We start from the raw sequence: 144,179 nt of genomic DNA on the forward strand, positions 1-144,179 counted from the left end.
GAATTAAGGATCTTATTGTGAAGGACCCTCTTGGGTCTAGTGACCACAATATGGTCGAATTTCTGATTCAGATGGAAGAGGAGAAAGTTTGGTCCCAAACCAGTGTCCTCTGTTTGAACAGAGGGAAATATGATAGGATGAGGGATGAATTGGCTAAGGTAGACTGGGAGAGCAGGCTGGCAGGTAGGATAGCTGAGGAACAGTGGAGGATTTTTAAGGAGATCCTTTTCAGTTCTCAGCAAAAATATATTCCAGCAAAAAAACAAGGATTGTAAGAAAAGGGAGAACCAGCCGTGGATAACGAAGGAAATAAAGGAGAGTATTAAAATAAAAACAGCTGCGTACTGAGTGGCCAAAAATAGTGGAGAAACAAGTGATTGGGAAAAATTTAAGAAACAACAAAGAGAGACTAAGAAAGCGATAAAGAAAGGAAGGATAGACTATGAAGCTAGGCTAGCAACTAATATAAAAAATGATAGTAAACGTTTTTATAAATATATAAAAAGGAATAGAGTGGCTAGAGTGAATGTTGGACCCTTGGAGGACGAGAGGGGGGAGTTAATAGTGGGAAATGAGGATATGGCTGAGTCTTTAAATAAGTTTTTTGTGTCGGTCTTCACGGTGGAGGACACAAATAGTTTGCCAAATATTAACGATAGAGGGTTGGCAGCAGGAGAAATACTTAATACAATTAATGTTACCAGAGAGGCAGTGCTGGGTAGACTAATGGGACTGAAGGTGGACAAGTCCCCGGGTCCGGATGGAATGCATCCCAGGGTATTGAAAGAAATGTCAGAGGTAATAGTGGATGCGTTAGTGATTATTTATCAAAACTCGTTGCATTCTGGGGTAGTGCCGGTTGATTGGAAAACGGCTAATGTTACGCCGCTGTTTAAAAAAGGAAGGAGACAAAAGGTGGGTAACTATAGGCCGGTCAGCTTAACGTCTGTAGTAGGGAAAATGCTGGAATCCAATATTAAAGAGGAGATAACAGGGCATCTGGATAGAAATGGTTCGATCAATCAGACGCAGCATGGATTCATGAGGGGAAAGTCGTGCTTGACGAACATGTTGGATTTTTATGAAGATGTGACTAGGGCGGTTGATGGAGGAGAACCAGTGGATGCGGTGTTTTTGGATTTCCAAAAGGCGTTTGATAAGGTGCCCCATAAACGGCTGCTGAAGAAGATTAGGGCACACGGAGTTGGGGGTAGTGTGTTAAAGTGGATTGGGGACTGGCTATCCGACAGGAAGCAAAGAGTCGGAATAAATGGGTGTTTTTCCGATTGGAGGAAGGTAACTAGTGGCGTGCCGCAGGGATCGGTACTCGCGCCGCAACTATTTACCATTTATATAGATGATCTGGAGGAGGGGACGGAGTGTAGGGTAACGAAGTTTGCAGACGACACAAAGATAAGTGGAAAAGTGAATCGTGTGGAGGACGGAGAAGATCTGCAGAGAGATTTGGACAGGCTGAGTGAGTGGGCGGGGATATGGCAAATGGAGTATAACGTTGATAAATGCGAGGTTATACACTTTGGAGGAAATAATAACAAATGGGATTACTATCTCAATGGAAACAAATTAAAACATGCTACCGTGCAAAGGGACCTGGGGGTCCTTGTGCATGAGACGCAAAAGCCCAGTCTGCAGGTACAACAGGTGATCAAGAAGGCAAATGGGATGTTGGCCTATATTGCGAGGGGGATAGAATATAAAAGCAGGGATGTCTTGATGCACCTGTACAGGGCATTGGTGAGGCCGCAGCTGGAATACTGTGTGCAGTATTGGTCCCCTTATATGAGGAAGGATATATTGGCATTGGAGGGAGTGCAGAGAAGGTTCACCAGGTTGATACCGGAGATGAGGGGTTTGGATTATGAGGAGAGGCTGAGGAGATTGGGTTTGTACTCGTTGGAGTTTAGAAGGATGAGGGGGGATCTTATGGAGACTTATAAGATAATGCGGGGGCTGGATAGGGTGGAGGCGGAGAGATTCTTTCCACTTAGTAAGGAAGTTAAAACTAGAGGACACAGCCTCAAAATAAAGGGGGGTCGGTTAAAGACAGAGTTGAGGAGGAACTTCTTCTCCCAGAGGGTGGTGAATCTCTGGAATTCTCTGCCCACTGAGGTGGTGGAGGCTACCTCGCTGAATATGTTTAAAGCGCGGATGGATGGATTCCTGATCGGTAAGGGAATTAAGGGTTATGGGAATCAGGCGGGTAAGTGGAACTGATCCACGTCAGATCAGCCATGATCTTATTGAATGGCGGGGCAGGCTCGAGGGGCTAGATGGCCTACTCCTGCTTCTATTTGTTATGTTCTTATGTTCTTATTAAAAGGCTGCAAACTCTATAAGTATTGAAACTGAAAGTTTCATCCGGAAATTACAATTACATTTCCAACCCTGTCGACCCTATAAATCTCATCATGTGGGGCCAGTGCTAAGGCTCCGAAAGCTATCCCACTGACTAGTCAACCAGTTCCCTGAACCAATGAAACTCTTAACATCATACTTGCAGACAATGTCCCAAATACAACCATCATCATTGTTGGGTATGACCTGTCCCGCTGACAGGAAAGACCCATAAGAGGTGATAGCACCTTGACATCCAGTGGGGAGCGGATTGCCCTGGCTATTCTCAACATTGAGTCTGAACTCCCTGAAGTCTCCTTAATCCGGTTGGAAGCGTGGCAATGAAATTGCCTGCTGGTTTCATCCTACCATGCCCACTATCTGATGAACAAGTGCTCCTCCATGTGACAGTGTTTGGAGGAAGCACTGAGGATGGCAAGGGCAGGAAATATACTCTGGGTGGGGACTGAAATATCCATCAACAAGTCATGCTCAGTAGCGCCACCATTGAATGAGCGAGCAACGTCCTAAAGGGCATAGCTGCTGCACTGGGTCTGCGGCAGGCGGTGAGTGAATCAACAAAAGGTTTAAATTATTTGACCTCCTGCTTATCAGGCTGTCTGTTCCAGATGCACATGGTCAAAGTGATCGGAACTGAACTGAAACTGAATTGTACCAGGCTCAAAATACTGGTGACGAGAGCAGGTCAGATTCTGGAGATTCTGTGGAGAGTGACTCACTTCCTCACTCCCCAAGGCCTATTCATCGTCTAAAAGGCACAGTCAGAGTGTGATGGAATCATCTCCACTTGCCTGGATGTGCGCAGTTCCAACAACTTTCAAGACGCTCGACAGCATCCCGGACAAAACAGCCACCTGATTGACACCCCATCTCACCAACATCAGCATTCACGCCCTCCACTATCGACACACATGGCAGCGGTGTTTGCCATTTACCTGATACACTGCCACAACATAATAAAAAAGTGGATCATATAGTCTCACAGTAATCTGACGTCATGTTGGGCACGGAAGTTCAGATGAAATTAATCCCATTGAAATTATTGCTGGTTCTCTGGGATTTCTCACTCTCTTTGAAAATTATTTTAAATTAATAATTTGGTTTATTTATATGTCGTTTAAATTAAGGACGGAATCAAAATGTGATCTTTATTCAGTGTTCAGAACGGATCAGGACCCAGTCCAGGGACTGCCTCCTGTACTCAAAACACCTGGGAAATCCCTGAACAGATCCTTTCCTTCTCATTCCCAGTGCTTACCTTTCACTCTATTTTTCAATACGCTCCTTATTATTCTTCACAGAAAGTAAATGAAATCGCAGACAGTGGGAACCTCGCGGACTGTTCCAAACTTCTCCTAAACCTGGTGACACAGAAAGGCTCTCGGGCTCTCAGGGTGATGTGGGAATCCTTTGTGGAAATGCACCGTGGGTTACCCAAGTTGGAGAAAATACTGAGAGAATTACCAACACTTGGTACAGTAAAATTGCGCAGTGAATTAACCATTGCAGATTTTTCTGATATTGCACATAGCTGATTTCATGATTGTAATTCCTTTAATCAGGTCCTGATGCATTTGTTTACATGAACATCCCACAAGGTTTATCGGAAGTACCCAGTAACCTAAAAGGTAAGTGATGACAGTGATGATTGCAAACTAATTATTTCACTTCTAAGAGTCTGAATAATTAGTTGTCAGAATTTGGGAATCAGAAAATCGAAGTCTCGGAATCAGGGTTAAATATTGTTTGAATTTGTCGTCCATCCTCATCTGTTCTGGATACGTTCAAGTTTGCAATTCATCCGACCATACACATTAGGAGCAAATGTTGATCTCTCGGTCCCTCTAAACTGCTCCACCATTGAACAAGTCCATGGCTGATCGCATCACAACCTTCACACTGCATTCCTGTTTTTCCCAATCATCTTTCGTCTGCTGTGCTTTATATTTTTTCACTGAACCAACTCTAAATTACCAGAACCTCATTTTCTTGTTCTGTGTATTTTCCACCATAGTCCATAAATACTTCGAATGCCTGAACTTCACTGAACCGTCGCCAAGTTTGTTTTTTCAGGTTTATTCTTTATATAGTTCTAATCCTCAGTTAACTAATCCATTTCGGGGGATTAGCCGGGGTAAATATGTGGAGTTACGGGAAAGTGCTTGGGTGGGATGTTCTGTCGGAGAGTCGGTAGAGACTCGATGGACCTGGTGGCTTCCTTCCCCACTATCAAGGCTCGCCTTGTTAACATGCTCGTAATGTCTCTGTTTTGCAACTCATAAACACCCTTCAACTTGTTCTGAAAGCCAAGTATTGAGAGCTCGGCGACCCTTTGTGAGGGTGACCATCAAAGCTAATGAGTGCTGCTTATTGTGTTGCTGTTCTAAATTATGAATTACCTTTTTGCAGTTGATCACTTTAATTTATTCTTCTTCCTTTTGGAACAAGTAAATGATATGATGCGGCCCCTTAAATGTTCCTTTACGCTGTGTCATAGGGTCAGGGACAGTATTAAGTTATAGACAACGTTGTAATTATTTTCTCATCATCATTTAAGAAAGATGCATTCAAATGCCATCTCTTTGCAGTAGATTTTTGACCCAGGTCACAAGCCTATGGACTTATGATCAGAGAGAATTATAGTGAGAATGTCACTGTCAATGATTCTATGAGACTCTGACTCAATTGTAAGTAAATCGTCAATGCGAGAGTGAAAGCAGTGAGTTTTGGAGTAAAATATAAAGTCTCTGTTACTCGGGTGCAGAAGCTTCCATATGTCCAGCAGCCCAGCTTCAGTAACATGATTTCTCAGTGATTTGCTTATATTGGAGCACGGGTTTGATGATGCTGAGAGCCAGTCTCCCATTTGGGACAGAACACAATTCGAATCTCACCCAATAAGAACAATCCTGTACTTTGAGCTGAGATAAGGTTGAAGATTAGCTTCATGAATTGTGGGTCATTCTCATTTGGGGCACATGAATGACAGTTCTGTGCCTTCTCCTGTTCCGTTATGCAATACGAATTTGCCTTCATTGTCCGTATGTTGTGAGTGGACACAAAATTTCACCAGTCTGTGACATAATATTGTTAAACCCCTTATTCCCCCTGATGGGTGAGAGGAAAAGAAGACCTGGTTTTCCCAAGATCTGCCCAACTACTATGTTCTTTATCTGACAAATGTGTTTCCTTTAAAAATGCAATTTTGCAGCTTTGATGTTTCAGCTGAGAGCATTTTTCCCTTAAGAGGTTTATATCAGGTTTACATTCTAGCTAATTACCTTGAACACATCCATAATAATCTGCATTTAATTGATCTGACCGGAGTATCCAGCTCGGCAAGTAGCCTGATATCAGAGAAGAAAGCATTGAGAGAGGGGGAAGGAGAAAAAGAAAGAAAAATGTACTGCCAATACAATGGCTTTTACATGGTTTACTTGGGAGTACTGTGATAAAAACTATATACATAAAAAGTTTAACTGCAAATTTGATCCATTTCCAAGTGCTGAAAACCAAATGTGCTCAAACTAACAAAAGTGGCTCGCTATTCAACCCATCAAATGTCTACTTGAGTCTCATAACTATAATTCTCCAGAGCAGATGTTCCGACTTTGAAGCCTACAGCTCCATTGGTGATAAGCCACATGAGTTAACTCTCCCGTCTAAACAAGCGCAGCCGTGTCCATGGATACGGTCAGCTGAGACTGCTCCAACCCGCCCATCAAAGTGTTCATATCCCCACCCGTTATGTGAACTGGCTAAAACTTTCTGAACATCACTGAATAAAGCAAAGTGCGTATAAAAAATAAATCTCTGCCTCTTGGAAAATATCAGCAAATAACATGCGATGTGGTGCAAGGTTCGCTCCAGCTGCTTACCCTCCAATCGGCTCGCACTGATGCCCAGATGTTGCAAACCCTCTGCAGCCTCCAATGCAGATGAAAAGGATTTGCTTGCATCCTTGAGTTGGACTCTCAGCCTCACCGGGTACTGTTTTGAAACTTTAGGCTTTTCTCCCTAAGCTGCTTTTTAATAGCTGTATATTCACATGTTTACCACTCCAGATGTGGCGAGTCATCGTTATCGAGCATGAATCGCCTTCCTTTCAATTGGAGATTTTTCTCACCTCAAGCGTTGGTGAGAATCTATTGTTGTGTCCGGAATCTGAGCGATTTTACCACCGATTATCTCAGGGGTGCATTAGTATTCAACAGCTTTTGCTGCAGCGATTTATGAACCCGCTCTAGTTGTAGTAGAACATCGACTGGCAGTTTCTGTAGGTCATTGAAAGAGCTTTTGACCAAATGGATAATGTCCCCGCCTTCTGAGTTTTCTGGCACCCCATAAATTCACAGGGGATTCTGTCTCCTGAATTTTTCGAGGTACTCGTATCTGTTCTCTAAATGCCTATTTTGATAGAGTAAATGAAAGAGTAGCTTGTCGTTGCTTATGTTGTTATCCTCAAACTTTCTAATTCTGTTCTCAGACTCCAGTAACTGCTTTGAAAACCCGCTGACAGTTTGTTCCAGTTCTGAGATTGAATTAATGTTTTTCTCAAGGACCTCATTTACGGAATTTCTGAATGTTCTCAGTTCAGGAAAGTGCTCAGACCAGACCTTTCCATACCTGACTTTTCTCAGATCGATCAGCATGGGGTTCAGCTCAGACTTCTCAATACCGCATGTGGTACTCAGGCAGCCCTGATGCTGCCATGCGGAGAGGGGTGGCGAATTCTCACTTCTGTGTTTCAATCTTCCTTAAACACTTTGCATTCTTCTCTCTTCTGTCTCATAGTTTGGCTCTTGTGTCTATATCTATAAGTGGTAATTGTTTGGAGGTTATTTAATAACTGGATGGCGATGGATCTTTGTTCGGCATGAACAGAGCAATACGCAGTCGGCAGCGATTAATTTCTCCAGCTCCCTCTTGTGTCCAATTTCCCCACTTTTCGAAGAACTTGGTCTGTCAGACAACCCTTGCAATTTTAAATGTTTCGCAGGACTTTCAATAATTTCACCTTTCCTTTCCCCGACAAGTCACTCTCATTCCAAATTATCTGCCAATTCAGTTAACTAAGTCTTAGTTACTTTCTGTAAACCCATCAGTGTTACACCTTCCATTTTCAGGAACGTCTTAGCAATTTCCAACGGCATTTTGCATTCCAACTGTGGTACAATAAACACCAAAATTATTTTACCGTTCAGCATCCAGTAACTGGCCTTCGACGTGTGAAAATTTCCACTGAATTTTTACTAAGAATCCAATTACCCTTTCTCGACGTTTTGAAATTCCAGGCAGGTCCCCACTTGTGTAGCAATTCCAGTCGATGTTATAACGGGATGGGATGATCCAAGAATTAAACTCTGGCTCAAAGGATTGCAACTTTTAAAAAGAAAAAAAAATAAACATGTTTGCTATTTCTCCTCAGAATCCGTCAGATGCTTGTCATTTGCGAGTTTCCAAACTCCACTCCCAAAACAAATGCGTCATGTCTTGCATTATATCTCACATCGACTTTGTCGCACAAATCGTCTCCCGCACACATCCTCTCTATCACACACATCCTCTCCTGGCACACACATCCTCTCTATCACACACATCCTCTCCTGGCACACACATCCTCTCCTGGCACACACATCCTCTCCTGGCACACACATCCTCTCCTGGCACACACATCCTCTCCTGGCACACACATCCTCTCTATCACACACATCCTCTCTATCACACACATCCTCTCTATCACACACATCCTCTCGGCACACACACACTTTCTGGCAAACACACCCTCCCTGGTACACTCATCCTTTCCGGCACACACATTCTCCCTGGCGCGCACATCCACTTCAGGCACACACATCCCCTCTGGCAAACACATTCCCTCTGGCAAACACATCCCCGCTGGCAGGCGCCCCCTCCCTCCGGCAGGCGCCCCCTCCCTCCGGCAGGCGCCCCCTCCCTCCAGCAGGCGCCCCCTCCCTCCGGCAGGAGCCCCCTCCCTCCGGCAGGCGCCCCCTCCCTCCGGCAGGCGCACCCTCCCTCCGGCAGGCGCACCCTCCCTCCGGCAGGCGCCCCCTCCCTCCGGCAGGCGCCCCCTCCCTCCGGCAGGCGCCCCCTCCCTCCGGCAGGCGCCCCCTCCCTCCGGCAGGCGCACCCTCCCTCCGGCAGGCGCACCCTCCCTCCGGCAGGCGCCCCCTCCCTCCGGCAGGCGCCCCCTCCCTCCGGCAGGTGCCCCCTCCCTCCGGCAGGCGCACCCTCCCTCCGGCAGGCGTCCCCTCCCTCCGGCAGGTGCCCCCTCCCTCCGGCAGGCCCGCCCCTCCCTCCGGCAGGCCCGCCACTCCCTCCGGCAGGCCCGCCCCTCCCTCCGGCAGGCCCGCCCCTCCCTCCGGCAGGCCCGCCCCTCCCTCCGGCAGTCCCGCGCCTCCCTCCGGCAGGCCCGCCCCTCCCTCCGGCAGCCCCGCCCCTCCCTCCGGCAGGCCCGCCCCTCCCTCCGGCAGGCCCGCCCCTCCCTCCGGCAGGCCCGCCCCTTCCTCCGGCAGGCCCGCCCCTCCCTCCGGCAGGCCCGCCCCTCCCTCCGGCAGGCCCGCCCCTCCCTCCGGCAGGCCCGCCCCTCCCTCCGGCAGGCCCGCCCCTCCCTCCGGCAGGCCCGCCCCTCCCTCCGGTAGGCCCGCCCCTCCCTCCGGCAGGCCCGCCCCTCCCTCCGGCAGGCCCGCCCCTCCCTCCGGCTGGCGCCCCCTCCCTCCGGCAGGCGCCCCCTCCCTCCGGCTGGCGCCCCCTCCCTCCGGCTGGCGCCCCCTCCCTCCGGCAGGCGCCCCCTCTCTCCGGCTGGCGCCCCCTCCCTCCGGCTGGCGCCCCCTCCCTCCGGCTGGCGCCCCCTCCCTCCGGCTGGCGCCCCCTCCCTCCGGCTGGCGCCCCCTCCCTCCGGCTGGCGCCCCCTACCTCCGGCTGGCGCCCCCTCCCTCCGGCTGGCGCACATTCTTCTGTTGATTCCTTCACAGTCTCCATCACTTTCTCTCTCACACTCTCACTCCTTAACCCATTCAGTCACTCTCTCGATCACATCCTCCATCTCACACCCATTCACACATTTTCAAACTCTCTCACTCACTCTTTCACACTTTCCCTCACACCTTCATCACCTCTCTCACAGATTATCTCTCTCTCTCAAACTTACTTTCTCATAGAACATAGAACATTACAGCGCAGAACAGGCCCTTCGGCCCACGATGTTGCACCGACCAGTTAAAAAAAAAAACTGTGACCCTCCAACCTAAACCAATTTCTTTTCGTCCATGAACCTATCTACGGATCTCTTAAACGCCCCCAAACTAGGCGCATTTACAACTGATGCTGGCAGGGCATTCCAATCCCTCACCACCCTCTGGGTAAAGAACCTACCCCTGAAATCGGTTATATAACTACCCCCCCTCAATTTAAAGCCATGCCCCCTCGTGCTGGATTTCTCCATCAGAGGAAAAAGGCTATCACTATCCACCCTATCTAAACCTCTAATCATCTTATATGTTTCAATAAGATCCCCTCTTAGCCGCCGCCTTTCCAGCGAAAACAATCCCAAATCCCTCAGCCTCTCCTCATAGGATCTCCCCTCCATACCAGGCAACATCCTGGTAAACCTCCTCTGCACCCTCTCCAAAGCCTCCACATCCTTCCTGTAATGTGGGGACCAGAACTGCACACAGTACTCCAAGTGCGGCCGCACCAGAGTTGTGTACAGTTGCAACATAACGCTACGACTCCTAAATTCAATCCCCCTACCAATAAACGCCAAGACACCATATGCCTTCTTAACAACCTTATCTACTTGATTCCCAACTTTCAGGGATCTATGCACACATACACCTAGATCCCTCTGCTCCTCCACACTATTCAAAGTCCTCCCGTTAGCCCTATACTCAACACATCTGTTATTCCTACCAAAGTGAATTACCTCACACTTCTCCGCATTAAACTCCATCCGCCACCTCTCGGCCCAACTTTGCAACCTGTCTAAGTCTTCCTGCAAACTACGACACCCTTCCTCACTGTCTACCACACCACCGACTTTGGTGTCATCAGCAAATTTGCTAATCCACCCAACTATACCCTCATCCAGATCATTAATAAATATTACAAACAGCAGTGGCCCCAAAACAGATCCCTGAGGTACACCACTTGTAACCGCACTCCATGATGAATATTTACTATCAACCACCACCCTCTGTTTCCTATCCGCTAGCCAATTCCTGATCCAATTTCCTAGATCACCCCCAATCCCATACATCTGCATTTTCTGCAGAAGCCTAACATGGCATGTTCATTCTCTCATACCATTTTTCATACTATGTTTCTCACCACTTCTAATTCACACCCACACATTCTGCTCACTCGCTCTCGCTCGCACACTCTCTCTCATTAATGATCCACTTGTCCCGTAAAATGCTCTTGTCTTACCGGTATTACCCAATTATAGATCCTGACGGCCTCTGTTTATTGCTCGTGTTCCTTAATTGCAGCAGTTCTTTGGTTTGCGCAAAGTTGACCTTTTTCCCATCATGCTCTGCAGACATTTCGCTGTTCGTCCCTCTTTGATCAATTGAGCATTAGCGTACAGGAGCACAGTTGCGCCTCATCAAACCTCACTCTTGTCATGCAGCTTTAATATAAATACCTTCCAAGCATTTCATTTAATGAGACAAACCAGGACAGCAATTCAATTATTGCTTTATTTTACACTTCTCGTACCAATTCAAACATAAACAGTTGCAACTCATTAAATCTTCACTCTACTTTAACTAACTGAACATCAACTTTCAACTGAACTTTAACTCTTAAACTGCACTTTAACTTTAACTGAACATCAACTTTAACTAAACGTCAACTTTAACTATTAAACTGAAAATAGATACTACCCAGTTGAGGAAAACATTGGCCAAGAAATATCCTCGATGTAGAATCTATTTTCCCCTTCTCTGAAGCATCCTTCAGGGTACAAGTCGACTTGCGATGGTCGGTCTCTTTGAGTTATCGCTGCCAAACAAAGGACTCACATGGCTTTTTATCCACAATTCTCCATTCGCCTCCGGAAGATTATCTGTCATCCAGCCAATTGTGTAACCAGAAACCGATCACATGGCTCGAACATCCACTGAAATCACTTTTGAAAGACACCTTTACGCTTAGTTCATTTTATATGCCCCATACATAGCAGCTATATAAATCAGAGACGCAGTGTTTCTGTTAATGTAAACAACTTCCCTTATCTGGGCCAATGCAGGAATTTCAGAACACAGCTCCCAGACCACTGTCTCTTTACGACCGAAACCAGGTTTTAATCTACATGTTGAATAAAAATCCCAGCATGCTTCTCTCCCAGCGAGAATACCCTTTTTCCAGTCACTGTTGCCATTATTCTTGTTAAGTCATTGTCGTAGCCGTTCTTTCTCCGTCCACACCCTGTTGAAGCAGATACTCAAATCCATGTCATGTTACATTCGAAGTATATCGATCAGTAGTTCGGGCTTTCTTATGTACAATTATGTTTCTAACTTATTTTCCATTTAATCTCTCCGGAATTCAAATGATCAAAGCATGCATTTGTTACTTTAGCGTCGAAACTACAACAATAATTGCAACATGCAAAGTAATTATTATCCATTGATGTATTTGTACTTTCGCACCCCAATTCCAAAATTCCTCTCACCAGTTGGTTCCGTTTGTTGCTGCAATCACTTGCCTGGTTTCCCCTGTTTGTTGAATGATTCGGGCAATCGTTTGGTGAATTGTATTTGTTTCTTGATCCATTGCCAGTCTTTATGTAAAATTACAATGTTAGTTTCACACTTATCATCGTAATTGCCCAAAGTACTGTTTGATTCTTCAGTGACATTATCAATGTTTTCTTCCAGTTTATCTCTGTCGACCAGCTTGAGGTGGCCTCAGCATGATGGGATCTGGGCTTTAAAGCAAAGGATGGTGTTAGCAATGGGAAAAAATCTCACAGCCATATTCCTATTCTTTCAATTCGGTGGTAATCCAATATTCCCCGTTTCCCTTATAAGGAACCTGGACACTGTCAATATCGAGGGTTCGGATTTCCATTGTACAATTCAGATGTTTGTCTGTTTTAAATCCACACAAGGCTTTTACGCTGGGATACACAAGATCATAGATCATAGAATCCTACAGTGCAGAAGGAGGGCATTCGGCCCATCGAGTCTGCACCAACCTCAATCCCACCCAGGTCCTATCCCCATATCCCCATGCACTTACACGAGTTACGCACCCTGACACTAATTGGCAATTTAGCAAGGCCAATCCACTTCACCCACATATTTGGACTGTGAAAGAAAACCGGAGCACCCAGAGGAAACTCACGCAGACACAGGGAGAATGTGCAAACTCCACGCACACAGTGACCCAAGCCGGGAATCGAACCCGGATCCCTAGTGCTGTGAGGCAGCAGTGCTAACTACTGTGCCACCGTGCTGCCCCTCATCAGATCATAAGATCATGAGAACATAAGACCATAAGAAAAACAGACGTCGGTTGTTCAGCTCCTTGGGCCTGCTCAGCCATTCAATAGAATCATCTGATCTGACATTCCTCATGTCTACTTCCCCGCCATTTGCCATAACCCTTGATTCCCTTGCTGATCAAAAATATGTTTCTCAGCCTTAAAAATACGCAATAATTCTTCCGCCACAGCTCTCTGTGGAAAAGAGTTCCAAAGATTCACAGCCCTGTGGGAGAAGAGTCTTTAATTGGCGTCCCTTTATTCGAAGTCTATGCATTCTTGTCCTAGGGTCTCCCATGACTGGAAACCTTCTCTCAGCATTTAGCCTGACAAGCCCCTTAAGAATCCTATCTGTCTCAATGAAATTAGTTCTCATTCTTCTAAATTCCAATGAGTAGAGTCCCAACCTGCTTAACGTTTCTTCATAAGACAATTCCTCCATAGGTTCTGTGAAATGCCGTGAATTAAATCACAAATTCCTTAAATAAGAGGACCAAAAATGTTCACAGTACTCCAGATGTGGTCTCACCAACACTTGCACACTTGCAACACGACTTCCCTACTCGTACTCCAACACCATTGAAATAAGGGCCAACATTCCAGTAGATTTCCTGATTACCTGCTGCACCTATGTGCCAGATGTCTGTGCTTCGTGCTCAAGTACCACCAAGGTACTTTGTCTTGTGACTTACTGCAGTTTTTCTCCATTTCGATAATACGCTTTTCTTTTGTTCTCCCTTCCAAAATGAACGACTTGTGTGGGATAGAGGGAAAGTTGGCCGATTGGATAGGTAACTGGCTATCTGATCGAAGACAGAGGGTGGTGGTGGATGGAACATTTTCGGACTGGAGGCAGGTTGCTAGCGGAGTGCCACAGGGATCAGTGCTTGGTCCTCTGCTCTTCGTCATTTTTTTGATGACTTAGAGGAGGGGGCTGAAGGGTGGATCAGTAAATTTGCTGATGACACCAAGATTGGTGGAGTATTGGATGAGGTGGAGGGCTGTTGTAGACTGCAAAGAGACACAGGATGCAAAGCTGGGCTGAAAAATGGCAAATGGAGTTCAACCCTGATAAATGTGAGGTGATTCATTTTGGGAGGACAAATTTAATTGTGGATTTCAGGGTCAAAGGTAGGGTTCTGAAGACTGTGGAGGAACAGAGAGATCTTGGGGTCCATATCCACAGATCTCTGAAGGTTGCCACTCAAGTGGATAGAGCTGTGAAGAAGGCCTATAGTGTCTTAGCTTTTATTAACAGGGGGTTGGAGTTTATAAGCCATGGGGTTATGCTGCAACTGTAGAGGACCTTGGTGAGACCACATTTGGAATGTTGTGTGCAGTTCTGGTCACCTCACTATAAGAAGGATGTGGAAGCGCTGGAAAGAGTGCAAAGGAGATTTACTAGGATGCTGCCTGGTCTGGAGGGTAGGTCTCATGAGGAAAGGTTGACAGAGCTCGGGCTGTTCTCTCTGGAGCGGAGGAGGTTGAGGGGAGATTTAATAGAGGTTTATAAAATGATGAAGGGGATAGATACAGTGAACGTTCAAATACTATTTCCTTGGGTGGATGGAGCTATTACAAGGGGGCATAACTATATTGTTAATGGTGGGAGATATAGGAAGGATGTCCGAGGTAGGTTCTTTTCTCAGAGAGTGGTTGGGGTGTTAAATGGACTGCCTGCAGTGATAGTGGAGTCAGACACATTAGGAACATTTAAGCGGTTATTGGATAGGCACATGGAGCACACCAGGATGATAGGGAGTGGGATAGCTTGATCTTGTTTTCAGATAAAGCTCGGCACAACATCTTGGGCGGAAGGGCCTGTTCTGTGCTGCACTGTTCTATGTTCTATGTTCTGACTTCACATTTTCTCAATTTATGCTCCAATTGCCAACTTTTTGCCCTCTTACTTAGCTTGCAATAAAATATTTATAGGTTATTTGAATCCATCTTGCAACTTGCCTTTCCACCTATTCTTGTATTGTCTGTAAATTTGGCTACAAAACATTAATTTCCTTCATCCAAGTCATTATTATATATTGTAAAGATTTGCAGTCCCGCACTGATCCCTGTGTAAACCCACTGTTTATAGGTCACCAACCTGAAAAGGAACCCTTTATGCCACTCGCGGTTTCCTGCCCATTAGCCAGTCCTCGATCCATGCCAATACACTGCCTCAAACATCATGGGCTCATATCTAATATCTTGAACTTTTTTGACGTACCTTGTAAAACGCCTTCTGGAAGTCCTAATGCATCACATCTACTGCTTCCCCTCTCTCCACTCTGGTTGAGAGTTCCTCGAAAAAGTCTAATCAATTAGTCAGACATATTTCCCTTTCATGAAGCCATGGTGATGCTGTTTAATTAGATTATAATTTTACAAATGTGCTGCTATTGCTTCCATCATAATTGATTCCAATCTTTTTCCACAATAGATGGTCGGCTATTCGGCCGATAGCTACCTCCTTTTTGCCTCCATCCCTTTTTGAATAGGGGTGGCACATTGGCATATGGGGAAGGAGCAAGCAATTATCTTGTCTCTTTGATAGAATTCTGCTCATGTGGTACCCACCAGCTTTCCCTTCTACTGTCGTTAACTATTTTTCCTTTAGTTCGTGAATAGCGTGATTGGCGCAAACTCTGTATTTTATTCTTCTTTTAAGGTTTTGAATTCCATTCCATAACTGCAGACAATTAAATGATGGAAAAATCTTATCATCTGTTGCAACTTCATTGTCATTCCCAATATTTAACTTCATCTTCCTATCTGCAGATCACCTCGTTCTCGAACACATAACAGCCCTGAAGTGTTATTGTAAAATTACTTTACAGTCATTAATTTCTAACATATTAGCATTTAATTAAGTATAAATTCAGCAACATATTTTTCATGCCTCTGTATATGTTAGCTGAGTTTACATTAACATTACTCCGCATGCATAACACACAAAACACTTCATATTACCTTTAGAATTTGAGCCCAAGATTCAAATTGACCATAAGCTGAGAATATGTTTAACTCATCACTTTTCGAACAACAAAAAGGTCTTGAAACTCAAAAGAAACATATAGACTAAATCATATTACTCCTTTTTTCTGAAAAACAATTTTTAAAAATGTTTATTAGCCTCTTAAACAGTATGTAACTTCTTAAATACGATTTGCTAATATCCATACAATCAATTTATTTAAACAGTTAAATATACAGGGATGGCAGTTTTAAGAGAAGGGTTAAATTATCAGTTGCAGCAGTGCCTGAGTTGAAATGGAAGTTAAGTGAATTTAAGCACAAATTCTTTAATTCGAAGGGTAACAAATTAGTTTAAATGTGTTCACCTTTTCTACAAAAGACAAAGCCTTTACATCCCCAATTATCATTATGTTGTGATAAACAATCTTGAAGTCTTGAAGCTGCTCGACTTCCTTATTGTCTTGTGCTTCATGAGCTCTATATTTGAAAAAAGCACAAAATATACATTTGGCTTGGAGCCAAGTTAGTTAATACAGTCCAGATATATCTGTCTATTTGAGAAAAACTGAAAGATAAAATCTGCTCTAAATAAAAAATCGCAATCCGTATATGAGATGTGCAATAAATGTAAACAGAGAATTGTTAAGTTTTTGCTCGTTGGAAATGAAAAAAGAACAAAAATTTTCAGAAGTAGTTACATCATCACTGCCCATTTTAAAAAAAATACAAATAAGTTATCAGCAACCGTGCCCAGGATTAAGCAATTTCAAAGTTTTGCCTGGTTTTAAATTTCATTTTTCATTCTGCTCATGACCCACATTTTATTATAAACTGTTTATTGAAACTCTTATTACAAAATCGTAATTAAGGGAAACAAAACATTAAAGCTACCAATACAGCAAAGAAAAATCCATACCAGTGTTTTATTGGACATACAGACTCATCGGGCATGGATGCCTTGCATTCACATATCCTCTCCACAGCATTAAACTTTGCTTTCATTCATTGTTAACGATTTATAACTGAAAATAGAATATTAAAATAAAATAAGGGAATAGATTCAGACAGGAGTCATCATTCTTCTTTCTACAAAAACTGCAATTATCCTCCAAGCTAAAGGTAAATTCTGAAGAAATTATAAACAATGCCTTTCTGGTTTAACAGTCAATCTCTCTAAGCCATTGATAGGCTTTGAAGTTAAACCAAAGTGTAAATAATTATATTTATTGTCCCATCATCACCACTCTCCCGCCAAAACAAAGCAGGTGTTTTAAAAACTCCTGTATCATTTTATCACAGTTATCCTCTCCTTACTCAACCTATTTCAACATACAACAGCATGCATTTACCGAGAAACTTTAAACCAGCTAATGGAACCAAATCTCAGAGGGTGAACCAGCACAATTCAATGCCACAGACAGGAGGCACAGATTCGCTGGCAAGAAAAATCACACGGACCTGTCACACAACACAGAAACTTACTCAAACAAAAGTTTCCTTTTCAACGCACATTGTGTTTTAAATGTGCATTCAGAATGCTGTGATTCAAAGCCTTTTTTCCAGATTGTTAGTTAGCTTATCTATACAGGCGTGATATGTTTTATCTTTGACCTGAGCCTCCCACCAATTTACAGCACAGCAGCGGATCAGTCTGAACCTCCGCTTGCATTTGCCTCTTGCCAATTTATTTACAACATTTCCAGGTGATGTGTAGGGACATAGTTCCTTCCCCTCCCAGTTCTGTAACATCGCGCAATCACTTGCTCACTTATTTGTTTTGGTGCAAATGGTCCCTTGGGTTTCTTTGCAGTCCATGTGAGGGTCGTGATCATGGGTGCAAGTGGACCTGATGGTTTCACCAAATACGCACCATAACTCCGTCCCTGTCGCTGTCTTCATCCAGCTCCATATTCCCAAATGTGCATAACAACCCACCACAGGTGACAGTAGCAAATTCAATTTATCACTGATTCCATCCACCCCATGGTTCTCAAAACTGCACATCATACCATTTGAGCTGAGAATATAGACACCATTTTATCACTCTATGTTTGCCTCGATTTCCTTCTGACACGTTGTGTGGTTAGACAATTTTTGACTGTTCTGTGTTTCACTTCACAGTTGCCTCGAATTTACTATATTTCTGCACTATCTCCCCAAATTCTTGTTTGCTGCATCCCTCTATCACAGCTCTCTTTCTCATTATCGTCCTTCTCACAGTGTGTATGAAAGTGACTCACCTGTAACACTTGCATATCATTATTTCGTTCAACTTCTGAGGTCATATGTCAGTTTCCAGTTTTGCTTCACTAAACCTCTGTTTTAACGTTGCATTTTCCAGCTGCTCCCCCTATGCCGTCTCACACCGGGTTCGATTCCTGGTTTGGGTTACTGTCTATGTGGAGTCTGCACGTTCTCCGTGCGCCTGCATGGTTTTCCTCCGGGTGCTCCTTTTTTCTCCCATAGCCCGAAATACGTGCTCTACGGTGCATTGAGTTCAAGAAGGCAGCTCATCACCAGAGTCGCAAAGGCAATCGGGGACGGGCAACATATGCTACCCTAGCCAGTGACATCCCGATTCCGTAAATGATTTTTGAAAAACTATCCCATGGACCCTGTCTCACAAACTATTGCACAATTTCTGTCACAGTACACTCTCTCTCCCTCACACACACACGCTGACCCACATACACAGTTATACACATGTTCTCACATACACATTCTCATACTCACTGTCACTCACTTGCGCACACACTCTCACACTCTATCCCTCACAGAGACTCACACACATGCACTCATACACACATTCTCAGACTCATCGTCACTCAGTCACACACAAAATCTCTGTCACATAATCTCTCGCATTGTCTTCCTGTCACATCCTTTTCACATACTCTCACAATCTCTTTCTTATCTACATCCACAACACCCTTATTCTTCCTCTCACACGCACTCTCTTCCACACACGCTGTCTGTTTCGCTGTTACATTTTCTCTCTTTACCTTACAGACATAGACATTCTCACTCTCACCTGCTCACTCTCACAATATTATCCTCTCGCTTTTTCTCACGCACACTATCTCCCTCTTCATCGCTTCCTCTGTCATTCTCCCCAACACAGTCTCACTCTCTTTATCCCTCAACCTTTCCTCTGTTATTTTCGCATTCTGTTTAACACCCACAGTCTCAGGGAATTTTTCACTCTCATGTTCCCTCCCACACATCCTCTGTCAGTTTTTTTCCTTCTCTGTCACTCTCACATAATCTCACACACCCTCTCTCACACACTCTGTTTCTGTCTTTCTCCGTCTCTCTCTCTCCTCTCTCTCTCTCTCTGTGTACTCACTCACACATATATATGCACAGACAAACACCCCACTCACGCGCAGTAAGTATTCCTCAGGATTCTCGCCCTTTCTCTGCCCTGACCTGAACTCTGCTATTCGCTGTCGTGATACGAGCTCTGTGAGCTTCAAATTGAAATAGGAAAGTGGAGTTGTCAACACTTTCCTGCTTCTCCAATCACAGCCTCCTTTCTCCCCATATTTTCTTCATTTGTGGCCTAATGCTGTTACATGACAAATTACTTAAAAAGAGAAGATTGCGGAAAAACTTTGCAGATCTATGGAGGCAGAAAGGGAGACGGTGCTGGGATCAGAGTTGACTTCTGCAGAGCTGAGCTTTCCGGCCATATTTATTGGACTGAATACACACAGTTCAGGGGCTGAATTTGGCCCATGGGCCATTCGTTGTAAAAGCCAGTTGTACAAAAATCTAAGTTGGAACTGAACGATTGCCTGCAATATTTTATGGATTGGTCAATTTTCCCGGGATGTTTGTAAAATGCCAATAGAACTAACTTTCTCTCCGTTCTTATTGAAGATCTCCAACAGTAACACAAGGTGACACTCCGGGTACAAACTGAAACACTGAGAGTGAACACTATCCTCATAAAGGAGAAGGTTAAGATTTTCCAGCTGGTTGATCGATACGCTGAGCTAACAATTATTTCCGCTGTTCGAGATCGGACACTTGTCGAACATGAACTGCTGGCAAGGGGCCGAGACCATGAAGAATGGAGAGAGAAAGATCTGCGGAAAGAACTGGAAAAAATCCGAACTGATCAATTGTTCCAGAGCAGCTTTTCCCAGAGAAAATCCAAATCTGGGAGTTCAGCAGCAGTGAGCGGAGTCCCGGGAATTGGAAAAACAACAATGATACAAAAGATTATTTATGACTGGGCCACTGGGAAAATATACCCACACTTTCAATTTGTTTTCAGTTTTAAATTCCGGGATTTGAACACTATTAAGTCTAGAATAAACCTGAGGAATCTGATACTGAATCAGTATCCTTATTTTGGGAATAATTTGGGAGAGCTCTGGAAGAACCCAGAGGGATTGCTGTTTATATTCGATGGTTTGGATGAATTCAGGGACAGGATTGATTTTGCCGACAATTGGAGAAATACAGAACCTCAGTACATGTGCACAGATCCCGAATGCTGGTGTGAAGTGTCTGACATTGTGTACAGTTTAATACAGCACAAGCTGCTCCCAGGATGTTCAGTGTTAGTGACCAGCCGCCCCACTGCATTGCATTTATTAGAAAAGGCTGAAATCAGTGTCTGGGCTGAAATCCTGGGATTTGTTGGGAATGAACAGAAGGAATATTTCAACAAGTTTTTTGAAGATCAGACGGTGGCAGCAGCTGTTATCAAACACGTGGAGGAGAACGAGATCCTGTACACCATGTGTTACAACCCTTCCTACTGCTGGATCCTCGGTCTGTCACTGGGTCCCTTCTTTACACAAAGCGACAGGAAACGGCAGCAAGTTCCCAAGACCATCACCCAACTATATTCCTACTATATTTACAACATTCTGAAAAACCATGGCCGAGAGATTGAAAACCCCCGTGATGTGTTACTGAAGCTTGGTGGGATGGCCTTCACAGGAGTCTCCAAGAAGAAGATTGTGTTTAGAGATGAAGATTTGATTGAGTACAATCTACAACCTTCCCAGTTCCTGTCTGGGTTCCTGATGGAACTTTTGGAGAGAGATTATTCTGCCCAGAGTGTGGTTTACACATTCCCACACCTCACCATCCAAGAGTTTGTAGCTGCACTTTCACAATTCCTGACTCCAGATCCCGGGGAGGTCGGGAAACTCCTCAGTGAAGCCCACAGTGAGGAAGATGGGCGATTTGAGATATTTCTCCGTTTTGTTGCTGGTCTCTCCTCCGCACAGTCAGCTCGACCCCTGGTGGATTTTCTGGGTCCATTTCGTCATCAAACAACCTGCCGAGTGATTGACTGGGTGAAGGAGAAGGTTGAAGGGCAGACTGGAGACACAGAGACTGAAACTGGGAAGAGGAAGCTCCTGAACACAGTCCACTACCTGTTTGAGTCTCAGAATAAAATACTGGCTCGGAACACAGTGGGATCTGTGGAAACATTTTCATTTAGTGGATTGCGACTGACCCCGATTGACTTTGCGGTCCTGTCTCATGTCATTGGACTCTGTGATACAATAAAACACCTCGAACTACAGAACTGCGACATTCGATGTGAAGGACTGCAGCGGCTTGGATACATTCTGCACAAATGCCAGGAGTTGAGGTAAGTGCTTGTTGGTCACATATTCAATTTTTGTATGGTTGAATCATTTATTATGTGACACAAATACCTTCCAGTTGGAGCAAAGATGGACAACTTGACAAAATAAGATGAACGTAAAAATGCAAGGTTAAAAATAAGAATCATGCCCTTGCTAAAAAAAATTATAGACTTAATGATAACTCGAAGAGATTAAGTATTGCAATTAAGATGGACTAAATTAATGCCAACTAATTAAAATAACAAAATATTGAGATTCTAAACATAATAAACACGTGAAGGTAAAAATCGTTAAAATTAACACACAAAATATACGCTGTACCGATCATAAATTATATCGTGATTGACTGCGTAAAGAAGTTTGTTGAAGGGCAGATTGGAGACAGAGTGAAACTTGAAAAAGGAATCCCCTGAACCCATTCCACTACCTGATTGAGTCTCCGAATAGAACACTGGCTTGGAATACAGTGGGATCTGTGGAAACACTTTCATTGATTGCTCCTGACAACGATTGACTTTGTCGTCCTGTGTCATGTCATTGGACACAGTCATGATGTAGAGATGCCGGCGTTGGACAGGGGTAAGCACAGTAAGAAGTCTCACAATACCAGGTTAAAGTCCAACAGGTTTATTTGGTAGCAAATGCCATAAGCTTTCGGAGCGATGCCCCTTCGTCAGATGGAGTAGTTATCTGCTCTCCAACAGTGCACAGACACAGAAATCAAGTTACAGAATACTAATTAGAATGCAAATCTCTACAGCCAGCCAGGTCTTAAAAGGTACCAATAATGTGGGAACATTAAACACAGGTTAAAGAGATGTGTATTGTCTCCAGACAGAACAGCTAGTGATGTTAATATCACTAGCTGTTCTGTCTGGAGACAATACACATCTCTTTAACCTGTGTTTAATGTTCCCACATTATCTGTACCTTTTAAGACCTGGCTGGCTGTAGAGATTTGCATTCTAATTAGTATTCTGTAACTTGATTTCTGTGTCTGTGCAATGTTGAAGAACAGATAACTACTCCATCTGACGAAGGGGCATCGCTCCGAAAGCTTATGGTATTTGCTACGAAATACACCTGTTGGACTTTAACCTGGTATTGTGAGACTTCTTATTGGACACAGTGACAGACTAAAACAATGAAATGTTGCATCATTATTAATCAGATGGTTTCGGCTGGCGAACGTGGAGTATCTTAACTTTTTTTATTTTGTCGCAACGGATTTTCAGGTCTAATTATTTAAAATATCTTCCAAGTATATATATTTTTATTGATTCGAGTGATATGGACGAGATCAACTTTTATTGTCCATTCTTAAATGCCATTGAGAAGCTGACTTCTTGAACCACTGTAGTCCATATCTTAGAATCATAAATTTAGTACAGTTACAGAAGGAGGTCATACAACCATTATGTCTTCATCTGCTCTCAAATGAGCATTCTGACACTGTGCCCTTCTCCCGATTTTTTCCATATCTCTGCAGATTTGTTTTCTGTTCAAATAATCATTGAATGCCCTCGTCATTGCCTCTATTAAACCTGTTTCCTCTTCCTTTGCAGGCGGTGCCTTTCAGAGCTGAACCATTTTGCTTTCTTTGCAAATCAATTTAAATGTTGTTCTTGATCCTTTTCCAAGTGGCACCAGTTTCTCACTATCTGCCCTGTCGCTCTCATGATTCTGAACATGTCTATCAAATCTCCTTAGCCTTCTTCTCTCCAAAGAAAAGAGTCCGAAACTATCAAACCCATCCTTGTTACTGAAGTTTCCCATCCCTGGAACTATTTGTGTAAACTTCCCCTGCTCTCTCTCCAATGCATTCACCTCCTTCCGAAAGTGAGGCACCCAGAACTATAAACAATAAACCAGCTGAGGTCTAAATAATGCCTTTTATCAAAATAACCACCTTGTTTTTGTAAAATTAGCCGCTGTTGATAATGTCATGATTCCAGCTGGACAGTCAGGTCTAAGAGCTGAAATTTGGCTCAATGGATCATAACTTTTATTTTGCTGGTTAGAGATCTTGAGGAACAAAATCACAGTTCTGCTTCTTAATCTTTAACAAAAGATGAACACCTTTATTAAACAAGAAAATTTCACGATAATACCCTTTTACTTCACCTCAGTTATTTTATAAAATGTACGCAAATTTGTAAGGATAACACAAGTTACAGTGTAGAACGTATACCTTAATGTTCATAGGAAGCACGCAATTGTTGTAGACCAAAATGCCAACTGTGGTACGACACCACACACTTTGAAACCAAGTGACAGATACCACCTAAAGAAACTTCAGTGGATTCCTCATCAACCACCGAGATAGTTGTCACAATGTCAGCAAACTACTCTCACTAGAACTCTGACTTCAACACGCGTGTGTCCAAACTCTACCCTTGAAAAACACGCTTTCGAATATTTTCCCCACCAGCGCTTTCTCAGGTGCCTTCACCAAGAAATTACCTCCAGGATCCATAACTGTCCTTTCACTATTTCTCTGTTGTGGTTTGCCTCGTCCATTAAGCTTCCACAGACCCATCAATGCCACAGAACACCATTGCTTCACAGGCTGTATGAAGTTGTCAACAACCTTATGATCACAGAGGAGAAGGACATGGGTGGATGTACTGTGGGCTTGCGGTGGACTGAAAAGATTGAGTATGTGGACTTTAACAAAGGGCTGAAATGGTTGCTACGAGAGGACACAGGTTTAAGGTGCTGGGGGGTAGGTACAGAGGAGATGTCAGGGGTAAGTTTTTCACTCAGAGGGTGGTGGGTGAGTGGAATCGGCTGACGTCGGTGGTGGTGGAGGCAAACTCGTTGGAGTCTTTTAAGAGACTTCTGGATGAGTACATGGGATTTAATGGGATTGAGGGCTATAGATAGGCCTAGAGGTGGGGATGTGATCGGCGCAACTTGTGGGCCGAAGGGCCTGTTTGTGCTGTGGCTTTCTATGTTCTATGTTCTATGTACTTCAGATGGAAAGCGTACAAAAGATTCAGAGTGATTGGCGAAGATCAGGATCTAGATGAGTATACGGCTTGTAGGAAGGGACTAAAGAAGGAAATTAGGAGAGCCAGACGGTGTCACGAGAAGGCCTTGGCAAGAGAATGAAGGAAAACCCTAAGGCGTTCTATAAATATGTGAAGAGTAAAAGGATGAGAAGTGAAGGAATAGGGCCTATAAAAGGTGAAGGCGGGAAAATCAGTACGGAACCAGTAGAAATGGCAGAGGTGCTTAATGAGTATTTTGCCTCGGTTTTCACAGAGGAGAAGGACATGGGTGGATGTACTGTGGGCTTGCGGTGGACTGAAAAGATTGAGTATGTGGACTTTAACAAAGAAGTTGTACTGGAATCTTTGAATGGCATCAAGATAGATAAGTCGCCAGGTCCGGATGGGATGTACCCCAAGTTACTGTGGGAGACGAGGGAAGAGATTGCAGAGCCTCTGCCGATGATATTTGCGTCGTCGATGGAGACGGGAAAGGTGCCAGAGGATTGGAGGATTGCGGATGTGGTTCCTATTTTCAAGAAGGGGAATAGGGATAACCCAGGAAATTACCGACCGGTGAGTCTAACCTCAGTGGTTGGTAAGCTGATGGAGAAGATCCTGAGGGACAAGATTTATGAGCATTTAGAGAGGTTTAGTATGCTCAAGAATACTCAGCATGGCTTTGTCAAAGGCAGATCGTGCCTTACAAGTCTGGTGGAGTTCTTCGAAAATGTGACTAAACACATTGACGAAGGGAAACCGGTCGATGTGGTTTGTATGGATTTTTGCAAGTCGTTCGATAAGGTCCCCCATGCAAGTCTTCGCGAAAAGGTGAGAGGGCATGGGATCCAAGTTGCAGCTGCCCTGTGGATCCAGAACTGGCTTGCCCAAAGGAGACAGAGAGTGTGGACAGATGGGTCCTTTTTCTAAATGGAGGTCGGTCACCAGTGGTGTGCCCCAGCGATCTGTTCTGGGACCCTTGCTGTTTGTCATTTTCATAAATGACCTGGATGAGGAAGTGGAGGTATGGGTTGGTAAGTTTGCCAACGACACGAAGGTTGGTGGGGTTGCGGATAGTCTGGAGGGATGTCAGAAGTTACAGAGGGACATAGATAGGATGCAAGGCTGGGCGCAGAAGTGGCAGATGGACTTCAACCCAGATAAATGCGGAGTGGTCTATTTTGGCAGGTCAAATGGGATGAAGGAGTACAATATAAAGGGAAATACTCTTAGTACCGTAGAGGATCAGAAGGACCTTGGGGTCCGGGTCCATAGGACTCTAAAATCGGCCCCGCAGGTGGAGGAGGTGGTTAAGAAGGCGTATGGTGTGCTGGCCTTTATCAATCGAGGGATTGAGTTTAGGAGTCCGGGGATAATGATGCAGCTATATAAGACCTTCGTCAGACCCTACTTGGAGTACTGTGCTCAGTTCTGGTCGCCTCATTCCAGGAAGGATGTGGAAAAGATTGAAAGGGTGCAGAGGCGATTTGCAAGGATGTTGCCTGGATTGAGTGGCATGCCTTATGAGGATTGGCTGAGGGAGCTCGGCTTTTTTTTTGGAGAAACGTAGGATGAGAGGAGACCTAATAGAGGTGTATAAGATGTTGAGAGGCATAGATCGGGTGGACTCTCAGAGGCTTTTTCCCAGGGTGGAAATGGCTGCTACGTGAGGACAGAGGTTTAAGGTGCTGGGGGGGCGGGGCGGGGTAGGTACAGGGGAAATGTTAGGGGGGAAGTTTTTCACACAGGGTGGTGGACGAGTGGAATTGGCTGCCGTCAGTGGTGGTGGAGGCAAACTCAATAGGGTATTTTAAGAGACTTCTGGATGAGTATATGGGACTTAATAGGATGGAGGGTTATCTGTAGGCCTAAAAGGTAGGGATATGTTTGGCACAACTTGCGGGGCCGAAGGGCCTGTTTTGTGCTGTAGTTTTCTATGTTTCTCTGTTTCTATTTCTGAATTCTCGTTCGCTAACTTTACCCGGTTTGCACCACTCAGCTCTATCTTTTACTGAGTGCCTCTCTCTGTCCTCCTCTTTAACTTCACTAAGCAGAACCTTCATTAGATTTTGGTTGTCTCTCCCTTTGCCTTCATTTTTCCTGGCACTCCTCTGTTATTTCCCTGCTTTGTTACTGCTAGTTAGCTCTTGGGACTTCTTTCTACATGGCTGTATTGTCAGGCATGTACCGGCAGTCTCTGTGGTCTTTCTGCATGGGCTACTTGTTTCCGATTGAGCACAAAAGCTTCTATCCTTCAGTGTGGGCCTGTGGTTACAAGCAGATGCTTAGTTTTTCTGACCTCAATGACTGTTTCTTATGTCTTAAATATTTAGTTACAATGCAGGCACAGTTTAAAGTGAAAGCAAAACTCACACACATCTATAGACCAGGCAAATTAAAATCAGTGGCGGAGAAATTTCTAGAAACAACTATTCAGGATAGGATTAGTAACAGGGACAAATATGGGTTAATTCTGAAGAACCAACATGTATTTCTAAAGGGGGAACCGTGTTTAACTGATGTACTGGACGTTTTTGAAGAAGTAACAGCAGGGATGATGAGGGTAATGCTGCTGACGTGGATTACATAGACTTTCAAAAGTCATTCGATACAGTTCCACACAACAGAATTGTGAGGAAATTTCTTGGAATAAAATAGCAAGGTGCAGAATAAAAATAGTTGAATAAGCAATGAATAATGATCAATGGAATTGTTCAGATCGGAAAACGTTTTGTTGTGATGCTCCCCAGTGTTTGGTAATGGACTCCTTTTGCTGATATATACTAATCTATGGAGTGTCGAGGGCAATTTAAATAAATTATGGATTGCCAGAAAATTGAAAGCATTGTTAACTGTAAGGATGAAAGTGTTGACCTTCAAAACGGACATAGGCTATCTGGTGGAGTGGGCAGATAGCAGCCTTGCTTAACAAAATGCTGAACTAAAGTTGGAATCCTTTATTAGTGCACACATACAGAAACACGAAGTGAGCTTAAAAAATTAAACTTATGCTATATTTCTAATGTCCACAGAGATATAGCACTTAAACAGGGGTTATAACATAACAGTAAAGCCCAGGATACGGCATGCTTCAGTAACTTTTGCTTACACCTTCCCTACTAACTCCACTGATCTATGCCTGTAGACTTACAGGTCCCCTGCTTCTGCACTCCTTTTCAGAATTCTTCCTCTTACGCTGTATTGTTTGTTCATGTGCATCCTAAAACAATGCATCACCTCAATCCTCTCTGCTTTAAAATTCATCTGCCAAATATCTGCCCATTTCACCAGCTTGTCTAAGCCCGTTTTGAAGGTCTACACTTTCACCCTTACAGTTAACAATGCTTTCAACTTTCTGGCAATCCATAAACTTTGAAATTGCTCTCTGCACTCCATAGATTTATATCATTACTACATAGCAGCAAAATGGGTCGATTAGCAAACCCTGGGGCTTCACAACAAAACCTTTTCCGACCTGAAAAATTCCATTGATCATTACTCATTGCTTATTCAACTGTTTTTATTCTGCACCTTGCTATTTTATTCCAAGAACTTTCCTCACAATTCTGTTGTGTGGAATTGTATGGAATGACTTTTGAAAGCCTATGCAATCCACGTCAGCAGCATTACCCTCATCAACTCTGCTGTTACTTCTTCAAAAAGGTCCAGTATATCAGTTAAACATGATTCCCTCTTTAGAAATACATGTTGGTTCTTCAGAATTAGCCCATATTTGTCCATGTTACTAATTCTATCCTGAATAGTTGTTTCTCGAAAGTTCTCTGCTCCTGATTTTAATCTGCCTGGTCTCTCGATGTTGGAATTATCCTGTTTGCAATTCGACAGTCCTCTGAACCCTCTCCTTACTTTCAGTAGGGCTGGAACATTTTCTTCAGTGTCCCAGCTTTGGCCACTCTAGTATCCTTCAATATGCTTGGATGCATCTTATCTGGCCCTGGTACCTTCTCAACTATAATTACAGACAGTATGTCAAAAAATTTCTCCTCATCAATTTTGAGCTATCCTAGTGACGACATTTCCTTCTCTGTCACCATGCCCTGGGCAACATGTAGATCATTGTTAAAGGGTGATGTTATGTATTAATTTAAAACCTCACCCCGCCTCCATTTGTACCTTCCCTCTTAGCTCCCTAAAAAGTATTTCCTGTCTGTTTACCAGCCTCTCCTATTTATATGCTTACAGAATACATTCGCTGCTAAGAGCATAGCTAATATTAATTTCTTCGGCTTTGCAAAACCCAGAAGGTTTCAATTCTTACTCTTAAGTGCATTTTTACAATTTGTTTAATGTGAGGAAAGATGTGAAGACCAGTGAAGAATGTCTCAGACTCTTTTGTGATTATTTTAAACAAAGCAAATATTTATTACACAGTAAAATGCACAACAAGAAAGTCAGTTAAATAACAGAAATGAATGGTTATCCAAAATATATTTACATTTACATGGTTCCAATTCTTATATATTACTGAATTCCTAGTTAAATTTTAACTTTTAAAACTACATACAAAATCCAGCAATGGGTGGTTTTTGATGCAAGGAGTCTGGATTTGTTTGCCCGACCTTTCCCTTTAAAGGGAAGATACTTCGACGATACCTGAACTATTTTTTAAAGATTGTCCATTGTTCAGCTAAGTTCTTCCCATAGGTTGTTGTCAATAGTTACCAGTAATCTGCAATACCCTCTGAATTGGAGTAGGGACAACTACTTTCTCAAAATTTACTTTCTCCAGACAGAAGTTTTGTGAGAGTGGATACAGCTTCCTGATGTGTGGGCTGCGATCTGAAAATGATTCCCTGCATAGGGCGAATTTGGCTCTGATATGCTGTCTTCATTTTTGATCTTCCCTTATCTGAAATTACCATTTTAGAATTTACATGTAATTACCTTTATTGCAGGAGCTCAACTTTTAAAATGTCAATGTGAAATCCGCCCCATCTTCCATTGTTACCAAACATGGCTGAGTAAACACTTGTTCTGTGTCGCTATGCTGATCAGCAGATCTAAGCTGTAGTTCTATCAACTCAAAATCTAATTTTGCCATCTTAATTTTTAGCTTGTGTTACCTTGAACCATAGACCCCACAGAACACATTCCCAATCATACAACTTCTTATTTTTAACAGGGAAATCTCCTTTATCTTGGCTGTCAGTCTTTTCTCAAAATCCTTCTTCATTTCTTCAATATAATTTTTCACTTCCGCTCTGAACACTCTGAATTCAACCTCAATTGTATGTTCGCACCTGACAACTGTCAAAAATAAACCCTTTCTTTGTTTTCTTAATTTCTATCTTCATTTTCATCCAATGAACTCTGGATTTCTTTGTCCCACCTTTCCCCTGTGAAATAATATATTTTGACTATGCCCAACTCATTTCTTTTTAAAGTAGCCCATTGTTTATCTACGGATTTCCCTTCTAAGTATTCGTTCCAGTCGCTCCAGTCCAGCTCAGTTCTTGTCCCAATGAAGTCAGCTCCCCCCTGGTGAATTATTCTAGCTCTAGATTTCCCATTGCCCTTTGCAATCAGGGCATTCCTTCTTGGGATAATGAAAACAAGAACAAAGAACAGAACAAAGAACAATACAGCACAGGAACAGGCCCTTCGGCCCTCCAAGCCCGTGCCGCTCCCTGGTCCAAACTAGACCATTATTTTGTATCCCTCCATTCCCACTCCGTTCATATGGCTGTCTAGATAAGTCTTAAACGTTCCCAGTGTGTCCGCCTCCACCACCTTGCCTGGCAGCGCATTCCAGGCCCCCAGCACCCTCTGTGTAAAATACGTCCTTCTGATATCTGCTGCTGTGCAAAACTCTCCAGCAAACATTAGTAATGTTGTTTCCCTCTGTATAACATTTGGTTAATTGAAATCCCCTATTGCACTTATGAAATTTGTTTGCATCTCTCTGTAACTTACCTGTAGCTTTGTTCCACAACATTATTTCCACTCGTTGGCGGTTTATAGATCTCATCAAGCACAGCAACTGCACTTTGTTCCCCTTATATCTAGACAAGTTGATTATGTCCTTGAACACTCTGGGACATGGCTCTCTCTCCAGCAATGCAATGCTTTCATGGTTTTAGATGGTGTTGTTGAATGGTCCGTGGTGAGTTTCTGTTTGGCACCTTGTAGATGGTACACACTGCTTGCATTATACATCTGTGCCAGGAGGAGTAAATGTTGAAGGTTTTGTGTAAAGTAACAGTCAAGGGAGATGCATTGTGCTAGATGTTGGCAAGCATCTTTATTGGTCCTTTGGAAATCGGGAGGAAAATTAACCCCCGTTGGATTCCTGGCATCTAACCTGCTCCTGAAGCTACAGTATAGAAATGGCTGGTCAGTTTCTGGTCATGATAACACCGATAATGATGATAATGATGGTGGGGCATTCAGGACAATGAAAATGTCAATGTCAAATGAGATCGTTGGATTCTCTCTTCGTGTGACAACACTATGACATCGAGAAATGTATTTCTGTGTCTCTTTTATAGTGCAGGAGTTTTTTTTAGCACTTGGTTCCATTATTGATGCCGCTTTCTTTGTAACCGGCAGCCCATGTTGAACCTGCAGAAGCATAATTGTTCCTATTTGCTGGGCTAATGCAGTTTTGTTTTGTAGTTTAGTCTTTTCCTCTGGCGTTTGCAGATTAGGGCTTGATTAGATTGATCGACCCGAAAATTCGCGTGACTGGGAGGGTCTAACCTCACAGAGGGCAAACAAGCTCAGTTGTTTCCTAGAAGCGGTGGCAAGAAGTAGCTCTTTCTCCCTCTGAAGATTAGAGACTGGGACCTGCTCGAAAATAGATCTCATTCTCTGAATTTCTGCTGTTTGTATTTATTCCTTTCTCTCGAGATTGCTGTATGTGTGTCAGAAAACAAGTGTCTATCTGGATCTTTATCCACATGAGCTATATGTTCTTGCTCCAATTGATTCTGAAGAAGGAGATATGTCTGTGGGGAAATTGCTTAAATTGAAACGATAGAGATAGTTAGCTGCTAAGAATTATAAGGCGTCGTGTTTAAGTATGTCAATTCATAAATGTTAAGCTAATTCTAAATTTTAACTGTTGTTAAATAAAGTTTTTTTTTAAAGAAACTACCTCATGCTCGCACTAATGCCCAAAACAAATAACGTTTGGGTTTATGCTAACTTAATAATATACCTTCCAGTTTCTGACCCGGTTCCGAACCCTCAGTCCATTCTGAGAGATTGCCTCTCAATTGTTAGTCCGAGTGACTGAGTGATTGCCTCTCATTTGTCAGCCCGTCCCTGAGTATTGTCCAATGCTTGTTCCATATCCTGATGAGTTGGGAATGGTGCTGATTGTCGAAAATTTTTATTATTTTTTGCAGGATATGGGCATCGCTGGCAGGGCCAGCACTTATTGCCCATCCCTACATGTCCTACATTTCAGACGGCATATAAGAATCAACCACATTGCCGTGGGTCTGGCATCATATGTAGCCCAGACCAGGTAAGGATGGCAGATTTCCTTCCCTGAAGGACACTAGTAAGCCAGAGAGGTTTTTACGACAATTGACAAATGTTTCATGGTCATCACTGGACTTTTAATTCGAGATATTTTAATTGAATTCAAATTTCCCCATCTGCCACGGTGGTATTCGAATATAGGTCTTCACCCTGCGTCTCCGGATTGCCAGTCCCGTGATAATACCACTACACCATTGCCTCACCTGAAAACCTCTCACTTCATGATAGAGGGAATGTTATTGATGAAGCAGTTGGAGATGGTTGTGCCAAGGGTACTCCTCTGAGGAACTCCAACAGCGAGGTCCTAAAGATGAGATGACTGTCCTCCAACAAATACAACTATCTTCCTTTGTTCTGGTATTAGACTAAGTGGCAGATAGTTTCCCCCCTCATTACCACTGACTCATTTTTTCACGGGCTCATTGATGCCGCACTGGGATAAAATGCTGCCTTGATGTCAATGACAGTCACTCTTGCTTCACCTCCTGAGTTCAGCACTACTCTCCTTAGTTGCATCAAAGCTGAAATGAGGTAGGGGGCTGACTGGCCCTGACGGAACACAAGCTCAGAGTCAGCGAGCAGATTGTTGCCAATTACCTACCACTTAGTAGTTGTCTCGATGACGCCTTCCATTACTTTGCTGATGATCGAGAATAGACAGAGTGGTGATTATTTTTCTGTAGAGGACATAGCTGGACAATTTTCCACATGATCGGATAATTGCCAATGCTGTACCTGCACTCGTACAGGGATATGGCAACTTCTGGAGCAGAAATCCTCAATACAATTACGGAACGTTGTCAATACCCATTATCTTTGCCTTATTTAGTGCCTTCAGCTATTTATTGACATCCATTGGAGTGAACTGACTTCACTGAAGACTGGTATGTGTGATGCTGGGGACCTCTGTATGGGTCAGCCACTCGCACATCATGGCTGAAGATCGTTTGAAATGCTTTTACACTGATGTGTTTGTCTACTCCATCATGAGTATGGAGATATTTACGCAGAACTCCTGCTGTTGTTTTCTCATCCACTAAAATTCACGATTGAAAATGGTAGGGGTGCAGAGCTCAGATCTGATCCGAGGAAACCTGAATTTCCTGAATTAGGAAAATAGCTGCTGTTTTAAAGACACAAACTTCTCCATTACCCAATTATACCCAGGATAAAGGCACACACTGGACAACCGGGAGGAATGACCAGGAATCTGTTCCACGGACTGATTCTCACACGCAGTGGAATGTCTCCACTAAAACTGTCAGTGAGATGTAACAAGATTTTCCAATATTCATTTCCCTATGTGTGGATCTTGCGGGAGGAGGGAAGTCCCGGCAATTTCAGAAATAAAAAGAAAGCAGCCGTACCTGCCGAAAATGCAAATCCTGTTTCATGGGGAATAAAGTGGTGAACACCCCTCCCATAGAAACTAAGAGGACAGGGATATTTCAACTTTGTTATGGGAGAATAAACATTCCTTGTCTAAAATCCAGTGGGATGAATTTTACAGCAGCAGTTCGCACACTTTCTCAACATAACTCACTCCGAGGTGTTGCACAGATTAATAGAATGTAACGAGTTACAAAGTACAGGGAATCTCCACTTTATCATTTAATTCTCAGAAAATTATACTTTTGCATGAAATCCCGGATTTAAGTAAAAGCAAAAATGATTTAAATTCCTGGAAACTTGGCAGGAACAGTCATTGAGATTCAGGAGGGTTGTTCTGATAATCAGGAATTAAGACCAGAATAAAGGACATTTTTCTTTTAAATTGGTTAGTTCACGGGATGAAGGCATCGCAGATTAGGCCAGCATTTATTGACCAAAACTAAATACCCTCACCTTGTCAAGGGCAAATAGCAGTGGGCAATAAATGCTGGTCTCGCCAGTGATACCCATATCCCATCGACAATTCAACCAAAAATACATTTTGAGTGGGATGAAAGTGGTTTTCACCAGTTGTTCATCAATTTTCACTGTTCACTATTTTCTTTTCCATTTAATTGAAAGGAAAATCCAGCGAGGCATAATATTGTAACTTTAATCAGTTCCCCACTGGAGCAAAGTTTCTGATTCAAATATTAATCACGCTCATTTTTTGCTGGTGAAAATTCAGCTGATTTTAATGCATTCCTCTCTCTCTCCATTTAGTCTGAGTAACAATAATTTGGAAGATTCAGGAGTGAAACGACTATCTGCCGCTCTGAGGAATCCAGACTGTAAAATACAGAAACTGCAGTAAGTACCAGACTGTGAGAGATTGTGCTTAGAATAACTGGCTGTCTGACACTCTAAATTACTTTTAGTATCAGTAATAGTGTCTTTAATAAACACGGCATATTATCCTTACTCTCAGTCCGAGTGTTATAGGTAAAAAAAAACACGGAATTAATTTTGTTCCTGTAATTATTTTCTGTCTGATCTCCAGGCCGGAGGGAGCCTCAGATGTTCTCACCTCTCCTCTTATTACAAGCCGGTCACTGATGGGTCTGAACCTGAGTTATAATACACTGCAAGATTCAGGAGTGAATACTTGAAATATTCAATTGAAATTATGCAACAGAATAAAGAGATGTGGAGAACACTTAAATATTTATTCAATTCCAATATATACCATGTCACACGTTGAATTTAGTTGAATTAGTCATTCAGATGATAGATGGTTACGTCTGTAAGCTTTTAATTTTGCTTGAAAATCGAAAACTGCTCTACATTGGAAAAGCATTGAACAAACTACATTGAATTCTGTGAGTCACAGCACAAATTTCTGTTGGATGGAGCTTAAGGATCTTCTTAAAACAGAGGGGAGAGATCAAGGTGGAGAGGATTCGGATGGGAATTCCAGAGCTTACAACCCAGGAGCACAAATGTTTGGCTCACCTGTCAATGACAATTTTCACAGAACAGCATAGTGTGAATTATGTTCCAATTAACAATGGACAGTGTTGTTCATGCAAATGATGATACTAAAAGAGCCGTTACTCTCAGTATTTGTGTTATTTAAAACGCTATCCATTATTAATAGACGCACAGGTTTGCCAGCCAAGCTGAAATAAAAGAGGTAGCATGGATTATGAAGTAATCTAGGCTACAGGAAACAGACAGTAGTGGTGACGTCGTTCTTCAATGGGTGTAGCATGCAGTGGTGTTCCCGAACTGTAAGTGCAGTGTTGGTGCGACTATGTTTCTTTTCGTATTTGAATAACTTAGACTTGGATATATCTGAAAATGAGGTGTGAAACTGCAGACGTTTACAGCACATGGCCATTTGCATACCAAACAGCCGAAACAACATATCATAGACCGAGCTCAATCATACCAAAACCATGGCTGAGATCAAACTTCTGCAGTCCTGCCGCATCTTTTCATGAATGTTGTTCGACATGCCAGAAATGATACACGTGCCTCTAACATGTTACAAATATCAACATTGCCACTGATCAGGGAGCCCAGAACATCAGTGCAAACGACGAGACTGAACAATTAGCAGCCATCGTCAGCCAGAAGTACAGAGTGGATGGTTAATCTCAGCCTCCTACTGAGACGCTGAAAATTACAGATGCCAAAATTCAGCCAATTAACTTTGCGATATGAAGAAATGATTGAAGGCACTGTACCCTGTGAGCAAGAGCTCACGACCCACGCTCCAGAACTAGGCCTTCACCTAGCCAAGATGTTCCAGTACAGCTAAAACACTGTATCTACCTCACAATGCGGAAATACGCAGGGCAAATCCAATCTCGCGAATTACTGTCACATCTGTGTACTCTTGTTCATCAGAACAGTGTCATTCTTCCAATGCTTTGTGAACATCACTGCATGAGTTCCTCAGGATAATGTCCTCACCTCAACCACCTCCAGCTTTTGATCAATGACCTTCCTTCCATCATGAGGTCAGAAGTGAGGGTGTTCACTGATGAATGCACAATGCTCAGTACTAATCACAATACCTCAGAGACTGAAGTTGTCCATGTCCATATCAGCAAGGACGGAGCAAAATTCAGAACTGATTCCCTGCACAAGTATCAGCCAATTATCAGCAAGAGGGAATCTAACCACCACCCCCTCAACGTTCAATGGCGTTGCCATTTCTGAAATCCAGCCCCCTCCTCCTCCCCTCACCCCCAGCATGAACATCCTGGGTGGTAGGGATCTCACTGTAACCCTTGACCAAACACTGAAATGTAAAAACTATGGTTCCAAGAGGAGCTAAGATTCTGGAAATTCAGGAACAAATAACTTTTCTCCTGTGTTCCAAATGCATGTCCACCGCCCAGAAGGCACACTCAGCAGTGTGACGGAAACCTCTCCGCTTGCTTTCAACTCCAGTAGGACTCACCACCATTTGGGATGGCACAGTCGCACAGTGGTTAGCACTGCTGCCTCAAAACGCCAGGGACCCGGATTCAATTCCAGCATCGGATCATTGTCTCTGTGGAGTTTACACATTCTCACCATGTCTGACTGGGTTTCCTCCGGGTACTAAGGTTTACTCCTGAAGTCCAATAAAGTGTGGGTTATATTGATTGGCAATGCTAAATTGACACTAGTGACAGGTGATCAGCAGTGTAAATGTGTGGGTTTACGGGAGTAGGGCCTGGATGGGATTGTGGTCAGTGCAGATTCGGTGAGCCCAGTGGCCTCCTTCTGCACTGTAGGGAAACTATGATTCTCGAGGGTAATCATTGCCTACAAGATTTGGTTTTGCCAATGACTCCATCATCTCATGAAAGCATTAAGAAAGACAAGCGCTACCCACTGAAGAGATGGGTAATTGTGTCTGTGTGTAACCTAAACAGAGTCACAGCGGATAGGTACAGCAGCTACTACAGGGCAACTTGAGACACAATTGAACAGGCCAGAGGATTTCTGAAGTTAACGTGTTCCTGCCTGGATTAATCGAGTGGAGCCCTTCAATATACTCATCGAATGTCTTGAATGTTCTGGTACTGTGCTGTGCTCACTAGAACCTGAATGGACAAGGGGAGAAGATTTGAAAGATGGGGATGTCGTTGAGTGTAATGACTCTTCTATAATGAGGATATGGATGTTTACCAGACGCTGCAAGATAAGGAACCCCATAGAACAGAGAAGGGATCCCCCAATGACGTGGCTGTTGTCCTCCTTGTTGCCTGAGTCAGGGAAGAGTCCGGCAGACTGCGGACCTTCTGTACAGAAACTGGAGTTGTCTCTGTCATCGCAGCTTTGTGAAGTGTTGGTGTCATGGTCAGAGCGGAGCACACCAGAGGCATCCTGAAAAGTGTCCGAGATGCTGCAGGCAGCTGCTCCTCCATACATTCAGGGCAAACTGGACCCTCAATGCTCATTTGATGGGTCTGAGGACCTGACAGTAACATCAGGCACAATTTACCTCTCTCATAGAAATTCATAGAAACCCTTCAGTGCAGAAGGAGGCCATTCGGCCCATCGAGTCTGCACCGACCACAATCCCACCCAGGCCCTACCCCTACCCCCACATATTTACCCACTAATCCCTCGAACCTACGCATCTCAGGACTCTAAGGGGCAATTTTTAACCTGGCCAATCAATCTAACCCGCACATCTTTGGACTGTGGGAGGAAACCGGAGCACCCGGAGGAAACCCACGCAGACACGAGGAGAATGTGCAAACTCCACACAGACAGTGACTCTCCCAGCCATTGCTCTGCAGAGTTTATTGAGGTGGTGAGAACATGCAGGTTCATGTGTATTTCCTGTGGATGATATGCTGGATGTAACTCTCCATGAGGTCATCACTCTCTCGATGGGGAATGGCATTTGTGCTCATTCATGAAAACTGGTAACACTGCTGGCCTGGATTGACTCCATCATCCTTTGTGTATGGATACACACAGCCTTTGTAAACTCCACGGGATGTTAAAATACCTTACGCTGCAGCTCCAGTATCTGCTGCGTTGTTCAAGACTCCAGCCACATTTCATCTTCCTGAAGGTGGCAATGCCCTGTCTCCTCGAGAGTGTGAGTGAATTCAGCTATTACTGCCTCCATCAGCTCGCGTTTCTCTGTGCTGTCCTGTATTGCCAGATTGTGAACCATCTGCTAATCGTACGAGGCATGATCTGCTGCAGTAGAGGTTATGGGGGAATAATACGAGATTCCACTCTGTGCTTCCGTCCAACTCTTCCGAGGTGGACATCTGTCTCCTGTCTAGAACAGCTGTTGATTTGTGAGAGAGACGGAAGAATGTTGGAGAGGGATCAACATTCCAACATGTCCTTCAGAAAGTTGCTAACCTGAAACTCCATCTGAACAATGGTGAGCACACATTCACCAGAATTTGGATTCGTCAGTGTCTCTGCTGTGCCCATGTGTTCAGCTACTTAGTCTATCTGGGATCTACAACCCATCTCATGATCAACGATTGCCCATCCAGTTTCCACGTATCCCAGCTGCAGCACTATTAAGGAGGAGGCATTTGCAGTCTTAAAGCGCATTAAGGTGGATAAATCCCCTGAGCCTGATTAAGTGCATCCTCAGGTTTTGTGGCAGGTTAGGGAAAGAATTCAGAAGACCTTGCAGAGGTATTTGCCTCTGTTCTTTCCACTCGTGAAGTTCTGGAAGACTGCAGGATGGTTAATGTAGTTCCGTTGTTTAAGAAGGATAGCAAAGACAAGCCAGGGAATTACAGGCCGGTGAGCCTGACATCAGTGGTGGGTGAGTTACTGGAGGGAATTCTGAGACCTATCAACATTTGGATAGCCAAGGTCTGATTCCGGATAGTCAGCATGGCTTTGTGTATAGGAAGTCATTTCTGACAAATCTTGTAGACTTTTCCGAAGAGGTAACCAAGAGGATGGATGAGGGTGGGGCAGCAGATTTTGTTTATATGGACTTTAGCAAGGCCTTTCAAAAGGTCTCGCATGGCAGGCTAGTCTGTAAGGTTAGGTCCCATGGGAGTGAGGGGAAGCTAGCAAATTGGGTCCAATATTGGCACGATGGTAGGAAGCACAAGGTAATGGTCAAAAGTTGTTTGTCGGACATAAGGCTTATGACTAGTGGTGTGCCTGGGTTCGGTGTTGGGACCGTTATTATTCGTAATTTATGTAAATGATTTGGATGTGAATATACAGGGCATGGTTTGTACGTCTGCAGATGACACTCAATTAGAAAGTATTGTTAATACCGATAAGCATAATCAAAAATTACAGGGCGATGTTAATCAGCGAGGGAAGCGGGCTGAGGATTGGCAAATGGATTTCACGACAAGAAAGTGTAAGGTATTGCATTTTGGAAAATCAATCCAGGGTAAGAGTTATACGTGAACGGGAGGAATGTTGATGGACAGAAGGACCTGGGAGTACAAGGACATAGTTCATTGAAATCGGCGTCACAGGTAAACAATGGTGAAGAAGGAGTTTAGCATACTGGCCTTCATCAGTCAGGGCAGTGAGTAGAGGAGTTGGGACATTATGTTACAGTTCTATAAGTCGTTAGTGAGGCCGCACTGCATTGTACTGCAGTGGTCGCAATATTACAGGAAAGACGTTGATAAAGTGGAAAGAGTGGAAAGAAAATTTACGAGGACGTTGACAAGACGAGTGGTCCTGCGTTATAGGTAGCGGTTGGCAAGGTTAGGGCATTTTTCCTTGAAACGTAAGAGAATGAGGGGTGACCTTATTGAGTTGTGTAAAATCATGATGGGCAGAGATAGGATGAACGCATAGCCTTTTTTTCCAAGGGTAGGAGAATTGAAAACTAAAGAGCATAGGTTTAAGGTGAGAGGGGAAAGAATTAAATGGGAACTGAGGGGCAACTTCTTCACGCAGAGCGTGCTGCGTATAAGGAATGAGCTGCACGAACAAGTTGTTGAGGCAGGTTCAATAGCAACATTTAAACAGCACTTGGATAAGTACGTGCATGGGAAAGGATTAGAGGGATGTGGCCTAAATGCAGACAATTGGGACTAGCTGGGAGGGCACCTGGTCGGTATGAACTGGTCTGGCCGAAGGGCCTGTTTCCGTGCTGCATTGCTCTATGACTATGGATCACTGACTCATCTTCCATTGTAAGAAGTTTAACAACACCAGGTTAAAGTCCAACAGGTTTATTTGGTAGCAAAAGCCACACAAGCTTTCGGAGCTCTAAGCCCCTTCTTCAGGTGAGTGGGAATTCTGTTTACAAACAGAGCATATAAAGACACAAACTCAATTTACATGAATAATGGTTGGAATGCGAATACTTACAACTAATCAAGTCTTTAAGAAAGAAAACAATGTGAGTGGAGAGAGCATCAAGACAGGCTAAAAAGATGTGTATTGTCTCCAGACAAGACAGCCAGTGAAACTCTGCAGGTCTAGGCAACTGTGGGGGTTACAAATAGTGTGACATGAACCCAATATCCTGGTTGAGGCCGTCCTCGTGTGTGCGGAACTTGGCTATCAGTTTCTGCTCAGCGACTCTGCGCTGTCGTGTGTCGCGAAGGCCGCCTTGGAGAATGCTTACCCGAATATCAGAGGCCGAATGCCCGTGACTGCTGAAGTGCTCCCCAACAGGAAGAGAACAGTCTTGCCTGGTGATTGTCGAGCGGTGTTCATTCATCCGTTGTCGCAGCGCCTGCATAGTTTCCCCAATGTACCATGCCTCGGGACATCCTTTCTTGCAGCGTACCAGGTAGACAACGTTGGCCGAATTGCAAGAGTATGTACCGTGTACCTGGTGGATGGTGTTCTCACGTGAGATGATGGCATCTGTGTCGATGATCCGGCACATCTTGCAGAGGTTGCTGTGACAGGGTTGTGTGGTGTCATGGTCACTGTTCTCCTGAAGGCTGGGTAGTTTCCTGCGGACAATGGTCTGTTTGAGGTTGTGCGGTTGTTTGAAGGCAAGAAGTGGGGGTCTGGGGATGGCCTTGGCGAGATGTTCGTCTTCATCAATGACATGTTGAAGGGTCCGGAGGAGATGCCGTAGCTTCTCCGCTCCGGGGAAGTACTGGACAACGAAGGGTCCTCTGTCCACTGTGTCCCGTGTTTGTCTTCTGAGGAGGTCAGTGCGGTTTTTCGCTGTGGCGCGTTGGAACTGTTGATCAATGAGTCGAGCGCCATATCCTGTTCTTATGAGGGCATCTTTCAGCGTCTGGAGGTGTCTGTTGCGATCCTCCTCATCCGAGCAGATCCTGTGTATGCGGAGGGCTTGTCCGTAGGGGATGGCTTCTTTAACGTATTTAGGGTGGAAGCTGGAGAAGTGGAGCATCGTGAGGTTATCCGTGGGCTTGCGGTACAGTGAGGTGCTGAGGTGACCGTCCTTAATGGAGATGCGTGTGTCCAAGAATGCAACCGATTCCGGAGAGTAGTCCATGGTGAGTCTGATGGTGGGATGGAACTTGTTGATGTCATCATAGAGTTGTTTCAGTGATTGTTCAACATGAGTCCAAAGGAAGAAAATGTCATCGATGTATCTAGTGTATAGCATCGGTTGAAGGTCCTGTGCGGTGAAGAAGTCTTGTTCGAACCTGTGCATGAAGATATTGGCACATTGAGGTGCGAATTTGGTCCCCATGGCTGTTCCGTGTGTCTGGATGAAGAACTGGTTGTTGAAGGTGAAGATATTGTGGTCCAGGATGAAGCGAATGAGATGTAAAATTGCATCTGGAAACTGGCAGTTGTTGGCGATGAGCACTGAGGCCGTTGCAGCAATGCCATCGTCATGGGGGATGCTGGTGTAGAGTGCCGAGACATCCATTGTGGCAAGGAGCGCTCCTGGTTCAACTGCTCCATGTGTGCCGAGTTTCTGTAGGAAGTCCGTCGCGTTGCGACAAAAGCTCGGGGTTCTTTGTACAATGGGTTTCAAGATGCCCTCGACATAGCCGGAGAGGTTCTCGCACAGGGTCCCATTGCCCGATACGATGGGACGGCCGGGTGTGTTTGCCTTGTGTATCTTCGGGAGGCAGTAGAGATCATCCCCACACCCCCACTTCTTGCCTTCAAACAACCCATCCCCACACCCCCACTTCTTGCCTTCAAACAACCGCACAACCTCAAACAGACCATTGTCCGCAGCAAACTATCCAGCCTTCAGGAGAACAGTGACCATGACACTGCACAACCCTGCCACAGCAACCTCTGCAAGACGTGCCGGATCATCGACACAGATGCCATCATCTCACGTGAGAACACCATCCACCAGGTACACGGTACATACTCTTGCAATTCGGCCAACGTTGTCTACCTGATACGCTGCAAGAAAGGATGTCCCGAGGCATGGTACATTGGGGAAACTATGCAGACGCTGCGACAACGGATGAATGAACACCGCTCGACAATCACCAGGCAAGACTGTTCTCTTCCTGTTGGGGAGCACTTCAGCGGTCACGGGCATTCGGCCTCTGATATTCGGGTAAGCGTTCTCCAAGGCGGCCTTCGCGACACACGACAGCGCAGAGTCGCTGAGCAGAAACTGATAGCCAAGTTCCGCACACATGAGGATGGCCTCAACCGGGATATTGGGTTCATGTCACACTATTTGTAACCCCCACAGTTGCCTAGACCTGCAGAGTTTCACTGGCTGTCTTGTCTGGAGACAATACACATCTTTTTAGCCTGTCTTGATGCTCTCTCCACTCACATTGTTTTCTTTCTTAAAGACTTGATTAGTTGTAAGTATTCGCATTCCAACCATTATTCATGTAAATTGAGTCTGTGTCTTTATATGCTCTGTTTGTGAACAGAATTCCCACTCACCTGAAGAAGGGGCTTAGAGCTCCGAAAGCTTGTGTGGCTTTTGCTACCAAATAAACCTGTTGGACTTTAACCTGGTGTTGTTAAACTTCTTACTGTGTTTACCCCAGTCCAATGCCGGCATCTCCACATCATCTTCCATTGACATAAGGAAAACACGGCCTGGACACAGCCACTCTTGGTGTATTCCCTGATGTTGTGTGTGCTCTCTTCCATAAGCACATAAATATATATTTCAGATTTACAGCATCAATAGTATCTTGCTTGCTGTATGAACTGAACTGTTTCTTGAATGCCTCACGCTGTATTTTATTATTGTTAATAATCTTATTCTTAAGAACGCTGAGGTTTACACTAATTCCAGATTTTTTCCTTTCTCTGATTCTGCAGGCTGGAAAAAAACGCTCTCACAGACTCTTGTGCTGCGGATCTCTCCTCCGCTCTCAGTACAAGCCCCTCCCTGAGGGATCTGAACCTGGGTGAGAATGCACTGGGAGATTCAGGAGTGAAACTACTGTCTGCGGCTCTGAGGAATCCAAACTGTAAAATACAGAAACTGAGGTAAATGTCAAACTCCGTGACATTTTTTTAAAACAATAATGAGATACCTAATGGTATATTGCACACCCTATTATTAGAATAATAAATAAACACAGTCCATTATTATCTGTAAGAAGTCTTACAACACCAGATTAAAGTCCAACAGGTTGGAATTTAACCTGGTGTTGTTTGACGTCTTACTGTGTTTACCCCAGTCCAACGCCGGCATCTCCACATCATTGTTGTCAGTGTCAGGGATAGAGCTGTGCGGAGACAATCAGTCAGATTGTCACTCCACACCCAGCTATTGACGTTCAAATGCGGCCTTATCTTTCTCGCCCCATCTTCTGAATCGGGTCAGGTAGGAATGTGTAGCGCAGAGGGTTCGAGAGCCCTTCAGTCACGGGCAGGAAAGTTTAACGTAAGGAACCATGACTGCAGTTTTGCAGAGTTCAGGGTGCATTTAGGCAGAGGGGTGTAGACAGTACAGTGTGAGTATGAGTCAGCGAGTTGGGGTGTAGTCTGGGGGGTTGTATTCAAGCAGTCAGGGCAATTGGGGGAGTCTCTTGGGAGATGGGGCCAAAGGGCCTCTCCCTGTGCTGTAATAATCTATGACATCCCAGGGATCGGAACTCATATACCAAAAACTGCATTTTCGCTGACTCCTGTGATTTCTCTCTCTGATCCCAAGGCAATGGGATGTCAATCCCACACATTTTTGTGCCGAAAGTTTGGGGGAAGAATGTGACGGGTGTACCCTCTGAGGACTTCTTCACCTGCTCAGAGGGGTACAACTGTCATCCAGTCGCACAGACCTTGGTTTGTGAGAGAAAGAAGACTGAATAGAGACGATGTATAATCCAACACGTCCTTCAGGCTGTTCCTTGTGACCAGTGATGGACACACATGCTGTACGTTTTGTGCTCACTAGAGGGCCTCCTGTGTCCATCCATTCGAACACTCACTGTCAGCCCCACAGCCCTTCTTATTGTCAGCAATTTCCCAGTCTGTCTCCAGGTCTCTCAGCTGCCTTATATGGACGCAAGGGTGGCAAGACCTGAACGCTACCACCATATTTAGTTCATTCCCTGACGTTGTGCGCTCGCTTGTACACACGCATAACTTTCCATTGTTACTCACCCATTAAAGACGCACACTAGGCTAGGCTGGTTGCAGCCTGACTGTCCATCATGTCTCAACAGGGATGCCACCTGCACGCGACCGCTTCATCCTGACAGTGTACCTCTGACTGATTGAGACCCTCCACAGCGAGGCTGACTTGTCTCGGACAGTCCATGCAGATGGCTGGATATTGCCAGAGTCTGGTTGGGGTTAACCTTCCTACCAATTTCACTTCCATTCAGATCTGACCACAAATGCCTCACATTAAATTCTATAAGCTGCTTCACTCATCTTGTCAGAACAGATCAGTTATATAATAAAGTCATCAGGTATATATTGAAGTAAAGGGAATTTGTGTTCTTCACAATGAATGATTTGTTAACATTAATAGGCATAAATATATAAGCTAAGTGTCTAACATAATTACTCTCTTCTACTCCCTGGCTCCAACGGAGGTTTCTCCCCGTCCCAGAACGTGCCACCATGCTCCCATTTGGCTCAGCTTCCCGCCTGGCCTCTCCATAGTATCAAGCCCAATACTCAAAATATCGCCCCCTTAAAGGAGCCACGCACCTTCCCTCGCACCACCCTCCCACCAAAACCACAAACTCCTGAGACCGCCTGTGAATGGACCAGAAGTTGCATCATGAAACATAGGCTTGCATGACACAAGATTACACCAGAAACATCCCAGAGAAAACTCATCACAAAGTGACTTGATCTGGAGACTTCCAGACTCTGGAGATTTGTCGCAACTCGGTACTGGGTCCTTTGGTCAGTAAAGAATCTGGGTGGAGACGCACAATGCAAATGCATCAATCCGGGATGGACAACCTCCTCAGTAGCCATGATGTGCCCACCAGCAGCCTGTACCAGTCCAACGCCAGCATCTCCACAACCTGTTGGACTTTAACCTGGTGTTGTGGGACCAGTTACCATCCTCAGTAGCGGCTGCCGCGTCTGCTTTGGAAACTGTTGGTTGCCTCGGCTCTACATTAAAAACACTAATCGCTGTATCAGCAACTGGCAAACGCAAGTCCACCACAGGACACACCTGCTGGGTTCCCGTATCCCTGCCACTCTCTTCCTCAGATGATCCATATGCTTTTTTATGTGGCGACCATGTACTTCGGCAAGAAGTCTGATCCAGTTTTTCAGAATGAGCATCAACCACAATGAAATAAGCCCCATGAACTGTCCTGTGAATTGTGCATGCAGTCTTGACGACGACTGTCCCAACCACTCCCATGTATGTATATTTGTTAGTGGTGGCAATGACTCCTGGTCTTCACACCTCATGCACTGGCTGGCTATTCTTTCGATTTATCGATGCCTGGCCACAAATTATAACTTCAAGCGAGTGATTTCATCCTACTTTGTCCAGTGCTTGTGTCATGCAATTCGTGTAATAATAGCTGTCGCCCTTGTGGTGGCACTATAACACGAGCCTGCCCAAAACAAAAACACGCCAATCCTGACTTGTTTTCGCCATCCTCTGCTACAGGTATGGTCTGATTTGCTCTGACTTATCGGAACGTCATCCTTGTGACACAATCCTCTTTACTTTTGATAACACCGGGCCCCTTTTGGTCCAAATATTTATATGAGTAGTTGAGACCGGTAAGGTTTCTATTCGGCGCAGCACTGACAGTATTGCTTGTGGTACAGATGTTGACGGCACAGCCTGTGGCATAGGGAGGTGGCCGAGCATGTCCCTATTCGGTATTTACGTCCCGGGCCTATGCTGGAAAGACTAGCTGTACGCAGATAGCAATATGCCCCATCTCTGCAGCCTCACAGACGGAATTGTTGGCACTGGTTTATCTTTTTGGTATAAACCCGTCAATTATTTGTGATCTGATGCTATGTGGAAATGGCTACCAAATATATATAGATGAATTTCCTTCACTGCATGAATTACCGCCATGCTTCTTTGTCAATCTACGTACACATTTTTCAGTTGATAACGTTCGTGGCAAAAATGGGATTTGGCTCTCTGTTACACCTGACATCGTGTGGGATAAGACTGCTCCCACGTCGGATTGTGATGCATCACAGCTAAATACTAATGGTTTGGTTGGATAAAAATGTGTCGATGACACTGTAAGGCTTTGTTTAATTTTGAAAATGCCTCTTTTTCTGCTTCTTCCCATTTCCAGCACTGTTGCTTCATCGAAAGCTGAAGTGGTGCTGAACTTCTATACACGTTTTCTAAGAATCTGTCGTAATAATTCACCATTCCTGTGAAGGATTTTAACTCCGATATATTTTTAAGCCATGGTTACATTCTTAAGGGTTCAACGATATCCTCCAAAGGATACAGACATTTGGTGTCTATCCTGAAATCGAGATCTGTAATTTCATCTGCCTGGAGAATACATTTTCTCTCATTTCAAACGGACCATTGAGAACTGCCTCTAAGTTTGCCCTGTTCTCTGCAGGGCGTGCTCCCGTAATTAGGACATCATCCCGGAACACCACTACTTGAGGAATTCCCAGCAATAATTGTTTCTTTTTACGATGGAAAATAGTACTGGCTGATGAGACTCCAAAGGGTAAACATGTGTACTGTTTATCTCTTTGTGGGCGCTGATAGGAACTAATTGCTGGGAATCTTCATCCAACTCGAGCTGCTAGTTGGCGCGACTGAAATCGAAATTTGTGTACTTAAAGCCCGCTGCTAGTTTAGCATTTGGTCATCAAATTTTAAAGTTTAAGGCTAATGTTTATTGATTAGTATCACTAGTAGGCATACATTAACGCTGCAATGAAGTTACTGTGAAAATCCCCCAGTCATCACACTCCGGTGCATGTTCGGATACACTGAGGGAGAATTTAGCATGGCCAGTACACCTAACCAGCACATCTTAGACTATGGGAGGAACCCGGAGGAAACACACGCAGACACGGGGAGAAGGTGCAGACTCCGCAGTACTCTGCCAACCCTCTCAATCTATCAATCAGACTGGAGAGAGTCTCCGTTGGCTGCTGGAATGCAAAATGAAATTGCTGCCTCAACAGGAAGTCGAGGGTTAAAATAATCTTTCACCATTTCGACGATCTCGTCAAAAGACTTATGACTAATATCAGGCGATGTTGGATACCTCACTAACCTGAAATGTGTTGGACACAAACTGTGAGCAGTATCACCTTTTGCTTTTCCTCCACAACGATCTCATTAGCGGCAAAGGAATAATGCACCCTTTTGATATGCTGTCCCCAGTTTTCCAATGATGGAAAATGGCTCAATCGTTCCGATGAAAGGCATTGTAAATGTCTCTTCTTAGCTTCGACCCTCACTCTCCTCCCACTCTAGCTGCGCACTGCAACCTCCTGATGAATAAGAATATTTTACCTCATCGCTAGTGTAGTAATATCGGAGGTGACATCATTGTGGCGTCAAGTAATTACTGGTTAGAAATAATATTTTTTACATAGGGCCTGACGTAACCGCAATACACGACTACACTCTCCTCCTCCCTGGCTTCGACTGAGGCTCCTCCCCATCCCAGGACGCGTGCCTTTGCTCCCGATTGGCTCAGCTTCCCGTCCAGCCACTCCTTCGGGACCGACCCGATCGTGACCTTGAAAAGATCGCTCCTCAAAGGAGCCACATCACCACAAGGTTATTGATGTTTCTGCCTCACTGCAAACACATACCTCATATCTGCTCAGGTCTTGGCAATCTCCACCCAGGCCTGCTTGGGTTGACATGGCAGATCATCTCCTGAGGGAACTGGACCTCACTCTGAACCCGTGCAGCCTTGAGGAGGACTTCCCATGGATGTATCTTTGAATTGAAGTTTTATCGTCTCCTGCCATGTCAGTCCTTTGTTGGGTTACCAGGGCTCCCTCACTGATCCCTCTAGAGCTGCTGCCGTTGAAAGCGCTGCTGGCTGCCCTTAAATATGTTGTCAGTATTGCCTGAAACGGGACTTGCCCTGCAGTGAATGATTAAGATCTGGAATGCTCTGTCTGTGAGTGTGGTGGAGACACGTTCAACTGAAGCCTACCAAAGGGAATTGGATTGTTGCCTGAAAAAAGCAAGAATGTGCAGGGTTACGAAGGGAAGGTGGGGGAATGACACTTAGTGAACTGCTCATTCATAGATTCTGTGCAGACACCATTGGCTGAATGTCCTCCTTCTGCTCCGCAACAATTCTATGATTCTGCTTGTGCTGCTGGAGAGAATGGCATCCTCGCCTCTCAGATACTAAAGTACCGGTTCTGGTTAAAGTGTGGAGTTGGCTAGTTCAGTCATTTCGGTGTCTGGAGTGTGATGAAGAATGACGCTAATATCGAGGGTTTGATCCACATATCTGCTATGGGGGTCTATAGAGATCCACCGCCACCCATTCTACCACGCTTGCTATGTTGTGTCCCTGAAATATCGGTGAATCTCAAGCTTTTACCGTCATGAAATTGTTACGGTGCCAAAGGACGTCATTTGGCCCATCTTGTCTGCACCAGTTCTCTAAACGAACATGATGAATTGTATCCTTATCCTGCCTTTTCCTCGTTTCCTTAAACATTGCTTCTATTGAAATATTTATCTAATTCCCCCGATTCAATCTGCCTCCACCACAGTTCCGGGCTGTGCATTCCAGACCCCAACCACTGGCAGCGTGAAAAACGTTTTTCAAACATCATCTTCAACCGCATCGCATCACTCCGGGGCCACCGCTTATCCAATCTCCCTCCCGAGTGACTCAGGGTAAGGACGTGGGGATCCTGTACTTTTCTATTTCATCAATGTCCTTTAGGGAAGGAAATCTCTCACCCTCACCTGGTCTGGCCGACATGTGACTCCAGAGCTACAACAATTTTATTGACGCTCAACTGTCTTAAAAGGGCAACTGGAGATGTGCAATTAATACTGGCCAGCCAGTGATGCCCATGCCATAGAATCATAGAATCCCTAGAGTACAGAAGGAGGTCATTCGGCCCATCGAGTCTGTACTGACCACTATCCCACCCAGGCCCTATTCCCGTAGTCCCGCATGCTTACTCTGCTAATCCCCCGGATATTAGGGTCAATTTAGCATGGTCAATCAACCTAACCCACACATCTTTGAACTGTGGGAGGAAACCGGACCACCTGGAGGAAACCCACAAATGAATAAAGAAAAACATCGTTTTTGACATTTAATTACTCCTGCGCTTCCATTTTGATCTTTCCTCGTCATCCATCCATCCCCAGTTCCCTGTGACTTAAAACAACATAATTCCCTGCTATTTCCAAGCACTACGGAAAGCTAATTGAACTCCAATGAAAGCTAATTGAACTGAAACTAACTCTGTTCCTCACTTCACAGATACTGCATGACATGCTGAGAGTTCCCAGCATATTGCTCTTATATTTCAGAATTTCAGCATCAATAGTATTTTGTCCTCTATTAAGTGAAGTCTGTTTCCCGAATGTCTCACGATGTAATGTACATCACTATTTTTAATAATGGTATTCTTAACGAAGCTGGAAGTTCACTGATCCCGTTACTATTAACTCTCTGATTTCCAGTCTCCATAGCAACAGTCTCACAGATTCTTGTGCCAACGACCTTGCCTCTGCTCTCACGACAAACCAGTCACTGATAGATCTGAATCTGGGTGATAAACTGGGAAATTTAGGAGTGAACCGACTGTCTATGGCTCTGAAGAAACTGGAATGTAAAATACAGAAACTGGAGTAAGTATCATACTGTTTAAGATTCTACTTAGAATAACTGAATATATTTTGTATTCGTATAAATAAGCGATGTCATTACTGTTGGTGTCAGTTATTAATAAGGAAAACTGCATTTACTCTGGTTCCTGTTATTTCTCGCTCTGACCTCTGGGAAATGAAATGCCCGTGCTATAGTATCATTGTCCGCGGACTGGTAATTCAGAGACGTGGGATAATGCTCCGGATACGTTGGTTCAAATCCCACCATGGCCAGTGGTGAAATTTGATTCAATAAAAATCTAGTTTAAAGAGTCTAATATTGACCATGATCATATTGATCCTCTTGCCCCACTTGTGAATATGATCCTCTTGATCATATTGACAAGTGGGGCAGGCTCAAAGGTTCAAATATTCTAATCGTCCTCTTTTCTATGTTTCTAATAATGGGAAACAAATAATTACGAGAAGAGTTAACAGGAATGTTGGGCCTTCATTCACTGTAGCATACAAAGAAAACATCGCAAGAATATTTGAAAAACAGGAGGTAAATGGGGAGTAAAAACGTAAAACACAACCATTCGGCTGGAAAAACCTACTCAGAATACAATTAGAACTGAAACTTGACAAGTTTATCACTAGGGTCTTAACACAAGTGGCTGCAGAGATAGTAGATGCATTCGTTATGATCTTCCAAAATTCCCTAGATTCTGGCAAGGTCCCAGTGGTTTGGAAAATCAAAAATCAAACACCTCTATTCAAGGAAGAAAGGAGACAGAGAGCAGGAAAAAATATAGTTTTCTGAGCCCATCGCCTCTCAAAGGGGATGTTTGAGAACAGAGTGTAGAAAATGATAATTCAATCATGCAGTCAACACGTGAAATTGAAATCATGTTTGACTGAACTATTTGATATATTTGAGGAAATAACAAACAAGGAGAACCTGTAGGTGTGCTTAACTTAGATTAATGCATGGTATTCAGTAAGGTGGCACATCAATGTTTACTGTACATGATTGATAGAGAATTGTTTAATTTTATTCAGTGGATGTGGTTGGACTGTGATGTGGATTGGCTGGACCAGTTTAATTGAACTGAATGGTTTGTTTGACCATTATAGAGCGAATTTTAGGAGTCCTAATATTTGTGAATCATGATGCAGATTGCCTTCCCTAAAGGACATTAGTATATCAAGGTTTTTTATGACGAAAATTCGACTTTTTAACTCGTGATTTTCATTGAATTCAAATTTCGCCATCTGCCATGATGGCGTTCAAACCCGGATCCTCAGAGCGTTACCCGCAAGCTCTGGATTACTAGTCCAGTGACATTGACAGTATATCACCATTTTCCCCATAAACTAGCAACAAGCAGAGTATTGTGTAAAATGGATGATTTTCATTTTGGCAAAGCTGGTGCTAATGGAGTACCTCAGGGGAGAGTGCTGGGGCCTCAAATATTTACTATCTGTACAATGAATTGGAAGAAATGGCCGAATTTGTGCAGCAAGATTTACTGATAATACAACGATAGGAAAGTAAAGAATCAAGAGGCTATAACTTGACGAAATCCCTTTGTGGATTATTTAAGTTAATGTGAAAAAATATTAGCTGAAGGACTTTAATGTGAGAAGGTGGAGCTTGTCCACTTTGTCAGGAAGAATAGAAAAGCATTAGACAATTGAATGGAGAGAGATGGCAACTCTCTGATACAAAGGGATCTGGGTGTCCTGCCACGTCAATGACTAAAAGTTGTTAAGCAGTTCAGCAAGTGATCCGGAGCACAAATAGCACGTTAGCATTGCGACAGCTTAGCCAATTAAAGTGTCTGTGTCGAAAAAAAATATCCTAAGTTCACATTGATCCGAATTCCCATTGAGGTACGTAAAAGGTGTAGCGTTTTCAACAAAAATACATTGATTTAATGTGATGAAAATCAACAGAAGTGTTCCCACCAATGGTGATGAATAAAATCAAGGATTGTGTTAGATGAAAAGAAGATATGCTAAAATCATAAGGCTGAGAATTCTGCAAGGGTGGAGCAAGAGAAAGTTCAAGGAAGGAAAAATAGAATATGAGAGTAAACGAGTGAGAAACATTAAAAACAAACTCTGAAAGATTTTATACAAACATAAATATCAAAAGATTCGCGCAAACAAATGTGGATCCAACACAAACGAAGTCAGTAAAATGTATAAAACGAATAAAGTAATAGGAGAGACTCAAGTACTTACTTTGGGGGGCGATTTCACCGTTGTGCCGCACCGGCCGATGCATGGGCCGAGCCGGTAAGATGCTGACAGGGCAGAAAAGTAAGGTTCACTCCCGATTTCGCGCCTCTCGCGATCTTATCAGTACCAGATATCCAGCGTGATCAGCCATTTCTGGAACAGGGTTGATTTTTAAAAAAATAACATTTAAACCTCATTTTCCTTGAATTAATGAGTCTAGGAAGAAAATATCCGGGGTCATTTTCCTCTGTGACCCTCAGACGAGAGTTTGTCTCCGGTGAGAAACAAAGCTAGTCCCCACCAATGGTGACCAGCATGATGCCCACGCCGGCAGAAGTGGAAACCATTGAGTCCCCTGGGGCCGCCGGGGACAAGGGGCGCGGAGGGGGGGGGGGGTGCCATTTTGGACGTACCAGCTTGGCACCACCAACCTGACAACCTTGCAATGTCCACCAGGCGGCAGTCTGTTTCAAGGGGGCAGGGGCAGACCGGCGAGGTTGGGCGCCATCAGTCGTTGGGTGGGGCGTGGGGACACGCTGTGCACTCTGCATTGGGATCTGTGAGATGGAGGGAGGGCGGAACCGCTGTGTATTCTGCATTGGGATTGGTGGTAGAGAGAGGGGGTCAATCAGGAATGGCCATGGGTGGGGCTTGGACCAGCGATCGTGTTGGGGGGAGTCAGGCACCCTATTAAGGGGTGAGGGAGGGTTAAGATGGGTGGCCGATCATGGGGGGAGAGAAGTGAAAGGGTACTGTTCCCGGTGGGTCGTGGGGTCAGGATTGGTCGCGTGCCATCGCAGTAGGTGGGGAATGGCGGGGGTGGGGGGGGGGGGGGGGGGAGGGGGGGAGGCGGTGTTTCAGCCATTCAGGCTGGCTGAGAGCAGCATAGACTGAGTGACAGATTTGTGATGCTTGAGACCTGCGCATGCACAATGACGGCCTTCCCTGCTCTCAGCCAACGTTCAGATGACATAAGCCCTGTCCACCTCCATCTACAGGTGAGAAACCATTACTGTTTATTCATGCACTGAGTGCATATGATGGCAGATTTGAACTCACACAGAAAACGGATCTGATCCGCTCCCATTTTCATGCCCGTCCTGGACTTGGATTTTTTATTGTAAAGTTCAGCCCTTTTGTGTCTGCATTCACCGTGGAAAATGTTTTAAAAGTCCCAGAAATAATGGAGCTTCAATGGACTGGTGTGAATGAGGAAAGGGCAGTTGTTTATATTAGTGGAAAAATTGCACTCGGGAAATTAATGGGACTTAATGCCTGATTATCTTCATTCCAGAGAGTTGAAAGAGGTGTTTGTAGAGATACTACATGCATTGATGGTCATCGTCCAAACTTCTATAGATTCTGGAAATATTCCTGTAGATTAGAAAGTGACAATGTAACTCTGCAATTTAAAAATGGATGTTCAGAGAAAAATGGAAAGTACAAACCGGTTCGACTGATAGCAATAGCAGGGCAAATCCTATACTTCTGAAATGAAAGATGTCATACCAGAACACTTAGGAAACAATTGCAGGATCAGTCAGGGTTAACATGACGTTATGAAAGCTGTTGGATGTTCGGAGGGATGTAACCAGCAGAATGGATAAGGGGGAACTTATGCATGTTTTTTTTTTCATTTTCAAAGTGTTTTTGCAGGGTCACTGAATATGTTCAAGACTGAGTTAAGATAGATTTCGGATTGACAAGGGTATCAAAGTTTATAGGGGACAATTAGGAAACGAAGTGTGAACCACAGTAAGATCAGCCAATAAGCGATCGAATGATGGATCTGAAACGAGGGGCTGAATGGCCTATTGCTACTCCTAGTTATTCTGTTATTATTACAAAACATCCTTCAGACTGCTCTTTGTGACCAGTGCTGGACACACAAAAACTATTACTTCTCCTCACAAGAGGCTACCTGTACCCATTCATTAGGCCATTCACTCTCAGCTCCACAACCATCTCACCAGCAGCGATTGTCCGCTGTGCCCCCAAGCTTTCCTGATCCAGCAACTCATCATCCTTTGGTGTAAGGATGGCAAAATCTGGACGTCTCCAGTCTTCTTGGCTCGTTCCCTTGTGTTCTTTGCTTTCTTTCCAAACACAAATTTCAATTGTTACGCACACGTCTAACACGTGTACAAGCCCATGGTTGTCCAACGTGTTGACGAAGGGATGAATGTGACCCTCGAAGCCCCTCAATGAGGCCTCCGGAGCATTTTTCCTGAATCTCAGTTACGCAATGGATTTTGAATACAATAATTTGGATGGTGCTTTCTTGTTTGTTAATGTGATGTGGCCGTCGCTGGCTGGGCCAGCATTTGTTGCTCATCCCTAATTGCCGCTGACCGGACATTTAATAGTCAACCTCGCGGTTGTGGATCTGGAGTCACATGTGGGCCAGACCAGGTAAGGAAAGGCATCAGTGAACCAAATAGTGTTGAACGACTATCGACAACGGCTTCGTGATCATTAGAGTGTTAATTCAAATGTTGTATTGAATTCACATTTCACCTTTAACAGTGGCAGGGTTGAATCTGTGACTCCAGAGCATTACTATGGGGCACCAGTCCAGTAACATACCATTATGCCACCACCTCCCCCGATAGAACCAAAATGTGACTTATGACGATTAAATTGAAATACTCATCGATATTTAATACTCGTTATTGTACTCAGCAGGGTATTCACCTTGTCAGAATACATCAGGACATTGATCCTTTTTCCGCACTGCAACCACTTTTCTCACACATGTGCACCTCCTCAGCAATCTCCTTCCAGCCAGGCTGTGTCGATGGGATAATCTCCTCCCATCTTGAGGGAACAGGACCTCCATTCGAGCCCGAGCAGCTGGCAGGAGACCCTCCAGCGAGGCAATATTAATTGAGGGGCAACGTTTGATCTGCATTCTGTCATTTACGCCCTTCATTCAGTTAGCAGAGCTCCATCCTTGCCCCCTCCAGAGCTGAAACTCCTGCTGGCTGTCTTGGAGGTGGTGCTGCCATTGTCTGAACCGGGACTGCCACCTGCCCACGCTGCCTGAGTGGACAGCTCCTCTGCCTGCCAACTGTTACTTGTCCACCTGTGACAGTATCACCTTCATAGCTCTGCCTATCCTGCCCACACGGACACACTCCCCATGTTGGGATTTCAGAGCTTCTGGTAAAATCACAGCCATTATCTTCAACCTCACCACAAACTGCATTCCCAAACCACTGACCATCCCATGTCCCTCCCGAGCCACTCCGACTAAGGAAATGGGAACCTTGTGATTTGGTCTGGTCCCATCATCACTTTTTTGTCACTAAATCACTCCTGTAATTCCATGTTGTCCTTTCTTCATTTCTGCCACAGCCACCCACCGTTGTCACTTCAAACCCCTCAATTCACTGTCATTTCCCAATTCCAATGAACGCTCAAACTTTCAACCTGTTTCTTTCTTCACCAGTATTTACCTGCTGAGCATTTCCAGTTAATTCTACTGATGTTTCATTTTCAACATTAAGAGTATTTCCTCATTCTATAGAAATGCAAATTGTGCTTTTCAAATGTGTCACAATATTCATTATTTTTGTTATTAACAGTATTATTTAAATGACTTGTGATTTACTCTGATTCATGTTATGTTTCTCTCTCTCTCTGATCCCCAGTCTGTATAGAAACGCTCTCACAGATTCTTGCACTGAGGATCTCGCCTCCGTTCTCAGCACAAATGAGTCACTGAAGATTCTGAACCTGGGATCAAACTCATTCACAGACCAATCTGTCCCTCCACTCTGCCGCCTCATACAGAATTGCAGGAGTCTACAACTGATTGGGTGAGTTTATGTTATTTAAAATAATCATTAAAATTTAAATTGGATTTTAAAATGTAAATCGACCTGAACTTTCAAAGCAGATTGCCGCTGTGCATGAACATTCTCCCAATCTGAAACTGCTCCATTTCCCACTCAAGATCTCCTGCACAGAGACGCTGGGGAACTCCATTAGAGCAGAGTCAAATCAAATCAGGTGGGAGAAAAGAGAGTAGACACCATATTTACAGCACAATGACCCTGAGTAGATCCATTGGTGTGGAGATGCCGGCGTTGAAGTGGGGTAAACACAGTAAGAAGTTTAACAACACCAGGTTAAAGTCCAACAGGTTTATTTGGTAGCAAAAGCCACACAAGCTTTCGGAGCTCTAAGCCCCTTCTTCAGGTGAGTGGGAATTCTGTTCACAAACAGAGCATATAAAGACACAGACTCAATTTACATGAATAATAGTTGGAATGCGAATACTTACAAATAATCAAGTCTTTAAGAAACCAAACAATGTGAGTGGAGGGACCATCAAGACAGGCTAAAGAGATGTGTATTGTCTCCAGACAAGATAGCCAGTGAAACTCTGCAGGTCCACGCAACTGTGGGAGTTACAAATAGTGTGACATGAATCCAATATCCCGGTTGAGGCCGTCCTCGTGTGTGCGGAACCTGGCTATCAGTTTCTGCTCAGCGACTCTGCGCTGTGCTACCCTATTTACAGCAGTGACCCCGGGGAGCTCCATCAGAGCAGAGTAGAGTCGGAGAAGAGAGAGAATACACCCTATTTACACGACAGCGCAGAGTCGCTGAGCAGAAACTGATAGCCAAGTTCCGCACACACGAGGACGGCATCAACCGGGATATTGGGTTCATGTCACACTATTTGTAACTCCCACAGTTGCGTGGACCTGCAGAGTTTCACTGGCTGTCTTGTCTGGAGACAATACACATATTTTTAGCCTGTCTTGATGCTCTCTCCACTCACATTGTTTTGTTTCTTAAAGACTTGATTATTTGTAAGTATTCGCATTCCAACCATTATTCATATAAATTGAGTCTGTGTCTTTATAAGCTCTGTTTGTGAACAGAATTCCCACTCACCTGAAGTAGGGGCTTAGAGCTCCGAAAGCTGCTGTGGCTTTTGCTACCAAATAAACCTGTTGGACTTTAACCTGGTGTTGTTAAACTTCTTACTGTGTAGATCCACTGGAGCAGAGTAGAGTTAGGGAGGAGAGGGCACACACCGTACTTGCAGCACATAACCCCGGGGAGCTCCATCGGAGCAGAGTAGAGTCGGGGAAGAGAGAGCACACTCCCTATTTACACAACAGTGACGCCAGGAGCTCCATCAGAGCAGAGTAGAGGCGGAGACGAGAGAGAATACACCCTATTTACAGCACAGTGACCCCGGGAGCTTCATCAGAGCAGAGTAGAGGCGGAGACGAGAGAGAATACACCCTATTTACAGCACAGTGACCCCGGGGAGCTCCATCAGAGCAGAGTAGAGGCGGAGACGAGAGAGAATACACCCTATTTACAGCACAGTGACCCCGGGGAGCTCCATCAGAGCAGAGTAGAGGCGGAGACGAGAGAGAATACACCCTATTTACAGCACAGTGACCCCGGGGAGCTCCATCAGAGCAGAGTAGAGTCGGAGAAGAGAGAGAATACACCCTATTTACAGCACAGTGACCCCGGGGAGCTCCATCAGAGCAGAGTAGAGTCGGAGAAGAGAGAGAATACACCCTATTTACAGCACAGTGACGCCAGGGAGCTCCATCAGAGCAGAGTAGAGTCGGAGAAGAGAGAGAATACACCCTATTTACAGCAGTGACCCCGGGGAGCTCCATCAGAGCAGAGTAGAGTCGGAGAAGAGAGAGAATACACCCTATTTACAGCACAGTGACCCCGGGGAGCTCCATCAGAGCAGAGTAGAGTCGGAGAAGAGAGAGAATACACCCTATTTACAGCACAGTGACGCCAGGGAGCTCCATCAGAGCAGAGTAGAGTCGGAGAAGAGAGAGAATACACCCTATTTACAGCACACTGACCCCGGGGAGCTCCATCAGAGCAGAGTAGAGTCGGAGAAGAGAGAGAATACACCCTATTTACAGCACAGTGACCCCGGGGAGCTCCATCAGAGCAGAGTAGAGTCGGAGAAGAGAGAGAATACACCCTATTTACAGCACAGTGACGCCAGGGAGCTCCATCAGAGCAGAGTAGAGTCGGGGAAGAGAGAGAATACACCCTATTTACAGCACACTGACCCCGGGGAGCTCCATCAGAGCAGAGTAGAGGCGGAGAAGAAAAAGCATTGATCCTATTTACAGCAGTGGCTGCAAAATGGTCAGATTAATGAATGTTATTTGATGGTTGAAGGAAGCGGTTTGTTGATAGGGTGGGTGAGGAAGGTAAGTGGGTGAATGGTAAGTTGACGGATGACGAGATGGCCAGTGTGGTAGTTGCAAAATCTTGGATGGTTAGTTGGGTGAAAGTGAGGGCAGTGTGCAGATAGTCCCTGGTCAGGAGACTATTCACTTGCATTCGGGTGGTTGTGTTGGGGGATGTTGACGGGGTGATTTTCATTGGTAGGAGGCTGGTTGGGTATTTAAGTGTGGGGTTATGGGTCATATTAGATCATCAAGGAATTGGATCATCAACATAGGCGTGGTTGCAGTCAGATAGAAAGTGCAGTTAGGTTGTTGGTTAGTGGACGGCTAGTTGAGGTGGATGAAGGGTGGACTGGTGGTGTGGTTTTATTTGGTCATGGTGGTAGTTGCAGGGTATCAGAAGTAAGTAGGGTTGGAGGAGGTAGTTGAAGTGGATTAGGGGTAGCCGTGGGGCGCGGGGGAGGGGTGCTAGTCAGGCAGATTTGGGCTGGTTAGGGACTCGGATTATGGATTTATTTAGGTTTTACACTGACGAACATTTCCTGTGTCACTATCTAGGTAAGTTCTACAGATCTAGAATCATACAGATCTACAATCGGTACAGAATGAGGCCATTCGGCCCATCAGGTCTGCACCGACCACAATCCCACCCAGGCCTTAGTCCTGTAACCTCACACATTTACCCTGTTAATCCTCCTTGACACTAGAATCAATTTAGCACGGCCAATCAGCCAAGCTGCACATCTTTGGACTGTGGGAGGAAACAGCACCACCCAGAGGAAACCCACACAGACACGGAAAGAACGTGCAAACTCCACACAGGCAGTTACCCAAGCCGGGATTCGAACCTAGGCCCCTGGCGCTGTGAGGCAGCACTACTAACCACCGTGCCACCAATCTATCCCTGGGCCAGAATTTGAATTTGCTCGTGCGGGCGGCCACCCACCCTGAAAGTTCCTGCAATTGGGTGAAAAGATGTGGGGTGTGGATTTCACCATCATCGCACAGTAGCACAAAGCTTCGTTCGTTAAATAGGAACAAGAATCACACTTGTTGTCAATAAAGACGGCAATTCAGCCCAAAAAAGGCCAATTGAATGCAATTTGTCAAGGCCCATCTACTTTCGATACAGTTGACGTTCAACCGAGGGGCCAGGCAACCTTTACTTTCTTGGTTCAACCTTGATGGGGTGGAGGAGGGGGAATGAAGTGTCTAGGCTGAAATGCAATTTTTAAAAAATGTGCCTGGGGACTGAAGTTTGTATTTGAATGTTTTGCCTGGACTCTGACTGCATGGTTACTGCATGGCTATTAATATTTCACACTTCTGCTGCTCCCTCAGACAGCTGTGCAGCGGCTGCCACCCACCCTCCCCATACCCCCAACCCAGAGCAGCACAGTAGAAGCGGCAGCCCCACACCCTCACTTTTATCCCATTTTCGTGCCCACTCTAGCAATCCTCATTCTGTTTTTGGACCAGCCAGTGTGAAATTGTGCTCTCGAAACCACAGTGGGCAGGAGCGCGTTTCGCATTCAGGGTCAGCGCCCACTGAAAAGAAATCATCAGTCACACATACCCGAATGTATCTCAGACATTCACACAGCGTGCTGAGCAGCCGAGAAATTCCCCATTAGAAATTTGAACCGCTGGGACAATGCCCAAATCGATCTGTGTGTCAAGATGTCAACAAGGTCCCCATATCAGCTTCTGAAGATTTATCCCATCAACTCCATTCTCCTTTTATTTACACTTGTTCAATCCGTTTATTTCATGTTTTATCTTGAATCTGTTTCAGGCTGGAATGGAATCAATTCAGCTTAAATGGAAGAGATGAGCTGAAGTCGCTGCAGGGATTCAGACCAGGACTGAGGGTGGAACTTATTAACATTCCTACTTTTGCTCCCTGAACATTTCAATGCATAATGATTGCTGCTCTCATTCTGGGAACAGTTCAATTTATAAACGTCGCTGCTCTCATTCTCAGAACGTCTCAATTTTTAAGCATTGCTGCTCTTATTCAGTGAGCATTTCAATTTTTAAACATTGCTGCTGGCATTCTCTGAATATTTCAGTTGACAAACTGGGGTGTGGAATGGACTGCCTGCAGTGATAGTGGAGTCAGACACTTTAGGAACATTTAAGCGGTTATTGGATAGGCACATAGAGCACACCAGAATTATAGGGAGTGGGATAGCTTGATCTTGGTTTCAGATAAAGCTCGGCACAACATCGTGGGCCGAAGGGCCTGTTCTGTAAACATTGCTGCTCTGATTCTTGGAACAATTGATAAACAGAGACTCAGTGAAAGAGTCATAAGACTCATCCGCCCAGCTCCACAGCCCTGCTAGTGCTGGATATCTGGGGTTGTAAGCTCCCCAATTGGGCACTGGGCAAATATACAGACAGAAAAAAAAACAGTCTGTGTGACACTGACAATTATACCCAGTCTTCCTATGTTTTTGCGTAATACATCCAGGGTTCGTGCTCAGTATCAGCGCCCAGTCACCCTGCTGGGAAGTGAACATGGCGCGAGTTCAGGATGGAGACAGGGTCTGTTCAGCTGGGATGGATCCCACTCTCCAAAAGGGACAAGCGCCCAAAGAACGCCTGACCCAGAGAGTGTGTCCTGTTGGGGAGGTTCCAGTAGATTGTGCAACTGGGGAATTAGACTGAAAGTCTCAATGTTTTTCTAATTTCACTCAGTAAGAAAGCTGTGAAACTAAAAACTGAATCAACTTACCCTTACTTGCTGTCAATAAACTCGATCCACAGCAATGATTTGTGCGAAGTCTTTTCCGGCCTGAGAAGGGGACAAACCTCCACAATACTTGAAAATATTAATCAGACTTAAGACATCAAGAATAGGAAGCAATTTGTAATCATGAATGAGCGGATTAGAACAACAAGCTCACACAAGAAAGATGAACCGCTGTCAGATATCACCTGGGAGCACAGGCTGACTGATCAAAGGACAGAGGGATAAGACTCTACGGTTTAATCTAAAAAAAATCACAACTCAGAAATGTCAAATTCATCACGAAAGAGTGATCAGAAATTGATACATTATATAGTGGAAGGAACAGGTGTTAGGAAGAAAATAAATTATTTTTATAGGTTTTCACGTACACCAGAAATGCAGCCACTGGCACCCACTTATTCCTTATCACGAATTCTAGCTGACACCCTCTCTGATTCATTGTGCTACCTACGTGTCTATTAATTGTATCTGATTAATATTTCTGAGTGACCCTGACTACAACTATTTTTATTGGTTATGTGTATGCTCCTTGCTAAAATTATGATAATTATTTTATTGAGCTAAATAAACATTACCAGCGGATGATTTGGTAACGGACTTGTTCTCTCCAGATTTGACCAGGAAGTCCCAATTCATTCACACTGGAGCTTGTGGGGATTTGAATTCAGGGTTGAAGTTAACTCAGACTCAGTGGGAACTGGGTGTTATCAGACAATTCAGTCAAAAAAGATTATTCACTTCTAGACATAGTTTAGGAGGTGAAACTCAGACAGGTCTACCACTGTGAGAATAACTCTCACTTTATCCTATTTGAGATTGTGGGAGCAGCTTTCACCGAGTCCTGAGCTGAGATCGGGGGAGAAACTGTTTCCTTGCTGAAGACTCCACTGAGCTGCTGACTTGAAGGATCCATCGTCCTCAGGTTCGAGACCCAGCAATTTTCATGCACTAGTCACAATGCTCTGGCCCAGTTGATACCTCCCCTGTGAAAGGTTATCATCAGAGAATGAAATCTTACATTGTCAGTGAGCTGGTCTGACAAATTGTACCTGGGTCCCAGAGTGGAGATCCATTATCTGTAGATAGGTAGGTGTGGGTAAACTTCCCACGTGCTCAGATATAAAACGTTTTACTTGAAAAAATGCTTTTATACATTGCAGGTGAGAGATACGAAGTATTTTTGTTGCTAACCGGTGTTGAGTTAATCCACACCCGGGGATCTCTCTGTTTGGTCAGAGACTGAGCCCAGAACTCTGGACTATAATTAATGTTCTGACTCTAGTCCAGAGAATGTATTCTTAATCTTATTACTTTCTCAGAGGGCAACCAGGAGATGGCAATAAATGTTCATTTCAGGAATGCAGACAACTGATCAATTATTTATTTGTTAAATACGTTTCGTCCAGGGGTTGAGGTCTCACTGTGTCCAAATGTTTCAGCATTTTTGTGTTATCTAATAATAGCAGGAGCGAGCGGGCAGTTTGATGCTTCTTCTCGATAGAAAATAAAAAAAATTAAGGAGTGAGCTGAGAAGGACTTTTAAAATGATGTAAGTTTTTAATTGGAGCAGAGAAGATGTTTTCACTCATGGAGGAGACTGCAAGTGTGAATGAAAACAAAAACAATCACAATAAACCCCCCCAACAAATTCAGGAGCCATTTCCTAACAAAGAAAATGGTGAGGTTCAATAAATCAATGCATGAGGGAGAGAAGAACAGGATATGCTGCCAAGCTTTAATGAACTAAGGTGGTATTTTCTGTTTTCCAGCCTCCGCAGTATTTTGTTTTTCTATTAAGGTGGACTGGGACATCTGCAGAACAGACACACCAGCAGAGTAATTTCACCGAATGCCCTGGTTCTATGTCAGAAAGGCAGTGAAAATTGTATGTAATGTTTTGGTGATTAACGATCAAGGTCGAGTGCCGGAGCCCTCGACCCCAGCATGCTTTGAGTGCAGTGAACAACAGGATTCAATTTACTCAGGACTCTCTGCCGTCTCTTGTGATTAAAGTGATACCACCATCTGCTGGCGGCTCATAGCTACTGCAGCCGCTGCTCTTTGTGAGCCTCAGACACGTTCAGTAACTCCCACGTCTGCTTTCGGGAACCGGCTGCTGAAGTGTAAATATTGATCAATATTGACAGGGATCGAATTTTGCAGCAGGAAACTCCGCTGTTGCATTCACCATTTTATCGCCAGACATAGTACATGAAGTATGTTCCGAAATAACTCATGATGTGGAGATGCCGGCGTTGGACTGGGGTAAACACAGTAAGAAGTTTAACAACACCAGGTTAAAGTCCAACAGGTTTATTTGGTAGCAAAAGCCACACGGAGCTTTTGCTACCAAACAAACCTGTTGGACTTTAACCTGGTGTTGTTAAACTTCTTACCGAAATAACTCCTCAGAGGCCGGTGTCCCTTTACTAGATTGCCTTTATTTACAAACTCTATTCCACTCCTCGCGTCTTTCTGGAACACAGTAAGACTCCAGACTGTCAGAAGTCCTGACACTCCCATCTTTCTACGCAGGGGTGGCTTCCTGGTTGGACAGGCATTCATTACCTCAATCAGGGAGTTCATGCTTCGAGAGTACAACCTCATGTACCTTGTTGAATTCATTACACCTCTCCACCCCCCCCCCCCCCCCAAATCCGAGGAATCTTGGCGGTTCATGCGCCTCATGTGTTTCTTGCGTCGTTTCAACGCTGGGTCCGGTTACTCCAAATCGGTATCCAACATGGCACAAATGTATGTACAGGTGCTTATCTCGTACAGCGCGAGCGCCAGCATTCTCATTGCCATCTTCCTCCGGCGGCAGAGGAGTATCCGCGGCTTCATCTGCAGTGTGCACTTCAGACTCCGTGACCCTAACAACGGGGGATGGAGAGGCAAGGCTTGCCGGTCTGCGAGGGCTCTCCTCGGTTCTCGGCCCACTTGTCATCGTTAGCTCCGGAACCAACTGTGAGTTCAAGGCCCCCACCTGGTCCACATGCTTTTCTTTCAGGATGGCCTCAGCCACACGTATTAGGTTGGATTCTGTCTCCGTCCTACACTCGACCGTTCCAGGAAACCATTTGCCCATTTGTCAAAATCGTGGGGAGAGAGATAGAGCCTGGTAAGATGCACTGTCAGAGGGTCGGTATTGACTAGAGGGGGCGAATAGTCACCTGCGCGATTTAGTTTTTGTGTTTTATGATAGGATAATATTTGCTACTTCAGAGGTCGGAGACACTTTGTAGGAATGAGTGGACAGGTGATATGTGAATTTCAATTCATTTTGTTAGGAATAACATGGGAGAGTGTGTAAAATAAAGGGTACATATCAAAAGGGGGTTAAGAGCAGAGCCTATGAAGGAAAGCTTCCAAGTGTTGTTAAAAAATCAAAGATCTAATGTCATTAATGGTGGCAATGTTTAGAAGAGTGAAGAGTTTGGGTTGAATGTTTGTAAGTCAGATGTCAGCTCGATGATGTGCTGCATTTTTGGTAAGGAATTTCGGTTGGATAAAGTAGCGGAACATTTCAGGGAGGGAGGGCAGGGGGAGGGGGGCAGGGGGAGCGGGGGGGGAGGGGAGGAGGCAGGGGGGGAGGGTAGCAGGGAGGCGGGGGGTGGGGAGAAGCGGGGTGGGAGAAGGGGATGGGGGAGGAATCCATTTAAAATAGTTGCTAGAAACAATTATGAGATAATTATAACTATTTCACACAACAGTAGGTGGAATGTAAACTACAGTGCTGAAATTCTCCTGAATGCAGGTTCAATTGAAGCATTCTAATGGGTCTAAACTGTTTTCTGAAGTAAGCGGATAGTCATGGGGTGAAAGTGGGAATATAGAAATTAGCAAGTTTCTCATTTAGAGAAGACAGAATGAGCCAAATGGATTCCTCTGCTTTGTAGAAATTCTATGTTCCTCTTCACTGGGAAGCTCTTATTCAGCACTCTTCATTTGTGCTGCTTCAATTGAAATCAGTACATTACAGATGCATGGCTATTATAGAGTCATAAAGGTTTACAGCATGGAAACAGGCCCTTCGACCCAACGTGTCCATGCCGCCCTTTTTTTAAACCCCTAAGTTCATCCCAATTCCCCACATTTGGCCCATATCCCTCTGTACTCAACTTATCCATGTAACTATCTAAACGTTTTTTTAAAGACAACTTTCTACCCGCGTCTACTACCACTTCTGACAGCTTGTTCAAGACACTCACCACCCTATATGTGAAAAAATTGCCCCTCTGGACACTTTTGTATCTCTCCCCTTTCACCTATGCCCTCTAGTTTTAGACTCCCTTACGTTTGGGAAAATATATTGACTATCTCGCTGATCTGTGTCCCTCATTATTTTATAGATCTCTATAAGACCACTCCTCAGCCTCCTACGCTCCAGAGAAAAAAGTCCCAGTCTATACAGCCTCTCCTTATAACTCAAACCATCAAGTCCTGTTAGCATCCGAGTAAATCTTTTCCGTCGTCAATATAAACTGCAAGGTTTATTTTAATTTGCTATCTATATTACTGCGACCAAGAAAGATTTCAAGGAAGAAAAATAGAATATGAGAGTAAACGTTCAGATGACATAAGCCCTGTCCACCTCCATCTCCAGGTGAGAAACCATTACTGTTTATTCATGCACTGAGTGCATATGATGGCAGATTTGAACTCACACAGAAAACGGATCTGATCCGCTCCCATTTTCATGCCCGTCCTGGACTTGGATTTTTTATTGTAAAGTTCAGCCCTTTTGTGTCTGCATTCACCGTGGAAAATGTTTTAATAGTCCCAGAAATAATGGAGCTTCAATGGACTGGTGTGAATGAGGAAAGGGCAGTTGTTTATATTAGTGGAAAAAATTGCACTTGGGAAATTAATGGGACTTAATGCCTGATTATCTTCATTCCAGAGAGTTGAAAGAGGTGTTTGTAGAGATACTACATGCATTGATGGTCATCGTCCAAACTTCTATAGATTCTGGAAATGTTCCTGTAGATTAGAAAGTGACAATGTAACTCTGCAATTTAAAAATGGATGTTCAGGGAAAAAGGGAAAGTACAAACCGGTTCGACAGATAGCAATAGCAGGGCAAATCCAATCATTTTGAAATGAAAGATGTCATAACAGAACACTTAGAAAATAATTGCACGATCAATCAGGGTCAACATGACTTTATGAAAGGGAAAACATGTTTAGCAAAGCTAAATACAAGAGTGTGCATGGTGCTTTCTTGTTTGTTAATGTGCTGTGGGCATCGCTGGCTGGGCCATCATTTGTTGCTCATCCCTAATTGCCCCTGACGGGACATTTAATAGTCAACCTCGTGGTTGTGGATCTGGAGTCACATGTGGGCCAGACCAGGTAAGGAATGGCATCAGTGAACCAAACGGTGTTAACCGACAGTCGGCAACGGTTTCCTGATCATTAGATTAATAATTCAAATTTTTTATTGAATTCAAATTTTACCTTTAACATTGGCGGGATTGAATCTGTGACTCCAGAGCATTACTATGGGGCACCAGTCCAGTAACATACCATTATGCCACCACCTCCCCGATAGAGCCAAAATGTGACTTATGACGAGTAAATTCTAATACTCATCTCTATTTTATACTCTTTATTGGACTCAGCAGGCTATTCACCTTGCCAGAATACATCAGGACATTGGTCCTTTTTCGACACTCCAACCACTTTTCTCACACATGTGCACCTCCTCAGCAATCTCCTTCCAGACAGGCTGTGTCGATGGGATAATCTCCTCCCATCTTGAGGGAACAGGACCCCCATTCGAGCCCGAGCAGCTGGCAGGAGACCCTCCAGCGAGGCAATATTAATTGAGGAGCAACGTTTGATCTGCATTCTGTCATTTAAGCCCTTCATTCAGTTAGCAGAGCTCCATCCTTGCCCCCTCCAGAGCTGAAAGTCCTGCTGGCTGTTTTGGAGATGGTGCCGGCATTGCCTGAACAGGGACTGCCCCCTGCCCACGCTGCCTGAGTGTACAGCTCCCCCTGCCTGCCAGCTGTTACTTGTCCACCTGTGACAATATCAACTTCATAACTCTGCCTATCCTGCCTACACGGACACACTCCCCATTTCCAATCTCCATGTTGGGACTTCAGGGATTCTGGTAAAATCACAGCCATTATCTCTATCCTCACCACAAAGTGCTTTCCCAAACCACTGACCATCCCATGTCACTCCCGAGCCACTCCGACTAAGGAAATGGGGACCTTGTGATTTGGTCTGGTCCCATCTTCGTTTTATTGTCACTAAATCAATCCTGTAATTCTATTTTGTCCTTTCCTCATTTCTGCCACAGCCACCCACTGTTGTCACTTCAAACCCCTCAATTCACCGTCATTTTGCAGTTCCAAAGAAAGCTCAAACTTAAACCCTGTTTCTTTCTTCACAAAAAAAACATAGAAACATAGAAACAAATATTTACCTAACCTGCTGAGCATTTCCAATTTATTCTACTTATATTTCATTTTCAACGTTAAGAGTATTTCCTCATTCTATAGAAATGCAAATTGTGCTTTTTAAATGTGTCACACTATTCATTATTATTGTTATTAACGGTATTATTTAAAGGACTTGTGATTTACTGTGATTCATGTTATGTTTCTCTCTCTGATCCCCAGTCTGGATAGAAACGCTCTCACAGAATCTTCTGTGGAGGATCTCACGGATGAGTTGTAAAATTGCATCTAGAAACTGCGGACTTCCTACAGAAACTGGGCACACATGGATCAGTTGAACCAGGAGCACCCTCGTCACTATGCATGTCTCGGCACACTACACCAGTTTCCCCCACGATGATGGCATTGCTGCAACGGCCTCAGTGCTCAATGTCGACAACTACCAGTTTCCAGGTGCAATTTTACAACTCATCCGCTTGATCCTGGACCACAATGTCTTCACCTTCAACAACCAGCTCTTCATCCAGACACACGGAACAGCCATGGGGACCAAATTCGCACCTCAATATGCCAACATCTTCATGCACAGGTTCGAACAAGACTTCTTCACCGCGCAGGACCTTCAACCGATGCGATACAGTAGATACATCGATGACATTTTCTTCCTTTGGACTCATGGTGAACAATCACTGAAACAACTATATGATGACATCATATGCTACCAAATAAACCTTTTGGACTTTAACCTGGTGTTGTTAAACTTCTTACTGTAATACAATAAGAGGACAGGGAATAGTTCCGTCACTATGGTAGCAGAACAGGGACTGGGACCAGCAATGTTGTATAAGAACAGGGAGTGGGCCTGTCAACTTGGTAATACTGCAGGACTCCGTCTATTTCTATTGCATCAGATCAGCGCCTGTTCCTGCCACCAAGTAACCTAACAAGCACATAGACCAAAAATGCAGTGAAGGACCTGCCACGGGTTCTGTCACTTTGACGACAGTGCAGGGATTTTGTCGGACACTGGTGCCAGAACCGGGACTGTGCCTGTCAGTATGGCAAAAGTACAAGGACTGATTCTATTACTTTTGTAAACAGAATAAGGATCAGGTATTTCACTACGATAAGAGATTAGAGACTGTGGTTGCCACTATTGGGAACATAGAAGTGACAGTTCTTGCCATTGGTGTAAAAGATTAGGGGATCGATACAGCAGTCCGGTAACAGGTCAGGCACTTGAGCTGTTATTGTTGCCAAAGATCAGGGAATGGATCATCGCTATTGTAACAGATCTGGTAAGTGAACCTTGTTTCCTCTGCTGGTCAGTTTTCTTATTCCCCTTTCTGTCTTTGATGTTTATCGTTGATTCTCCCTCCTGTGACTCCTTGCGTCCTTTTCCATACACCTGACATTTTATTTTAAACCCTTCAAAACCACTCGAGTAAATCCTTCCATCGGACATTAGTGTTGGTCCAGCCCAGTATCAATGGTCCTGTTTATATTGGTCGCATTTCCCCAGAGCCTGTCCCAGTGCCCCAGGAATCTGAAACCTACCCCTCAAACTACCCCTTTAGCTGCATATTCATGCAATATATCATGCTACTTCCAGACAGAATATCACGAGGCTGGTCGTAATCATAAGATTACTATCTTTGAGGTCGAACTTCTAAACTTTCTTTCCAACCGCTATATTCTACTTTTAGGACTTCTATGTCGCTGGTACAGATGTGAACCACATGCATTCGTCGTTCACCCTTCAGAATGTCCTGCAGCTCCTCTGAGCAATTCTGACTCTAGCACAAGCTACATACCAGCCTGGAGTGTCATTTTCGGCTATAAAAACTTTTATCAATTCACTTTAAACTGTAGATGGTGACAATTAGACAGGAAGCGGAGAGACGGTGATATAGATAGAGAGAGGGAAAGAAGAGGGAGAGAGAGATAGACAGGAGGCAGACAATGACAAAAACTGGGAGAGAGAGATTGAGGAATACAAAAAGGACATGGAGATACATATCCCCTAAATCTATTTCAGTAAGTGCTAAGTGCCCTCCTGCCCCAAACACATGCCCGCGAGCACAGACGCTGGAATCTTGTTGAATTGTAGCTATTATTATGAACTCCCACAAACACCAATGGCAGAGTGCGCAGTGAATCTCTGTAATGATGTTGGTAGATGGATGAATACTGTTCCAAGGCCACGGGGAGAACACTTGAACACTTCTTCAGACAACGTTTTCAGATTCTGAATGTAGGATATTCGGTTACAACTATGCTAACCAGGGGACGGTGTTGTTTAGGGAGTATCAGTATATTAGCTTTCCAGGGTTCTAGGTTCATGCTCCTGGGATGTGATTTAAAATCCATCACAGTTGGTGTATTTAAAATTCATTCGATACAACCCTCAATTCAAAGGTAATCTCAGTAATGTGAACCATGGCAATAATGTTGGTTTCGTGAAAAAAACAACCCAGTTCACTGTTACCCTTAATGGTAACCTGTCCAGTTTGCTAAATGTGTTTAAATGCAATTATGGGCACACATCAACCTGGTTTACCTGCAAACGCCGTGTGAAGTAACCAAGTCTCTCACATCAGGACCATTGCTGTGCACAAAATGCTGTCTCTTTTGGCCACGCCCACACCCCACGAAATAATGAAAATGAAGTGGAATCAAGGTGAAAATAACTCATTTTTATTTAGCTGAGGAATTTTACCTTTAACACAACGATTTAGTGTGATCTGGACTTGCTGCCTGCAAGGATAATGGAAGAGATACGATATTAACTTTGTCAATGGGAATTCCACCGACAAATCAAAGGGAACATAATGAATGAGCTCTTGAAAAGGGAACAGAGACATCATTCGGCTCAGTAAGCAAAGAGCCAGCGGGCACACGCTGGGCCGATTTTCCTCTTACCTGCAAAATAATTTTTCTTTAAAGCTGTGAACAATTCCTCTCAACCAGCACTTTTTCAATCACTTCACAGTGATTGTGGATTTATGAAAACCAGGCACGGGAGACACATTTATATATATATATATATATGATTCCTGTGTCGCTTTATCTCAGTTAGTAAACAAAATCTAAAACATGTCCAAATAAGTTGTCTATGTTTGAGCCAGTCCGCAGTGCGTGTATGTGTGGTTATTAACTGTGTGATACTCTGCGATTATATAAAGAGCATCGGTGTTCCAGTCACTTGATTGTGAATCTGAGAAGCTCAGTGCAGAATGAGGAAGCCTCTAAATTTTCTGTTTTTCTTCACGGTGCTGCTGCAGCCCATCACTGCCGAGAGAGGTGTGAATGCGAGGATTGTACTTACAAGTGAGGAACTTTCTCATGACAAAATATACTGCCCCCTGAAATCTGTGCTGCCACTCGATTCGATCATGGCTGCAAGTGTCTTAACTGCATCCACCGATCTTGGCTCTTCAACTTTAATGACTGTTTCCACGAATCCTCACTCGAATGTTTAATATTTTTTCCGACACTCCCAGCGCCTTAATATATTCTGTCAATCATAGCTCATATTTGCTATTCCCTCCATGGCCTTGCCTTAATTCTTTAATCACATCCAGCCCAAAATTCAATCGAAATATTTTTGTTCCCAACAATCTAGCCTCCGTTGCAATCTAAGAGTTTGACAAATCTACAATTTGCAACTGTTTAATTTCCTCCACAAAGCTCACCACTTCCTCTTGCTTATACTTCAAGATGGTCTTTGATAGCAAACTCTTTCAGAACGATTTGGTCACCTATCTGGAAAATTGGCTCATGTAACTCAGTGTATTTTTCTTACAGGCCACTCTTCTCCCTTCAAAGCACAGTATCAGTTTCATCATTATCGTTGTAAACAGTTCTTCTGCGTATCAGGCGTTGCTGGGCCATAATTAGAAAGTGTGAAAAATAACATTTCGCTCTGATTTCTTTTGGATTCATTGAGTAAACGTTGAATAGTTCAGTGTATTGTGTTCCGAAGTTAGACGACATAAGACCGGTGATCATGATCTATTTACCTCGCTTAGAATACACTTTAAGAACTTTAAACTGTGAAGCTGTCTATAAGACTCGGTTGGCGACATTGAGAACATCGGGCACAACCCAATTCTTCGTATTCTTATTCGAAGCAGACCTGGTATCTCGAGGGCACTGACGAGTGGCATCAATGAACATTACTTGTTTCACTCTTTCCAGGATATGGCAAGAATGGAGGGATTTGCAGAAGAGGCTGATGTCAGGATGATGAGGTCGAGGGTACCAGGGAAATGTTGCAAAGGTGAATGAGATATGCATATGCAATGCGCCCTCTGCGGAACCCGTCTGAGAATCAGACTGAAGCGATCTGTAAGTTGTGTAGTGCAAACTCCGCTACGTTGTGCAGTTTCAATGTCACCTGGCCCACTGCTTTCTGAATTAGTCCAAAAAAATAAAAGTTACAGCATTGAACACAGCATTTTGTCACATCTTTTTGTCACCATTTTGTCATGGATGGAAGGGTAGTTGGAATGTGTCAGAGCCGCATTGACATGTTGCAGCGGCAGTAAATCCAACAAAAATAATCTTACAACCAATTTCCCAGGTTCTTCGAGCACTATTCCTGGGATTATCCTGCGAGCAAGAATATAGAGCCACCAGCAGGTGAGTGAACAGTGACATTTAATGGTACGTGATGGATCTTGGGTCCCCTCTGCTTTGACCCCAGACTCTATGATCCTTCGAAGCATCAGATCAAACACAAGAAAGGAGAAGGCGTACTTGGCCCCAGCTGTCACCACCCCAGCTGATTCACATGTACCACTTCCAAGTTATGTTAAAATGATTTGGAAGGGATATTGAAAGTAACAGTACACAGTTGCTGCAGTTATATGCTGATCAGCACGAATGCATCGATCACACAGACACCAAGAAACCCATAAGGCCATAAGACGTAGCAGCCAATTTTGTTCATTCGTTCCATGGATTTTATCCTGCCGTTCAATGAGATGGTGATCGATGTGATATGATGAATATTAAGGACAATATCCCGCCTTTTCCCCCATTCGATTTGCTTGTTAATTTAAAAAAGTCCACCTCGTGCTTAAAAATACTTTGCGATCTTACTGGCAGTGCAATCAATACATTTGCAGATTTCACATTTAATATTCAAGTTTGAAAAACATCATGCCAGGGGATGTATCTGCCTGAAATAGTTTCTTTTGTTTTACCCCTGTACATTTTTTTCACCAGTGATCATTATTGTACTAAATTCCTGCCCCACATTTCTTTCTTGAATATGTAATATTTTCATACTGATATTCTTGTGCTCTCCCGTGAAGACAGAAGAAAAATAATAATTGTTCTCCGCTGTCATTTGCTAGTGCATTCTTATTATGTCACCAGTGTCATTCTTTGAGTGTCCTTTGTTCAAATTGGAAATCATATCCTTTTTGGGGTAATGTGCTGGAATTTCTGAGGAGATTTGAGAAAACCCTTTTTCACTTACAAGGTGTTGTGAATCTTGAATTAGCTGCCTGAGAAGATAGTGGAGAGTCTGGAAACATTACAACCTTTGAAACATATTTGCATGATTTTTGATTTGATTTGATTTATTGTCACGTGTATTAGCATACAGTGAAACGTGTTGTTTCCTGCACACTATACAGACAACGCATACCGTTGATAGAGAAGGAAACGAGAAAGTGCAGAATGTAGTGCTACAGTCATACCTCGGGTGTAGAGAAAGATAAAATTAGTGCAAGATAAGTCCATTCAAAAGTCTGACGGCAGCAGGGAAGAAGCTGTTCTTGAGTCAGTTGGTACGTGACCTTCGACTTTTGTATCTTTTTCCCATAGCAAGAAGGTGAAGAGAGTATGTCCAGGGTGTTTGGGGTCCATAATTATGTTGGTTGCTTTGCCGAGGCAGCGGGAATTGTAGACAGAATCGATGGATGGGAGGCTGGTTTGTGTAAAGGATTGGGCGACATTCACGACTTTTTTCGTTTCTTGCCGTCTTGGGCAGAGCAGGAGCTGACATGCCAAATCTCCTTCGACTTCTGAGACAGTGGAGGCATTTGTGTGCTTTCTTAACTCAAGTGTCAAGCAGTTCAAAAACACCATTCAAAAATAAGGTACAATTTCAGGAGAATGGGATTAGCGTGAATTCAATGGTCGTTATTGTATGTGCAGACCCGGAAGGTTGAAGGACATTTCTTTGCATTCTATGCCTCTATGTCTTTGGCTCTTTTATTGCAGCTCTCTTTACAGAATAATTCTAACAGACAGAATAGTCGATAATTATTCTAACCTTTACTTGGCAACTATTGCACGCTTCAATCTCTCCGAGGATTAATTATAGACTTTGTTTCCAGTGTCTGTTCATCTCAGTAAACGGCGCCATTAATGTTTCCAAATAATCTCTTTTGTGTGTGTGCTGATTAACGTAAAAAATATGTACGGACACTTAAAGAGCCTCCTTGCGCCAATCATTTCACTGGGGAGATCAGCAAAGAATGAAGGCAGTTCTTTTGTTGCTACAGGGGATCCTGTTGCTGCTGCAGCCCGTCACTGCCGATGGAGTTGACAGTGCAAGTTTTTTTATTCGGAGTTCAATACCGTTCTCAGTAAACAATCCACAGAAACATCGATTGGAACTGGTGAAGACCATTCATGCCTTCAAGTCTGTTCGAATATTTAATCACAACAGGATTGGTGCGTGTGTTATCCCTCTCTGCACATCATGTTTCAGTAACATTTTGAATATTTCCAATTGACAAGCTCATAATCTCAGTTTCCAAACTTTCTTGAAACCATTACACGTTTGATGTAAGTTACCCCAAACTCCGTCGAGATTTATAAATTGTAGTAATCGTGTAACATGATTTCAAGTTATTTCATGGCCTTGCCTTACTACTGTTAACTTTCCCAACCCAAAAACACTTCGAGATACCGGTGCTCCTCCAATCCTGGTCTAGAAATTCCAAGCGTTTATCCAATCGACCAGTGGCTGCCACCACTTCTGCTCTGTGTCCAAATTGGGGGAATTCAATCGATAAACCTGTCCACTTTCTCATGTAATACATACTTCAAAACCAATCTTTTTCAGCAAATATTACTCAACTGTCCCCAACATGGGTTTATCCAGCTCAGAGTATTTGCTTTTATCACACTGCTTTACGGCAACTTGTACCGTTCCCATATGTTGAGACCACCGTATCAATTCCAAATGGCTCTGGTGCCCATCGTGCTTCATTGGAATACAACAGAAGAAGGCTGCATATTCCTGGCATACTGATATCTCAGGTAAACTATATCATAGAATCATAGAAACCTACAGTGCAGACGGAGGTCATTTGGCCCGTCGAGTCTGCACCATCCACAATCCCACCCAGAGTCTATCCCCGTAAATGTATCCTAACTAGTCCCCCCGACACTAACGGACAATTTAGCATGGACAGTCCACTTAACCCCCACATCTTTGGAGTCTGGGAGGAAACCGGAGCGCCCAGAGGAAACCCACGCAAACACGGGGAGAACGTGCGAACCCCACACAGACAGTGACCCGAGCCGGGAATCGAACCCGGGTCCCTGTCGCTGTGAGGCAGCAATGCTAACCATTGTGCCACTGTGCCGCCCATATGGAAGCAGTGTGCACTGTTCCGGTCTCCAGATATTTAGAATAGATTATACATTGAGCACTGTTTTGAGCTCAATACACATCGCTGAAGGAAATCCTGATACACACTCTATTCTTTAGGCTCTATATTCCTGGGCACGACAGCATTACGAGTACAATCCATTGCTTTGTCTTCCATTTTACCAGGGTTAGATCACACACTTGAAGGAATATGAACAGTTAAGCTCAATTAAGGCCTTGGTTAGACCAAACCTGGAGCAATGTGAGCATTTCAAGATTCCATATATTCTGTGAAAGCAGTCTTGATCTGTGGCGGGTACTGTGCAACAGCATCAATAATAGTTATTATTTTGCTTTTCCAGACTGTGATGGTGAAAGTGCGATATGCCAAAGACATCCATGTGAATCAGACGAAGTTGAAACTTCTCAGAAATGTTTTGTTATTTTTCAAGTGGTGCGTGGCCGAATGAGAGAGAAATGGAAGATGGACATGACTTATCCACGTCTGAGGAACAGACGAATGCTGGTTATAATCTGTGTAATTAAGTCTTAGCTAGATTCTGAATTTCCAATGATCCCTGACCATCTGTATTCTCAATCTTGCCAATAAAACTCGCTCCATTTATCACCTCTGCTCTGTGTTGCATTTACATTTTGGCTCTTTTCATCGCAATTTTAAACTGGAGGGTGAAGGATGCCAGAAAGCGGCAGGGCCGCATTAACGCATTTTATTTCCAAATCACATGATCATACCTTACAGCCAATATTCCAAAATTGTTGATCGGCATTCATAAGAAAATGCTGAATCGCTGATAGTATAGGCATGCAAATATGTGATGCGACAGTTGCATAAAATTTGGAGAGGTTGCTCATTTGCAGTGTGAACAGTGGGTCCAGATTATATGATTCTCCAACGTCTGAGGGAAAACACAGGGATAGACATCAGCTCTGACGAAGAGTCCTCCTGACTCCGAATGCTGGCTCTATTCTCTCTGCACAGATGCTCTCAGACTTGCTGAGATTTTAAAGCATCTTTTCATTTTCGTTTCACATTCCAGCATCTAAATATTTTGTCTTTATCTCAGAGGAATGGACCACTTTTGCTGAATAAATCATGCAACCCAGTCTCCATGAATTGATCTGCAGTTTTTTTCGAAACACGGTTGGAAGAATTATTGGAGGCAGCAGGTCACAGAATGTACTCTAGCTGTAGAACCTGCATGTCTATTAGAAGGAGTCCAGAGAGTACCTGACCAATGCTGATCCTTCCTGAGGACTGTATCATGTATTCCCCAGAATCTGTCTGTGGCAGATGCTTACAGACTTGTAAGTAATGCAGATGCTTCGCTGCACTGCATTATTTGTAAGTGTGGTCATACAATGACTTTGTTAACCTTAATCCCTCTCTTCACACTGAGATATTTCCCATAGTGCTGTATGGTAGTACAACTGTCATAATTGATAGACATGATGTGGAGATGCCGGCGTTGGACTGGGGTAAACACAGTAAGAAGTTTAACAACACCAGGTTAAAGTCCAGCAGGTTTATTCAGGCGAAGAAGGGGCTTGGAGCTCCGAAAGCTTGTGTGGCTTTTGCTACCAAGTAAACCTGTTGGACTTTAACCTGGTGTTGTTAAACTTCTTACTTTAATTGATAGAGGCAGAAATGGTTTAGCAGAAAGCATTTCACGCATTGCTGTGAAATGATACACAATGTACTTTAAGGTTGCTGATGTTAAATTGTTGTCAAGCATGACCATACAGAAATGTTATCGTGTGGTATGTCCCAGACTCGATTTCTGCCATCACACAAAGAAGAAGGCATCAGTTCCAGTTAAGGTAGTTCACTTCTGTGTGCGCCTGATTACTATAAGTCTACCTGATCCCAGGTTTATGCAGGAACAAAGAGTAAACATCAGTCTCCAAATGTTGCATGGAGAGGAACTCCTGATACAGGGATACAATGCTGCTGTTTGCGGCCTGCAGGGTACACCTGGCAGATGTGTGTTTTTAGTGCGGACCTTTAGAGTATAAAACATTGCACAACGGAATGCAGAATACTAAGCCAAACAGAAGCATTGCCCAAAACTCCTCATAGCAGGCAGTAGAAAAGATTTACACAGCCAATCTTTAACTCTGAAATAGGAACTAGAAAGCGAGTTAAAGTTTCTGTTCAGTGACCGCTCATCAGTACACAGAAAATGTGAAATGTAATCAGCTTAGAAGAAGTGAAATTCGGGATATGAGCAGGAATGAGCTAAATGACACGTATGAAATCTTGTGCATGATCGGACACATTCATGGGAAAATGATTTCACCATACAAAATCCAAATAGAGGTGTAACTAGTGAATTAAAAAAGTGTATTTCTAGATCCTGTGTGAATGACAGGATAGGAGAATTCCAAGAAGAAAATATAGGAATTAAGGATGAAAAAATGTAGCATTTATTAAGAAAACAAGGTAAGCAAAATAAGGCTGCAGCCACGATGTTGTTTATGTTGAGTGTATGGAGACCAATGTTCCTGAAGCTCTTGTTGAGATTTTTGGAAACACGCTCACAGTGCAAAGGTAAAACGGCTAGAATAAGAAATCATGAGTGTTGAGCTGACAATAGACAGGGGATTGGTGTTATACATTCGGAAATATAGGTATTCTCCTCTTAGCCGTCACACTATCTGAGCCTGGTATACCGAGTGCTGGGATCCCTTTCTGTTTACAACTTGCATCAACGGTTTGGAATGTGGATACAAGCTTAGATTTCTAAATCTGTAGAAATCACAAACGCGGTAAGATTACTCAATAGTTGACTCCACAAATTACAGGAGCGCAGTACAAAATTTGTAAAATGCATCGGTAATTACTGAATTAGATTAACTCCAGGAAATTATCAGGCCATATATTAAGGTAGGAAGGTAAGGAAGGCCATTTCATTTAATATGGAAGTTTCAATTTGTTGCAAGAAAAAAACGGATTTTGCAGTGAGACATCAGTCACTTACTTTTGTTGTCTACAGGTTTGCCACAATAAAAAAAACAGAGCACTCGTCATTATTTGCAAAATAATTGGAATATTGGGAAATATTGCTCAACGTGTATTGAAACTTAGCTGTAGTCTTGTTTGTCGGATTTTGATTTCAAACAAATAGTCATCTGAAAGGAGGTGAAATAATTTGGAAGAATGTTGTCAGAAATTTTATTTGAGCTGATACAGACCTTCTGATTCCATGAACCTCATTTTCATAAATATTGAGAGTTATGAAATGCATGCACATTGAGCAAGGTGACCAGTGTTTTTCCAAACGAGTGGAGTTTATGCAGCATTTTTGGAAGGAGTGAAATTCACAGAGGCGCAGTGAGGGGATTTCTGACATTTGCATCTAGACAGATGATGACACGGCCATGGATTCGAGTGAGATGGAACAGAGGAACAGGAACAAGGCATTTACAGATCGTACACTCTGCACCATACACCTAAATTAGGGCCGCTCATTTAACGCAACTGAGGTCATAGAAAGCTCAAGGTGTACATATGGAACCTGATCAGAGACCTTGGATAGTCCAGGCAGCGGGCATCATAGAACTGTTTATGCTGGGGTCTGTGGGGAGATACCTATCTGCATGATCATGAAAAGAGGTCACAAGAGTTGGGTGACAAGCATTTGCTTCCGATATTACATGAGCTGCAAGCAGAAATGCACTCTCCAACTTGGACAGAAAATTAAACATGACCATGTTTCCTACTTTGCAACAGTTCTTACACTTCACACGTGTCTCTTTGGCTGGGAAACATTTTACAAGCTGTTCTCAGTCGAACATTTTACAAGCTGTTCTCAGTCGAACAAAATATATCTAAGGTGCCGAAGAATAGCTACAAGGAACTTGAAATGTTCACGTTGCCTCTCACTCCAGAGGGAAGAGTATCCGAACCTGAATATATAAAACGGATGAGAGTTCCATGGAGGACAAAGGACACTCCAGGATGTCACTGGTGAAATAATAAGTGCTCAATTGGCAATGGCAGTGGAGCAACATAAGTACATTTTTTTCTGTGTTCATGGAACAACACAGGAATATCATTCCAAAAAATATATTAAATATTCAAGGATAAAACGAGGGAAGGGAATTCTGTACAATAATGATCATGACTAAAAAAAATACTCGGGGAAAACAAAATGCGTACCGGCCGATATATCCCCTGGGATTCATGCTCTGCATCCTAGGGTATTAAAGGCGGAAATATTACTGGATGCATTGCCACTAACATTGCTAAGTATTTTCAAGCAAGAGATGGACAGTTTTAAAAAAAAAATTAGTAAGTGAATCAAACGGGGAAAAGGCGGGATAGCGGAGTTAATGTTTATCATACCACCTCACTGAATGTTGGAACAGATTCTCTGGACCGAATGACTAACGTCTGCTGCTACGTCTTATGACTTTGTGGGTGTGTCGGTGTCTGTGTGGGCAATTCACTCGTGGTGATGAGTATAACTGCGGCAACCAGTGCCCACGTTGTGTACTGCTCCTTTAAGTAGCTCCTCCAACTCAATTTAACATTGCTTGGATGTAGTACGTATGAATCAGCTGGGCTGGTCATAGCTGAGGCCAAATAAGCCTTTTCCTTCCTTGTGTTAGATCAGCTGCCTTGAGGCATCATAGGTCGTGAGTCAAGGTTGAGGGGACACAGGGCCAGTCCTGCACCATTACATGACACTATTCACTCAAGGGCTGGTGGATGTGTTCTGCCAGTCTCTCAGGATAATCTCAGAGTATTACTCGATGAAGCTGGGAAATTGAATGTAAGTTTGTTTTTGGGAGATATACTGGTGCTGCGACATGCAAATATGGGCCTGAAGCTTTCCAACCACCCTTCCATCCATGACAAATGGTGGTAGAAGAATAAGACATAGAAGTGCAACGCAAGGCTGTGTTCAATGCGTTGAATGTTATTTTATTGGAATGATTCAGAAAACAGAGTGCCAGTATCATTGGAATTAAACAATGCAGCAGAGCATCTGCTGAGTAACTTCTCAACAACTTATAATGAAACATACATTTTTTCACATTTCCAGTTTTGGTCCAGTAACACCTGATGTGCAGATGAATTATTTACGGCGAGAGCGATGAAACTGCTCCTGTCCCTTGAATGGAGGAGCACCCTGTTTGGCTCGAGGTTGCTTTGCGCAATGAAATTATCCCGAATATATTCAATTAGCTCACAGTCCCAGGCTACCATTTTACCAATCTACTTTGCCGATGCTGTGTGTATGTTGAAGAACCTATGATAGTTGGAATGTTATTTTTGTATCTCTGTTGTGGGGTAATTTGAGATGGCCAATTATGTTTTACTTAAATAATGCAAAGCTCGCCAGGCAAGTATCACTGCATGAAGAAGTAACATTTATTTAAAAGAAAGCATAATGGACAGCTGCGTGTAGAGATCATCAAAAGGGTTCAGAAGTTCTGGATTTGAACAGCAAAACCTCTCCGATGAACCTAACGTGTACAACCAGAAACTGATAATATATAGATTTTCTTATCGATCATTCACACCTCATATTAGTTTTAAATCAATTACATTCAGTCTACATATATCATAAGTTCATAAGATAAAGGAGCAGCATTAGGTCCTGTGGCCCATCGAGTCTGCTCCGCCATTCAATCATGGCTGATATGCTGATGATACACTTTATCCTGCAATCTCCGAAAAACCCTTCAACCCATTACCAATTAACAATCTATCTGACTTATCCTTAAATTTACTCACTGTCCCAGCATCCACCGCAAGTTGGGGTAGCGAATTCGACAGATTCACAAGCCTTTGGGAGAAGTGGTTTCTCCTAAACTCTGTTTTAAATGTGCTATCCTTATCCTAAGACTATGAGCTCTTGTCCCAGAATCTCCCTCAAGAGGAATCATTCGCTCCACATCTACTTTATCCACAACTTTCATCATCTCATATACTTCAGTTTGATCTCCCCTTGTACTTCTATTTCCTGAGGGTACAGGCCTAAACTGTTCAATAATATTACCTGACATATCCCACAGTCAATTGCATTTTATCATTCAGCATAACGATATTTTATTTGTCCATTCATCCTGGACACTAATTCCTGCCTTGGCTGAACTCATTTCCCTATTGCTAAGTAACTATATGCTCTCATAATAGAGGTAAAAGTGAAAATTCCCACCGGCTCACTGCCAATTTCAATTGACATGTGTTCCTGCTCCAGGTACGTATCTATTCTATGCCTAGGCAATGAATGTCCCTGTTCATAAAATTGCAAAAATATGTTTCCTCACAAGAAATTTCTGTTAAGAATTCTGCTAACTGCTCGGAGTCCAAGGCCTTTGGTTCTGAACGCTTCACATTTGCCAGAACCCTGCTCTTGGCTGAAATGAACAATGATTCATAGAATACTTAAAATGCATTTCAGTAATGTTTTAAAATAAGTAATTACTTGTTTGATTCTATTACTGCGTTTATACATGTGTAAAGCATTTGTCTCATTAGCTTTTGAAATTCACTTCAAGAATCATTTAACTCTTTACTGGTAGTATTGTCAGTGCCTTGTATATTTTGCTTAAACCTTAGTAGCTGGTTAAAAAATTCCCCCTCCAATGTCACAACAATTTATTTGTCTATATGCTATACTTCCGTGTTCCTAACTTTACACAGTCAAGAAACTATCCCTGCGGATGCTTCCTAACATGCTCTATTTCTCATCTCCAAGGAACCATGCTTTACTTCCAGCTTTTTGTAGCGAGAGCCATCTCTCACCACAGGTCAAATCTAATCGTTAATTCAGGGGCTAATCGGCCAGATGTGCTTCCTATCATGCTAAAATGTTAATTACCTTTCACTAGTTAGGTTCGATCACCCAATGTTCAGAATATAAAAAATGTAGGTAACCTGTGTGAGAGAAAAATAAATGACCCTTCCATTAAATTATCTTTGCGTAATGATCATATCCATTTAACTCTCTCTGCGAGAGGTTTGATTGAACTGATAAGAAGTGGCCACCTGCAGACAGCTTGCAACATGACAGAGTAACAAGTTGTACGTGAGATATATCAGTCAGGCGAGTTATGTTTCGAAACCAAAATATTCACCTCCAGAAAAATCTACAGACGTTCCTAATTTCACAATGTCAGAATCGCCGTCATTTAATATCCTTTGTGACTCTGACATATGCAAGTTACCACAATATTCCCACTGTAACCTCACGTTAGCAGTTGCTTGTTCAACTCGGCAGTGTGTGCACGTATATTGCACATGAGGCCTTTACAACTTACAGGTCTTAATTGTGTTTTATCACCCCAGTGCAAGCAGCAAACATTCAGCTTATACCTTATACCTGTCTAAAATGTGCATCTCTCTTATTAGGCCCAACATTTTGAACATTGTTAACTGTCCCCTAGAAATTGCTGGTGACCTATCTTCCTGTATTCCAGAGTTGGAGCATATACACTCACAGTGGATTTGGAGTGCGAGCCATATGCCTGAGCATGAAATTACAGTTTGCATTTGTAAGCAATAATGTTGCTTCTTTATGTGGCTCATGGTCTCACATGGATGTCCACTGTACTCTGTTGGACACAATGGCAATATCACACAACATGATAGAATATATCCTCAGTGTGCGGACAACACTTTGTCTCTGAACATACTCCGTACCAATCACAACTTGCAGTAATATCATCGACATATTATTGATGCAAAAGCGAGATTTGAAAGGAAAATACAATAAATGGATGTTTCCTCCTCTTCTGGATTTATTCAGAGCCTGGCGCTGGGCCAGTCTGTCTAATATAATTTTTTCTCTCTCAGAGCTGAGCCATGCTAGTCATCAATGTTGTTACCGAGCCAGTGTGACACTTGGGCATTGACGTTCTCCCATACGATGTGCAATTCGTGCCGGTGTTACTGCAAATTATTCTAAAAAGCATTGCTGAACTTCAATGCATCAGCTAGTCAGTGTTAGTTGGAAAATTGCAGCTTTTTCATCAGCTAAAGTAAGGTGATTACTGTGAAGCAGCAGGAGTTTTATCTGTGTCACATTTGATCTTATTCTGAGATTCCACGGGGCGTTGAGCCGACGTAGAAAATGAAAATGCTTGCATTCAAATAGCAACATTCAAAAGTAATGGATGACGGCAATTGTGCCACAATGATAAGCGCTGGTCTGTTAGCGAGAGGGGAAGGTGCGTTAGGGAGAGGTGAGTGAGTTTTACTGAGATAGGAGGCAGTATTATAGAGAGTTGAGGGAGTGTCAGGAAGAAGAGAGGAAGTGTTAGTAAGAGGGCACTGGGCAGAATGGAGGGTGGGTTTAAGAAAGGTGACCAATTGTTTGAAGCGATGGAAAGAAGCATTAGAAAAATCCGAGTGAGTGTTAGAAACAGGAGGTGGAGTGACAGAAAGAAAGTCGGGAACTTTAGGGAAAAGGAAACGTAAGGCAGAGGGAAGGCAGAGTTACAGATACGCGAGGGACTGTTCGACAGAATGAAAGCGATTATTGGGATAGTGGAGGGTATGCGAGGGACAAGGAAAATAATGATTTCGAACGTTAACCTTTGTTAGGGGGAGGGTTTGAGAGTTAGGGAGAGTGTTGGGTGTATAACGAGTGGGGAGGAAGTAGGAGAGAGGAGAGAGTGTGGAAGAGACGTGTGTGTAAGGGAGAGTTGAGGAAATATTTATTTGTAGGGGAGAAATTGTTATGGAGCCTGGAGGGAGAGCAAGATTCAAATGAAATAGAGAGACAGATAGACGCATGAAGGGGGGAAAAAAGGGGAGGGGAATGGGGAACAACATAAAATAGGAGAGAGAAACTATGGGTGACGAAGACAGAGAATGGAGGGCAGGTCCCAATGTGTGGTACTTCGGCGAGACCATGCAGACGCGAGGACAACAGACGAACATACGCTGCAAAGCAATTGCAAGATAGGAGTGTCCCCTTCCAGCCTGGGAGCACTTCAGCAGTCAAGGGCATTCAGCCTCCGATCTTCTGGTAAGTGTTCTCCAAGACGGCCTTCAAGACACATGACAACGCAGAATCACTGAGCAGAAACTGATCGACAAATTCCGCCTTTAATGAGCATGGCCTCAACCGGGATCTTGGATTCCTGTCAAACTACTTGTAACCTCCACCATACTGCTTGGGTTTGCAAAATCTTACGAACTCCCGAGGCTTGAGGCAATTCACATCTCTTTAACCTGTGATTTTCCCTCTCTCCACGCATACACTTTGTACCTGAATGTATTCGATTGCCTGTAAAGACTCACGTCCCAACCACTGTTCACAATCCAGCCTGATTGTCTTGAAATTGTGTATTTTCCTACACATGCCGTGTTGATGAATTAACCTCCACTGAACAGATGAAGGAGCAGCACTCTGAAAGCTCGTGGTTCCAAACACAGCTTTTGGACTCGAGCCTGGCGTTGTGAGACTTCTTTCAGAGAAAATGGAGAGAGGGAGAGAGAGATAGAGAGAGATAGAGAAAGACCGAGAGGAGTGGTGGTGGGACGGGAACGAGCGAGAGAAAGGGAGAGAGAGATCAACACTCAAGCAATGTGCATAACTGTGCAGTGGCACTGAATTTCTATTATGTATCATATATCGTGATTACTTTGGGAGTACAAGTTGTCTCATTTACTTTGCCACTTTCAGACCTTCCTCCCCTCTCAGGCAATATGCTGAAGCTTCGATTCAAGTCAGAAATGAGACATGGAAAAGAGACCTTGATCAATGAAGCTAGTTTTATTCACATGTTTCAGAAAGCAGTGGGTCATGGGAACTATATAAGGTAACAGAACCAGAAATTACAGAAATCACAGTCGGTGTCAGATGGCTGTCGCTGTGGGACTTGTTCGTTTTGGTCACTCTTTAATCTTGCAGCACTTCAATATCTTTAAGCATGTTTCCTCCAATCGGACCTCGTTTCTTTTGCAGCCATTCAGTCTGCATCTCGCTCCAGCTTCTGAACATGTCAAACGGCGCCCTGGGAAATAAAAACAAGACTTCATTGATAACAGAAGTCAGCTGATAGCGCACATATTCTTAGCAGCTGTGACCCAATTGAATGTCAGCTCGGGGCTGCTCAGCTGATGTCCATCTCGTGTCGATCTGAATATGTAAAGACACTTTGCACTGAGTGATAGACTAACCTCCGATTCGAAGTGATGCACTCACTCCTCCATCGGCAGCTATGGGCTGCATGAGCACCAGGAAGGCTATTACGAGAAGCAGCAGCTTTATCATTCTCCAATGATCAGCTCAGGATTAGAATGCGATAGCTGAACACCGGAGCTCTCTTTATGAACGTAGGGAGTGTTGTGTAGTTAATAATCATACACACAGGGCGCCGCTTGTCTTCGACTTGTAAATGTTGTGAGGACATTTCAGTAACTGAGTCGACAATTAACTGGTATCAACTGTGTTACTTATCAGTTGGTGGGACACGTCTGAGTAATGATGTCTGATGTGGAGATGCCGCCGTTGGACTGGGGTAAACACAGTAAGAAGTCTCACAACACTAGGTTAAAGTCCAACAGGTTTATTTGGTAGCAAAAGCCACTAGCTTTCGGAACAGGCATGGTACATTGGGGAAACCATGCAGACGCTACGACAACGGATGAGTGAACACCGCTCGACAATCACCAGGCAAGGCTGTTCTATTCCTGTTGGGGAGCACTTCAGCCGTCACAGGCATTCAGCCTCTGATCTCCGGGTAAGCATTCTCCATGGCGGCCTTCACGACACACGACAGCGCAGAGTCGCTGAGCAGAGACTGATAGCCAGGTTCCGCACACATGAGGACAGCCTCAACCGGGATATTGGGTTCATGTCACACTATCTGTACCCCCCACAGCATGCCTGGATGTGCAAAATCTCACTAGCTGTCCTGTCTGGAGACAATACACATCTCCTTAACCTGTGCTTTATGCTCCCTCCACTCACACTGTCTGTACCTTTAAGACTTGATTAGCTGTAAAGACTCACATTCCAATCATTATTCATGTAAAGTGAGTTTGTGTCTTTGTGCCCTGTTTGTGATCAGAACTCCCACCCACCTGACGAAGGGACAGCCTGTTCCGAAAGCTAGTGGCTTTTGCTACCAAATAAACCTGTTGGACGTTAACCTGGTGTTGTTATACTAATGATGTCTGACACACCCTTACCAGAACACTGAGTTGTATTTTAAAATAAAATACTGCATGAGTTATAAGAGGTAATTGGGCCCATTGTGACTCTTTAAAAATGCTGTAAAATTATCATCTATTCCCCTTGACCGTTATTCCTCGCCAGGCAAATCTGCCCTCCGTAAATTATCAAATTCTGCATTTGAAAGAGACTGATGATTTATTTTTTCATTGGCATTGCAGCAGTGGAGTCCCAGAGGTAAAAGCAAATATTTTCGTTAAAACAAACATGTTTACCTTCAATTTATTGCTTTTGAAAATGAAAAAGATCTGTGTCTACTGGTTCCCCAATCTCCCACCTTCCAAAATCTCCAAAGGCCATTATTTGGAGAAGAGTTGTGGAGCTCACCCTAACGTTATGGCGCAATGTGTACCCCTTCTCCAAAACAACCAGCACAGATTTCCGAAGCTGAATCACATTCCTATTGGCGGCAGACTGCTGTGCGCCAATTGACTGTATCATTTCCCACATAAGGCATAAGACATCGGAGCAGAATTAGGCCACTCGGCCCATCGAGTCTGCTTCACCATTCAATCATGGCTGATATATTTCTCATCCTCATTCTCCTGCCTTTTCCCCATAACCCCATGATCCCCTTATTAATCAAGAACATATTTATCTCCGTCTTGAAGACACTCAATGAACTGACCTCCACAGCCTTCTGCGGCAAAGAGTTTCACAGATTCGCCACTGCCTGGCTGAAGAAATTCAGCCTCATCTCTGTTCTAAAGGATTTAGTCTGAGATTTTGTCCTCTGGTTCTCGTTATTTTTTTCGTATCAGTGGAAACATCCTGTCCACATGAACTCTTTCCAAGCCTCGCAGTACCTTTGGGAAAAGATATTGACTACCTTTGGGAAACGATATTGACTATCTACCTTGTCTATGCTCCTCATTATTTTATAGACCTCTATAAGTTCACCCCTCAGCCTCATATGCTCCAGAGACAAAAGTCGCAGTCTATTCAGCCTCTCCTTATAACTCAATCGAACAAGTCCCGGTAGCATACTGGTAAATCGTTTCTGCGCTCTTTCCAGTTTAATAATATCCTTTCTATAATAGGGTGACCAGAACTGCGCACAGTATTCCAAGTGTGGCCTTACCAATGCCTTGTACAACTGCAACAAGACATCCCAACTCCTGTATTCAATGTTCTGACCGATGAAACCAAGCATGTCGAATGCCTTCTTCACCACTCTGTCCACCTGTGAATCCACTTTCAAGGAGCTATGAACATGCACCCCTTCATCTCTTTGTTCTGTAACTCTCCCCAACGCCCTACCATTTACTGAGTAAGTCCTGCCGTGGTTCAATCTGCCAAAATGCATGACCTTGCATTTGTCTAAATTAAACTCCATCTGCCATTCGTCAGCCCACTGGCCCATTTGATCAAGATCCCTTTGCAATTGAAGATAACTTTCTTCACTGCCACGAATCCAGGTGGCATCTGCAAACTTCCTAACCATGCCTCTGATATTTTCAACCTATTCATTAATATAAATGACAAATAACAGTGGGCCCAGCACTGATCCCCGAAGCACACCGCTGGTCACAGGCCTGCACTTTAAGAACATAAGAACTCAAGAAATAGGAGTAGGCCATCTAGCCCCTCAAGCCTGCCCCGCCATTCAATAAGATGATGGCTGATCTGAAGTGGATCAGTTCCACTTACCCGCCTGATCCCCATAACCCCTAATTCCCGTACCGATCAGGAATCCATCTATCCGTGATTTAAACATATTCAACGAGGTAGCCTCCACCACTTCAGTGGGCAGAGAATTCCAGAGATTCACCACCCTCTGAGAGAAGACGTTCCTCCTCAACTCTGTCCTAAACTGACCCCCCTTTATTTTGAGGCTGTGCCCTCGAGTTCTAGTTTCATCTCTAAGTGGAAAGCATGGCTTTGTCAAAGGCAGATCGTGCCTTACGAGCCTGGTGGAGTTCTTCGAAAATGTGACTAAACACATTGACAAAGGGAAAGCAGTAGATGTGGTTTATATGGATTGTAGCAAGGCGTTTGATAAGGTCCCCCATGCAAGGTTTCTCGAAAAAGTGAGAGGGCATGGGATCCAAGGGGCTGCTACCCTGTGGATCCAGAACTGGCTTGCCCAAAGGAGGCAGAGAGTGTGTATAGATGGGTCTTTTTCTAATTGGAGGTCGGTCACCAGTGGTGTGCCCCAGGGATCTGGGATCTGTTCTGGGACCCTTGCTGTTTGTCATTTTCATAAATGACCTGGATGAGGAAGTGGCGGGATGGGTTGGTAAGTTTGCCGACGACACGAAGGTTGGTGGGGTTGTGGATAGTCTGGAGGGATGTCACAAGTTACAGAGGGACATAGATAGGATGCAAGACTGGGCGGAGAAGTGGCAGATGGACTTCAACCCAGATAAATGCCTCGTGGCCCATTTTGGCAAGTCGAATGGGATGAACAAAGAACAAAGAACAATACAGCACAGGAACAGGCCCTTCGGCCCTCCAAGCCCGCGCCGCTCCCTGGTCCAAACTAGACCATTCTTTTGTATCCCTCCATTCCCACTCCGTTCATATGGCTGTCTAGATAAGTCTCAAACGTTCCCAGTGTGTCCGCCTCCACCACCTTGCCTGGCAGCGCATTCCAGGCCCCCACCACCCTCTGTGTAAAATATGTCCTCCTGATATCTGTGTTAAACCTCCCCCCCTTCACCTTGAACCTATGACCCCTCGTGAACGTCACCACCGACCTGGGGAAAAGCTTCCCACCGTTCACCCTATCTATGCCTTTCATAATTTTAAACACCTCTATTAAGTCCCCCCTCATCCTCCGTCTTTCCATGGAGAACAACCCCAGTTTACCCAATCTCTCCTCATAACTAAGCCCCTCCATACCAGGCAACATCCTGGTAAACATCCTCTGTACTCTCTCGAAAGCCTCCACGTCCTTCTGGTAGTGTGGCGACCAGAACTGGACGCAGTATTCCAAATGCGGCCGAACCAACGTTCTATACATCTGCAACATCAGACCCCAACATTTAAACTCTATGCCCCGTCCTATAAAGGCAAGCATGCCATTTGCCTTCTTCACCACCTTCTCCACCTGTGACGTCACTTTCAAGGATCTGTGGACTTGCACACCCAGGTCCCTCTGCGTACCTACACCCTTTATGGTTCTGCCATTTATCGTATAGCTCCTCCCTACATTATTTCTACCAAAATGCATCACTTCATATTTATCAGGATTGAACTCCATCTGCCATTTCTTTGCCCAAATTTCCAGCCTATCTATATCCTTCTGTAGCTTCTGACAATGCTCCTCACTTTCTGCAAGTCCTGCCAATTTTGTGTCGTCCGCAAACTTACTGATCACCCCAGTTGCACCTTCTTCCAGATCATTTATATAAATCACAAACAGCAGAGGTCCCAATACAGAGCCCTGCGGAACACCACTAGTCACAGGTCTCCAGCCGGAAAAGACCCTTCCACTACCACCCTCTGTCTTCTGTGACCAAGCCAGTTCTCCACCCATCTAGCCACCTTCCCCTTTCTCCCATGAGATCCAACCTTTTTCACCAGCCGACCATGAGGAACTTTGTCAAACGCTTTACTAAAGTCCATATAGACGACATCCACGGCCCTTCCCTCGTCAACCATTTTGGTCACTTCTTCAAAAAACTCCACCAGGTTAGTGAGGCATGACCTCCCTCTCACAAAACCATGCTGACTATCGTTAATGAGTTTATTCCTTTCTAAATGTGCATACATCCTATCTCTAAGAATCTTCTCCAACAACTTCCCCACCACAGACGTCAAGCTCACTGGCCTATAATTACCCGGGTTATCCTTCCTACCCTTCTTAAATAACGGGACCACATTAGCTATCCTCCAATCCTCTGGGACCTCACCTGCGTCCAGTGACGAGACAAAGATTTGCGTCAGAGGCCCAGCGATTTCATCTCTCGTCTCCCTGAGCAGCCTTGGATAGATTCCATCAGGCCCTGGGGATTTGTCAGCCTTTATATTCTCTAACAAACCTAACACTTCCTCCTTTGTAATGGAGATTTTCTCCAACGGTTCAACACTCCCCTCCGAGACACTCCCAGTCAACACATCCCTCTCCTTTGTGAATACCGACGCAATGTATTCATTTAGGATCTCCCCTACTTCTTTGGGCTCCAAGCATAATTCCCCACTTTGGTCCCTGAGAGGTCCGATTTTTTCCCTGACAACCCTTTTGTTCCTAACGTATGAATAAAATGCCTTGGGATTCTCCTTGAAACTGTCTGCCAAGAACATTTCGTGACCCCTTTTTGCCCTTCTAATTCCCCGTTTCAGTTCTTTCCTACTTTCTTTGTACTCCTCCAGAGCTCCCTCCGTTTTTAGCTGCCTGGACCTAACATACGCCTCTCTTTTCTTTTTGACCAATCCCTCAATTTCCCTGGTTATCCACGGTTCTCGAATCCTACCCTTCCTCCCCTTCTTTTTTACATGCCTGTCCTGTAGCCCTAACAACTGTTCCTTAAAAGACTCCCACATGCCAGATGTGGATTTACCCTCAAACAGCCTCTCCCAATCAAGAGCTGCCAATTTCTGCCTAATCCCACTAAAGTTAGCCTTCCCCCAATCCAACACCTTACCCTTGGGACACCACTCATCCTTCTCCATCACTATCCTAAAGCTAACAGAATTGTGGTCACTATTTGCCACATGTTCCCCTACCGAAACTTTGAAGACCTGACCGGGCTCATTGCCCAGTACGAGGTCCAGTATAGCCCCCTCTCTAGTCGGGCTATCTACATATTGTTCCAAAGAACCCTCCTGTACGCATTTTACAAATTCCTCCCCATTCAGAGTCCCTGCTCTCAGCGATTTACAGTCTATACCAGGGAAATTGAAGTCTCCCACTACAACAACCCTATTTTTCCTGCAACTATCCTGTATCTCCTGACATATCCGTTCTTCCACTTCCCTTGGGCTGTTGGGGGGCCTTTGGGGGAGTACGATATAAAGGGAAAGACTCTTAGTACGGCAGAGGATCAGAAGGACCTTGGGGTCCGGGTCCATAGAGCTCTAAAATCGACCCCGCAGGTGGAGGAGGTGGTTAAGAAGGCGTATGGTGTGCTGGCCTTTATCAATCGAGGGATTGAGTTTAGGAGTCCGGGGATAATGGTGCAGCTATATAAGACCCTCGTCAGACCCCACTTGGAGTACTATGCTCAGTTCTGATCACCTCATTACAGGAAGGATGTGGAAAAGATTGAAAGGGTGCAGAGGAGATTCACAAGGAGGTTGCCTGGATTGAGTGGCATGCCTTATGAGGATAGGCTGAGGGAGCTCGGTCTTTTCTCCTTGGAGAGACGTAGGATGAGAGGAGACCTAATAGAGGTATATAAGATGTTGAGAGGCATAGATCGGGTGGACTCTCAGAGGCTTTTTCCTAGGGTGGAAATGGCTGCTACGAGAGGACACAGGTTTAAGGTGCTGGGGGGTAGATATAGGGGAAATGTTCGGGGGATGTTTTTCACACAGAGGGTGGTGGGCGAGTGGAATCGGCTGCCGTCAGTGCTGGTGGAGGCAAACTCAATAGGGTATTTTAAGAGACTCCTGGATGAGTACATGGGACTTAATAGGATTGAGGGATATCGGTGGGCCGAAAAGGTAGGGAAATGTTCGTCACAACTTGTGGGGCCGAAGGGCCTGTTTTGTGCTGTAGTTTTCTATGTTTCTAATCTCTCCACCTCTACCCTTTCCAGCCACTTCATTATCTTATAGGTCTCTATCAGATCCCCCCTCAGCCTTCTGAATTCCAACGAGTCCAAACCCAATCTGCTCAGTCTCACCTCATAATCAACACCCCTCATCTCTGGTATCAACCTGGTGAACATTCTCTGCACTCCCTCCAAGGCCAATATTTCCTTCCTCAAATAAGGGGACCAATACTGCACACAGTATTCCAGCTGCGGCCTCACCAATGCCCTGTACAGATGCAGCAAGACATCTCTGCTTTTATATTCTATCCCCCTTGCGATATAGGCCAACATCCCATTTGCCTTCTTGATCACCTGCTGCACCTGCAGAGTGGGTTTTTGCGTCTCATGCACAAGGACCCCCAGGTCCCTTTGCACAGTAGCATGTTGTAATTTTTTTCCATTTAGATAATAATCCAATTTGCTATTATTTCCTCCAAAGTGAATAACCTCACATTTGTCAAGGTTATACTCCATCTACCAGATCCTCGCCCACTCACTCAGTCTGTCCAAATCTCTCTGCAGACCTCGGCCCTCCACACGATTTACTTTTCGACTTATCTTTGTGTTGTCTGCAAACTTTGTTCCCCTGCACTCAGTCCCCTCCTCCAGATCGTCTATATAAATGGTAGACAGTTGAGGCCCCAGTACCGATCCCTGCGGCACGCCACTAGTTACCATCCGCCAACCAGAAAAGCACCCATTTATTCCAACTCTCTGCTTCCTGTCGGATAGCCAATCCCCAATCCACGCTAACACCCTACCCCCAACTCCGTGTGACCCAATCTTCTTCAGCAACCTTTTGTGAGGCACCTTATCAAAGGCCTTTTGGAAATCCAAAAACACTGCATCCACCGGTTCCCCTCCGTCAACCGCACTAGTCACACCTTCATAATAATCCAACAAGTTCGTCAAGCACGACGTTCCCCTCATGAATCCATGCTGCGTCTGCTTAATCGAACCATTCTTATCCAGATGACCTGCTATTTCTTCTTTAATGATGGATTCCCGCATTTTCCCAACTACAGACGCTCAGCTAACCGGCCTGTAGTTACCCGCCTTTTGTCTATTTCCTTTTTTAAACAGCGGCGTAACATTAGCCGTTTTCCAATCCGCCGGCACTACCCCAGAATCCAACGAATTTTGATAAATAACCACTAACGCATCCGCTATTACCTCTGATTTTTCTTTCAGTACCCTGGGATGCATTCCATCCGGGCCCGGGGACTTGTCCACCTTCAGTCACGTTAGTCTACCAAGCACTGCCTGCCTGGTAACCTTAACTGGATTGAGTACCTCTCCTCCTACCAACCCTCTATCGTTAATATTTGGTAAACTATTTGTGTCTTCCAACGTGAAGACCAACACAAAAAACTTATTTTAAGTTTCAGCCATTTCCTCATTTCCCACTATTAAATCCCCCCTCTCGAAAAACAACTCTGTACAACCATCCTCTGGCTTCTGTCAAGAAGCCAACTTTGTATCCAAGAAGCCAATTTTGTACCCAAAGTACAAAATATTGTTTGATACGGAGCTCAAAACTGCTCACAATACTCCAAATAGAGTCCGACCAGAGCCTTGTACCGCCTCAGAATTACAACCCTGCTCTTTTATTCTCGCCCTCTCAATTTGAATGCTAACAATGCATTTGCCGTCTGAACTGCCGACTGAACCTGCAGGTTAACCTTACGAGAATTTTGAACAAGGATTCCCAAGTCCCCTTGTGTTTCTGATTTCCTTAGGATTTCCCCATTTGGAAAATAGCCTGTGCCTCCATTCGTCTTTCCAATGTGCATACCTCACACTTTTCCACATTGTATTCCATCTGCCGTTCTTTACCCATTCTCCTAGCCTTTCCAAGTCCTTCTGCAACCTCCCCCACTGCCCCGCGCCACCCCCCCCCCCCCGCCTCCACTTCCTCAATACTATCTGTCCCTCTATATATCTTTGTATCATCTGCAAACTTAGCAACAGTGCCTTCAGTTCTTTCTCCCAGATTTTTAATGTACATTATAAAAATCTGCGGTCCCAGTACCGACTCCTGAGGCTGGTTCGTCGCCATTTGTCATCCTGAAAAAGACCCTTTTGTCTCCAACCTCTGCCTTTTGCCAGCCAGCCCATCCTATATTTATGCCAGGATCTTACCCTTAACAATATGGGTGCTAAACCTATTTAACAGTCTCCTCTATGGCACCTTGTCAGAGGACTTCTGGAAATCTAAATAAATCTCGTACACTGGTTCGCCTTTATTTAACTTCCTTGTTACCTCCTCAAGGAACTCTAACAGATTTCTCAGCCATGACCACCCCTTGACGAAGCCGTTTTGACTCTGTCCTGTTTTGTCATGCGCTTCCAAAGTACTCCACGATCTCATCTTTAATAATGAACTCTAAAATCTTGCAAATGACCGAAGTCAGGCTAACCAGTCCATAATTTCCCATCTGCTCCCTCCTTCTCTTCTTAAACAGCGGAGTTAAATTAGCTACTGTCCAGTCCTCTGGGATCCACCCTGACTCCAGTGATACCTGAAAGATCACCACCAATGCCTCAACCATTTCCTCAGCTATCACTTTTAGAAACCTAGGGTGCAGTCCATCCGGTCCAGGTGATATATACACGTTCAGATCGTTCAGTTTCCCCAGAACCTTCACTTTAGTGATGGCCACTACAGTCAACTGTGGCCTCTGATTCTCGTGGAGCTCTGGCATCACACTGGTTTCTTCCACCGTGAAGACTGGTGCAAAGTAACTATTCAGTTGCTCTGCCACTTCCTTGTTTCCTATTAATTCTTCTCCAGCCTCATTTTCCAGTGGTCCACTCTCCATTTTTGCCACTCCCTTACCTTTTCGACATTGAAAAAACTCTTCCTTTCTTCTTTTATATTACCAGCTAGCTTACACTCATATTTTATCTTCACACCCTTATTACCTTTTTAGTTGTCCTCTGCTCGCCTTTAAAGACTTCCCAATCCTTTGGGTTTCCACAAATCCTCACCACTTTGTATGCTTTTTTCATTTCCTTCCATGCTGTCCTCGTCCTCCCCTGAGCATGTTTCCTCCTCCTTGGGATGAATTTCTTTTGTGCGTCCCGAATAACCCCCAACAACTCCTGCCATTACTGTTTCACCGTACTCCCTGCTAGGCACTCTCGTCTCTACACTAACAGACCTTTGACTTCACTGAAACATGTTTCAATGTTTTTACGACAAATACATCCTCCTTTGATGTAATTCTCTCTATTATAGGCATTTCGTTCATTCCCTCTTTCCTTATTTTATCAACCTGTCTTATTGCCTCTGCCCCTGTCTGTCTGCCCGTCTGTCTTTCTGTTGATCTGTCGGATTCTCTCTCTCTTGATTTGAACGAGTGTTACTGATTGGGAGTGCAATTCCGATGTAATGTAATTGGAATTGGGGAGTGTCAATTATACCAGACCCTGGAATAATTCACGCTGGTATAATTCACGCTTTTATTAATGCAAATAATTGTAAGAATGACTGATGTTGATTCACTGTGATTAAGGAGGAATGTAATTATACTTGGGACAGGGTCATCTGTTTCCAAGCAAACACCGAGATTAGCCTGTATCTTCTAAGACCCATAAAGACATTGTTAATATCAAGTCACAAAGAGTTGTTACCGAAACTGTACCTTTGTTTCTAAGATGAGAGCCTGTTATGACATGAAATAGCACATTCTCAGTTTCACAAACATGGAAAGCTGAGTCAATCCAGAAAATAAAAGTTTGACTCTATAGATCATCAGACAAATTGGAATAGGCGCTGCCGTTCATTTGTTTCGAATGAGTAAAGGAACTTGTAATATGTCTAGAGCAGCTGTCAGTCCCTCAGACAACTCATTCCATATTTTAAATATACCCTGTGCAAAGAGCCTCTCAGCAACCATCCCGCCCCCCGAGCCCATCGCAATTGCTGCTTGTGCCCGTCTCCTTACATTGAAGCTCTCAGCTCCTCCATCCTTTCCCCTATACTTCCGTTTTAAAAACAGAAAGGAAGAGCATTATTTAAATGGCGATATCGAGTGGTTTGCGGCTGTGCAAACCAATGTGGTTATCCATGTGACTCATTCAATAAACGTCGAGACGCAGGTGCAACACACAGTATTATGTGGGTAAATGGTAAGTTGGCCTTCATTGCAAGAGTCCAGAATACGGATGATTTACTGCAGTTATCCAGGATATTGATGACAACACAGCTGGAGTGTTGCGTCCACATTTGGTCACTCTACCTAAGAAATGATCTACTTCCCACAGGTGGACTGCAGCAGAAGTTCACAAGACAGATACTTGTGTTTGTTGAGACTGTGCTATCAAGAGATATTTCTTCGAACGGACAGGCATTCACTAAAGTTTAGACTGGCGTCAGAAGGCCTGATTGAAACGTATAGTAAAGAACATTAACAGGCTTAGCCAGACTAAATGCAGTCCAGATGCGTTCTCTGTCTGTCGAATTTAAAACGACTGTACACAGACTCTGGATATCTGGCAGACCATTTAAAATTTGAGGAAAAAATATTTCTTCCCTCAAATTGTAACGAATCTATGAAATTAACTGTCACAAAAGAATGTAGGGGCCAGGTCACCGAATGCATTCAAACCTATATATTTTTAATGAGTTTGATGACATGATGGGTAATGGGGAGAATGCTGGATTATCGCATTGAGATAGACGATCAGCCATGACCATATTCAATGGCACAGCAGGATCGAAAGGACGAATTATGTACTCCTGCCCTTAGTTTCTATGAACTTAAGCATCACATTCTCTTGTCATGCGATATTTCGCTGCTTCTCACACCCTGCCTTATTCTGGACTGAGGATTAAATAAATACCATTTAATCCGTTTTTGTTTTAACTATTTCCCTCTGAAGCGGTACTGCCCTGTCACCACTCGCCATTCTGTCTAACCGAGTTCTTGGTTACGTATGTAGCGCTGCTGCATCAGAGCTTGAACATCCGTGTTCAAGACCCACGCCAGGACATATTAGCCCTGTAATTCCGGTTCAAATTGCACTTCTCCCAAACATGTTGAAAATCCTCTCTGTAATATTTCCAAAGGTGGTTGGACAAGGCTGTACAAATGTGAGGAATGGAACAAACCTCGTGCGGAATTATTTTGTAATCTATGAGGAACGAGCTGTCCCGGAATATGAAAACCGATCTTACTGTCTCTCTGTGGGGACAATCTACCTCTTCATTACTGCTTCCTGCAGGCTGTCTCCACCAGCTCCCAGCTGTATCATTATAACTCGTTGAATGAATCCACTAGGCTGTAGATCTTCATCTCTAATGCTACAGACTTCAAGACGAGCCCAATATGGATCATCCAGTCGTTATTTTGGGTTAGGACTGTTGCAATTTTTTTTCAATATTGTGTTTCACATCGACGATCTGGCACATGTATCACCTGCCAGCTTCATTTGCTGATATCGTTGCAATGCCGGATTTTGAGGCACTTTCAATGCATTGTCTCAAGAAGTTCTCCTGGCTGTACTTCAAGAATTCAGAGCCACGTCCACCCCCCGTGCGTGCGCGCACACACACACACACCCCGACCTTTCCCGATCTTGGCTGTCTGAAATAATATTGGCAAGTCCAAGTATAAACAGAATCCAAGTATAACATATCCTGGTGTGGGTCTTGAACGCCGAGCTTCAGGCTCAGATTCAGGAACATTACTTACTGAGTCGAAACCTCCGTCAGACAGGAAGGCGACACGGCTGTCTCACAGCGCAAGGGATCCGTGTTCGAATTCCGGCCGGGTCACTGTCTATGTGGAGTTTGCACATTCTCCTCGTGTCTGCGTGGGTTTCCTCCGGGTTCTCCGGTTTCCTCCCACAGCCCAAAGATGTGTGTGTATAGGTAGGTAGATTGGTCATTCTAAATTCCCCCTGCGTGTCAGGGGGATTAGCGAGGACAAATGCATAGGGTTGTAGGGAAAGGGCCTGGGTGGGATTGTGATCAGTGCAGACTCGATGGGCCGAATGGTCCCTCTCGGCACTGTAGGATTCTATGATTCTATTCGGCAGCTTAAGTGGACATCCATTTCTCCTGAGAAAAAAAACCGCAAGTGACCTGCAGCTCCCAAGTGTTTTAGTATCTGCACTGTTTATTCCCCAATCTTATCAACCACAATGAGATCCTTCCTAGGCCTTCGTCCTCAAGGTCCGCCAGGTGAATGCTGCAGCCACATGCTATACTGCAATGAGTTCACTGTACAAAATGAACACGAGCTCTCAGACGAAGTTGTGTGATGAATAAAATGCTCAAATATTCATCTGTTTTAAATGCAGGCCGAACTGTCATAATGTCTATATTATTGAAAATATGTGTGTGCTATCTCTCATCACAACAGTCTTCAATTTCACAAATAAAGGGCTGGGTTCCAGTACAGCTCTTTATAACTTGAAGTCAACATGTGTTTTGGGGTCTGATGTCCTCGTCACCAATTGCAAATATCTGCATCATTCTTCACATTCATATTACTGGACTCGTCCTTAGACCAGTTTACAGTTAAACCACCCTGTGTTATTTGCAGACAGACTCCAGTACAAATCACAAGGCACATTTGAATTAACCATAAAACATAGTGACAGTCTCTACTTCTTACACTGAGATATAAATTTGCAAGAGAGAGAAATAAATACGAATGAGAGCGAGATTTCACCATAACTTAAAAATGTTATCTGATCTAGTGATATTGTGTCTAACGAATGTCAGTGTTGTAATATAGCAAATGTGACAACTAATTTGCTCAGAGTAAGGTGCTACAAATAGCAAAGGATTTCTTGGAAGATTGATCATTATTGGCCCAAGGACACCAGGGAGCGCTTCCGATCTCTTCGCCCAGTAGTGACCCTTGAAGTTGTTCTGAAGCAGGAGATTAGCGAGCCAGTAGGTGCAGATGTACAAAATTGTCAAAAGAATTAAATGGAAGATGGCAAGATTTGTTTTTTTATGCAGAGTTGTGAGTTGGAACACGCTCCCTATATTGTTATTGGGGAAAAATCCACTCGTCACCTCAAAGGATGTATTGGATTATTAATTGAGGGGAGGATCTTTTTACATGGCAGGAAAGTGAGGATAACTTGATAACATTTTGAAAGCAGGAAGATGGATAAAATGGTTAGTGCCTTCCTTGTTTTATTCGTATTTGAAATGCAACAAAGTCTGCTGGTGAACCTTCCCGAGATCAATCATTACGAAGATCTTTCTCTCCAAATTTATTTTTTAAAAATGACTTGATTCCAGTTAATGTTGGACTCCTTTAATGGATTGCCCCTTCAACGTGTCCAAGATTAACCCAACGGGTGCTCATCTATATGATTATTAACTTTGTATGCCCTCAGAGTTGTGAACCTGTGGAATTCTCCACTACAGAAAGCTGTTGGGGACATTTCGTTAAATATGTCCAAGAAAGAGCTGGACGTGTCCCTTATTGCTAAATGGGATCATGGAGAATGGAGAGAGCACAGAGATGGGATACTGAAAGTGCATGATCATCCATGATCATATTGAACGGTGGTGCAGTCTTGAAGGGCCGAAGGCCAACTCCTGCACCTATTGTCTATTGTTCTATGTTTCTATGTATGAAATATTCAAAATGTCGTCCAGATGTTCATTTCGACTGATTTAAGTGTAAAAGTGATGTAACGTGGATTTATGGAGAAAGAACAATAACACAGCAGGGAACAAAGGGCGAATTTGGGACATATTAGTGCTCCACCTCTTAGCATTAACCAGAATTCGACATTCGGTGTTAGATTTATGCAAAATGGGCCCAACTAATATTGTTTTATGTCGGGACGCCAAACGTACTCTTCCCATTGTTTAAGCATCGCCAATATTCCGAAATATTAGAGAATTGTTGGATAGGTTGGAATGATCTCTACTGCCTCGGGAGTGTCGCGCCATATTGGAAACAACATTATCAGAGACATAGTTTTAGAAGTGTTAAACCTTCCCAGATGTCAATGAACATAGGTCGATGATAAACTTGAAAGCTGAGATAATTAGACATTTGCTACTCAATGTTAATGAGGATTATGGAACAAAGACCGTTATGTTGAGACAGGTCATGGATACATTGAAGCTTAATGGATGGTGCAACATACATGTGTGGCTGAACATCTTCCAACTGATCGTCTGGTTATCAATGCACTCAAATATATATTATTCATGACATATGTCTGCTACACGCATTTTACAATCTAACAACAGCACTGTGCTCACAACTTGAGTCTGTCTGCTCCCGCAAGTCTTTTGGTGAGTCCATGAGTTGTAGCCAGTTGCGATCAATAACGCTCGACTAAAATTTGGGCAACGTGTTCTGGAGAGAACGATGCTCTGCCTTGGCTTAGGCGGGAGGTCGAGCAGTACATTGGCCTTTATATCTTTCAATGTGTAGCCAATTTTAGGTAGAGTGTTTGAAATTATGTACTCAAGTTTGTAGCTTTGAAAAGTGTGAGGGCTGTGACACCGCAGCCACAAGAAATCCTACCATCCAGGACCGAAACACAGTGACATCAAATTTACAACATGAGCTGCAAGATGTCATCCAGCCTCCTTACACTGCACGTTTCAAAGCCAGTTCGAGGAAAAGGTCCTGACATACACGGGGCCGGTGCCAGCTTCAATTCACCTTCATGCGAATTAACCTTCTCACTGCAAAATATCAAGCCGTTCACTTCACTGTCGCTCGATCAATTGCAGGAATTCACTGCCTATCAATACTGTAGGTACATGTACGCCACATGGTCTGCCGTGGTTCAAATAGGCTGTTCAGCATCAGCTTCCAAAGAGCAATGTATAATAAATGTTGGTCCAGCTAGCGACAGCCACATGCCATGAATGAATAATAGTAATTACAAAAAAAGCTCGAACAGATTGGTCCCTTTGCAGCATATTCCAGGGGGAAGGGAAACATTAGTCATTGAAGTCGGACTCAAATGTCCTTTGTTCTTTAGGAGGAAATGGAAGGGATGTGAGGCCATGAAGGGCAATATCTTTTTTGGAGGAAGAGGCAAACAACAGGGTGAGGTATTTCATTCATGTGATTATGGGGCACCCCTCATTCTCTGAACCTCTACCACCTGAAACTCCAGTGCCCTATCCGACAGCTAGTTTATCCTCTCCTTGGAGTGGAGAACAATCTGATCTGCTGCTGTTTGCCAGCCTGCCAAGTGCTCACATTCAAAAGAAATGTATGTGCACAGTCCACGCATACTGCCACAAGGAGATTGCGGCGATTCAGCTCGTAAGTGTTAAATGTGCAAACCTTTCGCTTTTAACCTCTCCAGGTAAGTTAAAATTACGCTCATCATCAAATAGGCTCAAACGTAGGACCTGGTCTTTCACGTCCACTTTCACCCATATTCCGTAACCCACAAAGCAGCGTTTATTTATTGAAGCCAGCAACATTTGGGTGCAAACTGTGTATTGTCAGCAGAATCGGGCAGTGAGATGTTGGATACTATGCTGGGGCTGATAAGTTACTGACAGATTCTGACACATTGCTCAAGGCTGCCAGACAGAATGGCAACTGGTCCTCAGTCAGTTCCACTTCCCAGGAAAATACTTAACGAACTGAGAAACAGATCAAAATGACCAAATGCTTATAACAACTCAAATGATCCGGATGGAATTTCTTACACACAGATATTTCATTCTGAAGAACAGCAACACTGATTCCACTCCTGTACATATGAGTGTTGTTCAGCCCAACCAAAACTGAGATGCAATTGAAGTCCCAATAAATGTAGATTCACAATGTCATTGCAACACAGGAATCCAGATCGGCCCATCCAGTCCAATAAGTTAGAGCGCAGTGAGGGAACATTAACAGCAGGCCAGCCAGGAACACAGGACGGATAGCGGTGTGGGCTGGATGAAGGAAATAGTGACGTGTTTTCTGAAAGATAGGAGGTGCCGGAGCCTGGTGAGATTTGGGATGTGTTGATTTCCTGATCGATACATTGCATCAGGAATTACTTATTATACGATATATTTGGGCATACTAATCAACAGTAAACGATTGTTCAAATTCATTGATTATACAGTTACAGTTAATAGTGTTGATTTTTTTCACTTTTGCAACGTTTACATGCTTAGTTAACCAGTTACATTCTCTTATTGTTTGTCCAAAGATCATATGCAGTTATGAAAACAGTATGCCTTCATGGCTATATGATTCAAATTTCCATGTTATCTACGTCCTCGTTTGTTTATCAAATCTTCCATTTTCTTATTTCTCGTGCATATTGTCTGTGCAGCGCATCTGCAGCTGTGGGATCTTCTGGGAAAACTTTTCCGGGGTAACTCGGCTGTATTCAGTTCACAGCAGAAGTCTGCTGTACTCAGTGACGTTTGCCCTTGAACATCTCCCAATTCCATTATTCGTAAAAGTGATAACCACAGACTCATTGTGTTGACAAGGACCCAACTTTACACGGTGCCTGCATTCAATTATGTGTTGTGGCAATAATACTGTGTAAAATGCGATTAATTTAGAACAAGTCCAGCAGCTCAAAACATTATCATGATGCTGTCGGACATCAGCACCAAAATTCTGTTCAATTTGTATCTGCAACCGCAGGCCCAGCATGTCTGAAAATGGGCCATCACCGTGAAGCCATCATTAACTTAACAATTACCCCCAAGTCAAGTGATAAATCACGGTTTAATAAAAAGTGCAGGAGAAGGAGTCAGGAGCAGCCACAGATTTGCCTGGAAAAATGAGGTGCTAAGCGAATGAAGCCGGAATAACGGAATGCATTTAAATTCAACAGCAAGTGGCAGGCGGAGATCCATGATAGCTCAGCAAAATGATCAGATCAAGGTTCTGCAGTCTGGTCAACTTTAGTGGTCGTGTCCAATCAAAAAATAAAGGTTACTCATTCAACCCCATCAGCAATGACGTGGTGCCCACCTCCTCTGTGTGGAAGTCAAGGCCAAAACATTTGTTTCGTCTGTAGCCGGAGTTCCCAACGAGATTATCCATTTCAGCTTCAACCTGGAGTCCACAGCATCAGAGATGCCAATCTTAAACCAATTCGATTCTTTCTTCATGGCATCTCGAAAAAGCTTGCAGCTCTTGGTTACAACATGAAGGCAGTAGTACTGATGACAGATATTGTCCGTAAGGACATTCAGTGTGATGATGTTTAGCAAACAGGGACATTGCGTTGCTCATACCTTGCCATGGGTAATCACATCAAGTTTCCATTTCTTTCCCAAATATTCACACAACCATTTCCCTACGTTTGAGAATCGTGTCCGATAGTCCAGTGAATGACCAAATTGAATATCAATCAGTTTTATCCGTGTTTAAGCTGAAGCTGAATTTAAAGGATAATCTGTCCTGGAGTTGGGCTTGTACCCGGAACATCCAACTAAAACCCAGAAGCACTGCCTGCTGAATCACAACCTGGTGACTGCGGTCAGGGCAAATCTTTACAAAGGGAAATAACTAATGAAGCAACTAAAGCTTAAACTGAGAAATTTGTAACCCTCTGCGCACATGCATCTAACAGAGTGAGAAAGATGGATATGATATCATAAAAGAAGGGTGGAGAAGGAGAGGAAAGGAGGGCAGAAGAGCAAGCATCTTCAATTAAGCGGATTGACAAAAGAGGAATAAGCAAAAGCAAGGAAAATATTTGGTTTATTCGAGAAATAAATTGGAATTATTTGTCTGAAAGCACAGAGGAGGCAGGTTCCATGGTGTAATTGAAAGTGAAGGTGGTCATTATCTCAAGATTCAAAATCCGCAGAGCCAGGGTTGAAGAGTGCATTTGGTCCAGCAGAGAGACGGCAGCGATGTGGGAATGGAAATGGCCTCCTTCTCCATTGTAGCCATTCTATGAGCTGATGATGAGGACGAAGCGTGCGTGATGAGAGAGTTGGGGAGAAAATGGATTGAGAAAGAGAGAGAATCATATTGAGAGACGGAGCAGCGCAAAATAATGAAGTCAGGCACAACGAGTGAGAGGGTTACAGTGGGGTGGGGGTGGGGGGCGGGTAGGTGGCAGAGATTGAGAAATAGTTTCAGAACGTGAGAGACAAAAAAGCGGATTGAGAGAGAATGATAAACGTTGTGAGAGTGCCTCGAAGTCCACAGAGTCTGATACGTGCTCAACAGATATTAGATGTTATATTGACAAGATTGAAGCAGGACACACAATCACGATTAAAGTTATTGGTAAATGTAAAGAGACAAATGAAAAAAAACTAACTTCTAGCATTTGAAATTGTTGGACAACAGGTATGTCATACTTACTGACAACCACAAAAGTAACAGACGTTGTTATTCTGGATTTTCAGGAAAAAAAAACTTTATAGAGCTTCTATAGGTATGTTCGGAGCAAAAGGATAGTGTGGGATAAAATTGGTCCTCTTGAAGACCAGAGTGTTGGACTGTGTATGGAACCAAAAGAGATGGGGGAGATACTAAATGGTTTTTTTGCATCCGTATTTACTGACGAAACGGGCATGGAGTCTACGGAAATAGGGCAAACTGGTAGGGAGGCCATGGAACCTTTACAGATTAAAGGGGAGGAGGTGCTCGCTGTCTTGAGGCAAACCAGAGTGGATAAATCCCCAGGACCGGACAGGGTATTCCCACGGACCTTGAGGGAAGCTAGTGTTGAACTTGCAGGGGCCCTGGCAGACATATTTAAAATGTCAGTATTCACGGGGGAGGTGCCGGATGATTGGAGGGTGGCTTATGTTGTTCCATTGTTTAAAAAAGGTTCCAAAAGAAATCCGGGATGTTATCGGCCAGTAAGTTTGACGTCGGTGGTGGGCAAGTTATTGGAAGATGTGATAAGGGATAGGATCTACAAATATTTGGATAGACAGGGACTTATTAGCGAGAGTCAACATGGCTTTGTGCGTGGTAAGTCATGTTTGACCAATCTATTAGAGTTTTTCGAGGAGGTTACCAGGAAAGTGGATGAAGGGAAGACGGTGGAAGTTGTCTACCTGGATTTCAGCAAGGCCTTTGACAAGGTCCCTCATGGGAGGTTAGTTAGGAAGGTTCAGTCGCTAGGTATACATGGGGAGGTAGTAAATTGGATAAGATACTGGCTCAATGGAAGAAGCCAGAGAGTGGTTGTGGAGGATTGCTTCTCTGAGTGGAGGCCTGTGACTAGTGGTGTGCATGATGTGGAGATGCCGGCGTTGGACTGGGGTAAACACAGTAAGAAGTTTAACAACACCAGGTTAAAGTCCAACAGGTATATTTGGTAGCTCAGTTTGGTAGCTGACTTACAGAGAGAGATTATTTGGTGTGGCTTTTGCTACCAAATAAACCTGTTGGACTTTAACCTGGTGTTGTTAAACTTCTTACTGTGTTTACCCCAGTCCAACGCCGGCATCTCCACATCATGACTACCATCGACACCGCAAACTGCCGGCTCCAAGTGGAGAGGATCTCCAAGAAGATCGCGCATATCGACACAGACATCAAGGTGTGGCTTTTGCTACCAAATAAACCTGTTCGACTTTAACCTGGTGTTGTTCAACTTCTTACTAGTGGTGTGCCGCAGGGATCGGTGTTGGGTCGATTGTTGTTTGTCATCTATATCAAAGATCTGGATGATAATGTGGTAAATTGGATCAGCAAGTTTGCTGATGATACAAAGATTGGAGGTGTAGTGGACAGTGAGGAAGGTTTTCAAAGCTTGCAGAGGGATTTGGACCAACTAGAAAAATGGGCTGAAAAATGGCAAATGGAATTTAACGCAGACAAGTGTGAGATATTGCACTTTGGAAGGACAAACCAAAGTAGAACGTACAGGGTAAATGGTAGGACTCTGAAGAGTGCGGTTGAACAGAGGGATCTGGGAATACAGGTACAGAATTCCCTAAAAGTGACGTCACAGGCGGATAGGGTCGTAAAGAGTGCCTTTGGTACATTGGCCTTCATAAATCGGAGTATCGAGTATAAAAGTTGGAGTGTTATGGTAAGGTTAAATAAGGCATTGGTGAGGCCGAATTTGGATTATTGTGTACAGTTGTGGTCACCTAGTTACAGGAAGGATGTAAATAAGATTGAAAGAGTGCAGAGAAGGTTCACAAGGATGTTGGCGGGACTTGAGAAGCTGAGTTACAGAGAGAGATTGAATAGCTTGGGACTTTATTCCCTGGAGCGTAGAAGATTGAGGGGAGATTTGATAGAGGTGTATAAGATTTTGATGGGTTTAGATAGAGTGAATGCAAGCAGGCTTTTTCCGCTGAGGCGAGGGGAGAAAGAACCCAGAGGGCATGGGTTAAGGGTGAAAGGAGAAAAGTTTAAAGGGAATATTAGGGGGGGCTTCTTCACGCAGAGAGTGGTGGGAGTGTGGAATGAGCTGCCGGATAAAGTGGTAAACTTTTAACATTTAAGAAAAACTTGGACGGGTTCATGGATGAGAGGGGTGTGGAGGGATATGGTCCATGTGCAGGTCAGTGGGACTAGGTATAAAATGGTTCGGCACAGACAAGAAGGGCCAAAAGGCCTGTTTCTGAGCTGTAATTTTCTATGGTTCTATGGTTCTATAACTGGGGCATTCATACCTGATCCACTGTCCGAAGCATCATGGCCCCTGCTGTTTTCCTTCCCAAATGTTCTCACCCACAGTGAGGAGATTGCATTTTTGGGAATGTGTCCTTTAAATATAGCTAGGCGAACGCTGCAGCCTGATTTCATTCCCCTCATAAACTCGCACTAAAAACTAAGTGTTAGCTCCTACTTGTGTTCCATGTGGTGAAAATCCAGGGGAACAATTTCCTTGCTTAAGGTGCAGGCAGAGCTGACTCTGTTCCTAAGGTCTCAGTTGCAGGAAGGGCAAAGCAGAGAAAAGGAAAACAAAACAAAGTAACTTGCCTGTAATATGGCGAGCCTTATAGAGAAAGCAATCTCTGGCACCAGAAACACAACATATTTCTCTGTAAATGGAAGCATTAATGAATAGAAATAGGAAGGATAGAGTAGATTAATCATTACCCTATTGGAGTAAAGAGCACATGCAGTCAAATGCTCCATCTCAGGGACCTAACATCAGGGGAAGTAACCAACAAGATTGTTTACTTAGAAAATCATACCCCCGCTCGTTAGGCGATAACAGAAAAACTTTTCAGAGAGTGGTTTAATAATATAAGATTGGAACTTCAACAATGTTCTGTGTACTGACTAATGATGTCAGCGTCTTATGCAACAGGTGGTGGCATGGGGGGATTGCGATTGGAACACAAAACCGAGAGTCATTCTCTGAGGTCCCTGCTTCAAGTTACATTGCAGATGGTGAAATTGAATTAAAAGTCTGATGATTACAATGACTACATTACAGATTTACTAAAGGAAATTCACCTGGCTCATCAGTGTCCTTTAGGGAAGGAAATCTGCCAGCATGTCACTCCAGATCCCCAGCAATGTGGTTGAACCTATTGCCGTGACAACTGGGCCAGCAAGTTACTCAGTAAAAGGACAACTTTGGATGGACAACAAATGCTGGTCCAGATAGTGACAATAACATCCCATGCATTAATGAAAAAAATGGGATTCTGAACAGCTTTTATCAACTTGAAATCGACAGCATATTTCTTGGTCTCAGGGAAATTTGTGTCTATTCATTGTGGACGTTGAACAAATGCCATTGTCCCCATGTGTATACAAATGTTCCTTCTTCACAAACAAACAACTAAAGCGTGTCAAAGATTGCTTTTTGCAAATAAAACTCTTTTTTTAAGACAGGCAGACAACGGTAAGAGTGGCATCACTCACTTTTATTTATCTTAAATCAAAGTTATCGTCCAAAACTCACAATTTTATAAATTAGCAGATGATTGTAAAACAAAACAATTCTGTAAAACCCAAAATTGTAACAGTGGACAGAGAGAGATAAAGGCAGGAAGTGATAGCAATAAGAAAGATGGACAAAAAAAAGAAAGGGAGAGACAGAAAACGAAACGGCCCACTCATTTAGAGAACAATCCGAGAAGCGTGAACTTTTCCAAAATCCATATCACCAATTTTGACAACATTGCGAGCATTTTTCGTAGAAATAGGCTCCATTCCCCTGGATTACAAAACATTTGCCGAAACGTTAACTTTTCTGACCTACTTAGGAATTGTTTGTAAATCACATGATATACCATGGAAAACTTTGGTTTTGTATGCGGTACTTGAGCCGCACATTGATCTCTTGCAAGGCTGTTGATTATGGATTAATTTTTCAGACTTCACCTGGAGTTTCGTGCGCAGTTCTGGTCTCCTTGTTTATAGTGTGGAACAAATGTGAAACATGGTCGATGGTTCTGTTCCTCATATCCATCAATTAAACTACACTTTGAATATTATGTATGATGCCCTCTCCATGTCTCTCATTTCGGTCACACTGGAACATTGTGCACAGTTATTCTGCTCGTTCAGGCAACATGTAGTGCAGATTGTCCAGTTTTGTTATCTATATCCCTTATTTACACAACAAACGGAAGGCCTGAGTACACTTCGGCTCTGCATATACGTCATTTTCACTGCACTTGACGACGGTGCGCACTTCTGTTCCCTACTTCCTTCATCGGTCAGCAATTGTGACTTTGCAAATCGTGTCCATTCCCCTAACTTCGTTCCCACCCAATGCATTCTACCGAGTTCCCAATGTCCATATATTTAATTGCGACAAAACCTGGAGAATTGTGTTCAGTTCTCTTCTCCACATGCACCATTTCGGCAACACTGGGAGCATTATGCACAGTTCTGGCCTTAATATCCCTTCCTATCTTAGCGACATATCGTTCTGTGAAAAGTGCTGTTTGGACTGTTAAAAAGCTGGAAATCAAGTAAAATGTGAGCATATTTGTTCCAATGCTACCTGAATCTGAAGATGCGTGTATGCCTGAGGGATTGTACTTCAATTGGAACAATACAGAGAGCTAGTTTTTAATAATTATACTGTGTGATGTATAAGTCTTGTAACTGGTAAATGTTAAATGTTAATCCGCTTTGCTATCATCTAACTGCGATCTTTAATGAAGGTTGTTTGATAAAAGCTTCCGAGTGAATCAACTTATGCTCATCAGAGACAATATAAAATATAAGACTTCGCGTCCAGGCGAACATTACAAAACGTTATGGAGTTTCTGGCCTGAGACTTAGCAGCCTTTCCTCTGACCTATCCCTTAAACCCACACATTGATCATGGCTAACCTTTATACACCTTTAAATTTGGGCAAAAATGGGGACATTTAGTATGGTGAATCCACCTAACCTGCATGTCCTTCGACTTTGTGAGGAAACCGGAGGAAACCCACACAGACACGGGGAGAACGTGCAAACTCCAAACAGAAATTCAGCCAAGGCCCGAATTCAACTCGAGACTCCTGGTGCAGTCAGGCTGTCTTGCTAATCAGTGTGCCAGCGCACCACCCATACATAGAACAAGATGATTTACAGACACAGAGTCAATAATGGGACTTAAGGCATCCAACTCCAGAAGGTTCTGATTGTTTCTATCCCAACGATGGAAGGAACGTCCAAAGTACTTTTGATTCGTGGACCATAAATTTTGATTGCAAAACATTTCATATCACTCCACTATGTCAGAGAGGTATAAGATAATCAATTATAGGCGAGCTATACGGATACATGTTGTCAGACAAGACTGAAATGCAATGTGATGTGACTAGAAATGCTCCCGGGACTACAAGTCCAAACTCACAAGTAGAAATTGGAGAAACACCTGTTGAATTCCCTGGAATGACAGTGTTCAATATTGAATAGAATAAAGTATTCAGTGTGATAACGGACCAAATAAGGGTGAAAAGGGAAACTATATTCGCCTGTTAAGTACTCTGATTGTAGAGAATAGTCAAGGAGGACACGCCATGTATTGTATTAGAAAATTTATCAAACGTTGTTACATACAATAGATGATAAAATGTTTAGTTGCTCTGGGCACAGCAATCAATTCCAGATCAATGTGTTTGTTTAACAGTAGATTTAATGTAATTATGTTACATAAGGGTCTACAGGTCGACGCACAAAGGTGGACAACTGGATTCTTTGCGCAAGTCTTTCGCAGCCTCGTCGAAAGGTAGCCCGTGCATGTTCCACAGAGGCGTCAGTGTGCTGCTGGATTCTATCCTGGAGTGAATCAGTATTCCCATGTCCTGAAACCATGTTCACTTTTATGAGACAGGGTGGCACCTGGTAGCCGATCATGTCTCGGTTGGAGGCAAATAATTAACAGATGGGTAAATAGCTCGAAAGTAATAAATTGTTGTATTACACAAGGGGCCACAATAGGATGACTCTGTTAACACCCTGAGTTCACTGTGCACAATATGGTTGTCCATATTTATTGGTTCATAAAAACAATATCACTGCACATTTCTGATCCCTATCTCTCAATTAGGTTACAAAAAGATCACAGTGCACAGTTCTCGCTTTCATGCGACGCACTTAGACAAGATTGAGATCATTGTGCACTACTCTGATATCAATATCGTACATTTAGACAGCAGAGGGGACGATATACATAGTTAAACGGCACACTGGCACAATGGTTAACACTGCTCCCTCACAGCACCAGGGACTCGGGTTCGATTGCCAGCTTGGGTCATCTGTCTGTCTAGAGTTTGCACATTCTCCCCGTGTCTCCGTGGGTTTCCTCCGCATGCTCCGGTTTTTTTACCGCAGTCTGAAATACATGCTCGTTGGGTGCATTGGCCCGAACAGGCGCCGGACTGTAGCGACTAGGAGAATGTCACAGTAACTTCATTGTAGTGTTAATGTCCGCCTTACGTGTGACTAACAGGTAATCGTTAACTTTACTTTATCTTCTTCACATACTTTTGGACCGCACTGGGACTATTAAGTGCTGCACGTTTCCCACATATCTTTTCTCTTGAACACATTTGGAATACTGCACATAGTTCTTATATCCAAACCCTTCATTTTGAATCCTCTGGGTTCATTGTGCACAGTCCGACCATCGATCACCCTCAACTGGACAAATCCGACGATACTATCCTTTGCTGCCCATATTTCTATTATGCATTGCCAGGAGTTATGAGCACATTTTAGGTCTCAATATTAATTACTCTGACAACAATGTGTCAGAGCAATGTGTACAGTTCAGATATTAAATATCTTCTGCAATATTGGTTGTTGTGCGCACAGTATCGTTATCCATAATCCACAAAGGCAAAAACTAAGGTATTGCTAAGACCAGTGGCAGTCTAGAAGGTTAGGAAACTGTCAAACATAAAGTAAGGAATAAAAAAGTAATGAAAGGAGCTAAGGTAAATTACAGAAGAAAACTAGCGCAAAATAGCATGAAGGATAGCAAAAACATCCATATAAAAAGGAAGAGAATCACTAGGGTGAAAGTTGCCCATTGGAAAATGGAACCGGAGAGTTAATATTGGAGAACACTAAAATGGCAGTGATGCTCAATCAACTACTTTGCCTCAGTTGTCACGGTGGACGACAATAGTACCATTCCTATAGGAACGCCAAGTCATAGTTAATAGAAAGGGTAAAATTTAGAACAATCAACATCGAAAGGGAAGAGGTACGCAGCAAACTATTAGGATTGAGGACAAATAGATCCCCGGGGCCTGATGGCCTCCATCCCAGGATTCCTCGAGACAGGATTTACTCCGACATGGAAATAACTGGATGCATTATCTAGAGCAACATGTTTTTTGAAGGGGAGGTCCTGTCTCACTACATTGATCGAGTTTTCCAAGGAAGTGAAGAAGATGATTGATGAGCATAAGTCAGTGGATGTTGTTCAGTGGGTGGACTTCAGTAAGGTCGTTGACAAGGTCCGTCATATAAGATTGGCACAGAAGGTTAAGTCGCAAGGGATCACAGAAGATTTGGCAAGATGGATACAGAACTGGCTTGGTCACAGAAGACAGAGGTAGCAAAGGAAGGGCGCGTTTCCAAATGGAGGGCTGTGTTAAGTGGTGTTCCTCAGGGATCAGTGCTGGGACCTTTGTTCTTTAAAAATGTATAAATGATTTAGAGGAAAATGTAATTGGTTTGATTAGTAAGTTTGCAGAGGTCACAAGTGTTGTGGAATTGTGGGTAGCGATGAGGACCGTCAGAGGATACTGCAATGTATAGACCGTTGGAGACCTTGGTGGAGAGATGGCAGATGGAGATTAATCCGGAAAAAATGTGAGGTAATGCATTTTGGAAGATCCAATACAGATGGGAAATATATAGTAAATGGCAGAACCCTTAAGAGTATTGATCGCAGAGCAATCTGGATGTAAATATACACAGGTCACTGAAAGTGGCAACACAGGTGGAGAAGGTAGTCAAGAAGGCATACGGCATGCTGGCCTTCATCGGCCGGGGCATTGAGTTTCAAAATTGTCAAGTCATGCTGCAGCTTTATATAAACTTAGTTAGGCCGCACTTGGAATATAGTGTTTATTTCTGGTCGCCACACTACCAGAAAGATGTGGAGGCTTTGGAGAGGGTACAGTAAATATTTACCAGGTTTTTACCTGGTATGGATGGCATTAGCTATGAGGTGAGTTTGGATAAACTTGGTTTGTTCTCACTGGAAATTGAGGAGCGACCTCATAGAAGTCTACAAAAATATGAGAGGCATGGACAGAGTGGATAGTCAGAAGCTTTTTCCCAGGTGGAAGAATCAATTTCTCTGGGGCGGAGGTTTAAGGTGCGAGGGCAATGTTGAAAGTAGATGCACGAGACAAGTTATTTACATAGAGGGTGATGTGTCCCTGGAACTCGCTGCTGGGGGAGATAGTGGAAGCAGATACGATAGTAACTTTTAAGGGGCGTCTTGACGAATACACGAATAGGATTGGAATAGAGGGATATGGTCCCCGGAAGAGTAGGGGTTTTTAGTTCACTCGGGCAACATGGTTGATGCAGGCTTGGAGGGCCTAAGGGACTGTTCCTGTGCTGTAATTTTCTCTGTTCATGGTTCTCTGTTCTTTCTTCAATACTTCAAATACAATTGAAATGTCAGCATAACCGTTTTAAATCATAATTCCTTGTTTAAAGCTCTTGCTGCATTTAGGTGCGTGTAAACTGATCTCTTGTTCGCCTATGTTCCTTTTCTTTTAGAATAATTGAATACTTTGCTGGTTGTTCTGTCAGTGCCTGAATGTCTAATGTTTAAAAATCGTGTTAACCGATGAGTGCCCCAAATCCATCCCCCCTTCTGACCATTGGCGAGCCCAATACTGGGCCAGTAAATAAAATAGCCTAAAACTTCAGCGGTGATTGGTTCTTGATTTATTCCTTCTCAAACTTGATAGTCATTGCTAATGTTATATAAATTGTATATAACTGCATTTAAAACATTACCCTCGCTAATCCTAAAAATCCCAAGAAAAAACAATATAATCTCATGTCGTCCCTTAGACAGATGTCTGACAATACATATTTTCATGTGCTGGAGCAGAGCTTGGTAATAAGGACAGTTCCTTGTCCACCTGGATCGATCCAGGAGAACACGGAACTGTCCTTGTTACCAAGCGCTGCTGCAACCTCTTTGGATTTTGCTGCTAAATAACAGCAGCATTTAAAAATTTGTAGAAGCACAATGAACATTAAGATAGCAATGAAGAAGAACACTAACCCTTGCATTATGTTTGATCCAAAATAACCCATACAGCCAGTTGCCCAGTTCCGGAAGGAAAATTATGTTGGTTGATTACGTTTTTCGACCTCATTTCGAATGTGTGTGACCAAGTCGTTCTCTTCTCTGAAGTGTCAGGCATGAATGTGCAACACTTTGATCCAATCAAAGCACACGGTCATCCCTTAGCCGCCAAAATGAAGAATAGTGTCGTTCAAATCTGCAGCACAACAGTCCGCATTGCAACCATCTCGTCACTCCACTCAATGAGAGCTGCATCAGTGTCATTGGCAACCTGTTTCAAAACGGACCTAACAGTTTCAATATCGATTAACATTCTTTCATATGCAAACGCGGCATCATTATACCAACGAATTGGTGTATTCTCACAAGGACACGTCGAACACTCCCAGACGGAAGAATGATACAAAAATGGGACTACATATCCAAGGAAACACGATGCTTTCCATCGAATAGGGAGCGATGGATATTCCTTGTTCCCAAAAAAATGCAGTAAGTTCAATTGAGAGTCCGATAAGTGGGTCTCCCCTGAAAGCAATATGAAAAGGTGTCGAACAGATCTTTATGATTTTATTATTTTATTATTTTTATTAATGACTTAGAGGAGGGGGCTGAAGGGTGAATCAGTAAATTTGCTGATGACAACAAGATTCGTGGAGTAGTGGATGAGGTGGAGGGCTGTTGTAGACTGGAAAGAGACATAGATAGGATGCAAAGCTGGGCTGAAAAATGGCAGATCGAGTTTAACCCTGATAAATGTGAGGTGATTCATTTTGGTAGGACAAATTTTAATGTGGATTACAGGGTCAAAGGTAGGGTTCTGAAGACTGTGGAGGAACAGAGAGATCTTGGGGTCCATATCCACAGACCTCTGAAGGCTGCCACTCAAGTGGATAGAGCTGTGAAGAAGGCCGATATTGTGTTCGCTATTATTAACAGGGGGTTGGAGTTTAAGAGTCGTGGGGTTATGCTGCAACTGTACAGGACCTTGGTGAGACCACATTTGGAATATTATGTGCAGTTCTGGTCACCTCACTATAAGATGGATGTGGAAGCGCTGGAAAGAGTGCAAAGGAGATTTACCAGGATGCTGCCTGGTTTGGAGGGTAGGTCTTATGAGGAAAGGTTGAGGGAGCAAGGGCTGTTCTCTCTGGAGCGGAGGAGGTTGAGGGGAGATTTAATACAGGTTTATCAAATGATGAAGGGGATAGATAGAGTGAACATTCAAAGATTATTTCCTTGGTTGGATGGAGCTATTACAAGGGGGCATAACTATAGGGTTCATGGTGGGAGATATAGGAAGGATGTCCGAGGCAGATTCTTTACTCAGGGAGTGGTTGGGGTGTGGAATGGTCTGCCTGCAGTGATAATGGAGTCAGACACTTTAGGAACATTTCAGCGAATATTGGATAGGGACATGGAGCACACCAGGATGATAGGGAGTGGGATAGCATGATCTTAGTTTCAGATAAAGCTCGGCACAACATCGTGGGCCGAAGGGCCTGTTCTGTGCTGTACTCTGTTCTCTGTTCTCTGTTCCATGTTCGATCATTACTGAATGGGTTCAGAAAAGAGAAACGGCTGGTTACATCTACTGAGTGTTAACATTTGCCTGTGCCCAAGTTCACACCAAGCCCTTTTTTCATTCTTCACGGGTAATATTCCTTTTGGTTTTGTTTCTGCTTGTTCAACATAAAGTTGGGTGCTGGACTGAATGTGTTAAAAACAGAGGAGATTTCAGCAGTCTCTATCAATCCTGACAAATGATCGCCTCATCTAAAACCCACAACGATGATAACTCAGGGCCCACTCCAATATCCAATGAAGATTGAAGGTTTATGGTCGTACCCTCTGTTATTTCCGTCTTTCCATCCTTCCCTCACCCGTGCCATCCCATGCAGACCGGGTTACTGTTGTATTTTGTGACATAAAAAGTGCTGGATTGAATGGGGTTAATTGAAGCTGTTTGTCCAATGACTGTGATTAACATCAGTCTCCATGGATACGGCCAGTGTCCCTGGAGGATATCCATCTTCTATTAATAATGCATTCCGTTCAGTGTGTTATTCGATAGAGTCAGCGGGAGTCACAACTCCGAGACTAACAGAGATCATCAGTTGCAGAGACAGTGGGAGGAGCGAGCAGACTCTGAGAAAAATGGACTGGAACGTTTCAACAATGGATCAGAATCTGGGAACAATGCATCGGAACATTCCACCCGCACCACCCCCACCGCCTGTTTATTTTGATACAAGTGGCACTTTCACCGAGGGTCTTTATTTCGTGACAAGTGATGGATTTTATCGGCTACCATTGTCACGGCGGATTCTAAGTGTACTCTACTTTGTTCAAGGATTTTACTATCCCATTCTGGCTATGATTGGTGTCCCTGGTAAGTGTCAAGTCGAGTACTTACTTCTGTAAACCCTATTTAACTTTATTCCTGATCTTGCCATTTGTTCTGCACTGCTACTGTTGTTACCGTTGATGTTGTGTCTCTGTGTCCATTAGTGAAGCAGACAAAACAGTGAAAACTGTTTGAGTGTATTTGATAGCTCAGATTATCTAAATTTCTCCCATTGTGGTATCGGGTAAGCCTCTATATCAGCGATTATATTTGTAAACTATCTTTCAATGTATTACTGTCTTTGTTAGTTGAGTATTGGGAACATGGGCATTGACTTCAATGGCTCTCCCAATCTCGTTTCCCTATCTACTCACAACATCCCTGTACCTAAGGTTAGTTCACAATGATTGCAGCCTCTGCTACCTCTTTTACCCTGAGCTGAAATCTGGATCCATATCCTCTCCATCATTAATCCTGTTACTGTTGCCTTCGGAATGTTATACTCTAGCTCCCCCAGCTGTCATTCCGAATACCGGACACAAGTATATCAGTTCTCTGATGACCAGCCTCCCACTTAGAAAGCTGCTGAACCAAAGCACATCTGTTGTCCATGTACCAACTCCCACCAAATCCCATTTACCCATCATTCGTGTGCTCATTGAATTCTGTCACCAGTGCTCTGGAAAAGCCTCAGCTTACTCACTCACCTAATCAAAAATCTCCATGATTTGTTCATCTGATTCCCCCATTCTCTATCCATTTCACAAAATGTCTCTGTTTGTTCACATCCATACAGTACCTGAAAATACCCACTTCACACACTCTTCCCTTCCCCAGTCCCAAACCATATCTCTCCCTGACAGCAATGTTCTCTGCTACAGCCCCTCTCGTACCCATGATATGGAAATCTAGATCCACATACACAACAGCCACACTGCTCGTCTGCTCCAGTGTGTCCAGTACATCTCCCCATGCTAGGAAGGTTTCTTCTAACGGCTGTATCGAGCTTGGGCTGGGAATGGAAGGCGAGCGCCAAATGTGACATCAACAAGCCAGTTCAATCAATCGAACAGTACCCGAATTTAATATTCCCATTCTTACGTTTGAATGTCTTCTCTAGTGTGTTGCAACCCCTTTTTCCAGTTCTCTGGAGTAGTTCCGTTTAAGTATTTTTGAAATTCCCTGATTAAAGTCAATGTATGTCCCTCTATGTCTCGGGTTTGTATTTTGTGCTATGTGGAATCATTGGTGACAATGTGACAGAGTTCTGGAAAAAGGAAACCCTCTGGTTTGTGTCCCTGCTGTCTCCCGTGTGGAGCTCCATGATGGACAGGAGGTTTCAGCAGCTCTGTCATATGTGTGCAAAACTTGGACGTGGTCTGTCCACTGAACGTATGTGTTAGTCACACGCAGGTTAATTTGTGTTCTGCAACACGATGAACCTGGCATGGTAGCACAGTGGTTAGCAGTGCTGCGGCCACTGTCTGTGTGGAGTTTGCACGTTCTCCTCGTGCCTGCGTGGGTTTCCTCTGAGTGCTCCGGTTTCCTCCCGTAATCTGAAAGTCGTGCTGGTTAGGTGCATTCACCCGAACAAGCGCCGGACTGTGGCTTCTCGGAGAATTTCACAGTAACTTCATTGCAGTGTTGATGTCAGTCTTACTTGTGACTAATAAATAAACGTTACTGAAATTTAAATATTCCATGAATCGAGCTTGCAGCTGAGGAGCTATTGACTGACTCTTGTGATTGGAAAGTTATTGGAGGTGATGTGGATAGATTTCTGGAGGTTGTTTTGTGAGTTGCTGCATACCCTCAGGGAGGACCGAGGATTTGCTGGCTGAGCTCTGTAAGATGTATAATGATGCATTTGAATCTGAGAGCATGGTCCTGAATTTCAGTAACGATAACTATGATGGTATGAGGCATGAATTCTCCATGGCGGAGAAACATCAGATTTAAGGAAGACGCATACAAATTGGCAAGAAAATTGGCAAGAAAAAGCAATAGGCCTGAGGTTTGCAAGCCGTTTAAAATTCAGCAAAGGAGGATCAAGGGATTGATTAAGAAGTGAAAAATATGGTATGAAAGCAAGCCTGCAGGGAACATTAAAAAACAACTGACAGTAACAATTTCTGTACATATGTAATGACAAAAACGAATGTAGTGCCCTCGCAGTCAGAAACTGGGGAATTCATAACATAAGAACATAAGAACTAGGAGCAGGAGTAGGCCATCTCATCCCATGGGCCTGCTACGCCATTCAGTCAGATCATGGCTGATCTTTTTGTGAACACAGCTCCACTTACCCGCCCGCTCACCATAACCCTTAATTCCATTACTTTTCAAAAATGTATCTATCCTTGCCTTAAAACATTCAATGAAGTAGCTTCAGCTGCTTCACTGGGCAGGGAATTCCACAGATTCACAATAGTTTGTGTGAAGAAGTTCGTCCTCAAATCAGTTCTAAATCTGCTTCCCCTTAATTGAGGACATGCCCCCTAATTCTAGTTTCACCCGCCAGTGGAAACAACGTCACTGCTTCTATCTTATCTATTCCCTTCATAATCCTATATGCTTCTATACGATCTCGCCCCATTCTTCTGAATTCCAATGAATATTGTCCAAGTCTACTCAGCCTCCCCTCGCAACTCCGGAATCAACCTCGTGAATCTCCTCTGTTACCCCTCCAGTGCCAGTGGATCCTTTCTCAAGTAACAAGACCAACACTGTACACAGTACTCCAGGTGTGGCTTCACGAGCACCTTTTACAGCTGCAACATAACCTCGCTGTTTTTCAACTCCATTCCTCTGGCAATGAAGGACCGAATTCTATTTGCCTTCTTAATTACCTGCTGCTTCTGCAAACCAACTCCTTGTGATTCTTGCACAAGGACACTCAGGTCTCTCTGTACAGCAGCATACTGCAATTATTTACCATTGAAATAACAGACCATTTTGCTGTTATACCTACCAGAATGGATGACCTCACATTTACTCACATTGTACTCCATCTGCCAGACCATTGCCCCCTCATTTAGACAATCAATATCCCTTTGCAGACTTTCACCGTCCTCTGCACACTTTGCTCTGCCACACATCATAGTGTCACCACGTCACTTGGTCCCCAACTCCAAATAATCTATGTAAATTGTAAACCATTGCGGTCCCACACTGACCATGAGGCACGCCACGACGCACTGGTCGCCTACCAGAAAAACACCAAACTTTTCCCCCACTCTTTGCTTTCTGTTAATTAACCAATCCTCTATCCATGCGAAGACATTACCCGTAATACCATGCACCTTTATCTTATGCAGCAGCCTTTGGTGCGGCAGCATGTCAAATGCCTTCTGAAAATCCAGATACACCACATCCACAGGCTCCCCATTGTCCACTGCGCATATAATGTTCTCAAAGAATTGCGCCAAATCAAGTCTATGTAACATCCTGGTAAGTATTTTCTGCACTTTTTCTTGTTTAATAATATCCTTTCTATAATAGGGTAAACGGAAGTGTACACAGAATTAGAAGTGCAGCCTTACCAATGTCTTGCACAATTTCAACAAGACGTCCCAACGCTAGTTTCCAATGTTCGGAACAATGAAACCAAGCATGCTGAATGCCTTCTTCATCACAGTGTTCAACTGTGACTCCAATTTGAATGAACTATGAACTTCTACCCCGAGATCTCTTTGTTTTATAACTCTGCCGAACAACCTACCACCCTGCCATAGTTCGATCTTCCAAAATGCATCACCTTGCATTTATCAAAATTTAACTCCCGCTGCCACTCATCAGCCCAATTGATCAAGATCGTGTCATCTTCAAACTTACTAATCATGCCTCTTAAGTTATCATCCAGATCATTCATATAAATGACAAATAACAGTAAACCTGGCATAGATCGCTCAGGCACAACGCCGGTCACCGGTCTCCAGTTTGTAAAACGAAACCATACAACTACCAGACAATTTTATCTTCAATTGGCTACCTCACCTGGATCCCGTGAGATTTATCTTTATGCAACAACTTACGTGCAGAAACGTGTCAAAGGCCTTGCTAAAGTTCATGCAGACAGCATCAACCGCACTGCCTTCATCAACCTTTTTGGTTACCACTTCGAAAAAATCAATCAAATTCGTGAGACATGATTTTCCACTCACAAAACCATGCTGACTGTCCCAAATCAGGCTTTGCTTCTCTGCAAGCCAGTAATCCTGTCCCAGAATACCTGCTAACAACTTACCCACTACAGACGTTAGGCTCACCGGCCTGTAGTTTCCAGGCTTTACCTTCCAGCCCTTCCTAAGCAATGTCACAATATTTGCTAAGCTCCAATCTTCAGGTACCTCACCTGTGACGAATGATGATTCAAATATCTTTACTCCGGGATCCGTTATTTCCAACCTAGCTTTCTGGGATATATTTCATCAGGTCCCGGGGATTTATCTACCTTGATGCGCATTAAGATTCCAACACCTCCTTCTCTGTAACATGTACTCTTCTCAGTACATCACTATTTATTTCCCCACGTTCACTGAATCCATTGTTTTCTCAGCAGCAAATACTGGTGGCACGGGAGCTCAGTGATTAGCACCGCTGCTTCACAGTGCCAGGGATATGGCTTTGATTCCCTGCTGAGTTCACTGTCTGCGTGGAAATCATAGAAGTCATAGAAACCTTACAGTGCAGGAAGAGGCCATTCGGCCCATTGAGTCTGCACCGACCACAATCCCACACAGGCCCTACCCCCATATCCCTACATATTTTTACCCCCTAATCCCTCTAATCTACAAACCTCAGGACACTAAGGGGCAATTTTACAATGGCCAATCAACCTAACCCGCACATCTTTGGACTGTGGGAGGAAACCGGAGCACCCGAAGGAAACCCACGCAGACACGAGGAGAATGCGCAAACTCCACACAGGCAGTGACCCCGAGCCGGGAATCGAACCCAGGTCCCTGGAGCTGTGAAGCAGCAGTGTTAACCACTGTGCTGGAGATTGCACGTTCTCCCCTTTGTGTGCGTGGGCTTCCTCCAGGTGCTCCGGTTTCGCCCCACATTGTAAAAGACGTACTGGCTTGGTGCATTGACCCGAGCAGGCGCCGGACTGTGGCAACTCGGAGAATTTCACAGTAACTTCATTGGCAGTGTTTTTTAAGCCTTACTTGTGTCGAATAAATATGTTTCATTCATTGGAAATGTTGAGTTAGTACCTCACCCATCTCTTGTGGATCGTTATGAGTCCCTGCTCTCTCCCTAGTTACTCATTTGCCCTTTATGTATTAGTAAAAGCTCTTTGGGTTCTCATTTTCTTGATATGCTTAAGCAATCTCGTGTCCCCTTTTTGCCCTCCTGATTTCTCTGCTAACTATACTCCGACACTCCCTATAGTTTCAAGGGATCCCAATTGTTTCAAGTCAAATGCCTCCTTCTTCTTCTTGACCATGGCCTCAATATCCCGTGTCATCCAGGATTCCCTAGTTCCGCCAGCATTGCCCTTCACTCTAAAAGTAATATGCTTACCATGAACCCATGCTGACACACTTTTGAAAGCTTCCCTTTTACCAGATGTCCCTTTGCCTGCCAACAGGCTCCCCCACGCAAATTCTGAAATTTCCTGTCCAATGCCATCAAAATTGGCCTTGCCCCAATTTCGAATTTCCACTTTGGGCCAGCCCTAACTTTCTCCATCACTATCTTAAATACAATGGAATTCTGGCCACTGGTCCAAAAGTGATCACTCATTAACGCTTCAGTCACCTGTGCTCCCTTATTTCACAAGAGGAGGACAGGTTGGCCCCCTCTCCAGTCGGGATTTCCACACACTGAATGACAAATTCATTCTGAATACACTCACAAATTCGTTCTCCATCCAAGCACCAAATACTATGGCTGGCCCAGTCAATGTTGGGAAAGTTAAAGTCTCCATCTATTACCACCCTATTTTTCTTGGTGCTATCATTAATCTTCTTACACTCTGGAGTTTCTGATCTGGATTAAAACATTTGGCTACTCTTTGAAAGGTTGAAATCTATGTTAGATAGATAGAACAGTACAGCACAGAACATGCCCTTCGGCCCACGATGTTGTGCCGAACTTTATCTGAAACCAAGATCAAGCTATCCCACTCCCTATCATCCTGGTGTGCTCCATGTGCCTATCCAATAACCGCTTAAATGTTCCTAAAGTGTCTGACTCCACTATCATTGCAGGCAGTCCATTCCACACCCCAACCACTCTCTGCGTAAAGAACCTACCTCTGATATCCTTCCTGTATCTCCCACCACGAACCCTATAGTTATGCCCCCTTGTAATAGCTCCATACACCCGAGGAAATTGTCTTTGAACGTTCACTCTATCTATCCCCTTCATCATTTTATAAACCTCTATTAAGTCTCCCCTCAGCCTCCTCCGATCCAGAGAGAACAGCCCGAGCTCCCTCAACCTCAATGTTCCTACGTTTATTTTTGATGAGGGGACTTCAAGGCAGTGAGTGGTGAGCATATGTGTGTTTTCATTTCAGATGCTGTATTCAGGTTTAAATAGGGATGATTTGTGAAAAAATTGCACTTTCAGAGGCTACGATATTTCTGGGAGTGGAAGAATTCATGCAGATTGTTTTGCAAAAGGTGACTAGGACAAAACTTTTGGAATTGGCAAAAAAGTTGCTGTTGACATTACCTAACAGTATACGGAAAGGGGAGATAGTTGTGGCGATAACACAGCATCTAAAATTGCCAAAAATACATTCAGAATCATTCGAAATGGCTGGAGTTCAACGACAAATGAAAAAAGCTGAAACATGATGAAGAATTAAAGCAGCTTGAATTCGAAATAAAAGAAAGAGAGTAACAGCTAGCAACATAATTGAAACAGTTTGAATTTTAGCAAGAAAATAAAGTGAATCTGCTTGAATTCAGATAAGAAAAAAACAAAGGGAGTGGATAGCCCAAGTGGAACAAGAACAGTCAGAACCAAACTTTGGGAAGCCGATAGTAAGCAAGAATCATATTATAAAGTTTCTTGTGCGGGAACACATATTGCAACTTCATGAATGGACTCTGGAAGGAACATGTGCCCTGATGCGGGATCACGTGTCTATCCAGTTTGGCAATGATCCGGTGGGAATGTTCACTTTGACACTTATAGTGAGCGTTTCGGGCAGTGGTTCCCAAAGGGTGCAGGGCGCCACACTGGCACGGCGAGAGAGGATGGCAAGTGTGGCGGGAAGATTCAAGGACAATCAAAGAAACATTTAAACCTAGATAGATATTTTTCCAAAGTGAGAGCAAGAGCATCAAGTGATGCTGAGGACGATGTCCCAGGATCATATTATAAAGTAGCTGTGTTCTATGTTATGAATCAAGCACTGCTAGGAGTTGGCTTTTTTGTTTTTGAATGTATTTCTCATCAATAAAAAATTTTGCGTGGCGCGAGCAAATTTTTATTCCGAAATTGCAGCCCAGTGAAAAACGTTTGGGAACCACTGGCCTAATAGATAACGATTTCGTCGCAAGAGAGACGTGTCCGTGCTTGTTTTTAGAACCTGTTTCACATTTATCACCCACAGTCGTCTGTGTTCATGAACTTGGTTTAATAATTTTATTGCTGTAAACGAAAAGAATGCAAAATTCTGAAAAATCCAATGAAATATGACTCAATATTGATAGAAACCAAAACAGATTAATTATATTATGTATTCACTGAGGTAATTGATTATTCAAGAACCTTCTTTCGCATTTAATGCAATTAAACTCAAATTCGTAAACCCATCGCAATTTATTAGCATCCAGACCCGAAGGCTGCTGGATAAGAATCACACACCTCACAGAATGATCGAATCCCTCCGTTGCCGAGGGAGGCCATTCAGCCCATCGCGCCTCCACACACAAAAATCCCACCCAGGTCCTATAACCGTAATCCCACATATTTACGCTACTAATACCCCTGTCACTAAAGGGCAATCTAGCATGACAAATCAACGTAATCCGCACATCTTTGGACTGTGGGATGAAACCGGTGCACCCGGAGGAAACCAACGCAGACACGAGAGAATGTGCATATTTCGCACAAACAGTCAACCAAGGCCGGGAATCGAAACTGCGTGCCTGGCGCTGTGAGGCAGCAGTACTAACCACTGTGCCACCGAGCCGCCCCATCTTGTAAACCATAATTTTGAGGGAGGTTCCAAAGAATTGAACACACCAGTGCAGTGACTGCGCAAAGGTAATGATGACACACTGGAAGAAAAGGCAAATAAATGCAAGCACAAATCTATCAGCAGGCTTGAACACAAGCGGTTTCAGTAACAGCACGGACGCAGAGTGGTTAGCACTGCTGCTTCACAGCGCCAGGGTCTTGGGTTCGATTCCCGGCTTGGGTCACTGTCTGGGCGGAGTCTGAACGTTCTCACCCGTATCTATGTGGGTTTCCTCCAGGTGCTCCGGTTTCCTCCCACGTTCCGAAAGGCGTGCTGTTTCGGTGCATTGGCCATGGTAAATCCTCCCTCAGTGTCCCCGAACAGGCACTGGAGCGTGCTGACTCGGGGATTTTCACGGTAACTTCATTGCAGTGTTAATGTCAGGCCACTTGTGACACGAATAAAATAAACTTTTAAACTAACATTTTTATCAACAACCTTTCTTGATTAGTGCCCTGCACCCTCAGACGCTCTCCACCGACAGGGAAACATCCTTTCTCTCGATCCAGAATTTCAGTGACTTCCCATTCACAGGAAAATAGATCGACATATTGATTGTAGTCCTTCAGTACTTTTCATTCACAGAGATATACATTCTAAATATGTCTCTTTGTGCATCTTTATCCACACCACCCATCCATTGACTCTGTCTACGGCTCCTGCTGCCTTGGAAAAGCAGCCACATAATCAAGGATCCCACGCACCCCGGACATTCTCTCTTCCACCTTCTTCCATCGGGAAGAAGATACAAAAGTCTGAGCTCATATATCAACCAACCCAAGAACAGCCTCTTCCCTGCTGCCATCAGACTTTTGAATGTACCTCCCTCCCGTAAAGTTGACCTTTCTCTAGACCCTAGATATGACTGTAACATTCAGCACCCTCTTCTTTCCTTAGAATCATAGAAACACGACAGTGCAGAAGCAGGCCATTTGTACCAACGGGTCTGCACCAAAAACAATCCCTCCCGAGCCCTATCCCCGTAATCCCAAATTTTTACCCAGCTCATCCCTCTTCCTACATATCGTCGGATACTAAGGGGCAGTTTATCATGGCCAATGCACCTAACGCGTGCATCTTTGTATTGTGGGAGGAACACGGACCCAGAGGAAACCCACGCAGACATAGGGAGAATGTGCAAACTGCACACAGATAGCAACCCAAACTGGGGATCGAACCCAGTTCTCTAGAGCTGTGATGCAGCAGTGCCAACTATTGTGCTGCAATCCCACTCACCAGTGTGCAATATTCATTCTCTGTATAGCGGGCAAGTAACAATAATTTTCACTGTTTACTAATAATAAATCAAATCAAATCAAAACAAATGAACGCAAAATTCAATAATTTAATTCATTCCTCCATCTTCCAACTTGTTACCCATTCTGTTATGATGAAAAACAGATCTGGTTCACTAATAACCCTTAGGGAAGGAAATCTGCTGTCCTTACCTCGTCTGGCCTAAATGTGACTCCAGAGCCACAGCAATGTGATTAACTCTCAACTGTCCTCAGGCAAGTAAGGTGGGCAATAAATGCTGGCCAGCCAGCGATGTCCATGTCCCATGAACGAAAAATAAACTAACCATATACCTACATCCCCGGCACTAATCTTTGCAATACTTTATAAGTTACAGCCAACCAGCCTGAATGTGCTTTTGTATCCCGACTCACTGTTCCGTGCCTCCTCACAAATTATCTATGCAATCCAGGCTGTCAACCTGAGGTCCATGAGCCACAATATGACACCACGACTCTTTGCGCTGCACGCTGTGGGATTGTTGTAATCCAAGTCTATGACATCGACTGGCTCCATCGTGTAGGGCAGTTAACTCACTTGTCTACATGGCAAGGGTGTGATTCAGTATGCTACCAATGATATGAGTTTAATCCCCCTAAAGGCAGCAGGGATTTGTAAATATTATCTCCACACCTTGTCCAAGAGTGGCATGGGCAGAGTGGATACTCAGATGCTCTTTACTAGGGCAGAAAAGTCAAGTACTCGGGGACATAGTTTTAAGGTGCCTGGGGAAAACGTCAGAGGAGATATGCGAAGCAAGTTTTTTTACACAGAGGGTGGTGAATGTCTGGAATGTATTGCCCGCAGAGGTAGTGGGAGCTGGCCCAGTAGCGGCATTTAAGGGGCAACTAGAAAAATACATGAATAGGATGGGAATGGAAGAACACGGACTCTGTAGATGCATATGGTTTTAGTTTAGGAAGGCATCATGATCGGCGCAGGCTTGGAGGGCCGAAGGGCCTGTTGCTGTGCAGTATTGTTCTTTGTTCTTTGAGTGGTGAACTGAAATGGGCGACACAGCGGCACAATGGTTAGCACTGCTGCCTCACATCGCCAGGGAGCCGGGTTCGATTCCTGGCTTGGGTCACTGTCTTTGGAGAGTCTGCACGTTCTCCGTGTCTGCGTGGCTTTCTTCCAGGTACTCTGGGTTCCTCCCACAGTACGAAAGACGAGCTGGTTAGGTGCATTGGCCATGCTAAATTCTCCCTCAGTGTAACCGGAACAGGTGACGGAGTGAGGCGACATGGGGATTTTCACAGTAACTTCATTGCAGTGTTAATGTAAGCGTACTTGTGACACGAATAAAAACATTGCATTTACCGTATCTGTAGCTATCTATTTCAGAGCAGTGATGTTGGCTTTAGATTTTGGCGATGTTATATGGTTTTAATCCCTCGATTTATTCCCATACTTCCCCCTCCAGATGTTAACTTATTGGAGATCCTTGTTCTTATGAGTAAGTCCATTGGTTATCCTCTATTACTGCTATAGAAATTATGTGTTCCACTGTGAAAACAGATGCAGAATACAGGATCCTAGAAATAAAGATACAAAATGGTCCAGACGGGGAAATATTTCACACAGAGGGTGGTGAGTGTCTGGAACAAGCTGCCAGAGGCAGTCGTAGAGATGGGTACAATGTTGTCTTTTAAAAAGCATTTAGACAGTTATATGGGAACATGAGTATCGAGGGATATGGGCCAAATGCGGGCAATTGGGATTAGCTTAAAGGTAAAAACTAGGCGGCATGGACAAGTTAGGCCAAAGGGCCTGTTTCCATGCTGTAAACCTCTATGATTCTATAACATAGGAACACAGTTTACTCAATCTCTGCTCATAGCTAATACCCTCCAGACCAGGCAACATCCTGGTAAACCTTTTCTGTACTCCCTCCAAAGCTCCGACGTCCTTCTGGTGGTGTGGCGACCAGAACTGGACGCAGTTTTCCAAATGTGGCCGAAACAACGTTCGATATAACTGCAACATCATATGTCAACTTTTACACTCTATGCCCCGTCCAATAAAGGAAAGCATGCCATAAGCTTTCTTTACCACCTTTTCCACCTATGCTGCCACCTTTAAGGATCTGTGGGCTTGCACACCCAGATCCCTCTGTATGTCTATACTCCTGATGGTTCTGCCATTTATTGTATTAGATCCCCTGCAGTGGATCAATCAAAATGCATCACTTCGCATTTATCTGGATTAAATTCCATCTGCCATTTCTCCGCCCAATTTTTCAGCCTATCAATATCCTGCTGTATTCTCTGACAATGTTCATCACTATCTGCAACTCCAGCAATCTTTGTGTCGTCCGCAAACTTACTAGTCAGACTAGCTGGACCGGAGGATGCAAAATGTAGTGTTAACGTCATAGTTAGGGTTCTAGAGAAACGTCAACTTAATCTGAGGGAAGTCCATTCAAAAGTTTGATGGCAGCGGGAAAGAAGATATTCTTGTTTCGGTTGGTACGTTTCCTCAGACTTTTGTATTTTTTTCCGAGGGAAGAAGGTGGAAGGGAGAATGTCCGGGGTGCATGGGTCCTTGATTATGCTGGCTGTTTTTCCCGAGGCAGCGGGAAGAGTAGCCATAGTCAATGGATGGGAGACTGGCTTGTGTGATGGACTGGGCTTCAATCATTACCCTTTGTAGTTTATTGTGGTCTTGGACAGAGCAGGAGCCATATTCAAGCTGTGATACAACCAGAAAGAATGCTTTCCATGTTGCATCTGTAAAAGGTGGTGAGAGTCGTAGCAGGTGTGCCAAATTTCCTTAGTCTTCTGAGAAAGTCGAGGTTCATTGTTGAATGCACTAAATTACTAAACATTTATTACTTTTCCTTTTGTGCTGTTCTTATTCAAAAGAGAAATAATTGAAAAGATATTACTCTGCTCGTTGCTGGTGTCCTTTTGTTCGTATCGATTTAAATTAGTTTCTTATCCATTCGACGGACATGGGTATCTTTGGCTGGCCAGCATTTATTGCCCATCACATAATTTTGAAAAGAATGCAGCTCATAACAAGACTAGTGAAACAAGGTAATACACTTCAGAAGGAGTGGTGATTAAACCCTATCATGGTCGAGTCAGGCCAATCGTCTTACATTGTTGGGGTCAGTCTGCAATGCAACGTGGTCAAATAACCCATAAATGTTCACTCGGGGGCCATCGTGGCCGCTTGAGTTGCTTTTGTTTTTAATTCCCATTGACAAATATGGAAATAATGAGGCGGTTCAGTAAATTTGACCACACAGCTGTCAGAATAATATTTTCCTTGGGACAAAAGGGATCGAGGGATACTGGGGGGAAGGAGGGATCAGGATACTGAATTTAGTGATCAGCCATGAGCATGATGAATGGTGGAGCAGGCTCGAGGGGCCTACTTATTTTCTATGTTTTTAAATATTGCTTCTCAATCTCAAGGGACTTCTCTATTTGAATCCTATCAGGAAGGGCATAAAATATTGTAACTCGAGAAGGAGCAGGCCATTCGGCCCTTCGAGCCTGCACCACCATTCATTTTGACCATGGCTGATTATCCAATTCTGTATCCTGATGCACTCTTCCCCCCATCACCCTCGATCCCTTTCGCCCCAAGAGCTGTATCGAATTTCTTCATAAAATCAGACAATGTTTTGGCCTCAACTACTTTCTGTGGTAGTGAATTCCACACATTCACCTCCCGCTGGGTGAAGAAATTTCTCCTCACCTCAGTTCCAAATAGTTTACCCCTTATCCTCAAACTATGACCCCTAATTCTGGACTCCCCCACCATTGGGAACATTCTTTCTGAACCTACCCTGTCTAATCCTGTCAAAATTTTACAATTGATCTACCTTTTTGGCAGATGGGGATTTTTCATCATTTCACTTCAAGTTTAAAGTTTTATTTATTGGTGTCACAAGCAGGCTTACATTAATACTGCAATGAAGTAACTGTGAAAATCTCCTATTCACCACAGTCTGGCACCTGTTCGGATACACTGAGAGAGAATTTAGCACGGCCAATCCACCTAACCAGCACGTCTTTTGGACTGTGAGAGGAAACAGGAGCACCCGGAGGAAACTCACCTCTACACTGGGGAGAACGTGCAGACTCCACGCTGACAGTGACCCAAGCCAGAAATCTGTCCGAAAGATGTGCTGGTTAGGTGCACTGGCCATGCTAAATTCTCCCTCAGTGTACCCGAACAGGCGCCAGAGTGTGGGGACTGGGAGATTTGTACCGTAACTTTATTGCAGTGTTAATGTAAGCCTACTTGTGACTCTAATAAATAAACCTTTATTTTTGAAATTACTGTTTTTTGCCCGCTATACAAAGCAGAACGGACATAGCGAAGGAAAGGAGGGGGTGCAGAATGCACTGTTACAGTCATAGCTAGGATGTGGAGAAGGATCAACCAAAATCACAGAATGCCTGCAATGCAGAACGAGACCACCAAGCCCGTGCCGACAACAATCTCACCCAGGCCCGATCCCCATAACCCCACATATCCCTGCTAATTCCCCTGACTTAACCTGCACATCACTGAACTGTGCGAGGAAACCGGAGAACCAGGAGGAAACCCACGTAGACACAGGCAGAACGCAGAAACTCCACAGGGACATGACCCAAGGCTGGAAATGAACCCAGTATCTGGTGCTGTGAGGCAGCAGTGCAAACCACTGTGCCATATGAGGTAGGTCCATTCAAAAGTCGGAAAGCAGCAAGGAAGAAGCTTGAGTCGGTTGGTGCGTGTCCTCATACTTTTGTATTTAATTCTCAACAGAAGAAGGTGGAAGAGAGAATGTCCTGTGTGCGTGGGTCCTTGATTATGCTGGCTGCTTTTCCGAGGCAGCGGGAAGTGTAGACAGAGTCAGTTGATGATAGGCTGGCTTGCATGATAGGCTGGGCTTAACTCACGGCCCATTGCAGGTTAGATGCAGCTGTGGTTGTAAGGTGAACATTTGCTTTGATTGATTTGATATTTGGGGTGGCAATATGGCACAGTGGTGAGCACTGCTGTCCCACAGCGCCTGGGACGCGCGGTCAATTCCGGCCTTGGCTCACTGTCTGTGTGCAAAGAACAAAGAACAATACAGCACAGGAACAGGCCCTTCGGCCCTCCAAGCGTGCACCGATCATGTGTTCCCAACTGGACCATCCGTTTGTATCCCTATATTCCCAGTCTGTTCATGTGGCTATCGAGATAAGTCTTAAATGATCCGAGCATGTCTGCCTCAACCACCTTGCTTGGTACTGCACTCCAGGTCCCCACCACCCTCTGTGTAAAATATGTCCCCCGCATATCTGTATTGAACCTTGAACTTGTGACCCCTTGTGTTTGACATTTCTAACCTGGGAAAAAGCTTCCAACTGTTCACCCTATCTATGCCCTTCATAATTTTATAAACTTCAATAGGTCGCCCCTCAACCTCCGTCTTTCCAGGGAAAGCCTAGTTTACTCAATCTCTCATCATAGCTAATACCCTCCAGACCAGGCAACATCCTGGTAAACGTTTTCTGTGCTTCCTCCAAAGCACGTCCTTCTGGTAATGTGCCGACCAGAACTGGGCGCAGTATTCGAAATGTGGCCTAACCAACGTTCTATATAACTGCAAAATCATATGCCAACTTTTCTACTCTATGCCCCGTCCAATAAAGGGAAGCATGCCATGTGCCTTATTCGCCACCTTTTCCACCTGTGCTGCCACCTTTAAGGATCTGTGGACTTGTACACCCAGATCCCTCTCCTCTGTGTGTCTATAGTCTTGATGGTTCTGCCATTTATTGTATTGCTCCCCTCTGCATTAGATCTACCAAAATGCATCACTTCGCATTAATCCGATTAAATTCCATCTGCCATTTCTCCGCTCAATTTTTCAGCCTATCTATATCCTGCTGTATTCTTTGACAATGTTCAACACTAGCAGCAACTCCAGCAATCTTTGTGTCGTCTGCAAACTGACTAATCAGACCAGCTGGTACCACGGGGAGAACGCAATCTTTGTGTCGACCACAAACTTACTAATCAGACCAGCTGGTACCACGGAGAGAACGCACCAACGTTCAGTTGGTACGTTCTCCCCGTGTCTGCATGGGTTTCCTCTGAGAGCTCTGGTTTCCTCCCACACTCCAGAGACGTGTGGGTTAGGTTGATTGGCCATGCTCAATTGACCCTAGTGTCAGGAGTAAATACATGGGGTTATGGGAATACGGCCTGGGTGGGATTGTGGTCGGTGCAGACTTGATTGGCCGATTTGCCTCCTTCTGCACTGTAGGAATCTGTGATTTGATGTTTCATATAGAAGTAGATTTGTAGCATTGGTCGTGATTCTCCCATCGCGACCCACAACTTTTCTGTTGGGTCACGGTGGGAGACGTGCATCACCGTCCAGGAACGCATGTGCATCTCCCAGAGCTGGCGAACAGTCGTCGGTCAGACCATGCTGGAAACTGGCGGGAAGGCAGGTAAGTCATTGAATCTGTTTTAAATGCATTTTAAGTATGTTAAGCAGTTCATTATTGGGACCTTTCAGTTCCCGATTGTATCTCCTACCCTGCCAGGAGAACTTCATTCCGACGGGTTTCAGACTAGCTCCCCACATTCGGGGAACTAGTGGGAGACCCCGCTGGAGTGGAAGGGGGGGCAATCGGGACTCCCCAAGGGTTGGGCGGCAGGAGCTGGTGCCCCCTGGGCATGGGCACCCTGGCAGTGCCAGTCTGTGCCCCGTGGCACTGTCCAATGGGAAAAGTGCCCATGCCCAGGGGGCACCTTGGCACTGCCTCATTGTAAGCTATACTAGTTCCTTAATAGAAAACTAAAGATTAATTCCTGTAAAATTACATTGTGCATCACATCATTGAGTTGACAGCAAATTAGCATCATGGCATTGCTGTTTTAACGGGAGAATCTGGCCTAAAAATCTCTTACTTATAATGTTGTGCGGAATAAAAAAAGGCATTCCTTCTCATTTTAAACATCGCCAGTCTGTGAAACATGGGAGCTACAGAAACTTAGCACGGGAGTTATTCATGAGGAAGCTTTGCCCGGAAGGCTCCCTTCTCATTTGGATTCAAACCATCAAGCAATTCCCGGTGGCCACATTATGGTTTTGCCTTGTTAAGTTTTGCATGATTTGGGGTTGAATGGAATCCAGGGGTTCAGTTCCGTTTTTCCATTGGCTTCAAGCGGATCGAGTTTATACAGCTTGAAATTCCATGGCATCACTTGAGCTGAGCTCAAAGCAGGTTGGACGGTTGAATTTAGTTGAATGCGAAGATGTCACGATGAGATATTTTATGTTAATCTTCAATGTGTTACTGTTTCAGTGGTAGGCAAAGTAGCTGCACATTGTTTGCCGAATACAGTGGTTGCCAAAGGGTGTGGCACGCCACACTGGTGCGGCGAGAGAGGATGGCAAGTGTGGCAGGAAGATTCAAGGACAATCAAAGAAACATTTAAACATGCATAGATATTTTTCCAAAGTGAGAGCAAGCGCATCAAGTGATGCCGAGGACGATGTCCCATGATCATATTATAAAGTAGTTGTGTTCTATTTTATGAAAGAAGTAAAGCTAGGAGTTAATTTTTTCTTGTTTTTGAATGCATTTCTTATCAATAAAAAATTTGGTGGGGCGCGAGCAAATTTCTTTTCCACAAGTACGGCCCAGTGACAAAAGTTTCGGCACCACTGTTTTAGGGTAACCTGGCAATGGGGAAGTGACTTCAACCACGATGGGAGTTAGTGTCTGGATTTAATGGACAAATGAGATATCATTATGCGTATTGGTAAAATGCAATTTGCTGAGGTGAGTGACAAGGACTATTATTGATCTGTGCATATTAAAGACGATGATTTTAAACTAGGTTAAGGTGGGAATGATTGACAGAAAACCTACAATTTATCCGTTTTGAATTGTAAACTTCAGAGCTAATAAAAGTGATGAGGTTGGTCCATTTGAGAGCTCACTCGATCCTCGGGTCATCTCCAATCAGCTGCCGGCTAAATAAAGTTATGGATTTGCTTCAGAGGCACTGGCTTCATGAATATTTCATTGAGATTTCCTAACAGTACTGCTCCCCTCACGTACCGCACCAACAAGAGGGAAAACTCCAGCGCTGCTAAAACCCTTAATTTGAGTAACCTTTTGCATGGTCTTTACTATTTGTGTAGGACCTCTCACTAAAACGAGAAGTGGGAAGTACTGTCTATTGATTTGAATGGAAATGTCTAATAGTATTCCAGAGGCTATTTCATTAAGCAATGTTACCGCTAAAAGGATTGCAGAGGAATTGCTTACTTTTATATATGAGTACTGGATTACCCCTATCAATACAATCAGGTCAGAGGTAATTTTTTACACCAGAGTTATTCAAGGAGGTTACGGATAGCTTGGGAGTAAAGCAGTGTAAATCGACGGCGGACGAGCCAGAATCACATGGAACGTTAGATCGGTGGCATGAAACTTTAAAGTCAGTTTTGAGGGCTTTTTGTCAAATTATCCAGAGGATTGGGATAAAGGAATTCTATTTGTTTTCTTTGCAATTAGGGATGCCACTAATGAGTCAAACTAACTTAGAACATTTTAATTGACTTCTGATCATGAGGTAAGAGGGCCACTTAAATTAGTTAAGGAGTAACTGGTGAGTCAGTGTTCTGAGAATTCATTATTGGATGATATGTCAAATTTGAGGGAAATGTTGACTACTGCAGTTGAATTAGCCAGATAACATTTAGAACTGGCACAGCGTGAGATGAAAGAGAAATCGGATAGGAATCAAAAATCCGTAGTTATGCGAGTGGGGATAACGTCTTCTTCTTGCCACCAGTTTAGGGTGAATCTTTTAAAAGCAAGGTTTATTGGGCTTTATCAAATTGAAAGTACACTGGGTGAGGTGAATTATTTGATAAAACGCCAAATAGAAGGAAAGGTCACAGACTGTGTCATGTGTAAATGCTGAAAATGTAATTGGATAGGTGAGGAAAGCACAAGTAGGATTTTTTTTGGTTGTAACTCAGAGTGAAGAACCGGGTATACATGACACTGAATTTGCCATTTCTCAAATTAAATCGGATAAATTGGGATAAATTGTTGAGCTACCTTCTAGTTGAAAATCGAAATTACCTGGAAGATTTATTGATATCACATGGACAGGTATATGGGAATAAGTAGCACGTGCTAGAATTGTGAAACCTGATGTAGATGAGGGAAATGTTATTCCAATTAAATAGCATCCTGATAAATTTAACACTCTACATTTGGCGCAGTTTCAAAAGGAGATTGAAAGTATGCTCAAAATGAGATAATTAAATTGACTTTCAGCGAGGGGAGTTCACCAAAAGTGATAGGACCAAATGCAGATGGCACAAATAATTATGTGTGGACGCCAGGGAAATTATTGCTGTTACAAAATCAGGCTCAGTCTATTCCTCGGTTGACCGACTGCATTGAGAAGGTGTGACAATCTTGTTTTCTCTCAAGACTTGATTTACTCAAAGTTGACTGGCAGGACCTGTTGACTGGTAGAAATAACAGTTAAGAAAACTACTATTTAAATGGTAAAAAAAGTGCAGCATGCTGCTGTGCAGGGGGACCTGGGTGTCCTTGTGCAGGAATCTCAAGGAGTTGGTTTGCAGGTGCTACAGGTAATTAAGAAGGCAAATGGAATGTTGTCCTTCATTCCGAGAGAGATGCAGTTTAAAAACAGCGAGATTATGTTGCAGCTGTATAAGGTGCTGGTGAGGCCACACCTGGGGTACTGTGTACAGTTTTGGTCTCCTGGCTTGAGAAAGGATATGCTGGCACTGAAGGGGGTGCAGAGGTTGATTCCGGAGTTGAGAGGGTTGGCTTATGAGGAGAGACTGAGTAGACTAGGGCTATACGTTTTGGAATTCAGAAGAATGAGGGGATATCTTATCGAAACATATAAGATTAAGATGGGAATAGATATGATAGAAGCAAGGAAGTTGTTTCCACTGGCGGGTGAAACTATAACCAGGTGGCATAGCCTCAAAATAAGGGGAAGCCGATTTAGGACTGAGTTGTGGAGGAACGTCTTCACCCAAATGGTTGCGAATCTGTGGAATTCACTGCCCAGTGAAGCAGTTGAGGCTATCTCATTGAATGTTTTTAAGGTAAGGATAGATAATTTTTTGAATAGTAGAGGAATTAAAGGTAATGGTGAGCGGGCGGGTAAGTGGAGCTGAGTCTACAAAAAGATCAGCAATGATCTTATTGAATGGCGGAGCAAGCTTGAGGGGCCAGACGGCCTACTCCTGCTCCTAGTCCTAATGTTCTTATGTTGTTATGTACCCTTATCCGAAAGGGCACAGGATATTTCAGTCTTTCTGAAACCAAATGGTGTTTACCACTTCAGAGTAATTAGGGAGCAGAAGTAAGCAAATGCAGACTTTCGAAACTGCTCTGCTATTCTATCACATCATAGCTGATCTCTCCCTGGTCTGAAATGCAACTTCACCATCTGTTCCCTATATCCATCTTTCTTTTTGTTTAGAAACATGTCTTTCTTGGAGTTTATGACCGTTTGAAGTATGGTAGGATGACTGATTGGCACACCAGGTGGGATAGTTCTTTTTTCACCCAAGAGTGCTTAGTTCCAGTGTGCTTGCTGATTCGTTAGAAGGTGTGTGGATTTCGGGCTGGGTGCAGCGTTCTGCATCCCTCTCCCTGGTATTTTTGGACGTTTTTCTGACTTCAAGCATATCTGGTTGTGCTTTAAATTAGCTGCAGAATCCAATAACACACGTGAGAAAAGAGCTTCCCCTTCTAACCCAAACAGAGTCTGTTTATGGGGATTGTTGGAATGGAAGAGTCCATTTAATTGTTAAGGTTTATACAAAATCGTGGTGTTTCGTTATTTGTAATTGATACAAGTTAATGCTAATTTGCTTCCTATGTGTTAACTATTTCAAATAAAATGTATTTTCTAAAAGCTCCTTAGAGTATCACTCGAATCATGCCTGAAGTGAAACATCTCATGCTTACTCTTGCAAACTTCAAAGGGCAAAACATATAGATTATAAGAACAGGGGGCAGATCCAGGATTAAAATGTATCTTCCTTGCTTACATTTGGATTTTTGGACTCAACGATTGTGAGGGGTGAGCATATTTGTGTTTTCATTTCAGATCTTCTATTCAGGTTGAAATAGGAACAACTTGTGAAATTAAGGGTTACTCGGATGCGAAAGAGTTCTTGGGGTGGAAGAAATCAATGAGGGTGGTTTGCAAGAAGTGACTAAAACGAAGAATTTGTAATAGGCGAAAAGGTTGCAGTTGACATCACCTGAAGGCACAAGGAAGGGTAATAGATAATGTTGGCGATAGCTCAGCGTTTAAAATGCCAGACACACAGTCAGCATCATTGGTAATGGCTCGAAGTGAATTTGAAATGAAGCAGCTCGAATTCTATGCAAGGAAAGACAGAGATCACCAAAGCCAAATAAAAGGATGCAATTACAGCAGGAAAAGATAGAGAAATGGAAGAACAACAAGCAAAAGAATTGAAACAGTTTGAATTCCAGACTGATGAAGAGATAGGACAGCTTAAATTGCAGGCTGAGGAAAAAGTAAATGCAAGGCGAGCCCTAAAAAGTAAAGTTTAATTATTAGTCACAAGCAGGCTTACATTAACACCACAATGAAGTTACTGTGAAAACCCCCTAGTCGCCACACTCTGGTGCCTGTTTGTGTATGAGGGATAACTTAGCATGGTTAATTCGCCTAACCTGCACATTTTTGGTTGTGGGAAGATACCAGAGCACCCGGAGGAAACCCACGCAAACACAGGTAGAATGTGCAAACTCCACACAGACAGTGATCCAAACCGGGAATCGAACTTGGGTCCCTGATGCTGGGAGGCATCACTGCTAACAACTGTGCCACCATGTCACCCACACGGCGCCAAAAAAAGCAAAACAAATCGGAAAAAGAGAGAGCATATGAAATTCGGAAACCGGAAATAAAAAGTGAACGTCAATTAAAATGGCGGCGGTAAAGGGAAGCGTATAGGTTGGAGTCGTGATGCAGGCGTTCAGGAAGAGCGCGACCGTGTTAGTCAAAGGCCAGGTGGGGTCAATTTAAATATGTGGAAGCGTCGTCAAGCTTTGATTAGGAGAATAAAGAAGCAAAATCAGTTTCTAAGTAGAGCTCATGAGGTGTTTGCGTCACTATCGGAAAAGCTGTCTGGGAATTCTGACGAAAAAAGCCATCGTGGATGCATCTGAGCTTATGCCAGAAGCCTACAGACAATGGGTTCGAAATCTAAGGAAAGAACATTGTCAAACGTACATAGAATTTGAAAGCATCAAACCGAATAGTTTTGACAAGTGGATAAAGGCTTTGAAAATAGCTGAGACGTATGAAGCTCTTAGAGAAGGGATTCATGCGCAGGATTTTAAAAATGCATTTTCCGATGCAATAAGAACTCATGTGGAAGAGCATCGGTGTAAAAATGCTTGATGAACTTCAGAAATGACAATTGAAGAAAGATCAAAGAACAAGGACAATTATAGCAATGGAACAGGTCCTTCGTCCCTCCAAGCCTGAACCAACGAAGCTGTCCAACTGAACTAAAACTCCCTACCCTTCCAGGGACCATATCCCTCGATTCCCATCCTATTCATGTATTTGTCCAGACGCCCCTCAGAAGTGACTATTGCATCTGCTTCGACTATTTCCCAAGGCAGCGTATTCCAGGTATCCACCACTCTTTGTGTAAAAAAACTTGCCCCATACACCTCCTTTAAACATTTTCCCTCGCACCTTTATCTGATGCCCCCTCGTAATTGACTCTTCCGCCTTGGGAAAAAGCTTCTGATTATCCACACTGCCCTTGCCACTCATAATCTTGTAGCTTTCTATCAGGTCGCCCCAACACCCCCGCCACGTCTCTCCCCCCCCCCCCCCCCACCCCCCATCGTTCCAGTGAGAACAAACCAAGTTTATCCAAACTCTCCTCATCACTAATGCCCTCCATACCAGGCAACATCATCTCTGTACCCAGTCCAAAACCTCCACATCCTTCTGTTAGTGTGGCGACCGGAATTGAACTCTCTGGGCCCAATCTTACCATTGCGTCGCGCGCGTTTCCAGGCGGGAAAACGTGGTAAATTCGGGTGTGCGGCCACTAACGCGATCTGCGCCCGTGTCCGCGCAGATGGCCACTTTACCAAGACCAGGGAATGGCCGTGATCAGATTCACGCCCGAAACGGGCACAATGCGACTTAAATGCATTTGCATGCATTTCACTTGAATTAATGAACTGCCCGCCCAACTTTATCAGCATTTCGCCCTTTACCACAGCGTTCGCCAATCCAGGATCGCGCTGAAATGGACATGCTGAATAAAAGTCTAATTCTGGCGCTCCAGCTGCTGAAGACGTGAGTTCAGAGCTTCCAACGGCTCTCTGACTCAGATCGTTGTCTGATTTGGGGCAGCGGGTGTGGGGGGGGGGGGGGGGGGTGGGTGGGGGGAGGGAGGCGGCCAGTTCATTCTCTGGCGAGGGGGGGTGGATGGAGGAGGAGGTGGATCGGATGTACCTCTGCGGTGGCGGGGGGGGGGGAGTGTGGGGGGAGGGCAGTGCATCCAGATCATTGTCTGGGGAGCGGGGCGGGAGGGAGGAGGAGGCGGGTCAGATGTATCGCTGGCGGGGCGGGGAGGGAGGGGAGTGAGAACAGATCATTCTCTGGGGGTGGGGAGGAGTGAGGACAAATCAATCTCTTGGGAGGGGGAAGGGGGTGGGGGGCAGGAGAGAGGCGGATAAGAGGTATCTCTGGCGGGGGGTAGCGGGGAGGCCAGATGGATCTCTGGTGGTGGAAATGGGGGAGGGCAGGGGAGGGTCCGCTGCCACTCTGCGGGCGATCTGTGGGGGGAGAAGGGGGCAGCGGGTCAAGATCGGTCTGGGTAGCGGGTGGGTGGGTGGATAAGTGGGACCGTGATGTCTGTTGGGGCCATCACTCCCGGTTTCACTCCCGGGTCACTTTCTCCGCAGTTTATGGACCGGGAGCGAACTGACATGGCACGCTTTTGAAATTTATTTTCTAATTGCGCATGCGCAGTTCAGAGCTCCGATCGTTTCGGGTGCGCTAAGCCCCGCCCACAGCGCGAATGGGACTGGCGATTGTTTTTTTCAGTCTAAGTGCTAATAGGAGCGCCTGAAAGTAGATTTCCAACTCGCATCTAAATTGTGCCCAAATTCAGCACTTAGAATGAAAATGGTAAAATCAGACCGTAAAATTTAAGTGGGCCTCAACTAAGTTTCGAAAAGGTTGCAACATGGCTTGCCAGTTTTTAAACTCAGTGCCCCGGCCGATGAAGGCAAGAATGCCATATCCCTTCTTGAGTACCTTCTCCACGGCATTGCCACTTTCGGTGGTCTGTGTGACTGTACCCCCAGATCCCTCTGTCTATCAATACTCTTAAGGTTTCTGCCATTTATTGTATATATCCTATCTGTATTGGACCTTCCAAAAAGCATTACCTCACATTTGTCCGGATTAAACTCCATGCACCATCTCTCCGCCCAAGACTCCAACTGTTCTATATCCTGTTGTGTCCTCTGACCGTCCTCATCAATATCCAGAAATCCACCAACCTTTCTGTCATCTGCAAACGGACTCTTCAAACAAGTTACATTTTCCTCCAATTCATTTCTTAAATTACAAATAACAAATTTCCCAGCACTGATGCCTGAGGGGCGCCATTTGTCACAGCCCTCCATTCAGAAACACACCCTTCCACCTCTACCCTCTGCCTTCTATGACAGACATGATGTGAAGATGCCGGCGTTGGACTGGGGTAATCACAGTAAGAAGTCTCACAACACCAGGTTAAAGTCGAACAGGTTAATTTGGTAGCAAATGACACTAGCTTTCGGAGCGCTGCCACTTCGTCAGGTGAGTGGGAGTTCTACTCACTCACACGGTATTTTATACACAGTGGGAGTTCAAACTGTTTGTGAATGGAACTCCCACTCACCTGACGAAGGGGCAGCGCTCCCAAAACCAGTGGCTTTTGCAACCAAATAAAACTGTTGGAATTTAACCTGGTGTTGTGAGACTTCTTTCTATGACAGAGCCAGAGCAGTATCCGTCTCACCTCTGACCCCATGCCACTTTTCCTTCTGTGCCAGTCTGCATTAGGGGCCTTGTCAAAGGCCTTACTGAAGTTCATGTACACAACATCCACTTCCCTACCGTCATCAATCATTTTCGTCACTTCCTCGAAAACCTCGATCACGTTAGTGAGACACGACCTCCTCTTCACAAAATCATGTTGCCTCTGGCTAATACGTCAACTTATCTCCAAGTGGGAGTAAATCCTGTATCGAGCAATCCTCTCCAATAACTTCCCTACCACTGATGTGAGGCTCACCGGCTTGCAATTACCTGGATTATTCTTGCTACCCTTCTTAAACAAAGGAAGAGCATTGGCTAATCTCCAATCATCTGGGACCTCCTCTGTCGAGAGTGAGGATACAAAGATTTCTCTCAAGCCCCCAGCAATGTCCTCCCTTGCCTCTCTCAGTATTCTGGGGTATATCCCATCAGGCCCTGGGAACTTGTCTATATTAATGTTTCTCAAGAACCCAAATACCTCCTCCTTTTTGATCTCAACATGACTCAAATTATTTACACACCCTTCCCCAGACTCATCATCCACCAAGCCCTTCTCTTTGGTGAATACTGACGCAGAGTATGCATTTAATACCCTGCCTATTTCCACTGGCTTCACACATAGATTCCCTCCTGTTGTGGGAAAAATCCACTATTAGTCAGATCTCAAGGTTCCAAAAAATAGAGTTTCTTCAACGGAGCTCCGTGGAGACAAGGCACAAGTCAGTAGCAAACCTTCTCTCAGTAAAATGACGGGAATGGTGGTCCATCTTTATACTTTTTACACAATAGATGGACCGGAGATTTGAACATTATCACATCGTTATAGGCAGATACAAACAGATACAAACATTTAACGTAGTATTGTTCTTATGAATGAGTACATTTCCTATGTCTGTGGCCATCAATGGTTGGTTTCGGCTCACTCAGGTGCTAATCGGTTTTCCTGCATTCATATTTTCCCGCTCTTTCTATGACGAATCTACTCCCTTTGTCTCGGGTTTTCCTTGTCTAAAAGATGTCTCGATCTTTGGCTGGCTTCCTTAGGTGTTTGTTATCTTTAAATCACTGTCTGTGATTCTAAATGGCTTGTCTGTTGGGTTTGATTTCAAGTGATCTTTGTCTAAGTGGAAGCCGGTGTCTGTTTTATGGTTCCTTTCCCAGTTAACTCTTTGTGTGCCAGTCCGTCATTTTAAAGTGTGCTTTCCTTACGTTTTTCCCCTTACAGTCCCTCCTTTTGGTCGGATTATAGCTTCAACAATACCTAGACCAACAATTATACATTCACATATACAAATTTTAGTTCTTCTCTGCTTCTTCGTTTACTCTGATGTCTTCATTTCTTCTGATGTCTTCGTTTCTTCTGATGTCTTCGGGGATCTTCATTAGGTGCTCTTCTTCGATGTACACACGGACTCCTGGCAAAATTCTCGTCAACATTATTTTAAAACAGAGTTTAAGTCATCCAACAGTCAGACAACAGACAATTATAATTGCAATGAGGATGACCAGTCCATGTAACAGGTACGACTCCCAGGACGCCCCCCCCCCCCCCCCGCCCCACCACTCGCCATTCCAGCCAACTACGTCCTCTCTTGGGTCCCTGTCTGAAGCAATCAAGTTGTTTCCTGATGTCGTTGATGACCTGTGTAATGTTGTAAGACTCATCTGTGACGGGTTATGCATTTATTGCCCATGATTGCACATACTCCCCCTTGTTGTGCTAACTGGTAGTCCACTGTGTATCGTGTCTGCTGTGCATATAATCTCAGTTCAGCCATTTCTTGGTTAACAGCCTCCAGTGCTTTTGAAGTGCTGTTTCCCAGGATTGTTAGTCCACAAACAATATGGTTTCTATTCTTTGCTCCAATTACCCCGGCTGACACCACCCCCCCCCCCCCCGCCTCCCAGAGATAAAGCTCCAAGGAACCCATATCCCAGTGAGGATCCCATTGTGCCCAGGGCTTCCCAGTCAGCGCAGAATTCCTTGCTGATAGCGCAAGTTACTATTCTCCTCCGAATATACCCCTTCTGTGGGCATGGAACAGTCAGTGGTCCGATTGTTCCTACTGCAAAACGGTTTGGGAGGTTTGGTGTTTCTGTCATGTAGGTACCATTGAAGAGGAACACATATCCCTTCTTAGCCCGGTAACACGTAGTGTGCCGATTATGAGTTTGCTCATACTACCAATTGTTCAGTTTACTTGGTTTCCCGTTTGATTCCACCACCTGGTCAGTATCAAAGGGATATGTCCATTTGGCTGAGCTTACGTGAGTTCCATTGCAGTGCCCACAAATAAGCTGTCTTCCCGCGGTTATATTTAAACATTTCCGTTCATCACAAATACAATCTGTCCCTTGTGAACCCGACAATGAAACAGCACTGTATACAGTTAGTGTTCGAGTAAATTTAAATGGTTTTCACAGTAGTGATCTTTGAAAGCACAGTCAAAATGGTATCTGACAGCAAGGAAGACAATTTGTTCTGTGTCTTTGTCAAAGAATATGCAGAACCTGATGGGGTAAGGTCAAGATGACACAAAGTGTTCGAATTGCTTATCAGAGGAGGGGTTCCGGCCAATGAATAAGAAAGGGCACAGAGGTAAAAATACCTTTCTGAATGTTCCAGATCATGTTCTCCTCCTGATCTTGCCCAGTTCTTGGAGAACATTGCCAAAGCTAATTTATCATCGTAACAACTCAAGTACATTTGGAATGAGAACCAATGTAGGAAAAAGAACTGAAGGAATATTGTAAATCAATCAGTTCGTCAAATATGTGATTTCAAAAAGTGTCGACATTGGAAAACAAGGACAGAAATAAGTGTAGTACTGTGATCTCAGCATGTTTTGATTTTGTATAAGACATATATGTTTATTGCTGAATAGTAGCAATGTGGAACGGAAAGGTTTTGAAAAATGAAACCATCTTTGAATGTTGATAGTCCATTTATTTCTGTAGTGGGAGGAGTCACGCCAGTTTGCCTTTGAAAACTGTATTTTTAATCATGTTTTCTGAAGTTATAAGCAGACTTAGATATCTCTGCTTCAAAGTCCTTTATGGCTTAAATGGGGTTTTGTTTATTTCTGCCTCGGGACTCCTATTCTTCCTGGGATTCTTATGATCCTTAACTGTCGGAGAAAGAATGATTGACAGTTCAGTTAACAGGAGTTGTTTAACTTTGAGTTTCGGGCTGCTGGAATCACTTTTGGTTTAGAAGGTGCTTGGAAATCAGACTGAACAGTTCTGTTTCATGCTGGCATGCTGAAAGCTGGCCTTTTTGCCTTCCTGGATTGAAACTTCGACTGTTGGTTGCTTGCTCGCTGGCAACTAGTGTGTCTCTATCTCTTGAAGTGCTTTGCAGATTTTTTAAAAAGTGTCCAGCAATGGCACTATCGCTACCTCGAGGGATGTTGGAGGTTACAAGG

General features: G+C 44.0%; 1 protein-coding gene across 1 annotated transcript; it reads left to right on the forward strand.

The window, feature by feature from the left end:
• Positions 1-3,677: 3,677 nt before the first annotated feature.
• Positions 3,678-61,776, forward strand: LOC144486611 (NACHT, LRR and PYD domains-containing protein 3-like; the record flags this gene model as incomplete). Its single annotated transcript, XM_078204656.1, is given in 8 exon segments — positions 3,678-3,849; positions 3,939-4,004; positions 19,742-21,479; positions 34,134-34,220; positions 43,068-43,238; positions 49,858-50,025; positions 55,884-56,051; positions 60,223-61,776. Coding segments are annotated over 8 exon segments (2,682 nt in total), but the record flags the coding sequence as incomplete, so codon positions are not given.
• Positions 61,777-144,179: the final 82,403 nt, after the last annotated feature.

This window comes from Mustelus asterias, unplaced genomic scaffold, assembly GCF_964213995.1.
Source record: "Mustelus asterias unplaced genomic scaffold, sMusAst1.hap1.1 HAP1_SCAFFOLD_414, whole genome shotgun sequence".
NCBI classification, from domain to species: domain Eukaryota; kingdom Metazoa; phylum Chordata; class Chondrichthyes; order Carcharhiniformes; family Triakidae; genus Mustelus; species Mustelus asterias.